General features: G+C 41.2%; 1 protein-coding gene and 1 long non-coding RNA gene across 2 annotated transcripts; one reads left to right on the top strand and one right to left on the bottom strand.

Moving 5' to 3' along the window:
* Positions 1-7,859: 7,859 nt before the first annotated feature.
* cdh11 (cadherin 11, type 2, OB-cadherin (osteoblast)) lies at positions 7,860-71,972 on the top strand. Its single transcript, XM_085799337.1, has 15 exons — positions 7,860-7,910; positions 37,040-37,404; positions 39,175-39,314; positions 41,944-42,238; positions 46,445-46,564; positions 49,089-49,256; positions 56,287-56,474; positions 63,049-63,162; positions 63,362-63,501; positions 63,704-63,840; positions 67,235-67,356; positions 68,018-68,135; positions 69,356-69,607; positions 70,587-70,738; positions 71,536-71,972. The coding sequence occupies exons 2-15, from the start codon at positions 37,239-37,241 to the stop codon at positions 71,896-71,898; spliced, it is 2,475 nt and encodes an 824-aa protein (XP_085655463.1). The 5' UTR covers positions 7,860-7,910; positions 37,040-37,238; the 3' UTR covers positions 71,899-71,972.
* A 21,740-nt stretch (positions 71,973-93,712) lies between these two features.
* LOC146973084 (uncharacterized) lies at positions 93,713-101,125 on the bottom strand. Its single transcript, XR_015037803.1, has 3 exons — positions 101,079-101,125; positions 98,886-98,986; positions 93,713-94,173 (listed from the first exon to the last, which is right to left on the bottom strand). It is a non-coding gene; the product is annotated as an uncharacterized LOC146973084 (long non-coding RNA).
* Positions 101,126-129,423: the final 28,298 nt, after the last annotated feature.

Here is a 129,423-nt window from a genome sequence, read left to right as displayed (position 1 = left end):
ATGTAAAAAGTTTTGTATCTGTGGGTATACATTATTTTGTGCATCTGCAAAAAAAAATAGACTGACACATAGATTTCCCACCTTCAAGCGCGACCCTGAAGTTACGAGTTTACAAAACTCAAGCTACAACTATGAATTTTGACCCTGCACTTTAGTACACATGCACAAAACATCATTGTACAAGTGCAAAATCTTTTTGACCCTTATTTGATCCCATAGACGGACCAAAGCAGTCAGTTAAAGCAGAAGCGATCCGGTGGTTTTGTCTAACTTCCTGTCAGCAGATGGAGTTAGCAGTCCCCGCCCTCGTCCCTACGTCACCACATTCACGCGCATCCCTTGGCTGCACACACAGAGAGGACTGCCCCTTTATGCTGTTCTCTCTCCTCATTGGATAAAGGTTGTAGGATACAAGGAAAGTTTTCTCCTCGGCTTACAGCAGAGCAGAGTGACTGACAGACCCGTGTTTCAGTCCAAACACTCTATGTAAGTGATTGCTGTCGGAAGATATAACTATTTAAGACTTATATTAACACAAATATTCCACTTACTTCTGCTTTAAGTTGTGTAGAAGAACAACAGTCTCATACAGATCTTGTATCGGACATCTTGCTCATTACTCTCCCAGTGACGATACTCTCTGGCCAATCAGTGGCCAGCATTCGGTTGACATCACGTTTTAGTATTGGCGTCGAGTCAGGTAGTGCTAATGGAAAAGGGTCAAAAGACAGTCAACATGTAAAGACACAAGGGACGGCACAAAAATTTAGTTTACAGGAGAAAATGTAAATCTAAATATATGAGAACAAATGTAAACGAATATGATATATCTCATGTGGAGATACACTTATGAGAGGTGGCTATTTGTGTGTGTGTGTGTGTGTGTGTGTGTGTGTGTGTGTGTGTGTGTGTGTGTGTGTGTGTGTGTGTGTGTGTGTGTGTGACGTGTCACAACAAACCATCTAAATGAAACTCATGGACCATGAGGCGAGTCATCAGCGAGCTGCACGTGGACAAGTCTGAGGCCCAATCATGCAGAACTGAATATGTAAAAAGGCATATTTACTCTCCTCCTCCTCCTCTTCTCTCTATCTCCATCTCTCTGTTTCTTTCTCTCCATCCATCCATCCATCCATCATCCCTCTCTTCCTCGGCTCTTTATCCCTCCTCTCCACCCTGTCAGTTAACTGACGGTTGCTCGTTTTTCTCCGTCTCTCTCCGTCAACACGTCAAGACAAATACATCTCCTCTGTTTGTCCTCTCTCTGACTCTCCACCAGCCTTCACCTCCGACACCGACCATCTCCATCCCTCCATCACCACACCACATGTTACTGTTGTAGTGGTAAAGCAGTGCCTTTAATATTTATGTATATCCCTCCACTCCAAATTAGGTTTCTCTCTTTGCTCTGCATCCTCAAAATCTGTTTTCTGTTTCTTCCTCCTCAGCTTCCTCCTCAGTTTTTCCTTTTTTCATTTCATTTGCTCCCTGATAAACAGAGGAAGGAGAGAAATTACTGATACAATCGAACGTGAAGAAACAATGAATACACAAGATGCAAATGAGCGTGAGGAACCTCCGGGGGCTAATAATAAAAGCTGCTCACCTTAAAGCAGCGAATAGATAGAATAGAAGAGAAGGGAAGGGAAGGTGAAGTCTTCTTCCTCACTCATTTTAAAACTTCCCTTCCCTTCCCCGGGGACGCTCCTAATTCAGGAAGAAGAAATCGATGCAGGAAATATAATGAGCTGCTATTTATAATATACAGTCACCTGGTAACAGAGCCGACGGTCGGCCACACTGTGTTTTTAGCTTTTAAATCCAGAGTGGAGGTGTGATTACAGTAGAAATCACGATCGATCGTCCATCTTCTTATTGAAGTGAGTGTTTAGATCAAACTCTTCCTGCTCTTGTTGTTGCTTTTCAGTGTTTATAGCGAGCATGAAGCGTGATTGGTTCAATTTGGAAGATAAACAAGAGTTGTATAAATAATTGATCGTCCTTATTGGACGGTTTTATGAGCTGTAACTTATGGCTCTGCTCTGGTAAACACATGTCGAGGTTTATAGATGGACGTATGCACATTCAAACAGTTTTGATTCTTTGAGTCAAACCGTCAAACACCAAGTTTCACCTCCTCCAAGTCCAGTCCATCCGCTGCAGTTTCTCAGACTCTGAGCTAGAAATCTCCACTTCAGCAGCACTTACAGACACCAAACCTTCCACTTTGATCCCTTTCTATATTCTGAAGGTTTTTACAGAGGGGATTGTTGATATATCATTCACAGCCTGATTTATACAACATTTTATCCCTAAAAACATGGCAAAATTAGATTTTGTAGGGCCGGTGACAGTATTTTCTCATTTACAAAGTGATAAAAAGAGATATCCAGAATCCCCTCTATAAAAACTCTTAATATGTCAACAAAATAAAACACAAATTTTAAAAGTGGCTTCATCCATTGTTCAGATTTCGGTTCTGGAAATGTATGCAAATTAGCGCATATTTCATTAGATATTGCCTCATTACATATTTAAACATAAAATTTGACAAAACTTGTAATGTCTCCCCTCAGACCAAAGTGGGCGGAGCCATCAGCTGTGCCAGCACCAGTTTGGTGGAGGAGCTGGAAGTGAAACTCGTGTCAGGCCTGAAGCAGCAGGAAGCAGCTGTTTGTCCTGCAGCAGCTTTTATTTCTCAGTAAAATAATAATAAATAGAAAAACGGACTTCCTTCTACATTTGAGGATTATCTAACCACGCTGTGTCTATTTCAGAGCGTCAGACTTATGATCTGTTCAGATGAGGAAGTGGAAAAACACTCGGCTGTCTAGAGCCGATGTTGTAGGAGTGAAGAGGAACGTCTGAGCTCAAGGCCTGTAGTTACACCAACCTGCACCTGCATCTCCTCTGTGTGTGTGTGTGTGTAGCGTTTTATTTTCAACTCAGCAATGAGTCAGAGAGCAGGAGGAGGAGGAGGAGGAGGAGGAAGAGGAGGACGTTCGCCCTGAAGATAAAATATATGAAGGGAATTATGCACCAAAAATACAAGTTGAAAGAGAGAAGGTAAAGAGGAGACACACAGATTTAGACAGGTAGCGTCCTGAAGCGTCCATTTTGTGTTTTTGACTGTGAGAGTGGGTGTGAAAATCGTGTGTGTGTGTGTTTGTTAGGGATGGGTGATACCACACTTGTGGGATTCGATACGATACCGATACCTTTTCTTGCATTTTCACCGATACCGATACTGATCATTTCTTATTGGCAGTTTTTTTCATTTCAGTATGTTGGTTGGTTTCCAGCCATGAAACTTTAACTTAACTTTCACTGTAACAGTCCGTCTGGCCATGTGTGCATTTGTTTACAATGAAACCGGCGAAAACCTTTGTAACAACACCGGAAAAAGTCGCTAGATTTGTCGCTAGTCGCTTTCGACAAAAAATTCGCCAGATTTAGCGAGAATTAAGTCGCCAAGTTGGCAACATAACTGTCAGCTGAATTGCACGGTTGACGCTCAAACAATCATGTGACACGGGCCAGCTCAATACGCCGCCAGGGAGAGGGGTGTCTTGGCACATAGTATTTGAAGTAAGCTATAAAACAGCTGAAAGTTATGCATGCACCCCCAATTCTTATTTTGTTAGCAGGTATCGATATTCGTTTAAGGAAATCGCTGCCAAATGAGTAACGTGTGAGTATCGATATATCGATTCCACAGCATCGATAGGCCCATCCCTAGTGCAGAGGCTGACATTGGTCCGTATCAATGACAATGTGATGTTGTACACAGAACATTATACAAAAAAAAAAGAATCATCAATGGTTTTGGATGAATTAAAGGGATATTTCACCCAAAATCGCTAATTCACCGATTTTCTACTCACCGATGCCAACCCCCTGGAACTCCTAAAGCGTTTTGATAACTCAGGAAGTTCTCCAAACCCTTCCTTGGCATGATGGTGAATAGAAAATTGGGTGAAGTATCCCTTTAACAGTAAATGGTTAGAGGGCTTCCAAGGTGCCTCTTGTCCGGGGCCTCCAGAGTGTCTAGAAACGCCCCTGTGTGTGTGTGTGTGTGCAGGTGAATGGAGCACAAACAGAGTGAGGACATGTTGTGATTATTCAGGGGAATGCGTTATGTTAACGTGTCCTTATGAGACAGCATTATCAGTGTGTGTGTCTGTGTGTATGTATCAGTGTGTGTGTGTGTGTGTGTGTGTGTGTGTGTGTATCAGTGTGTGTGTGTGTGTGTGTAGCTCCCAGCTGTGCTGCTCTCAGTCAGATTCTTCTCTCCCTGCATCATTTCACCACCGAGTCGACACGTGCTCGTTACAGTTACCAGCTCATTCTCGCCGCGCGTCACGTTCCGTGCACGTAATCACTCTCTCACTTCACACACACGCACAAACACACACATGCACACACACACACACACACATGCACACACACAAGGTTTTACGAGCACGCTGCCTTCCATCTGCCTGCGATCGAACATATGATTCATAAATGTGATGTTTATGCCACGTGGTGTTTGAGGAAGCTGCAGCTGATCGCAGTATGAGTGTGTATGTATCTGTGTGTGTGTGTGTGTGTGTGTGTGTGGTCTTCAGGTGTAGTTTTATTAGTTATTTCCTGGATGAGGTCGTGTGCTGCAGCCGGATCAGTGTCAGAGTGAAGGACGTGTCGTGTCGTGCTGCTGTGATGTTGACGTTCCTATTGGCTGCTATCATGGGATGCTGCATCCTGCTGTGTTGATTTTTTAGAAACGAGATGAAACGCCAGATTTTAATCCGAGGGACTGTAATCAGAATAATTATCCTGGTCTCACTCCAGCAGCTTCGGGCCTTTTAGCTAATGACAGACACACACACACACGCAACTAAACCCATGTGTGGCCCGGTTTCAAGCTGCCTGATTTGCATGTAGGGAGCACGGTGGTCGGAAATAAAGTGAGATATTTCAGATGATTCTCTGCAGAGTCGTCGTTGTCCTGACGTGACCTTGTTTCCTGCTCGTCTACGTGATCGTCATTGTCTTCATGGTCGTGGTCGTATAGCTGCTCTCTCAGCGCTCATACGACAGAACAGAACAGGAAGATTCAGTTTCGTGCATCATGAAATGAAAGCTGGGCACTAAGTGCTGCAGTGTTTTCAGGTTCCTTTAAAGGGATAGTTCAACATTTTGGCAAATAGTTCCCATTGCCATAATCCCTATAGTCATATGCTCAGAGGATTTCTTGGTTTCCCTCATGAAACTCATCAAATACACAATCCAACAACTCCACAACGCTCTGGTGGACAAGTTGTGACCTGCACATTCACCACGCTATGAGATAATAACACAACGTTACCAGACAGAGTTGTTTTAGAGGGAAATACGGAGACTGCTTGATGAAAAACTGTCCCTGAAGGCAACGTGCATCAGCGGTTTTGAATGAACTTCCCTCTAAAACAACTCTGTCTGGTAACGTTGTGTTATTATCTCATAGCGTGGTGAATGTGCAGGTCACAACTTGTCCACCAGAGCGTTTTGGAGTTGTTGGATTGTGTATTTGATGAGTTTCATGAGGGAAACCAAGAAATCCCATTAGCCTCCATATAGCGTAGCTCTGAGCAGCTCACGGCTCTGCTCCGCCGTTCTAAAAACAGCTTGCACCGACAATTAAAGGTAACAAACCTACTGCTGTGACTATAAGGATTATGGCAATGGGCCAATCTGCCAAAATCTTGAACTATCCCTTTATTAAAGGAGCTGCATGTTCATCAGTTCTCCGTGTTGTTGATGTTCACCACCAGGAGGAAAATCGCTCTCTTCCACCACGTATGAATGCAAATCCTCCATCCAGAATAAATCAATACACACTTTACTCCTCCAACGTGCAGCGAAACATGTCAGCAACAGAGCCGTCGCTGGACCGGATCAATCAATACTTCTTTATTCATGCATTCACGCACATTTCTTTTTTTAATATGAGAAGCAATTCAGACGCTGCTTTATAGTATTATTGACGGTGTTGTCTCAGGGTCCCCTTGCTGCAACACACACACACACACAGACACACACTATGACGACGTGCTGCTGCTGAAATCCATTTTCTCTCACATAACAAGCTGTCATTTTCTGCTTGGGATGAGCTCGGCCTGCCAGTCGTGCATACAGAGCAGAGGCAGGTTTACTGTAGCTGCAGCAATGATAAGAACAATCGCACAATGAAGACACAACGTTGTGGGTCACGTCATGTTTGACAGGACGGACACGTGTTGCTGCAGATTCTCTCATTCTCTTCTATTACAAAGTGAAACGTTTGTGTTCCTCTGCATGTGAATCATGATGATGGAAATAATTATGATGATGATGATGAATTGTCATCGTGTTCTGCTGCTGTGTTGTTGGACAAGGTTTAATTAAAGGTTTAAAGTCGTTAAACACAACAGATAAGATTCAAACTGAGAGAATTATGAGAAAGGAAATGTAGATTTTTGTCTAAAACGTCTGAGATAGGATCAGATACGAAACATCGGTTTTATTTAAGACGCAGCCGACTGAATGAATCTTCCTCGTGCTCAGGGAGGTTTGTTACTGAGCTGTGTGATCGCTCACTCAACGTTTAAGAAGTGGCGCCAAAGATAGTCATTTATTCGGCCTTTTGATATTCATCTGTTATATAAACGCTGTAAAGATTCATCTCCTCACTTGTGTAACATCATAACTGTCAGAAAACCATTAAAAACCAGTGGGGGGCTTCTCACCTGTAGTTAGTGGTTGAGGAGAGATGGAGCACTGATCCACGATATCGATCCAATACTACCGATGACTTCATTAACTGTATAAACATATAGAAATATGGCTTTAACATGACTTCTCTAACTTTGTAAAACGTTGTTGCTCTGTATATGTTGTCTAGAATTGAATTGAATAGATTGGCGTCATGGATCAGCCCCATTATCCAATCTGATATTACTATCAGATTGGTGCATCCCTAAAGGCCATACAGAGTCGGCATGTCTGCGAAAAGCTCACATTGTACGACTGCGTGGATGTGTGCACTGCGCTAATGAGAGAAAGTATAAACAACGTGCGAGGATTGTGGGAAATATTGGAAATTGGTGTGAGAAATGTAGTAAAATTGGTACATGGTGGTGGTACAGTTGGCTGAAACCTCAAACGACCACGGACATCTTGCGTGAAATCTGCTCTACTCACAGTTCACCTTCAGCCTAAAGCCTAAAGCACTTCCAGGTCTGATGACACTGATGTGAACTGGGAGCTCGATGGGAACATAAAGATAATCCTCAGTCGTCAAACATCTAAACATCAAACTCTCATTCTTCCAATCAGCTCCAGAATAAAACGCTGGATAGACTTTAAACGTCTCAAACAGAGACTCTGCAGCAGCAGCAGCAGCTGGATTCAAAACACATCAGCACATGAATTAAAGATCTTTTATTTATATTTTTTTACTCGTCCCCATGCAGTCTGTAGCTGTTTAAACTACAGTGGACTCTCCGTCACTTCGCTGCCTTTTGTTGTCGCTGTTATTTAATGTTTCTGAAACTTATAAAAGAGACAATCAGAGCTGGAGGAGGAGGATCAAAGGGAGTGTGTGACAGTGACAGTGGCTGCTGCTGCTGCTGCTGGTTGTTTGTCTGCTGGTGAAGATGCTCATGTTTAGACTATTTTTAAGTCTTTATATTTCTATATCTACACATCCGACTTCCAGGTTTACACTGGTTCTGTTTCCTCTCACATGCAAACACTGAAGGTTTAACCATCCTATGTCGAATTACATCATAATGACGTAAAGCCCAGTGTGTTTGACATGTGATTAATGTAAACTCTCCCCTCTCTCTGTGTTTCAGGCAGATCTGTGTCAAACCCTCATCGTATCCGACACCAGTGATGAGCTAAAGGTGAGTCCTGACTCTTATTTTACATTTATTTTTTATTTCCCGGTTTCATGTGGAATCAAAAAGTGTGTGAATGAATCAGCATTGACACGACGTCGACCTGTTTTTGTCTTTTGAGAGTGAAAAAGCTTCATCTCCTCTTCTTTGTCGTTTTTTTCTCCTCTTGTTTCTGCCTCTCTGATGATTCCCGTCCCTTCGTGCTTCATAGAAACTCATCTGAATAGTTTCATCTTGTATTTGCCCACAGCAGCTTGTTAAAATATTAAATATGATGTCATGGCCCACAATGCATCTTGCCCTCCAGGCACGTGTTCCCAAAGTCACCGTATCACAAACCTCACATCTCCCATACTAAGCATTTTTTTCTTCCTTCTCCCTCCTCTTTTTTTTTTCCGCCAGCGTGGAAAAAAGTTGAATAGATTAAAAGGCAGATCTAATCGATCCTGAGTGTGCTTATCAGCGGCTGGCAGGCTGACGAGCCGATTTCAGAGCGGCGCGGTCTAATCCTTCAACTGCAGCAGCGGGAGGAGGAGGAGGAGGAGGAGGAGGAGGAGGAAGGAGACAAATAGGTGGAAAGACGTAGAGACAGTGGCTCTGGTGTTTTTGTTTTCACTAGGGATGTCACAATCACTTGTTTTCACAGTTAATCGCGGTATTAAACGCCTCAATTGATAGTAATTTAAATGCTAGAGTGTCATTTGTAATTGAAAAAAAAAGATTAAAATTAACTTAACCCTCCTCTTCCCTTCCTTCTTTCCTTCCTTTCTCCCTTCCTTCTTTCCATAATCCTTTCTCCCTTCCTTCTTTCCTTCCTTCTTCCCTTCTTTCCCTTTGCCCGTCCTTCTGCTTCCTTCCTTGACCTAATCTGTTCCCTCCCTCCATCTACCTTTCCTTCCTTTTCCCTTCTTTCTTTCCACAATCCTTTTTCCCTTCCTTCTTCCCTTCTTTCCCTTTGCCCGTCCTTCTGCTTCCTTCCTTGATCTAATCTGTTCCCTCCCTCCATCTTTCTTTCCTTCCTTTTTCCCTTCCTTCCTTCCTTCCTTTAATCCTTACTTCTTCCTTCCTTTTGACCCAATTGGTTCCCTCCCTCCATCCATCTTTCCTTCATTTTTCTGTTCTTTCTTTCCTCCCTTCTTTCCCCTGGTCCTTCCTTCCTTCCTTCCTTCCTTCCTTCCTTCCTTCCTTCCTTCCCTGACCCAGGAGGACAATATGAGGGTTTAAACATTTGGTCTAGATGACAATTAATGACTTTAATATATTAAACACTTCCCCTATAGCGGATTAATAATTGGTCATATTTTAATAGATACTTTATTATATTTTTGTAAATATTTAGCAATGTCATTATATTTTGACTATATTTGATTTTACACATTAATAGTGTAATAGTGAAATTGATAAATCCATAATAATCGTGATAATCATAATACTGTGATTGTTTCTCTGACAAGAAAATCTATAATCGTGACATCCCTGGTTTTCACTCATGATGATGATGATGATGATGAAGCTCGTTGAAGGCGTTCAGGTCCGACCGTCTGTAATGTTTTTAATCTGCAGTAATATCACCTCGCCTGTTAACCGGGGCTGAGTCGAGAGTGTCTGGACTGAGACGAGTGTCCTGACGAGTGGACGACGACGATGACACTTTAAGTGGATTTAACGGCGAGTCCGTCCACCCACGTGTCTCACTCATTAACCCGGCGTCTGTAGGTGTTTATTATATTTTCAGATGTGGATTATACAGACGTGGTAATTGGAGGCTTAAACGTCGTCGTCCTTGAAAGAAGAAACTCTTATCAGACTCTCGGCTTCTCGTCTGGATTATGTTTTTTTTTTTGTGTGTGTGTGTGTCTTGATTGACATCTATTGATTCTTCTGGTGACTTATCATGATTCATGCTTTCAGACGGCTTGAGCTGATTGGATGTTTTAACCTCCTGACCTCCAAACAGGGGGCGGATCTTGAGCACATATCCCATAATAGCTGCCTGGCCGGCCGGCTGACTGGCTGGCTGGCATTCATCCACATGACCTCCTCGTCCTCTGTCGCCGCGACCACAAAGTGACAAAGACTTTCAGTGTGTGTGTGTGTGTGTGTGTGTGTGTGTGTGTGTGTGTGTTACAGCTTTGAAGAACAAAAGTGTGAATGGTAACGAGGCGTCTTCTGATTTACTGTCCTGTGTGTGTGTGTGTGTGTGTGTCTGTGTGTGTGTGTGTGCGTGCGTGTCAGAGTCTTGAAGCTTGGTCGGCTAGATCTCATCTGGCAACAGCTCTGCACTGCTCTAACACAACTTAAAGGGATAGTTCACCCAAAATTGAAATTGCACTCATTATCTCCTCCCCTCATGTGGACTAAGGGCTGGGAGAAGTTTCAGAGTCCTCCGTGGCTTCTCTGAGTTACAGGGGGTCTCGGCGTAGCAGTGCATGTCCATATAACGGTTGCAAATGGATACCAACTGTCTTCGTAACAAAAAGACACACCAAAAAACATCCAAATACCTCCATGCTGCTCGTATGTAATGTCCGTCTTGTATTGAAGCCCCGAAATGCAAAATTGTCCCGAAAAAAATTTAATAAGTCTATATTTCAAGCTCCTCTTGCCAGTTCATCCAAATTTGACGAACTGGGAAGAGGAGCTTCGAGAAGCTTCCGCTACAAACAAGCTTGAAATATAGACTTATTTAATTTTTTTCAGGACAATTTCGCATTTCGGGGCTTCAATACAAGACGGACATTACATACGAGCAGCATGGAGGTATTTGGATGTTTTTTGGTGTGTCTTTTTGTTACGAAGACAGTTGGTATCCATTTGCAACCGTTATATGGACATGCACTGCTACGCCGAGACCCCCTGTAACTCAGAGAAGCCACGGAGGACTCTGAAACTTCTCCCAGCCCTTAGTCCACATGAGGGTGAGTAGATAATGAGAGAAATTAGAATTTTGGGTGGACTATCCCTTTAACACACTCTCTCTCTCACACACACACACACACACACGCACATACACATACACATACACACACACACACTTGTAGCTCCCCTCTCTGCCGTGCAGCATGCAGCCCTGTCTGTGTTTACATGCACGTCATGTAGTAGATGGTGCGTTTACTGGACTCTCTCTCTCTCTCTGTGCTGATTTTGCATTTCTGAACCAGGGGGCCTGTGGGGTGAACGCTTACTGCAGCGTTATTTGCAGATTAAGTGAAGCAGCAGCAGCGTAACGATTCAAAACTGAGATACTGAGATGAGAAGTGAAGCTGCAGCGGGAGTCGACATCATCTACTGTAGGACTGTCACCATCATGATATTTGAATCGACAATTAATCACCATGCAAATAATTGCGATTAACGGTTTAATCATCTTTTTCTGATCTTTTTATGCCACTTTAAGCCTGAACATAACACACATACACCTTATTATGAAGAAGAAAAGGAGATATTTATTGGCTTTGCAGCTAAATCCATGATGCTAATGTCAATAGATGCTCATCAGATATTAGAAATAAACAGTTTGTGCAATTAAACACAGCATGATGGTGTCAATAAAAAAAGGATCAGTCAAACCTCAAAAAGTGGGAAATGACGAGGAGATACACTGTAAAAAACAACCTGTTGTTTTTACAGGAAAGTGCTGGCAGCTGTGGCTACCAGAGAATTCCTGTAAAAAATACAGCAGCACAGTAGATAACTTTACTGACGAAATATGTTAATTGATTTACAGTGAATTAAATCACGCCTGAAACACGTTTAAAAACTGTTAAGTCTAAAAAAAAATAGGTTGTATATAAATTGACCATTTCCTGTTTTGTTTTACATGTAATAATTGCTTATTGTGCATCAATAAATGATAAAATTAACAGGAAAACATCAAACACTAATTTAAACTGGAAGAACAATAGTAAAACTTTGCATTTTAAATGAAGCTGTTCTGTACACAGTTCAAATGCAACCTGAAGCCTGAGAGTCTCGTATCTATAGACGATGGATCGGATCGCTAGCGGATCAGAAAACTTGGATTACTTAACGTTGACGTTTGGCCTCTTGCAATGATTACATTATTACATCATCTGTATAAAAACAGTTAGTTTAGTTTAGTTTAGTTTAGTTTATTAGTTTAATAAGGGACAATGTGCAATTACATTAATCATTTAAAGGAAAAAAATGAAAAGATGGTTGCACCAGATTTAGCTCCCAGCTAAAGTTGGATGACACTAACAGAAATGTCACATTTCCATCATGCTGCGTTCAATGTCGCACTGGAAATCAGGACTGATGTTGTTCACAGCTACAGAAAAATGTCCAACATTTGCAAAAACAACAACCACCAAGCAGCTAAAATGCAAAGTGCAGCTGTTCCTCCACATAAACTCAGTCACACGGAGCCGATAAGAGTCAAACTTTAAAAGTGTAGACAAGTTTTAACTATCGGGCTCATATATCTTTAAACATGTGACAGTGACGGGCGTCTGCGAGGACAGATAAGGAGCAGGAATTAGAGAGGAGGAGAAGATTCACACAAACACACAGTGAGTGAGTCTTCATGCCCTCCACCGGTATCGATCAGCCAGCAGTCGGACTGATTGAGAGCTAGATACAGAAGAAGCACTCGTCAATAAAATACTGAGGGAAACCTGGAGAGAGTTTTAAAGAGACACACACACACACACTAACACACACACAGAAACAGCTGCAGAGTTTGAGATGCTATAATAAAAGCGTTTCTCTGGTAACGAGGAGTTAAAGTCATGAAGACAGAAAATGAATCCTTGATCTGAAACTGGAGACGGGTTCAGTCAGAGATGATGATGATGATGATGATGATGAGAGATGGATGAAGATGTCAACATCTCTTTTCCATGTAACCGAAGCAGAATCCCGTCTCTCCAGATGTTGTCTGGACTCTGACAGCAGCTGGAAGACTGATCCTGTATCAGTTTCAGCTTCAGGATTCAAGATTTTATATGTTTATTCTTCATGGAGCTGAGGCGATGGAACGACTGATGCTCTTAGAAAGCAGCGTAAATTGCCGTCTCATCTCAGGAAAACTGTCTCTATAGAAAAAATGAAAAATCAAAATTTACAGCTGAATGTCGCTGTCGATATTTCGGCTCCTTCAGGAATTCAAGTGGAAACAGTAGAACGTGAACTTTAATGTCCAGAAAACTACTTTTCACACACACACAATGTTCCTGTCAGTGTGAAGAGAAACCAAACGAGGCCAAAAAAACACTCCATGTGGTGTTTTTCAAGACCTATAATATTGGACCCGCTCCCTTTTACCAGTTCTGTCTGTGAGAGCTCGTTCCACCTCGACATGTCACAGACCTGACGTGGTGCTGAAGTGTCTTCATATCAGATCCTCAGGTGGATTTTTGGAAGCGATTCCCAGAGTGAGAAAATCTCAAAATGCCGCCCCAGTGTTTTCATGTAGACACCCAAAACAGATCTTTTGTGAAATGATGATGTCATACAACGACTGGAAAACAAGGAAAAACTCCAAGGCACTCTCTTGAGTTACTAAAAAATGCCTTTAAATTGATCTGGCATTGTCACAATGACATGTTTAAAATGACTATGACACGTTTCGGCATCAAGCCTTCATCAGGGAGTCAAACAGATAATTCAGATACACCCATAGGTCTTTTGTCTTGGTGTTTAACCAATGACAAGCTGCCACTCGGTTGCTGCAGAGGAGGCTTGGCCATAATAACCCACCCCACAGCTAACACAAGGCTGGATAAAGAAAAAAACAATGGTCAGTATACTATATACATTTCAAATGCATAAGGGTGCAGATAATAAAAAAATATTACAACAATAGATACTGGATAAGATACAATGATCAATACAACAAAAGGCTTGATTCTGAAATGCGTCGTATTTTAAACACGTCATTGTGACAATGTCAGATTAATTAAAGCCATTTTTAGTAACTCAAGAGAGTGTTGTTTTCCACATCCCTTGGATCCTTCTCCATTAAATCATCACTGATCAATGTATTCACTCTGACTCGACTCCCATTCCACTAGTCAACTTATAATGTTTGGAGTTTGAACACAACGGGAAGTTTTCTGTCTTCTTCTTCTCTGTTTTTGGCGTATACAGTATGTGTGGCAGCGTTACAGCGTCACACACAGGCCTGGTGGATGTACTACAGCGTCTAGAGTTGTTTTCAGTGGATCCGTGTGTAGATGTGCAGATATTTCTTGAAATTATGTCGTGTTTTATGAGAAACTTTTTCAAAACGAACAAGTTTTGGATGAAGTTCTGTTTCCATGTGGACGAGGTCTGAGTCTCCTTGGAGCAATGAACTGGATCAATTCGCCTCAATCAGCTGTTTGGTGGCGAATTGATCGTCAACATTTCGCAAAGCCTACGTAGTTGGTTTGTTCCAGATAAACTAACTTTTTTTCCGACCAGCTGGTGCATTGTAAACTTTTACTTAACCCTTTACTTAACCCTCCTCTTCCCTTCCTTCTTTCCTTCCTTTCTCCCTTCCTTCTTTCCATAATCCTTTCTCCCTTCCTTCTTTCCTTCCTTCTTCCCTTCTTTCCCTTTGCCCGTCCTTCTGCTTCCTTCCTTGACCTAATCTGTTCCCTCCCTCCATCTACCTTTCCTTCCTTTTCCCTTCTTTCTTTCCACAATCCTTTTTCCCTTCCTTCTTCCCTTCTTTCCCTTTGCCCGTCCTTCTGCTTCCTTCCTTGATCTAATCTGTTCCCTCCCTCCATCTTTCTTTCCTTCCTTTTTCCCTTCCTTCCTTCCTTCCTTTAATCCTTACTTCTTCCTTCCTTTTGACCCAATTGGTTCCCTCCCTCCATCCATCTTTCCTTCATTTTTCTGTTCTTTCTTTCCTCCCTTCTTTCCCCTGGTCCTTCCTTCCTTCCTTCCTTCCTTCCTTCCTTCCTTCCTTCCTTCCCTGACCCAGGAGGACAATATGAGGGTTTAAACATTTGGTCTAGATGACAATTAATGACTTTAATATATTAAACACTTCCCCTATAGCGGATTAATAATTGGTCATATTTTAATAGATACTTTATTATATTTTTGTAAATATTTAGCAATGTCATTATATTTTGACTATATTTGATTTTACACATTAATAGTGTAATAGTGAAATTGATAAATCCATAATAATCGTGATAATCATAATACTGTGATTATTTCTCTGACAAGAAAATCTATAATCGTGACATCCCTGGTTTTCACTCATGATGATGATGATGATGATGAAGCTCGTTGAAGGCGTTCAGGTCCGACCGTCTGTAATGTTTTTAATCTGCAGTAATATCACCTCGCCTGTTAACCGGGGCTGAGTCGAGAGTGTCTGGACTGAGACGAGTGTCCTGACGAGTGGACGACGACGATGACACTTTAAGTGGATTTAACGGCGAGTCCGTCCACCCACGTGTCTCACTCATTAACCCGGCGTCTGTAGGTGTTTATTATATTTTCAGATGTGGATTATACAGACGTGGTAATTGGAGGCTTAAACGTCGTCGTCCTTGAAAGAAGAAACTCTTATCAGACTCTCGGCTTCTCGTCTGGATTATGTTTTTTTTTTTGTGTGTGTGTGTGTCTTGATTGACATCTATTGATTCTTCTGGTGACTTATCATGATTCATGCTTTCAGACGGCTTGAGCTGATTGGATGTTTTAACCTCCTGACCTCCAAACAGGGGGCGGATCTTGAGCACATATCCCATAATAGCTGCCTGGCCGGCCGGCTGACTGGCTGGCTGGCATTCATCCACATGACCTCCTCGTCCTCTGTCGCCGCGACCACAAAGTGACAAAGACTTTCAGTGTGTGTGTGTGTGTGTGTGTGTGTGTGTGTGTGTGTGTTACAGCTTTGAAGAACAAAAGTGTGAATGGTAACGAGGCGTCTTCTGATTTACTGTCCTGTGTGTGTGTGTGTGTGTGTGTCTGTGTGTGTGTGTGTGCGTGCGTGTCAGAGTCTTGAAGCTTGGTCGGCTAGATCTCATCTGGCAACAGCTCTGCACTGCTCTAACACAACTTAAAGGGATAGTTCACCCAAAATTGAAATTGCACTCATTATCTCCTCCCCCTCATGTGGACTAAGGGCTGGGAGAAGTTTCAGAGTCCTCCGTGGCTTCTCTGAGTTACAGGGGGTCTCGGCGTAGCAGTGCATGTCCATATAACGGTTGCAAATGGATACCAACTGTCTTCGTAACAAAAAGACACACCAAAAAACATCCAAATACCTCCATGCTGCTCGTATGTAATGTCCGTCTTGTATTGAAGCCCCGAAATGCAAAATTGTCCCGAAAAAAATTTAATAAGTCTATATTTCAAGCTCCTCTTGCCAGTTCATCCAAATTTGACGAACTGGGAAGAGGAGCTTCGAGAAGCTTCCGCTACAAACAAGCTTGAAATATAGACTTATTTAATTTTTTTCAGGACAATTTCGCATTTCGGGGCTTCAATACAAGACGGACATTACATACGAGCAGCATGGAGGTATTTGGATGTTTTTTGGTGTGTCTTTTTGTTACGAAGACAGTTGGTATCCATTTGCAACCGTTATATGGACATGCACTGCTACGCCGAGACCCCCTGTAACTCAGAGAAGCCACGGAGGACTCTGAAACTTCTCCCAGCCCTTAGTCCACATGAGGGTGAGTAGATAATGAGAGAAATTAGAATTTTGGGTGGACTATCCCTTTAACACACTCTCTCTCTCACACACACACACACACACACGCACATACACATACACATACACACACACACACTTGTAGCTCCCCTCTCTGCCGTGCAGCATGCAGCCCTGTCTGTGTTTACATGCACGTCATGTAGTAGATGGTGCGTTTACTGGACTCTCTCTCTCTCTCTGTGCTGATTTTGCATTTCTGAACCAGGGGGCCTGTGGGGTGAACGCTTACTGCAGCGTTATTTGCAGATTAAGTGAAGCAGCAGCAGCGTAACGATTCAAAACTGAGATACTGAGATGAGAAGTGAAGCTGCAGCGGGAGTCGACATCATCTACTGTAGGACTGTCACCATCATGATATTTGAATCGACAATTAATCACCATGCAAATAATTGCGATTAACGGTTTAATCATCTTTTTCTGATCTTTTTATGCCACTTTAAGCCTGAACATAACACACATACACCTTATTATGAAGAAGAAAAGGAGATATTTATTGGCTTTGCAGCTAAATCCATGATGCTAATGTCAATAGATGCTCATCAGATATTAGAAATAAACAGTTTGTGCAATTAAACACAGCATGATGGTGTCAATAAAAAAAGGATCAGTCAAACCTCAAAAAGTGGGAAATGACGAGGAGATACACTGTAAAAAACAACCTGTTGTTTTTACAGGAAAGTGCTGGCAGCTGTGGCTACCAGAGAATTCCTGTAAAAAATACAGCAGCACAGTAGATAACTTTACTGACGAAATATGTTAATTGATTTACAGTGAATTAAATCACGCCTGAAACACGTTTAAAAACTGTTAAGTCTAAAAAAAAATAGGTTGTATATAAATTGACCATTTCCTGTTTTGTTTTACATGTAATAATTGCTTATTGTGCATCAATAAATGATAAAATTAACAGGAAAACATCAAACACTAATTTAAACTGGAAGAACAATAGTAAAACTTTGCATTTTAAATGAAGCTGTTCTGTACACAGTTCAAATGCAACCTGAAGCCTGAGAGTCTCGTATCTATAGACGATGGATCGGATCGCTAGCGGATCAGAAAACTTGGATTACTTAACGTTGACGTTTGGCCTCTTGCAATGATTACATTATTACATCATCTGTATAAAAACAGTTAGTTTAGTTTAGTTTAGTTTAGTTTATTAGTTTAATAAGGGACAATGTGCAATTACATTAATCATTTAAAGGAAAAAAATGAAAAGATGGTTGCACCAGATTTAGCTCCCAGCTAAAGTTGGATGACACTAACAGAAATGTCACATTTCCATCATGCTGCGTTCAATGTCGCACTGGAAATCAGGACTGATGTTGTTCACAGCTACAGAAAAATGTCCAACATTTGCAAAAACAACAACCACCAAGCAGCTAAAATGCAAAGTGCAGCTGTTCCTCCACATAAACTCAGTCACACGGAGCCGATAAGAGTCAAACTTTAAAAGTGTAGACAAGTTTTAACTATCGGGCTCATATATCTTTAAACATGTGACAGTGACGGGCGTCTGCGAGGACAGATAAGGAGCAGGAATTAGAGAGGAGAAGCAGATTCACACAAACACACAGTGAGTGAGTCTTCATGCCCTCCACCGGTATTGATCAGCCAGCAGTCGGACTGATTGAGAGCTAGATACAGAAGAAGCACTCGTCAATAAAATACTGAGGGAAACCTGGAGAGAGTTTTAAAGAGACACACACACACACACTAACACACACACACAGAAACAACTGCAGAGTTTGAGATGCTATAATAAAAGCGTTTCTCTGGTAACGAGGAGTTAAAGGCATAAAGACAGAAAATGAATCCTTGATCTGAAACTGGAGACGGGATCAGTCAGAGATGATGATGATGATGATGATGATGAGAGATGGATGAAGATGTCAACATCTCTTTTCCATGTAACCGAAGCAGAATCCCGTCTCTCCAGATGTTGTCTGGACTCTGACAGCAGCTGGAAGACTGATCCTGTATCAGTTTCAGCTTCAGGATTCAAGATCTTATATGTTTATTCTTCATGGAGCTGAGACGATGCCGATGGAACGACTGATGCTCTTAAAAAGCAGCGTGAATTGCCGTCTCATCTCAGGAAAACTGTCTATATAGAAAAAAAAGAAAAATCTAAATGTACAGCTGAATGTCGCTGTCGTTATTTCGGCTCCTTCGGGAATTCAAGTGGAAATAGGAGAATGTGAACTTTAATGTCCAGAAAACTACTTTTCACACACACACAATGTTCCTGTCAGTGTGAAGAGAAATCAAACAAGGCCAAAAAACACTCCATGGCGTGTTTTTCAAGACCTGTAATATTGGACCCGCTCCCTTTTACCAGTTCTGTCTGTGAGAGCTCGTTCCACCTAGACATGTCAGACCTGACATGGTGCTGAAGTGTCTTCATATCAGATCCTCAGGTGGATTTTTGGAAGCGATTCCCAGAGTGAGAAAATCTCAAAATGCCGCCCCAGTGTTTTCATGTAGACACCCAAAACAGATCTTTTGTGAAATGATGATGTCATACAACGACTGGAAAACAAGGAAAAACTCCAAGGCACTCTCTTGAGTTACTAAAAAATGCCTTTAAATTGATCTGGCATTGTCACAATGACATGTTTAAAATGACTATGACACGTTTCGGCATCAAGCCTTCATCAGGGAGTCAAACAGATAATTCAGATACACCCATAGGTCTTTTGTCTTGGTGTTTAACCAATGACAAGCTGCCACTCGGTTGCTGCAGAGGAGGCTTGGCCATAATAACCCACCCCACAGCTAACACAAGGCTGGATAAAGAAAAAAACAATGGTCAGTATACTATATACATTTCAAATGCATAAGGGTGCAGATAATAAAAAAATATTACAACAATAGATACTGGATAAGATACAATGATCAATACAACAAAAGGCTTGATTCTGAAATGCGTCGTATTTTAAACACGTCATTGTGACAATGTCAGATTAATTAAAGCCATTTTTAGTAACTCAAGAGAGTGTTGTTTTCCACATCCCTTGGATCCTTCTCCATTAAATCATCACTGATCAATGTATTCACTCTGACTCGACTCCCATTCCACTAGTCAACTTATAATGTTTGGAGTTTGAACACAACGGGAAGTTTTCTGTCTTCTTCTTCTCTGTTTTTGGCGTATACAGTATGTGTGGCAGCGTTACAGCGTCACACACAGGCCTGGTGGATGTACTACAGCGTCTAGAGTTGTTTTCAGTGGATCCGTGTGTAGATGTGCAGATATTTCTTGAAATTATGTCGTGTTTTATGAGAAACTTTTTCAAAACGAACAAGTTTTGGATGAAGTTCTGTTTCCATGTGGACGAGGTCTGAGTCTCCTTGGAGCAATGAACTGGATCAATTCGCCTCAATCAGCTGTTTGGTGGCGAATTGATCGTCAACATTTCGCAAAGCCTACGTAGTTGGTTTGTTCCAGATAAACTAACTTTTTTTCCGACCAGCTGGTGCATTGTAAACTTTTACTTAAAAACGTACTCTTGAACCAGTTTATTATTTTGACACATATAGGCTAATTGTGCCTCATTCACAACACTGTGTCTGGGTATTTTGCGATGTTTCTACTACAGAATTATACTTACTGGCCATTTGTACCTCACACAACCCCACTTAAAAAAAAAACCCTGAACTGTCCCTTTAATTAAAAGGCACCAGAAATGGCATCTAAAAGTTCCTCTGCGACGCCCATGCTCCATTCCTCACTTCCTGTGGGAGAGAAAGCAGGAAACCTGAGTCCTGAGCAGAATAATAAAACCTCCTCTAAACCTTCTGTAGCGACGATGAGTGGCTCCTCTCTGCTGGAGCTGCAGTTTTTATTTCTGTAAAAGTGTGTCAAAGATGTTTCTGCTTATAAATCCAGGATGTAATCATCAGAAATCCGGTAAAAAAAAACAAAAAAAAAAAGTTTAATCTGAAAGCGTCAGAATGAGACGGCAGAGTCGAGTCGCCCACCTGCACTGGATCTGAACCAGCAACGAAACAACAACAACAGTCACTGACCCACATGTGCTCGTTATTGCTTTTTGATTCATAGATACACACACACACATACACACACACACATGGGCGGATGGATTTTTTTTTGTCTTCTCATTTTTGCAAAGGTCAGATGAGACTTTTTTTTTTTTTTTTTTTTTCCCCCGTTGGCCTTGGATGGATTTCATTTTAATTCTGCTCTGCGTCGGCCTTTATCTGCAGCTCTGTGCTCTGCATCCCAATCTCTCTCTCCTCTTTCTTTCTTTCTGTCCATACGTCTGCTGCACCAATCAAATGTAAATATCCAAAAAGCATCATCAGAGAGAAAGAGACTGAGAGAGAGGAGGGGAAAAAAAGCTGATGAAGAGAAAAGGGAGGGTGGATTGGGAAGGGAAAGAGAAAGAATGAGCAGATAAATGTGTTTGAGGAGAGATTACCATGCATCATAAACCCATAAAGCCTGCAAAGAAACAGAGAGGAGGGATGGAGGGATGGAAAGAGAGAGAGAGAGAAGAGAAGAGGAGGATTCAGGATAAAGAAAAAGAAGACGAAGAGATGCAAAATCTGGATGATAGGGACGGACAGAGAGAGAGGGATGGAGGTGAAGACAGGACGGAGCAGAGAGGATGTCAAAAGGCTGAGACATGAGAGAGAGACGGAGAGAGAGAAACAACTGTAAGCCCCCGAGATTAACTCTCTCTTTATTTCTTTATGGGTAAGAATGGAGAAAAAAAGAGGATTTCCACCTCCATCCTCTCAGCCTCCCTTTGATACCCCCCCTCTCTCTCTCTCTCTCTCTGTCTCATATTCTTTTATCATCTCTGCATCATGTTGAACACACATCTATCTCTCACCAGGCTGGACACGAATAAATCCCTCTCTTTTTAGTTCTTAGTTCTTTTATTTTTGCACAATTTAAAAGAATACAACATCATAAAACATGATAGGTGATAATGCAGCAGTGCAGGGAGAGGCAAAAAACCATGGTGGGCTTATCTGAATCCTCCACCTTATAATAATCATTTCATGTACAAAAGCACAAGATAACATTAAAAAATTTATGAAAATAATAGTGACTAACAACATTAATATAGAAAAAAAAACAGAAAATATAAGTGTGTGTGATAATGAGAATAATAATCAGTATTAAAATGTATAGTTATGAATGAACAGCAAGACAAATGCCTATACAATACATTACAAAACAGCAGTTACTGTAAAGGGACAACGAGGAGTTTTGGAAAAGCGAAGTGTTTTCACACTACATTTATGAGCCTCCGCGCACACCGTACATTTCTTTGACCGGCGCAAGACAGACTCATGTTTTCATTCATCAAGAATTAAAGTCAGAGGTTCGAAGACGATCACATACCGTCGTAGTTCCGACCATAAATGGCCACGAAACCGAAAGTAAAGAAAGCTGGTCGGCTCGCCCAGCATTTCTGCCACCACTAATAATAACAAAATAACGATAGAGACAAAACGATAAATTTATAGAAAATGGGCCCATTAACAAGTGTAGGTAGCGGAGATTCATCCACATTAACGTGAGACTTTTTTATAACCAAATAGAAACTCCTTGTTGTCCCTTTAAATGATCTTTTAAACATTTTTTAAAACATTTCACAGAAGAACATTTTTTTGGCTAAATGGGAGAAACCATTCTTGAGAATTGACCCCTGAGGAGTTTAGGAAGATGAAGATTTGCAGATTGGCGTGTTGTATTGTCTTTCTCTTTCTCTTCTCTGTTGAAATCATCCTCTGTTTTTTGTGTTCTAATAATTCTTCACCTCCTTCCTTCCTCTCCTCCTCCTCCTCCTCCTCCCCTAGCAGCTGTGTAACTACATGCAACAGCAGCGCTCCTCCTCCTCCTCCTCCTCCTCCTGCTCCTCCTCCTCCTAGTTGTTGTGGTCGAGCTTTAACAAGCTTCTGCTAATAAGATAAACGAGCTTCACGCTGACCAGTTAATGGTGCGTTCACTGGCTCTCCACAGTGGTCGTTATTTGGAGTTTTCCTGATGTGATGCAGATGTAGAAGATTTTTATTACAGTACTTTCATTATTAGCTGGTTAATCTCATGCACTGACTGCACACTGCAAAAATTCAAAATCTTACCAAGAATATTTGTCTTATTTCTAGTCAAAATGTCATTTCTAGTCAAAATAAATCTAATTATACTTAAAATAAGACTCATCACATTTAAAAAGTAGCTTGTTTTTAGACACTTTTTAATTTTTTCAAGCTAATTTTCCACTTTGAATGAGTTTCTTATTACAAACACAAAAAACTTCCTTTCACTGGCAGATTTTTCTACTTATTTCAATTGAAAATTAGTTTGAAACAAGTGAAAATGATCTGAAAACAAGTTGATTTTTAGGTGATGAGTCTTATTTTAAGTGGAAAGAAATTAGTTTTGACTAGAAATGAGACATTTTGACAAGAAATAAGACAAATATTCTTGGAAATATTTTGAGTTTTTGCAGTGTACACTTTTCCCAATCACACAGCTGGTCCTCGAACGCCACCTGAGCTGAACTGAAGCTTTTACTTTTATTTGGCCACAGACCAGATGTTGCTGTGCTGTTTCCTCCTGAGTGAGGAGCTGCACAGCTGCATGAGGATGAGGATGAGGATGATGATGAGGATGATGATGCTGTTTGAAATGGGATGGACAGTGAATGCATCTCCACAGCTGGACTGTGTGAAACTGGTTTTAAAGTGAAGCAGCAGCAGCAGCGTCTCAGGTTTCTCTCTCCGCACCTCGTCTCCCGTCTCCCTCGGCTTCCCTTCACTCCAGCTGCAGCAGCTACACTTTCCATTCCCTCTTCCTCCTCCTCCTCCTCCTCCTCTCCCCTCCATCCTTCTTCTCTCCATTCCTGAGTTTTACTTATATATCACACTACACTACAGTACACTACAACACAGCGGCTGATTAATATCCTTGCATGTCGCTGCAGCTGTTACTGTTACTGTTACTCCTGAATATGAAGCTATGAGACGATGCGTTCACTGTCACCGGTGTTTAACCACAAACCACCGGTCCAGAGAGTTACAATGACTGAGTTAGTCTTTGTTCACTTCACACACTGCAAAAAACTCAAAATCTTTCCAAGAATATTTGTCTTATTTCTTGTCAAAATGTCTCATTTCTAGTCAAAACTAATCTCTTTCCACTTAAAATAAAACTCATCACCTAAAAATGTACTTGTTTTTAGATCATTTTCACTTGTTTCAAACAAATTGTCACTTGAAATAAGTAGAAAAATCTGCCAGTGAAAGCAAGTTTTTTGTGCTTGAAGAAAAACTTCACTCCACTTTCAGATTTTTCTTCTTATTTCAAGTGAAAATCTGCTTGAAAGAAGTAAAAAGTGTCTAAAAACAAGCTACTTTTTAAATGTGTTGAGTCTTATTTTAAGTATAATGAGATTAGTTTTGACTAGAAATGAGACAAATATTCTTGGTAAGATATTTGAGTTTTTAATGCAGACGTATAAATCCTTCTTTATGTTTGTTTTACAGCCTCTTTCTTTCTTCTCCTCCTCCTCCTCCTCTTCCTGTGGTTATGTGGCCTCTCTTTCTCTCTCTCTCTCTCTTTCTCTCTCTCTCCTTCATTTCCCTGTGGTCGCCCGTCCTGCTCCCTGAGCCTTTAAGAATCTCAACTATTTTATTTTTCCTTTTGCCTCAAATCAATTCCAGACGCCACCGTTTCCTGCCCCCCCACCCCTCTCCGACCCCCCACCCCCACCTTTCTCTCTCTTTCTACCTCCCTTAGGGGCTATAGACCAAAACCACACACACACACACACAGATGGAGTGAGTAACACAGAGAGTCTCAGGTTTTTGCTTTTCCATAGAATAAATTCCACTTTTCCACTTTTCTTTTCTTTTTTTCTTCTATTCCAGGAATTGTGTGTTTTTTCTTTTTGTGCGTCTATTTTTATGATTGAGCAACCTGTTTTTTTCTCTTTTTCTTTCCCAAATGACTTCTTCCTCCTCCCCACTTCTTTTTCTTCTTTCTTCTTCCCCTCCTTCGGTGTTTGTCTTGGCAGATCTCCTGTCACACTCATCCGTCTTTTTATCTCTCAGATTACAGTTAAAGGTGCAGTGACAGAGTCATGAATCTCCTGTGATTGTGTGACCTGTCCTGGGTCAAGGAAGGAGGGAAGGAAGGATGAAGGGATAGATGAACGGAAGGAAGGAAGGACAAAGGGAAAGAAGGAAGGAAGGAGGACAGAAGGACGAAGGGAAGGAAGGAAGGAAGGACAAAGGGAACGATGGGAGGAAAGAAAGAAGGGAAAAAGGAAGGAAAGATAGATGGAGGGAGGGAACAGATTGGGTCAAAAAAGAAGGGACGAAGGGAAGGGAAGGGAAGGAAAGAAGGGAGGGAGGCAAAAAGGATTGTGGAAAGAAGGAAGGGAAAAGGGAACGAAAGAAAGAAAGATGGAGGGAGGGTACAAGCAGGTCAACTGGATCAAAAGGGGAAGGAAGAAGAAGTAAGGACGAAGGGAGGGAAGGAAGGAAGGAAAGAAAGAAGGAAGGATGGAGGGAGTGAACAGATTGGGTCAAGAAAGGAAGGAAGGAAGCTAGGAAGGAAGGAAGGACAAAGGGAAAGAAGGAAGGAAGGAAGGAAGGACGAAGGGAAAGAAAGAAGGAAGGACAAAGGGAATGATGGGAGGAAAGAAGGAAGGGAAAAGGGAAGGAAAGATAGATGGAGGGAGGGAAGAGATTGGGTCAAAAAAGAAGGGACGAAGGGAAGGAAAGAAGGAAGGGAATTGATTGAAAACTTTATTGAACAACATTAGACAAGTGTTCAAAAGGATTAAAAACACAATAAAGCCCAAAGGCTTATTTCCATTGTGGTCCTATTTGATGGTAGACAAAAGGGAAGGAAAGAAAGATGGAGGGAGAGAACAGATTTGTTCCAAGGAAGCAAGAAGAAGGAAGGAAGAAGGGAAAGGGAAGGAAAGAAAAATGGAAGGAGAGAGCAGATTCGTTCAAGGAAGGAAGGAAAGAAGGAAGGATGGAGGAAGGGAACAGATTGGGTCATTTTGACCCAGAAGTACAACAGAAGGGTTAAAGCAAAGCAGCGAGAAAACGTTTTTATTTTTAGTGTCTAAAATAAAAAGCGATGGAGAGAAGAAGAAAAAGAAGGAGGAGGGGAAAAAAGGCAAAGCGAAAAAAAGAAATGTGTCATTTTCTGCAGCACCATGTCATTATCCATATTCATTTTCCTTTGCTGAGTATATTCTGAGTCGTCTGCAGTAATTACAGCGTCACTCCAGAGCTGTAATGCAAAGCTGTAATTGCTGTGGTGGATCCTGCTGGACTGTGACAGGACGAGAGAGGGAGGGATGGAGGAAGAGAGAAGGAGGGAGGAGGAGGGAGGAGTGAAAAGAAAATATGAAGAAGAGAAGCAGGAGAAAGAGAAAGAGGAGGACAGAGAGGAATTTAATTGAAGTGGTCGTTAATTAAAGATGCCCCCCCTCGTTCATAAGGTTTCTGTGTGAAGACGCGACCTCGCCTCCTCCTTTATACAGTATAATCTCCACACTCTTGACTCCAGCGGTTCGTCATAATGAACCACAGACATCCTGAATGAATGAATGAATGTCGGAGTTTCCTCCTTCTCATTGTGAAAAAAACCCCCCAGTAAACACTATAACAACAAACGGGCTAATTGGAGCGACAGAGTGTAGCAGCAGCTCCCTTTGTTTTACTGTCTGTTACTGACAGAGAGAGAGAGAGAGAGAGGATGTGTTTGGTCATCAGTTTGTTTTCAGCCCACAGCTTTAAGGCCAAATTAGAAAATGGCGCAGTGATGCACATTGCTGCGCACTGGAAATATCATTTTTCGCCCTCAAAGTTCATTAATTGAGCTTTTTTTAGACGAGCAGGACTTTGGCCACAGTTAAAGTTTTATTAGTTGTCTAATGATAATAAGAGAAAAATGTAATTAATGGAAAAATATAAGTTGAAATGCTAAAAGACACTTAAAAAGTGCTTAAAGTTAACCCTTTCATACCCTGGACCATTAGAAGAGTCAATGAAGTGACTGTTTCTGGTTCTTCACCCTGTGAGGGTCATAATTCATCCAAATATATATAAGAAAATATTTATAAAAGCACACAGATAAAGATAAATTAATATTTAATAATACATAAAAAATACTTAAATACTTGTTCTAGACTTAAATAATGCAGTTTATTTGTCAAAAATAAGTTTCTAAATGTGATTTGTCGCCCAAAAAAGGGTTAAAAGACAACAGTAAAAACATAAAAAATGTTGTAATTCATTGTTTTGGTTTGCAGATCAATCGATCAATCTATCTGTGATCCATTGATCTGGCCTTTCAGGTAACTTAAAAAGGTTAAAAGATGATTTATTTTCACTTTAATTTACATTTTAACTTGTTTCCCTTTTTATCCTGTGAGCTAAAATACAAATTTGGTGACAGTGTTGATCTGTTATTGATTAGTGATGTCTGATTCAGCCTGTAACGAAGCTCCATCGGGTCTCTGTTGTCTGTTCTACCTATACTTTTTTTATTTAAAGTTTCTGAAAACACAGATTTCACTATCAAGTTCAGTATTTTCTGTATAGGCAGCTGTGGTGAATGCACCAGGACAGATGTGCAGCTGTGGTGCTCAGAGGTCGAGTTACTCTGGTCTCTGAGTCACAAAACATGTTTCCTAAATGATAGGCTAGTTGTTGTTTTTTTGTCTCATTAGCAGAACGATTGCTCATAATTTACAGCTGATTATTTCCATATAAATGAGTGTGATTTTCACTAATTGAGGACGCTAATTGAAACGAGCAAAAACACACACACAAACACTTTATTTTGTAGAAAACACAGAATAATTCAGTGTCTGTGTGAGAACAATGGTGGCGTTAATTAGCTGCTGAATGCAACAAATGGAAGTTTGCATGCTGCTGTCGACACGTCGGCTGATTCTCCATTAACAGTTTTGGTTTATTGGGCAACAACCTTGTGTTTTGTTGTGCTAATAACAGAGAAATGACTTTTTACTCCAGTCTGGTTAATGATGATCACTTCCTGTCTGCAGCATGTTCTCACTTCACCTGTTTATGTTGATTTACATGTTATACTAACTCCGCTACGTAGCCACGATGTGTGCATCGCTCCACACTCAACTTTCAGACAGTTTTAAGTGCAACTTCCAAATTCCTGTAGTAGGCTACACTGCATTTTGACATACTTGTGAATTGAGACGCACTTACTCAAAATACTTAGTTTAAAGGAGAATTCCGGTCATTTTTGACCCCTAAATCGTTGTCCTGATGGTCACCCAGTGTTGAAGGGAGCAGAAAACGCGACTAAAATTGATGCAGGCAAACCAGAGTTACGCCATGGCTAGGCGGCGCTAGGGATAGCGACAACGCTAACCCATGGGGGCAATTCTTTCAACCACAACAAACACTCAGAAAACAATCAAATATCTCTGGTACATGACTGGAATCCTTAGAGACACCACTGAACTCATATAGTGTACAGTATAAACAGCATAAACTTTGTGTTTTTGCATGTAGCCACTCACCTCAGACAGCCCAACTCTGGAACATCCTGGAAAGACATTACTATCCAATCACAGAGCGCCTGCTCTCCCCGCCACAGAAACAAACACTTGTTCCTTGTTTCCTTGTTCCTTGTGATGATTTCTTTACTAAAATAAACGGTTGGAGATATTTTGTCACGTGTTTTTGCTCCCCCCAACACTGGGTGACCATCAGGACAACGATTTAGGGGTCAAAAATGGACAGAATTCTCCTTTAAATATGGAAGTATTGAGACACAGCAGCATGTTATATACTGAGACCTCCATGTTCTGGACGTTTAAAACCTCATTGTCCTTCATTTAAAACGCTGCTAATGTTGTTGGAGTGAAGTTGATTAGAGTGAACAGTACATGAACAAAGTGTGTGTGCATGAGTGTGCATGTTTGTGTGTGTGTGTGTGCATAAGCATGTGTGTGTGTGCATGAGTGTAAACAGCAGACGTGGGGTCGTGGGGTCTTGTGGGTGGTAATTAGCACTTGAATTTCACTAATGGCTTAACAGGAATCAGCAAAATCTACACGTACAGTAACACATGTAGCACACCAAACACACACACACACACACACACACACATGAACTGCCAAGGCTAACTTTTACAGTAACTGCAGGTCGGTGTGTGTGTCTGTGTGTGTGTGCGCTGCGATCTTCTCATTAATACCTATTTTCTCAAATGCTGAGATAGCGTTGGAGCTTCTTTCTTTGTAATCGCTTCACCACACACACTCTCACACACACTCTCACACACACACACACAGACCTATTAGTTCCTCTAATTGAAAGGCAATTAAGCCTCAGGTTTCGTGGTGTGAGCTAAACGCTGGGTGTCTGTTTTCAGCTCCGCTCTGTTTTTAAGCTTTTAACAGACCACAAAGAGGCAGCAGCCGAAACGAGACACTCACTCTCAGTTAACACACACACTCTGCTGCCTGTCTCTGTGTGTGTGTGTGTGTGTGTGTGTGTCCCTCTCTGACTTCTCTGTTCATCACTCTTTTGTCTTCTACAGTGTCTCTTTTTACAGTAACGACACCTCAACATGATGACTACTACCTTTTTTTGTGACTTTTCTGTCACTTTTTTATATTTTACAACACAACAACACACACTTTCTCCATTAAAAACATAGACAGGTAGTGAATATAACATCAAAACAGTGTCTATATATAACAATGTCCATGTGATCAATTGTGTAGCATCATCATTGCAAGCTACAGTCATAGATGTGACAGGTTCATTGAAGAGGTTTGTTGAATTGGTCATTATTCATCATCATGCCCCATACACTATAGAAAAAAACAATCAATCAAAAAACAAACCAGGCCTTTTTCACTGTCAGTGTCACACAATCATGTTCCTTCACAGGAAAAGTCTGGAGCTTGACCCCATCCAGCAAATTTGGGGCGAGTTTTATAGTAAAATACACTGGACGGATCTATTGTACATGCAAAGGAAAACCTTTCAAATATAGTGACAGTATGCCAGATGTGCTGCTATAACTGCTGCAAAAGGTGAAGTGAAAAGTGGGTAAAACTACATCTGACTGTGCTCAGAGCAACTTTCTGCATATTTCATCAACATTATTAAATGAAATCAATGTTTTGGAGGCAAAAAATAGATGGTCAGGTGTTTTCAGATCTGTCAGCAATTTTTTCCGGCCAACACTGTTTATATTTAGCATGTTGAAGCAGATGTGACACAAATCAATGACAGAAAGTGAAGAGAAAACACAGGAAATGAGTCCGTTAAGTCCTTTGTCGTGAGTAAACTTGCAGAAATGTATTGTTGTACTTGGATTTTTTGTGGAATAACAGGCCTGCAGCATCTTTCCACTTCCTCATTACTTCCTGTTTGCTGGCTGGTCTGGACTCAGTTAGCTGCAAGGTTTAATCATGTGGTCTGACTCTGGACAGTTGAAATGACAATTTCTACTCGTAATCTTTTAGATAGATCTGTATTTTATCTCAGACTTGTGTGGGGTTGACTTTCTCACTCTCTAATTGGTTCCTTCCTTCCATCCATCAATCATTATCATCATCATCATCAAATCAAATCTCTCCCTTGCAGAACAGAACACGTCATTACAAGAAAACACACGCAAAGGTGGAAAAAAAAAAAAGTTGAGTCCTGACTGAGCTTTGCATATCCAGCAGAACAGCTCGGGGGGGATTTGTTTTGGAGAGTAGGAGTGGATTTATACAGTAACAGAAAATCTCACTTTAAACCTCACATGACCTGCTTCTCTCATCCAGCACACAGAGAATATCACATCTGGTTCAAATCGTGTGTTTGGAGGTTATGGAGCCGGTGTCCGCTGGTTGGTCGGTCGGTTGGTTTCGTTGGTTGGAGGCTTCGCTGTCGTGCGAGGGAACGGTTACAGGTCGAGTCCTGCCAATACACAATCAGTGTGTGTGTGTGTGTGTGTGTGTGTGTGTTTGTGGTGTCCTCAAACACACACTCGTACATTCATGTGAAGTTATGACTCCCACTTTGTGCAGGAACGTCAGAGAAAAATGCAAATGTGATACTTTTAGTTTAGTTTATCGTCTGTGCCGAGTTTAGAAAAACACAGATTTCACAAGTTACCCACAATCCCCTGCTGCACGGACTTTCCTCCTCCTCCTCCTCCTCCTCCTCCTCTTCCTCCTCGGTGCCAAATGACACTCAGTCAGTTTGTGTCAGGAACAAACGATGACACGGTGGCTGCGAGAACACAAGACGGGACAAATGTCGCCTTCAGGGAACGCCGGGAGAACAAACAACACATTTTCATTTTCTACATCATCCTCACTGATTCAGACGCCGAGGAAACTTTAAAGTCCCAGTGTGTACTGTACAGTAACTTGTTTGGCTTTTTTTTATGAGCAAAAATCAAATCTGTCTTTCATAAATCCGTATTTCTCTGAAGTGGAATCACAGCCGCATACAAATGAAAGCTTTCTGGTACCTTAGAATGAGTTGTTACAAGTCGTTACAAATACATAAGTGGGCGACGCACCGAACCGAGGCGGCCATGTTGCATCGCCATTTTCTTTTTTACGTTGAGTGGCAGCGTGACCGTAGGTAACCACGGAAACTCAGCGGAGCTGTGGGCTCGGCCTGTTAAAACTGTCACCACTGTGTAGTGTGAGGAAGGACGGAGGCACTGGTGTTGCATTCAGGTGCAGTCAGGCAGACGGCCGTCGGCAAACACTGCAAAAACTCAAATATCTTATTTCTAGTCAAAATAAATCTCATTATACTTAAAATAAGACTCATCACATAAAAAGTAGCTTCTTCTTAGACACTTTTTTACTTATTTCAAGCATATTTTCAATTGAAATAAGTAAAAAATCTGATAGTGGAGCAAGTTTTTCTTCCTTTCTTCCTTTTTACCTCCCTTACAAGCACAAAAAACTTAGTTTCACTGGCAGATTTTTCTACTTATTTCAAGTGAAAATTTGTTTGAAACAAGTGAAAATGATCTAAAAACAAGTTAATTTTTAGGTGATGAGTCTTATTTTAAGTGGAAAGAGATTAGTTTTGACCACTTGTTTACATAGACGCTTGTTTATCCTGTTACATGCAGCGTCTGTTGTCTGTCTGACGTCTGCCCGATTTCACGTGAATGCAACATCAAGAATACGTTCAGATGGGGGGAATTCCTACACATTATACCTTTAACTTTTGTGTGTGTGTGTGTGTGTGTGTTTATGTGTGTCACTGCGACGGCGATCGTGAATCCTCGTGAAAATCCACCTCTAGATTTATTTTTTTGTCCGTTACCTCTTCATGTATGGATTAAAGCGTTTGTTCACAGTGAGGTCATTGTTTGGCTGCACATTCCTGGGAATATGGAGGATGGAGGGAGATGGAGGGGGGAAGGAGGGGAAATGCACAATCACACACTGTGCTCTGAGGCAGACGGAGGTATATATCACATTCGTACATGAATGAATCACCTTTATTACCACTGACCCCCAGAGAGAGAGAGAGAGAGGGAGGGAGGGAGGAAAAGAAAACTGGGGTCAGGTCTGTTTTTTTTTGTTTTTTTTCCATCTATAGAGTTTCCACTCGTTTTCCAGTGATATTTTAACGGCTGCTGCTGCTGCCAGAGGTTTGGCTCAGAGAGAAAGAAATGAAGTCACAGACGGACGGAGAGAAAGAGGGAGGGAGAAAGAGAGGAAGAGCTGATAAAGAGAGAGATAGATAAGAGAGAGGGAGGGAGGGAGAAAGAAAGAAAGAAAGAAAGAGAGAAAGAGCTGATACAGAGAGATAGAGAGAGGTAGGGGAAGAGAGAAAGAGTTGATGAAGAAAGAGCTGATAAAGAGAGAGAGAGACGGAAAGAGTTGATAAAGACAGAGGGGAGAGAAACATGGAGAAAGAAAGAAAGAGCTGATAAAGAGAGAGAGGGGAAAGAAAGAAAGAAAGAAAGAAAGAAGGAGCTGATAAAGAGAGAGGGGAGAAAGAAAGAGAGAGTGGAAAGAAAGAAAGAGAGGGGAGAAAGAAAGAAAGAAAGAAAGAAAGAAAGAAAGAAAGAAAGAAAGAAAGAAAGAAAGAAAGAAAGAAAGAAAGAAAGAGGGGGAACTCACAGATTAACTTTATTTCTCTCACAACGACATGATTTCTGAATTAAATTAAATACTCAGCGTGTGATTGGTCGGTTAAGAGACGACACATCAGAGCTGCGTGTGAACCTGCTGCTCAAAGACAGACACACACACATGCACACACACACACATGGACAGTGTGTGTGTGTTAGCTAATGAATCACTGCAGTCTAGTCCGTCACTTGACTCATGGATTCACAGCAAAACGCTACAGGAGCCCTGGGGATGACACACACACACACACACACACACACACACACATGTTGTTCATATGCTGTTCACTAGTCTAATGTGACGTAGTGAGTCATGTATCAGACGGAGGAAGTGTCCGGCCAGAGGCAGCTCGCCCTGGGGAGTCGTTATGTCTGTTACTGTGTGTGTGTAGCTTCTCTCTGTCTCTGACACACACACACACACACACACACACACACACACACACACACATACACTCTGTACTTCTCTGAAACGTGAGAACATCATCATGCGTAGATTAGATCCATACAACATGCCGACGGTGCTTTTCAGATATAAATTAAATGTGAATGGGTCTGGAGATGGAATTAAATTAAATTAAATTAAATCAGAGCAGAGTCTCTGAGCTGAAATAATTCTCTATCTGTTGTTTCAGTCTTAGTTTGAGTCGTGTTTCTGTGTCACTAGATAGATAAGATAGAGTAATAAAGTAAAATAAAGTATTAATAATACATAAAAAAGTATCTATCTATCTATCTATCTATCTATCTATCTATCTATCTATCTATCTATCTATCTATCTATCTATCTATCTATCTATCTATCTATCTATCTATCTATCTATCTAATATCTAACTATCTAACTATCTATCTATCTATCTATCTATCTATCTATCTAGTGAGACAAACAGCAGGATGTCAGAGTGTCATGGTGGAAGCTGTGTATTTATTTTGGACTCTTACTACTCTTATTATTATTATTTGGACTCGTTAAACAAACCCGACATTTAATCTGACAGGTAAACGACAGTTGGAGAGTCTGTTACTGTAATAAGTCGCAGCACGGAGCAGATGTCAGGTCCATGAACGCACCACGGTTCATAATACGTAACAAACAGTCTGTTCAAATTTTTACAAAAAGTTTCCTGCTGTAGGCGACAACTCCTCACCACCACAGGTGATTGTGTTTGGTTAGTTTTCCTATTTCTGGATTTCACAGCTACAAAAAAACCCCAAAAAACTCATATTTTCTGTTTTGCAGAAACTTGCATGTGTTTATTAGTTTTTGTTTGCAGAAACAGAGCAAACTTTTTCTCCCTCCCTTTCCCTCTTCCCCTCGCTAAATAAGTAAAATATTAAAACTATAAAAAATAAGATGAAAATAAAGAAAAAAGGAAGAAAAAAATGTAAATAAATGAATAAAATAGACAAATACTGATATGATAGATTTCCCAGGACATTCTACTCCCTCGCAAAAACTTTTTTTTAGTCAAAGTTTTGCATTAAATGGACGAATACATCAGGATTCTTCACTCGTCGAGCAGCCATCTTGCCGTAGCCGTGGTGATTGTATAAAAATAAAAAAAAACAGCTTTGAGGCTCATTCAATCACATGACGGACACACACACACAAACACACACAGACACACACACACACACACACACACACACACACACACACACACACACAAACACACACACACACACATCCATCAGAGGACTCAGGAGTAATTAGCCAGATGATGAGGCTCCGTGGGATTAACTGTCAACACTTCCTGCTTGGCTGGTCATGTGGTCAACAGCAGCCAATGAGCCCAGAGGGAGTTTTCTCTCTTTCTTTCTTTCTTTCTTTCTTTCTTTCTGTCTTCTACTCTGCTGCTCATTTGCACAACATCTATTCATATGGTTCGGTCCTTGTTGCACCATGAGAGTCTGTTCACACTGATGCAGCTGCAAACACATCTGTGCACACGACGTGTTTCGTAATGATTTAGGAATTGAATTTGGAAATCTATTGTGCGACAGCCAGGTGTGCTGTGCAGGTGCTGCGTTCAGGTGTCACAGTGAACGATCAGTGGAGATTCAGATTCAGTTGTGAACACGTGCTGCATCAATATATCAATATCAAACCAGTGAGTTATGGAAGCAGAAGTCTGACCGGTGCAGTGGAGGAAGTGTTAGTTAAGTTTGGGTCGATGCATCGACTGTGTTGTTTTGCATGAAGCACAATCAGGTGCGTTTGTTTCCTACGTTGCATCATCATCATGTGACCTGGACGTGCATGGTTGGTCCTGACAGGAGCAGACACACAACCAGGGAGTCGTTGTTTGGTGTTTGAGACCAAGGCCGTAACCATGGAGTCAACATTGGGGGGGACCAAATCTCTCTCTTTCTATATATACTGTATATATACCGTACGTTTCGGACTATAAGCCGCTACTTTTTTCCAAGTGCACATGGAGGAGAAGAGCGTAACCAAAACAGTGGAAAAGCGAGTGGACTTGCACAGTTCCCTACTGTCTTTCTGTGTAAATATCTCATGTTACAACATGAAAAGCTGCAGTTTATATTCAAGTGCAGCCTACACTGCAAAAACTCAAAATCTTTCCAAGAATATTTGTCTTATTTCTTGTCAAAATGTCTCATTTCTAGTCAAAACTAATCCCTTTCCACTTAAAATAAGACTCATCACCTAAAAATTAACTTGTTTTTAGATAATTTTCACTTGTTTCAAACTAATTTTCACTTGTAATAAGTAGAAAAATCTGCCAGTGAAAGCAAGTTTTTTGTGCTTGTAATAAGAAAGAAAAACTTGCTCCACTATCAGATTATTTTAAGCGAAAATATCCTTGAAAGAAGTAAAAAGTGTCTAAAAACAAGCTGCTTTTTAATGTGATAAGTCTTATCTTAAGTAGAATGAGATTTGTTTTGCCTAGAAATGACATTTTGACTGAAAATAAGACAAATATTCTTGGTAAGATATTTGATTTTTTGCAGTGTATATTTGTATTTTCTTCTAAAATTTAGCTGGTGCGGCTTACATTCAGGTGCGCTCTATAGTCTGGACACATGGGATACTTTTTTATTTTTTAATCAGCTAGCTATATATTGGGGGGGACATTATGAGCATATTTAAATATTGGGAGGGATGTGTCCCCCACAATGTATATGGTAATTACAGCCTTGTTTGAGACAGACTGATTGTTTTTTAGAAGGAGTTGATACTGTACGACCTCCCATCCTGCCACTGGAGGCCTCATCATCATCATCATCATCATCATCATCATCTCTGGTTCTTGGCTTCATCGCTCTCATCAGCTTCATTTTACTCCCAGACTTTTCATTAAAGTTGCTCTTGCGGCGTTTCACTGATATTGATCTGCATGGTGGAGCTCGGTTCGGGACTGTTGATGAAAACGTTTTGACTTTGCACAGATCAAATTCTGCATTTTCTTCTTCTTGCTGATTCATCCGAGAAGTCGTGTGTGTGTTAGTGTGTGTGTGTGTGTGTGTGTGTGTGCGCTGATGAGTGTGAGCTTGGGTTAAATGCAGCGTAGTGAAGCTCCACATCCAACATCGCTGTATATGTCGTTTCCTTCACTACATTTTTTTTAAAAAGCAGCTGTAAACAGAGCGCCGACGCCGCTGTGACCCGGTGTCCAACACGCAGCTGCACCTCCCACTCTGAATCCGTCTGTGTCTAATTGAATTAAAGCTAATGAGTTTACAGACAGACGGCATTGTCTGGATAATTAGCACGTCGTCCTAATCTAGACAACAACCATTAAAGGAGTCAGATCTCCAACTGCACTGATTAAGCTGTTGGTGTTGTCAGTTTTAAAGGGATAGTTCAACATTTTGGCAAATTGGCCCATTGACATAATCTGTGTATAGTCATAGCAGTATAGGTTTGTTACCTTTGTTGTTATTTGTTGGTGTAAGCCACGAGATGAGTCTAGGCTCATGAGATTTCTTGGTTTCCCTCATCAAACTCATCAAATACACAATCCAACAACTCCACAACGCTCTGGTGGACAAGTTGTGACCTGCACATTCACCACGCTATGAGATAAATAATAAATAAATAATAATAAATAAATAATAAAATAGCTTGCACCGACAATTAAAGGTAACGAACCTACTGCTATGACTATAGGGGTTATGGCAATGGGCCAATCTGCCAAAATGTTGAACTATCCCTTTAATGTGTCATTTTCATATATAAAGTGAAACTGAACATACATGTAAACCTGATCTAATGATCTATATATTGATTATTGATCCTTCTCCTCCTCCTCTGTCTGTTTCAGGCTCAGTGAACACGAGCGGCACCGAGGTGAAAGCTGGTGATGAGTTACCGTAGCAACAGGACGCAGCTCAGCCGATGAACTAGAAAGTCGTCAACAACATTTCGTTAGTAAAACCGGGACATCGCCTCAGTGGGAGCGGCGCTCCACTGAGAGGAACCAGACAGCAGGAGGGGGCGGGGCCAACACAGGCTTTGTAAAGATGGCGGCGGCGGCGGTGACCATGACGACGATGGCGACGAAGCGGCAGAACCTGAGTCTGATCAGGACCTTCCTGGTGCTGGTGGGGGTGTCGGCGCTGTGCAGCGTCGCCTTGGGAACCAGGAGAGGAAACGCTTCCTTGGATCAGAGGAGACACAGAAACACAGGTGAGAGCAGCAGCATCACCTGGTTTAAAGGGACAATTCAACATTTAGTCAGATTCTACTCCTCTCACCATAATCCCCCTATAGTCATAGCAGTAGGTTCATTACCTTTAATTGTCGGTGCAAGCTATTTTTAGAACGGCGGAGCAGAGCCGCGAGCTGCTCAGAGCTACGCTACGGAGGCTCATGGGATTTCTTGGTTTCCCTCATCAAACTCATCAAATACACAATCCAACAACTCCACAAAGCTCTGGTGGACAAGTTGTGACCTGCACATTCACCACGCTATGAGATAATAACACAACGTTACCAGACAGAGTTGTTTTAGAGGGAAATTCATGCAAAACTGCTGATGTGTGTTGCCTTCAGGGACAGTTTTTCATCAACAGTCTCTGCATTTCCCTCTAAAACAACTCTGTGTGGTAACGTTGTGTTATTATCTCATAGCGTGGTGAATGTGCAGGTCACAACTTGTCCACCAGAGCGTTTTGGAGTTGTTGGATTGTGTATTTGATGAGTTTGATGAGGGAAATCTGATCTCAAAACAACATGCACCGATAATTAAAGGTGATGAACCTACTGCTATGACTATAGGGATCATGGCAATGGGCCAATTTACCAAAATGTTGAACTGTAACTTTAACAACAGCATCATGGTCAGATCAGACTGTCAGGACTTAAAGGGACAAGACACAACTAACGCCACTTTTAGCTGAAGTTCTGACTCTTCATGTTGGTCACAGACAAACTTTATTTACCTGAAGGCATCGCCTCCACAAACTGAAACCTTCATGTTTTATTATAAAATACAACAACAACAACAACAAGAGCAGCAAGTCAGAACCAGATAAACCTCTGAGGCTGAGGTCTTTATGACATCACAGGAGGAAATACATCTAAACAGTTAAACTAGATCATTCATCAATATTTAATTTTAACAAAATAGAAAAATTGCCTTTTTTTTCTTTCTTAGCTGTTTTAAACCCAGATTTTTTTCTTTTACAGACTTGTTGTCGTCCTCCTGTTGATTTCTAACATCTTTTATTCCCATTTTACTTTCTTAATTTGTCAAGTTCCCCATTTTTTCAATCTTTTTGCACCATTTTCTTCTTTATTAAGACTTTTCACCTCCTTATGTATCTTATAAATGTTTTATGTCCCCTTCACTTTTTGTCTTATTCATCTCAGTCTTATTTTATGCCACCTGTCTTTAACTCATACACCTTTTTTCTATTATTACTTTATCTCGTATAACTCTTATTTTGGTTCCTCTTGGTCTCACTCGTGTTTCTTTGACTTTTATGGTTCCTGTTTTTTTAACTCATGTTTCTAAAGGAGCTGTACAAATCAAGTTGAATTATTATTATTATTATAAGTTCGTTTTTACCTCAGCTGCCTCCACAGGCTGCTGCTGCTGCTGCTGCTGCTGTTGAGCCAGCGAGCAGCAGTCAGTCGGAGGTTAAGTGCCTCCACACCTTGGAGAGCTACTGTGTGGTTCCCACCCACATGTTCTCCGCTGGGATTTGAACCAGCGATCCATAATTCAAGAGTGTGGGCCTCTTGCGTTCAGGAGGTTCCTGCCTCCCACTTCACTTCACAGAGAAAATGAACCTCGGCTGTGGCGATAATTCATTCACTCAACAAGCTGCGACCTAAATGAGCCTTTTATTTTAGCCTCAAACTGTTTCAATAGATGAATGAGAGAGAGTGTGTGTAAATCAGACTCAACACGTGTGTGTGTGTAAATCTCAACGTGTGTGTGTGTGTTTGCAGGTCACTTGTCTTTGCACAGACACAAAGCGCGGGCGGGGAAGGAAGGCCAGGTGCTGCACCGGTCCAAACGAGGATGGGTCTGGAACCAGTTCTTCGTCATCGAGGAGTACACCGGACCCGACCCGGTGCTGGTGGGCAGGGTGAGTCTGGAAACATCAAACACTCTTCCTCCTCCTCTTCCTCCTCCTCCTCTTCTTTAGGGTTGAAAAATTACAGGAATTTTCAAAGTTGGAAACTTGGAGGGATAGGGAACAGATTAGGTCAACTGGATCAAAAGAGGAAGGAAGGAGAAGTAAGCACGAAGGGAAGGAAAGAAGGAAGGAAGGAAGGGGAAAAGGATTGAGGAAAGAAGGAATGGAAAAAGGAAGGAAAGAAAGATGGAGGTAGGAAGCAGATTTGTTCAAGAAGGAAGGGAAAAGGAAAGAAAGATGGAAGGATAGGGAACAGATCAGGTCAATTGGATCAAAAGAGGAAGGAAGAATGAAGGGAAGGGAAAAAGGACTGAGGAAAGAAGGAAGGAAAGAAAGATGGAGGGAGGAAACAGATTTGTTCAAGGAAGGAAGAAGAAGGAAGGGAAAAGGAAAGAAAGATGGAGGGATAGGGAACAGATCAGGTCAATTGGATCAAAAGAGGAAGGAAGAAAGGAAGGAAAGAAGCAAGGAAGGGAAAAAGGATTGAGGAAAGAAGGAAGGGAGAAAGGAAGGATGGAGGAAGGGAACAGATTGGGTCAATTTGACCCAGAAGGAAAACAGTCTGGAAACATCACACATTCTTCCTCCTCTTCTTCTTTAGAGTTGCAAAATTCCGGGAATTTTCAAAGTTGGAAACTTTCCATGGAAATAAACGGGAATAAATCTGAAATTTACAAAATTGAAGGTTGGCTCTTAACAGGGAACTTAAATATAGTTGGGGGAAATATATTGTAGCATAATCTTAGCTAAAACAACCAGATTTAATGTAAGTAGGCTACACTTGAATATCTATGCTATTCCTCAATCACATGCACACAGCAGCACACTGCTTAATATTTTACTCAGCATTCATGTTTTTTGTTGTTCAGTAAAAGAATTGATCGTTCATACAAGAAATAAAACTTGATAAAGTTCTACTCACAAATAAATCTGTTGAAATGTCATGTTTTTTAATTGTATTATTTTGCACAGATGTCTGCTTTTGACAAAACTAAATATTTACATTTATGTTTGGATATGAAATTACCCCCAAAGTCCAGTTAATTCCCATAAATTCCTAATAATTCCCATAATACTTTGCAACCCTACTCTTCTTCCTCTTCCTCTTCCTCTGTTGAGTCGTACAGAATTAAGAGTGTGTGTGTCGACTGGATTTAAATGAAGTTGAGTCGTAGATCAGAGGGAAACAGACGAGGTCGTGTTGTTCACACAGCGGTGAAGATGATTGGTTGTTCTCCACAACAACAACAACAACAACAACCACATCAGTCAGAGCCGGCGCCGGCGTTCAGAAACATCCCATCATGTTTTTACACTCGATCGTATTTCACTGTCGCTCCGCGGCCGGAAGAGGACGAGCGACAGTTTAATTGAATGTTGAACATTCCTCCGGTTTTTGTTTTTTTATGACAATGTTTTCAGTGTTTGTCTCTTTATCTTTAGAGTTTCGGCTCAGATTAAAAACCCTGTTGTTGTCCCCCTGGGTGTAGGAAGGAAGGAAGGAAGGAAGGAAGGAAAGATAGAAGGAGGGAGGAAACAGCTTTGTTCAAGGAAGGAAAAATAAGGATGGAAAAATGAAAGAAAGATGGAGGGATAGGGAACAGATCAGGTCAATTGGATCAAAAGAGGAAGGAGGAAGAAGTAAGGACGAAGGGAAGGAAGGAAGAAAGGAAGAGAAAAAGGAAGGAAAGAAAGATGGAGGGAGGAAACAGATTTGTTCAAGGAAGGAGGAAGAAGGAAGGGAAAAGGAAAGAAAGATGGAGGGAGGAAACAGATCAGGTCAATTGGATCAAAATAGGAAGGAAGAAGAAGTAAGGACAAAGGGAAGGAAGAAAGGGAAAAAGGATTGTGGAAAGAAGGAATGGAAAAAGGAAGGAAATAAAGATGGAGGAAGGGAGGAAACAGATTTGTTCAAGGAAGGAAGGAAGAAGGAAAGAAAGATGGAGGGAGGGAACAGATCAGGTCATTTGGATCAAAAGAGGAAGGAGGAAAAAGTAAGGACAAAGGGAAGGAAGGAAAGAAGGAAGGGAAAAAGGATTGTGGAAAGAAGGAATGGAAAAAGGAAGGAAAGATAGATGGAGGGAGGAAACAGACTTGTTCAAGGAAGGAAGAAGAGGATGGAGGAAGGAAGGAAAGAAGGAAGGGAGAAAGGAAGGAAATAAAGGGAGGGAACAGATTCATTCAAGGAAGGAAGAAGGAAGGGAAAAGGAAAGAAAGATGGAGGGATAGGGAACAGATCAGGTCAATTGGATCAAAAGAGGAAGGAAGAAGAAGTAAGGACGAAGGGAAGGAAGGAAGAAAGGAAGGAAGGGGAAAATGACTGAGGAAAGAAGGAAGGGAGAAAGGAAGGAAGGAAAGAAGGAAGGGAGAAAGGAAGGAAAGAAAGAGGGATGGAGGAAGGGAACAGATTGGGTCAATTTGACTCAGATCCAACAGGGCTACCTGTCTCTGCCACATCTGAAATCCAGATGTTGGCAGCAGAGAACACGTCCAACATCTGTCTCTCCTCTCCATCTGGTCTCACTCTCTCCTCTCCTCTCTTCTCCTTTCTCTCTTTCTTCTTCCTCTCCTCCTTCAGCTCCACTCGGACGTGGACTCGGGCGACGGCAACATCAAGTACATCCTCTCCGGCGAGGGTGCGGGGACGATCTTCGTGATCGACGACAAGACGGGGAACATCCACGCCACCAAGACGCTGGACCGCGAGGAGCAGGCGCAGTACACGCTGACGGCCCAGGCCGTCGCCAGGGAGACCATGAAGCCCCTGGAGCCGCCGTCCGAGTTCATCGTCAAGGTCCAGGACATTAACGACAACCCGCCGGAGTTCCTCCACGGGCCGTACTACGCCCGCGTGCCCGAGATGTCCAACGTCGGTGAGTAGAGACGAGTAGACGAGTCCACGTGTAGATTAGATTCTACACTGCAAAAACTTAAAATCTTACTAAGAATATTTGTCTTATTTCTAGTCAAAATGTCATTTCTAGTCAAAATAAATCTCATTGTACTTAAAATAAGACTCAACACATTTAAAAAGCAGCTTGTTTTTAGACACTTTTTACTTCTTTCAAGCATATTTTCACTTCACAAAAATCTGTTAGTGGATCAAGTTTTTCTTTCTTATTACAAGCACAAAAAACTTGCTTTCACTGGCAGATTTTTCTACTTATCTCAAGTGAAAATTTGTTTCAAACAAATGAAAATTATCTAAAAACAAGTTCATTTTTAGATGATCATTCTTGAAGAGTTTAGTTTTGACTAGAAATGAGACATTTTGACAAGAAATAAGACAAATATTCTTGGAGAGATTTTGAGTTTTTGCAGTGTAACAGAGAGACAGAGGAGGTTACCTACACTGCAAAAACTCAAAATCTCTCCAAGAATATTTGTCTTATTTCTTGTCGAAATGTCTCATTTCTAGTCAAAACTAAATTCTTTTCACTTAAAATAAGACTCATCACTTAAAATGATTTTCATTTGTTTGAAACTAATTTTCACTTGAAATAAGTAGAAAAATCTGCCAGTGAAAGCAAGTGTTTTGTGCTTGTAATAAGAAAGAAAAACTTGCTCCACTATCAGATTTTTCCACTTATTTCAAGTGAAAATCTGCTTGAAAGAAGTAAAAAGCGTCTAAAAACAAGCTACTTTTTAATGTGATGAGTTTTATTTTAAGTAGAACGAGATTTGTTTTGACTAGAAATAAGACAAATATTCTTGGTAAGATATTGAGTTTTTGCAGTGTAATGAAACCAAGCAGCAAAGATCTCCTCTGCATCCTGACTGACGTCTCTTAATGAAGCTGTTTGTCTGCTAAACAGCTGTTTCCATACATTATTGATTGAAATCTGAGTGAAATCTGATAATCACACTGCCACAAGCTGCCCATCTTTTTTTATTATAAGGACAGAAGAAAAATAAATAGAGGGGGGAGAAATGTTCTCAACCAAAAAAAGCAGAAGCGAGGAAATATTTAGCAGCAGGTTGAGCTCCCGGTCTCCTCACTTAGAGCTTCTGATCTTCATGGATTTTCTTTTCCAAATATTATGCGGTGTTGGAGCGAGTTCAAGCCCCCCGAGGCTGACCTGGACTGAACCGCGCCGACTGGCAGTGGAGCTGACAGCCAGAGAAATCCCTGCTTTTGAATGGACTGGACTTCCAAAGAAAGAAAGAAAGAAAGAAAGAAAGAAAAAGAACATCCGAAAGAAAGAAAGAGTTCCTCTGAATGAGTTCTGTTTTTTTTTCTCACACATCCGTTTCTGGAGCTGAAACCTGAACAACAGGAGCCTGACACCGAGGCGCCACCGGCCTCAACGACACAACCAAGTGGAGCAGGAAAAAAGCTGTAATTTGACTAAAAAACTAGGTCCACGTTCCCTCATGGACGTCAGAATGAGAAAAGGAGGAGAGGAGTCGTCTTCAAATTAACGTTCTTGGTATTTTCCTCCGCTGCCACAGTGAGACCAGAGCTGCAGGAAGGAAACTTGATTACAGTTTTATCCTCGGTGGGTTCGACTCAGACGTTCGTCAGACTGGAAACTGTCCAGTCGTCACACGAGCAACAACAAGTTGAACCAGGAAGACGAAACCTTATTATTGATTATTGAAACTATATGTATCGCTATTCCGATTCACAATTTCTCGATTCGATTCCATATTGATTCATTCAGAGATATTTTAGTTTTAATACCAATTTTGCTCGGTTATAAAAGAGATTTTCAAAGAACTAACGCTGCACATTGTACAAAGATGCAACTTTCTAATCAGGTGCATTATGAAAAATATGAATGCTTACATTAAAGATTGACCCAAAAACAGTTGCATTAATGCACATTTATTTAAAGCAGATATCAGTGGAATGTTTTTGTTAATATAAGTCCTAAATAGTCCTATTTTCCGTCAGCAATCACTTACATGAAGTATTTCAGCCTAAACACGAGTCTCTCCGTCACTCTGCTCTGCTGTAACCCGAGGAGAAAATTTTCCTTGTGGGATACAAGTGTTATCCAATGAGGAGAGAGAACGGCATGAAGGGCTGTGTGTGCAGCCAAGGGATGCGCGTGAATGTGGTGACGTAGCACGAGGACCAATTGATGCCTGACAAGGGCGGGGGCTGCTAACTCATGGTGCGTTCAAGGAAACTCGTACTTTGTGTTTTTCCTTCCTGTGAAGTCATACCAGTTCGATCTGGTACGAGTTCACGGGTCGGAAGTTACGAGTGGCCGTTATAGGGAACTTTCACAGACAACAGGACGGTAAAAACACGAGCTACGGGTTACCTGGAACGCTACCAAGTCTTAGTTGTGACTTGAAGCTGTAACTTACGGTTTCAAAAGCCTGCCTTGAACACAGCATTAGCCGAAACGGCCGTGCCGCTGTTATCTGCTTTAATATGACCCACTACAGAAGTAAACAGTGTAATTCTTCAGTGTAGTTGTGGGAGATATTCACTATCGCACAGATCTAACAGAGGAAACAGGAAATTGCATAGGCTACATTAAAAGATCCATCGAAGTATTTTATGATTTGATATCGGATCTTTCAAATGAAAGATGGATATGAATGGGAAAATCGATTTTTTAAAACCCAACTCTGGGTGAAACACAGCTGAAGAAGTCAGAACCAGCAGGATGAGAACAAAGACATGTTGTTCTTACCAGAGGTGCAGAAAAAAAGGCAAAAAAAATGAAGAAGTAGAAAGAAAAAGGCAAAAGTATGGTGGCCCTAATGGCTCAACCACACTGGAGCTTGAGCAGGCAAAGATGCAAATGTGTCACAAACTCATAAACATCTTTGAACTATAGCTCTGGACAAGTTGATATTTAAAGTTTTATCGTCACAACCTGGAACTACATTTAGATTTGAGCAACAAACACAACATCTATAATGTTGTTATAACTTATAATAAAACATGTAAAGCTGCTTTAACCAGAATGAAACTGCAGCTGTAACATGGCATTAGCATTAGAGAGAGGGAGAGAGAGATTTGGGCGGAGTAATCAAACCAGGCTAATAGAAGCAGTGCTGGATTTTTTGACTGGCTCAAATCCACAGCTCACATTTCTAATTGGTTTGGAGATTACCAGCTTTTCATGCTGTCACACACACACACATGCATGACACAGATACTGTAGCCTCGACTCACTGTATGTGATGGATAGAGATGGAGAGATGGAGGTGGAGAAGTTCCTGTGTGGAGTGAGTCGTGTCACCGACTGAATCTGAACAATTACAACAAGTTAATAGAAACGTTGTATTTCACACTCGACACAGATTAAATTCATTCGGCCTATTTGCTCTGTGTCGAGTTCAGTTAAGAGAGATTTACTGCCAGTAAATTACTGTTGTCGGCCGGGATAGCTACAAAAAAAAAAAAGAAAAAAGCAAAAGCATCACATCTTCAAAATGTCAATTTCTGCCGATGAAGACGAACGGCCTGAGACTCTGAGCTTTGACGAACCGTGAACGTCAGTGTCACAGATCCACACTGCAAAAACTCAAAATCTTACCAAGAATATTTGTCTTATTTCTAGTCAAAACAATCTAATTCTACTTAAAATAAGACTCATCACATTAAAAAGTAGCTTGTTTTTAGACACTTTTTACTTCTTTCAAGCAGATTTTCACTTGAAATAAGTAGAAAAATCTGATAGTGGAGCAAGTTTTTCTTTCTTATTACAAGCACAAAAAAACTTGCTTTCACTGGCAGATTTTTCTACTTATTTTGAGTGAAAATTAGTTTGAAACAAGTGAAAAGATCTAAAAACAAGTTATTTTCTAAGGTGACGAGTCTCATTTAAAATGAAAAGAGATCAGTTTTGACTAGAAACGAGACATTTTGACAAGAAATAAGACAAATATTCTTGGAAAGATTTTGAGTTTTTGCAGTGCAGTGGCTGTGGGGGGAAATCATGTGTTTATTAAAACCGTTGTGGGGCGGATGTTGATGTTTGCACCCAGCTATGATGAAATGTGCAGAAATAAAACAGTGGAGACCTGAGTCAGAGCTGCAGAGAGACAGAGAGGTTGTTTATTCCTCCGTCTTCCTCCCTTTGTGACGAGCTGGTTTGTCAAACTCTCCACAGGAACGTCAGTGATGCAGGTGACGGCTACAGACGCCGACGACCCGACCTACGGGAACAGCGCCCGGCTGGTGTACAGCATCCTGCAGGGACAGCCCTACTTCTCTGTGGAGCCGCAGACAGGTCAGACAACACAACAACACAACACACAACAACACAACACAACACAACACCTGTGTGCATGCTCAGTTAGCCTGTTAGCATAAGCCTCATTTGTCCAGGTCATACAGTAGTTATCTCAAGGAAATTTAAGTCTTTCATTTCATTTTTTTGTTTATTTGATGAGGACAATGTACATTAATGAACAATTAGTGATGTGCACATTGGATTTAGCCACTGTAGGAGCTAATTTCCATCCGTAGTCCTCACATTTAGAGACAGATAATAACAATAAGAAGCTACCTGCATAGGCAAGGCAAGGCAAGGCAAGGCATCTTTATTTATATAGCGCATTTCATACCAAGGCAACTCAATGTGCTTTACATAAAGACAAAACATTAAAAAAAAAGAGAGAGAGAAGCATAAAACAGAATTAAAACAAGCACTAAAAACAGAGCAAATAAAAGTAAAATAAAAGAAAATAGATAAAGTTTAAAGTTCGTAAAAAGAGCTCAGCTATAAGCACGTGAAAAGAAAAATGTTTTAAACCTGAATTTAAAAGTGCTCACAGTTGGGGCTGATTTCATAAGTGTAAGAGAAGACAGTAATAGCAGCAGTTACAACAATAAGAGAACAGATAGCAACCTGCATAAATATAAAAGAGGAGTAGCAACATTTGTATCAATAAAAAAATAGTAAAATAAGAAAACAGGTAACAATGCCATGCAGCGATGCATCATGAAGCCTCTTGGATGAGAGGTGAAACGTCTTCCTAGACAAATAACCAAGTCCAGTTGCATTCGATTTAAATTTCCTTGAGATAGCCTGTTAGCATGGATACGAGACCTTCAAAATAAGAGCTCAGCCGCCACTTGAGCCATGCATCCTGCAGAAAGTGTAAAAAAAAAAATCTCTCTGCAACACTTTTTTTTTTTAAATCTTCCGCTGCTCTTCATATAAAGAGCTGAGTGCTGCAGGGATCATGTAACACCAGGTCTTCTCCTGTGAAATTGGTGAGGAAGAGAAGGAAGAGAGAGAAGAGAGGGAGAGAGAGAGAGAGAGAGAAGTTCCCCAGAGGAAACTCAACCTGGTCTCTGCAGAGCTCAGGCCTAATATTTGGGTTTGCATTAAAAAGAGGAAATTAGATACCAGAGAGAGAGAGCTGAGGGGTGAGGGCCGACACAGAGCCACATCGGGTCAGACGGAGAAAAGAATAAGAAAGAGGGAGAGAAAGAGGGAGAGAGGTCAGCAGAAGAGATAAACTGGTTGAGTTGGTGAAAACAGAGAGAGAGGGAGAGAAAGAGATTTGTGCAGAGTAAATCTAGCTAATCAAACCAGTGTTGGGTATTTGACTGGCTCAAATCCACAGCTCATATTTCTAATTGGTTTGGAGATTACCAGCTTTTCATGCTGTCACACACACACACACACACACACACACATTTTGGCATAATATGACAGCAGAGAGCCTCGACTCCCTGACACTGCAGCAGCTCGACATCTGGGGAAAGAAAGAGAGATGGAGAGGAGAGGAGAGCGGCGGCAGCGGGTGATGAATTAAACAGAAAGAAAAGATTACTGGGGCTTGAAATGGAGAAAAATAAGACTTCACACATGTTTGACTAAAGTTCTCATTCACACAAATCAAGAGTGATGATGTGTTTTCTTCAGAAATGAAACGTGGTGAAATAAACGACACCTTCTTCGTCTCGTCGTTGCGCCGAGCTTTTGGAAAATATGAACTCATTAACGTCGATGCACATGATGTTAACGCTCAGACGGCGGCGGCTCTATAGAGAGTAGACTGGATATCTCACAAATACAGATTCATGCACACACTGAAGCAGCAGCAGGAGGAGGAAGGAGGGAGACACACAGCGTTAAAGGGATAGTTCAACAGCTCATGGGATTTCTTGGTTTCCCTCATCATACTCATCAAATACACAATCCAACAACTCCACAACGCTCTGGTGGACAAGTTGTGACCTGCACATTCACCACGCTATGAGATAATAACACAACGTTACCAGACAGAGTTGTTTTAGAGGGAAATTCATGCAAAACCGCTGATGCGCGTTGCCTTCAGGGACAGTTTTTCATCAACAGTCTCTGTATTTCCCTCTAAAACAACTCTGTCTGGTAACGTTGTGTTATTATCTCATAGCGTGGTGAATGTGCAGGTCACAACTTGTCCACCAGAGCGTTGTGGAGTTGTTGGATTGTGTATTTGATGGGTTTGATGAGGGAAACCAAGAAATCCCATGAGCCTCTGTAGCGTAGCTCTGAGCAGCTCACGGCTCTGCTCCGCTGTTCTAAAAATAGCTTGCACCGACAATTAAAGGGAACGAACCTACTGCTATGACTATAGGGATTATGGGCCAATTTGCCAAAATGTTGAACTTGATGCTATTGTTGATTGATTCAATATCATGAAATTGTTGGTCAGTGGTTAGTTCATCAATACAAAACACACAAAACAAAGCACACACACGCAAAATGTTGAACTATCCCTTTAATGTGACACTCCTGTATCTATCTGTACGTGCAGGTATCATCCGCACGGCGCTGCCCAACATGGACCGTGAGGCGCGACAGGAGTACGACGTGGTCATCCAGGCCAAAGACATGGGCGGCCACATGGGCGGACTGTCAGGAACCACCGAGGTCAAGATCACACTCACCGACGTCAACGACAACCCGCCCAAGTTCCCACAGAGTGAGTAACACACACACACACACACACACACACACACACATACAAGTGTCTGTTTGTTTGTTGATGCTCGTGATGCTTCATGCAGCCTCTTTATCTCCATGGTAACCAGAGGTCAGAGCGGCCTGGTTTTACCTGAACACCGTGCACTGCAAAAACTCAAACTCTCACCAAGAACATTTGTCTTATTTCTAGTCGAAAGAAATCTCATTAAACTTAAAATAAGACTCATCACATTAAAAAGTAGCTTGTTTTTAGACACTTTTTACTTCTTTCAAGCAGATTTTCACTTGAAATAAGTAGAAAAATCTGATAGTGGATCAAGTTTTTCTTTCTTATTACAAGCACAAAACACACCTGCTTTCACTGGCAGATTTTTCTACTTATTTCAAGTGAGAATTGGTTTGAAACAAATGAAAATTATCTAAAAATAAGATTATTTTTAGGTGATGAGTCTTATTTTAAGTGGAAAGAGTTCAGTTTTGAGTAGAAATGAGACATTTTGACAAGAAATAAGACAAATATTCTTGGAATGATTCTCGGTTTTTGCAGCTTTGCCACTCGACCTCCAGTCCACCTTTGACCGACACCTTTTCTTTTCTCTCAGTCTGTGTCATCCTGTCGTTCCTGCTTCGCTTCTTTCTGCTCCTCTCTTTCCTTTTCCTTCTTCTTCTCCTCTCCTCCTCTCTCCTCCTGTGGCTCTGAGAGCGGAGGGACTCCTGGCAGAGATTCAGCAGAGTAGCTGCGAGAATGGATGCAGAGAAGAGGAGACAAGGGCTCAGGACTGAGCCGGTGGAGAAGCTGAATAGGCGAGAAAAGAGAAGGACAAGAGCAGAACAGTGAGGGAGAGAATATAAAAGACAGAGAGAGAGTCTCATCAGCATCGTCTCCAGCTCCAACAAGCCGACCGTGTGCCAGCGTCTTGCAGTGTAAAGCTGAAGTCTGGTTCTGCAGCCACGACAAACACACGGCACTTTGTCACAGCGCTCCAGAGGGGAAAACTGTGATTTTATCCAACACTGGGAAATCCATATTTTCTATTCCTAACACAGAGAGCTGCAACAAAATGATGCAAAAACTTAGGTTTAAAATCGAACACAGCAGCTCTGTCCAAAAGTCTGCACTGTAACACAGATCATAAAGCTCAGATCGACTGATGCTAATGATAGGAACTTAAATATCTTTGATATAATGATCATAGTACGACGGCCGATCTAAAAAAAAGTGAAAACCAGGATAACTGAGTCTAAAACTGTGGAGGTTAATTCAATAAATTAGAAATATCCATAAAAGACAAGATGTTCAGCTGAGTGCAGTCGTTTTATAACGTGGGAAAGTTTCAAAATAAAAGTCAAATCACAGACACTCCTCTGTTTATATATTTATTTACTGTATATATATTATATATATCTTATCTTGCAGTGTGGAAGAGTTCTCTGACCACAGACCACGTCAAGTAAAAATATAAAACTCAGTGAAAACCAGAACTCAGCTTTTTCTAACCAAACACGATCAGACGTTAAATGTTAACAACACAGATCCTGCATTATTTCTACATCTACATCATGTGCATCGGCGGCAGTTTAAATCTGTAATATGACACACACATACACACAGCAGCAATGTGTTGTGTTGTGTTGTGGTGGAGAAGGGTACCCTGTTAAAAAAAAAAGCAGCACAAACGCCTGCAAAAAAAAAGTCTCCCAGATGGTGTGAATGAGGACAGTGATTACTTATTTAGTAGTAGATGATGGGTAGAGAGAGAAAGAGAGAAAGAGAGAAAGGAGAGGAAGAATGGGAAATGAGATAAGCAAAGTGTAGAAATAAAAACAGAGAAGATGCAGAAGAGGAAAGATGAGACCACTCCTCTGAATGAACCCCACTGTTCACCGCACACGGCTCCGGCTGATCCTCACTTTCCATTCAAGCTGTCGTTGTGTTGTTGTTGTTGTTTCTCTCCTCATTATCAAACCTCCATCAGAGTGGACTGGTCTGTAGCCTACTGCAAAAACTCAAAATCTTTCCAAGAATATTTGTCTTATTTCTTGTCAAAATGTCTCATTTCTAGTCAAAATGAATTTCTTTCCACTTAAAATAAGACTCATCACCTAAAAATTAACTTGTTTTTAGTTCATTTTCACTTGTTTCGAACGAATTTTCACTTGAAATAAGTAGACAAATCTGCCAGTGAAAGCAAGTTTTTTGTGCTTAAAGCAGAAGTAAGTGATATATTTGTGTTAATATAAGTCTTAAATAGTTATATCTTCCGACAGCAATCACTTACATAGAGTGTTTGGTCTGAAACACGGGTCTGACAGTCCCTCTGCTCTGCTCTGAGCCGAAGAGAAAACATTTATCGTATCCTACAGTTTTTATCCAATGAGGAGAGAGAACGGCATGCAGGGCTGTGTGTGCAGCCAAGGGACGCCGTGAATGTGGCGACGTAGGGACGAGGACTGTTATGGTGCGTTCAAGGAAACTCGTATTTTTCCGACCGTGAAGTCATACCAGTTCGATCTGGTACGAGTTCACCGGTCGGAAGTTACGAGTGGCCGTTATAGTGACTTTCACAGGTAAAACAGGTCAGAAAAACACGAGTGGGTTGCCTGGAACGCTACAAAGTCGTAAGTTGTGACTTGAAGCTGTAATTTACGATTTCAAAAGCCTGCCTGGAACGCAGCATTAGCGAAAACGACCGGACCAATTACTTCTGCTTTAATATAGTATAAGAAAGAAAAACTTGCTCCACTATCAGATTTTTCTACTTATTTCAAGTGAAAATATGCTTGAAAGAAGTAAAAACTGTCTAAAAACAAGCTGCTTTTTATGTGATGAGTCTTATTTTAAGTATAATGAGATTTGTTTTGACTAGAAATGACATTTTGACTAGAAATAAGACAAATATTCTTGGTAAGATATTTGAGTTCTTGCAGTGAAGAAGATCTTCTGGTTGATATCTGACAGTTTCTATGAAAACATTTAACACAACCAGTTCATCTAAACTGGAAAAAACAAAATCCTGACGTGGATCAAAAGGATTATTATTATTATTCAAAGAGCATCTCTGTTTCACTGCAGGGACGTCGGATCCTCCTCCAACTTTTTATTTGAAGTTCTTTCAGCAAAAAAGAAAAAAAAAATACAAATTATATCGTGCAGAAAATTGTTATTGTTAAAAGTGAGACAACTCAACAAACTCAGGGATAACTACAGGAGGAGGAGGTGATTTTGTGATCTGTAATGATCAATTCATGCACGCTGTTTCTGGGTCAGCAGATGTGAGAGAACATCAATGAACAACAATGATCAGGTGTAGACGGGTTGAACGTCTCCTGTTTGTGCATAAAAACTAATGTAGAGACGCAGACGCTCCGGTGTTTTGATGTAAATATGAAAACACTCTGTGATCAAAGTGAAGAGGTGACACGGTGTTTCTGTGAAGGAACAACTCCTCAGTTTAACTTGAAATGATCAGTGTATTAAAACCTGTGCCAGTTTTAGCTGAAGTGAAACTCGTCCGAAACAGACGGGAAGCTTTTCCAAACACGGAAAAGTCAGAAAAATTAACGATTTATATAAAATACAAAGATTTCCTACTAGATTTCAAAGCAAACAGCTTCTAAAGTTTTAAAAAGCTGCACAAACTCACAACAAAAACATGTAACAGGCACCAAAACAAAGACTGTTTTCTGTTAGCCACTGCTAGCTACTGTTAGCAATACAATAGGCTACTATTTTGATTACAACTTTGATAATAACATGAAAATGTCCAGGGATAAGAATTGAACAGTGCTATATGTCCATATCTGACTTAAATGAGAAACAATAAGGAGAGAAAAAGTAGGCTAAACATTAAAATAAACGCAGTGTTCGCTAGGCTAATGTTTACGTGAGTGGCGGCCATCTTGGATTCTTAAATCAGGGGCTGGTGGGATTTGTCCGACTTTAGGAGGCGTTTAAGATTAAAAAATACCAACTGGGAGCTTGGAAATTTTGACTTCCAAGTACAACTTGAACTCACCATTAATCTGTGAGGTGACTGAGCTTTTGCTGACATCCTCACTATTGATGATGACTCAGCACTTTTAAAATCCAAACTCCAAACATTTTTCAACAGCTTTCAATACCTCGCAGCGCTGTGAACATGCAATGATTTTATCGGATATTGTGTTTCACTGTTAAGCACTTTGGTCACCTTTGATTGATAAATGTTGATTGATTGATTGATATCTGTGACGTTAGTGTGTTTAAATCCACCGGGACACAAACAGCACAAACTGAAACACGTGTTTGACTCATTTATGACGATTCAGCCCTCCAGTGTAAATGTCCATTTCCTGTATGTGATGTGCTGCAGCCCCACACAGCCAGGTGTGTGTGTGTGTGTGTTCTGTCATACAACGTTTAACTCAGCTGCCAGGAGCCATTTAAGTTAAGCTACTTAGGAAAAGCAAGAATAGAACGACAGGAGAAGAGAGGAAAAGGAAAAAAAGTGCAAAGGGAGGGCAGGGATGAAATGAGCTTTTAGCCAGAGAGAGAGGGGGGCGGAGAAGGAGGGAAGGAGGAGAGGTGAGGATGAATGGAGAGATTTGCAAGGATGGAGGGGGGAGAGAGAGAGAAGCAAATGTGAGATGAAGAAGGAGGAGGAAGGAAGGGAGGGAAATATGTTGGCCAACATTATGGAGAGTTTAAAGAGCCCAGACAGAGATGAAGAGGAGCGACGGAGAGGAGGGATTTGGTGAGGATGGATGGAGAGGTGGTGGAAAAATGGAGGGAGGGAGGATTTAGGCAGGAAGGAAGGATGGATGCAGGATGGATGGATGGATGGATGGATGGAGGCCTGAGAATGACCTCATGAATTTCATGATACACCTGGTCGAGCAGGATAATCATGCTAATGTGTGCGAGAAAGCCAGAAGACGATGAAGAAGAGGAAGGAGGAAGGTGGACAGAGCAGGGAGAGGCAGATGAAAGGAAGAGAAGGAAGAGAGAGAGAGGGGGAAGGATAAAAGAAAAGAGTGGACATATGGTCCTACGGCTCTCATTGTGCCGACCAGGTGTCTCCTCCCTCAGACACACACACACATTGGGGATGTTCATGTCCTCGGGGCCACGGGAAACAGATGGAGGAGTTCACGTTAATCCCTCGCCGCTGACCCCAGATCAGATCGTAAAAACACGGTGGCAGCCGGCCAACAGAGCGAACCGATACTGAAACATCCCAACAACCCAAACCGATCACTTTGGCCCAATTCCAATTCTATTTTTCATCCCTAACCCTTAACCCTTAACCCTTGCCCCTTGAAACAGAGCTACAAGGGGTAGCCTAAGGGTTGAAAGTCAACCAAAATCCTGTATTCAACACCATGTTAACTTAATAAAATAAAATAAAATGTAATGCAGACTGATCAGTTCATTGTAAAACATTTATTTATAGATGTAAATGTGGCTACAGAGCCAATACACACATGAAGCTTCACTTTTTAATTCAAACAAACTAATGCGACTGCCACAATTGTTACATTTCATCAATGAGACCAGCATTTATCTCTTAAAAAGAAATTATGTAACCTTTAAAAACCTGCTAAGTTAATTAGCGATCGTCTTTTCTCCCGGGATGACGACGGAGGTTGGCCGGCTGACGAGCTCCTCTTCTCCGAAAAACATTGGAGCAAACGTCTAAACAGCCGTCATTTGGATAAACCGACCGCACATTGGGGATCTAAACAGCTACTTTCTCGCATGAAAAAATATTAAAACTTAACAAAGTGACGTAATAACAGCGCTACAGCGAGAAATAAAACAGCTGCCGGTTGCCGCGAGATGCATTCTGGGAAACTTGTCATACCCCTCGGTTTTAAGTGTGCCTCTGAAAAAACTCTGTCGTTTGAAGGGCCAGACAGCCCGACCACTTCCTCCTAACCCTCGTCTGAACCAGAATCGGGACACCCCCACCACTTCACGTGAACGCGCAAAAGTTTCAAGTTCGAGTTTATTTATTTAAAATATGGACAATACATATTAATGGACATACATGTAAATATGCAAGATTATAGCCAACGGCTAATTTGCATCTTTAGTCCCTTCGGCAGGTTGATGTTAACATAAGATTAACAGTGACAACAGTAGAACAATTGATGACAACAAGTGAAACAATTAGTCTTAATGGATAATTACATAGAGAGAGAGAAAAAAAAAAAAACGTGTCCTTGAAAACAGAACAGGACAGAAAAAGAACAAAAAACAATGAAACCGTACAGTGGATCAAGAAATACTGTATACAGGCCAAGGGTCAGAGGGGACCATACGTATTTCGCTAGTATTTAAAATGCTAAAATTATATATCAAAAGGCTGATTAAAGTGCAGAGTGCTATAGTGTTAAAGTGTTAGGTGCGTAATTATATTGCAAGTTACCTGATTGCATTAATAGTAAAGTGCTATTTTAAATGCACAATACTCAATACATATTACGTTACCCATTTTTAAGAATACACTGCAAAAACTCAAAATCTTACCAAGAATATTTGTCTTATTTCTAGTCAAAATGTCATTTCTAGTCAAAACAAATCTCATTCTACTTAAAATAAGACTCATCACATTAAAAAGCAGCTTGTTTTTAGACACTTTTTACTTCTTTCAAGCAGATTTTCACTTGAAATAAGTAGAAAAATCTGATAGTGGAGCAAGTTTTTCTTTCTTATTACAAGCACAAAAAACTTGCTTTCACTGGCAGATTTTTCTACTTATTTCAATTGAAAATTAGTTTGAAACAAGTAAAAATGATCTAAAAACAAGTACATTTTTAGGTGATGAGTCTTATTTTAAGTGGAAAGAGATTAGTTTTTACTAGAAATTAGACATTTTGACAAGAAATAATGACAAATATTCTTGGAAAGATTTTGAGTTTTTGCAGTGTATAAAGTGCGTCTTGCCTTGCACGTATCCCTAGTACCTGAGAAGTAAAACAAAGGGTCGGGCAAAGGGAGAATTGTAATTCACCCTTCCTGTCTCTCTCTCTCTCTCTCTCTCCAGGTGTTTACCCGATGTCGGTGTCGGAGGACAAGGTCCCGGGGGAGGAGGTGGGACGTCTGAAGGCCAAAGACCCCGACATGGGGGACAACGGCATGGTCAACTACCGCCTGGTGGACGGCGACGGGCTGGGCATGTTCGAGCTGAGCACCGACTCTGAGACCAGAGAGGCCGTCATCAAGCTGAAGAAGGTAAGATAGGAGGGGGGGCGTTCAGGAACCCGCTGCACGGTGGGATATTAGAGCTTTGATGATGTATAATCATGTTTTTAGCTGCAGAATCAGGTGATAACTCTCAAGACAAGGGATTGGTTTCACACTCTCACTTTTTTGTTTGTTCAATATAAAAAATGGAGAATACAGAACATTCAATTACACTGTAAAAAATCAACAACAACAAAAAACAAATCCGTTTTTATGAGTTTATGAGTTTTTAGTTCTGATGCGGACTCAAATTTTTGAAGGGATAGTTCAACATTTTGGCAAATTGGCCCATTGCCATAATTGCTATAGTCATAGCAGTAGGTTTGTACCTTTAATTGTTGGTGCAAGCTATTTTTAGAACGGTGGAGCAGAGCCGCTAGCTGCTCAGAGCTACACTACGTAGGCTAATGGGATTTTTTGGTTTCCCTCATCACACTCATCAAATACACAATCCAACAACTCCACAACGCTCTGGTGGACAAGTTGTGACCTGCACATTCACCACGCTATGAGATAATAACAGAATGTTACCAGAGTTGTTTTAGAGGGAAATATAGAGACCGCTTGATGAAAAACTGTTGCCTGAAGGGACAGCGCATCAGCGGTTTCGCATGAATTTACCTCTAAAACAACTCTGTGTGGTAACGTTGTGTTATTATCTCATAACGTGGTGAATGTGCAGGTCACAACTTGTCCACCAGAGCGTTGTGGAGTTGTTGGATTGTGTATTTGATGACCATAACCCTTAAAATGTTGAGTTTTGCAAACTTATATTATGAAGTGTGATCATCTTACAGTAACGCACATTTTTTAACAGTGTATAGTCACGTCAGGTTGTGGTGAAGCTTCGTCAGCTCATAGTTTCTGTCTCAGCAGCAGCTCGGATGGAAACTATGTGTGTGTGCGTCACTGACCGCTGTGACGGCACAGAAGAAGTGTGGTCAAGACGGAAAGATAGAACAGAATAGAAACTAATAGATAAAGTAGAATAGAATAAAGTAGAATAGAAATGAATAGAGGCGGTGAGGACAGAGGTTGGAGGAGCAGCAGCTTCAGTGCATTAACTTTCATGCTTCCATAGGCCAGGGAGCTCATCGTCACACACACACACAGACACACAGACACACAAACACACGGTAACTAAAGCTTTCAGTGATCCAGCTCAACACACACAATTACTTTTTCTCCTTCTCTCTCTCTCTCTCTCTCTTTTTAATGCACATACACACACACATACACAGTGTTGTGTGTGTGTGTGTGTGTGTGTGTGGCTGCAGGTCAGGATTATGAGCTGAGTCTTCACTGAGCTGCTTCTCTCTCCCTGGGCGTGCGACCTCTGAGAGCCTCAGTTAGAAAATAGCAGCGTTCACAGTCCGACCTGTGGACGACGTGTGAACGGGAACCAGAGTGAAAACTTTTATTTTTTTTTATTTTTTTATCGTCTTTCTGATGCTTCTCTCTTTCTTCTGCTACATATGAAAAGCAAAAGGCGGTTGTGTGAAGCTGCTGTGGGTTTGTCGTCCGTCCAAACCATCAACCTCTCTCTCTTTTACTCTGAATTTTCCAAACTGGTTCTGACACTCTGGCGCTCACACGTGTCATTATGAGCTTTAAGCTATTTAAAAGTGTGATGACATACGCGGCAAAGTTGCGTTTTTTGGGGGTTTTTTTTGGTTCAGACGGCGATGATGATGATGAATCCAGTGCATGATAATAATAATAGTTAAAGGGATAGTTCAACATTTTGGAAAATTGGCCCATTGCCATAATCCCTATAGTCACAGCAGTAGGTTCGTTACCTTTAATTGTCGGTGCAAGCTATTTTTAGAACGGCGGAGCAGAGCCGCTAGCTGCTCAGAGCTACGCTACGTCAGAGGCTCATGGGATTTCTTGGTTTCCCTCATCAAACTCATCAAATACACAATCCAACAACTCCACAACGCTCTGGTGGACAAGTTGTGACCTGCACATTCACCACGCTATGAGATAATAACACAACGTTACCACACAGAGTTGTTTTAGAGGGAAATTCAGAGACTGCTTGATGAAAAACTGTCCCTGAAGGCAACGCGCATCAGCGGTTTTACATGTTTTTACTTCTAAAACAACTCTGTGTGGTAACGTTGTGTTATTATCTCATAGCGTGGTGAATGTGCAGGTCACAACTTGTCCACCAGAGCGTTGTGGAGTTGTTGGATTGTGTATTTGATGAGTTTGATGAGGGAAACCAAGAAATCCCATAATGAGCCTCCGTAGCGTAGCTCTAAGCAGCTCACGGCTCTGCTCCGCCGTTCTAAAAATAGCTTGCACCGACAATTAAAGGTAACGAACCTACTGCTATGGCTATAGGGATTATGGCAATGGGCCAATTTGCCAAAATGTTGAACTACACACATGAGTTCAAGTCAGTGTGTGTGTGTACAAGTGTGTCTCCTTCACACGCTGCTTCCTGTGTGTAATCGCTCAATCGTCTCAAGTTGATTTTTGTGTGTGTGTGTGTGTGTGTGTGCATGTTGGAGAAAGTGTGTAACCCCACTTTGGCTGCACTCAATCTGATTATGGCATCTCAACAGATGTGTGTGTTTGCGTGTGTGTGTGTGTATATGTGTGTGATTATTGTGACTTAACGCGCCTCTCGGGAAATCAGCACCTTTCAGCGCCACGACTATACACACACACACACACACACACACCTAAACACACTTTCAAATCAACGTAGAGAGAGAAGCCTTCACTAATCTCTATTCTCTCACTCTCCGTCTCACAACACACACACACACACACAGGGATGAGCTTTAATCAGCTATTCTCTTTCAACTGTGTCCTGACGAAAGCAGTCCACAGAATATTAAGGAGCTGACTCTGTGTGTGTGAGAGAGAGTGTGTGTTAGTGTGTGTGTGTGTGCGTTTGTGTGTTAGTGTGTGTTTAAGTGTGTGCGAGCATGTGTGCGTGTGTTTGTGTGTGTGTGTTTGTGTGAATGAGAGAGAGGAAGGCATTATTGTGAATATTATTATCTCACACTGATTACACAAAGAGAGGGAGAATGAAGAGAGAGATAGACAGTAAATGTAATGGTGGTGTGTGTGTGTGTGGGGAGGGGGGGGGGGCAACAACAGAGAGGGGGGGAGGGGGGTGAATGAAAGAACTGGGTCACCTCCGTCCTATCAGCATCGTACCTGTCATCAACACGTTACACACCTGCACCGCCGACGCTGCATCGCATCACATCACTGAGAGAACAGACCTGATATGATGATGATGATGATGTCACTTCCTGGTCCAATGAGGTCCAGAGTTTATTATGGGTCAGTTATAGGGTTCAGTTATTCCTTTATAAGACTTTCACTTTCGTATTTATCTTTGATATCTTTTATTTCCCGTTTTTTTTTCTTATTCCCATTCACTTTTTGTCTTATTTATCTGATCTGTTCTTCCAGCTTCTCTTGTTCCCTCTCTCTTTATCTCAAACAACTTCTCTTTATTATTGTTTTATCTCGTTCATCTGAATCTTCTCTTCTTATTTATTCTGTTCTCTTGTTCTTGTGTTACCTGTGTTGCTTCAACTTCTTCTTTCTGTTTCGTAATCTTGTGTTGTTAAAGAGGAACTCTGCAGGATTTTTACCCTAACTCTTAACGAACAGCTCCATTTTTAATTTTATTTCTTTATTTATTTTCTAATCTTTATTTAACCAGGTAAAAAGACCCGTTGAGATCGAGATGTCATTTTCATGGGCGACCTGGCCAAGAAGGCAGTAGCACATGTCGTCAACAAACATCCATAAGATACAAATACATTACAATAAATAGGACCACAATTCAACATAAGTTAAAACGAGTTCAGACATTTTCAGTTCAGCCTGTAGAGATTGTTCCATGTTGATGGGGCGCTTTTTCCCCCAATTCAGTCTGCACTCGTGGAATATTCAAGCAGTAAATATCACTGGACCTTAAAGCAGATATCAGTGGCACGGCCGTTTCGGCTAATGCTGTGTTCAAGGCAGGCTTTTGAAACCGTAAGTTACAGCTTCAAGTCACAACTACGACTTGGTAGCGTTCCAGGTAACCCGTAGCTCGTGTTTTTACCGTCCTGTTGTCTGTGAAAGTTCCCTATAACGGCCACTCGTAACTTCCGACCCGTGAACTCGTACCAGATCGAACTGGTATGACTTCACAGGAAGGAAAAACACAAAGTACGAGTTTCCTTGAACGCACCATGAGTTAGCAGCCCCCGCCCTTGTCAGGCATCAATTGGTCCTCGTGCTACGTCACCACATTCACGCGCATCCCTTGGCTGCACACACAGCCCTTCATGCCGTTCTCTCCCCTCATTGGATAACACTTGTATCCCACAAGGAAAATTTTCTCCTCGGGTTACAGCAGAGCAGAGTGACGGAGAGACTCGTGTTTAGGCTGAAATACTTCATGTAAGTGATTGCTGACGGAAAATAGGACTATTTAGGACTTATATTAACAAAAACATTCCACTGATATCTGCTTTAAGGCATACCGGTTTTCTGCTCCATGGAGGTTAAACCAACGACTTGTAACTAGTTCCAGGGAGAATGGAGCGTCTCTTGGCTGAAAACCGATCAGAGCCTCCAACCCGGTGTCCCAGCTCTCATCTCCATGGCAACACTGCCACACAAACGTAACGCGCTAACCCGTAACCCATAACCTCTTGTTGATGACAGATAAGACTACACAGATATACACATGGTAACATGGTAGATGATAAATAACCGTATCCACCGCTCCATGGATTGATTTCTCACCGGCTTCTTCGTTGTTGAAAGGAAACAAATGCACATGGAGGAGAGGAGGGTTAGAGACCAGACTTGCAATAGTCCCCCTTTAAAAGGTGCTGTATAAATAAAGTTATGAGAAGAATAAGTTGCTCTTTGATGTCCTGTTAAACCTCCTCTTCCTCCTCCTCCTCCTCCTCCTCCTCCTCCTCCTCCTCCTCCTCAGTGTGCTGGTCTTAATCATGTGTCAACCTCATAAATCTGCGGCGGCTTCCTGCTGCTGCTCCGACACCGTCCCTCCTCCCTCGGGGCTTTCATTAAGTGATGGAGCCTGGAGATGAGAAGATTAACTCAGCTCCTGGGATTCTTCCTCTTCTTCCTCTTCCTCTTCTTTCATTTTTTTTTAACAAGTCCATCCAACCTCCTTTAAAACCGATGAAGAGAAGAGAAATGGTGGTGTTTTAAAGTGGTTATTATCTGGGTTAATACCTCAGCCCCGACGCCCAGCTGAGCTTTATTTACCCTGATTAAAACCATCTCCTGGGTGTTTTATACAGGTGTGGTAGAAGTGTTTAGTAGCTATGAATAAAGACTCTAACTGAGGGTCATCTCATTTACGTTTTGTAGTTTAAGTGCCTCCTTAAAGGGATAGTTCACCCAAAATTGAAATTTCACTCATTATCTACTCACCCTCATCTACTCTTCCCGGTTCGTCACATTTGGACGAACCAGGGTCTGTCCTCTTCCTGGTTCGTCCAAATTTGACGAAGACGAGCTTCGAGAAGCTTCCGCTACAAAACAAGCTTGAAATATAGACTTATTTAATTTTTTTCGGGACAATTTCGCATTTCGGGGCTTCAATACAAGACGGACATTACATACGAGCAGCATGGAGGTATTTGGATGTTTTTTGGTGTGTCTTTTTGTTACGAAGACAGTTGGTATCCATTTGCAACCGTTATATGGACATGCACTGCTACGCCGAGACCCCCTGTAACTCAGAGAAGCCACGGAGGACTCTGAAACTTCTCCCAGCCCTTAGTCCACATAAGGGGGAGGAGATAATGAGTGAAATTTCAATTTTTGGTGAACTATCCCTTTAAATGAAAATGTAAAATGAGGCGTGTGTAGTGACGCTTCTCAGTTTTGTCATTGAACGGCATATTTCAAACAAACACACCGGTGGATCGCAGCATGGATGGAGGAAGACAGAAAGAAAGAAAACGTCTCTTGTTTCCTGTTGTAGATATTAAAACATCCATGTTCAGGGGTTGGTGATGATGAATTAAAACTCTGTAAGAGGGAAAGAAAAGGAAAAGGAAAAGGAGAGATTTAAATGCCACCACCACCACCACCACCTCCTCGGCTCTCTCTGGTCCCTTTTATCAGACTCTTTGTCCCAGACTCCCAAACCTCATCCAGCCTCATTATAAACAGACACGTATTGTTTTTATATCTCATGATTAAAGCAGCCGCTGCATTTTGACCTGAAACATCCACATCAACTTCACATAACATCAACTATCTGCAAATTAAAGGCTGGATTTGGGTTCCCTATGGGTTTTTATATATATATAAAGGGTTGGTCATGTACTGTGGTGGTGGATTACATCCTAGTGGTGCTCATTCATGTAGCCACAGCGCCCCCTGCCAGAGGACGCAGGTACTGCAGCGGTCACTTCACAAAGTCAACACAACCTCTGCAGTGAAAGAGATGAGTGTGTGTGTGTGTGTGTGTGTGTGTTTACTGTTGGTATTTAACTTGATCTACACTGATTGACGCCCTCTTTCTCTCCTTCTCTCTTTCTCCGTCTCTCAGCATGTGGACTTTGAAACTAAGAGGTCCTACACTCTGAAGGTGGAAGGATCCAACCCTCACATCGACCCCCAGTTCATCGCCTGGGGGCCCTACAAGGACGAAGCCACGATAAAGGTGCAGTTTACACATTTATCTATATAAAAATATAATGGAATATGTTTGTTTTAACAGTTTGTGCATGAGTAAACTCAAATGTCACAGCAGTACGAGGTGAAATGTAATAAAGAAATCAGAGCAGAAACAGAATTTAAATACAATAAACGATAACGATTTACAAATCCAGTCTAATAAAACAACATGTGTGTGTGTGTAGATTTCGGTGGAGGACGCCGACGAGCCTCCGGTGTTCGTGGCTCCCAGTTACACCTTCGAGGTGGAGGAGAACGCACCTGAAGGAACCATGGTGGGACGAGTCCACGCCAAGGACACGGACGTGGCCAACAACCCCGTCAGGTAACACATGAAGCAGAGTTCATCACATGTAAAACATAAAATGTAAAACATAAAACACACGCCTCACTTTTGTTTTTACTCTCACATCTCGACAATAATAAACTCTCTCTGACACTCGCTGTGGCTTTTTATTTTATAGTGATGATATTCATCAAGTGTTCAGTGTAAATAAAGTTGTTTATAATTCGACTTCTGTGTGCAGGTACATGATCCCTCGCTACACCGACGTGGAGCAGTTCTTCAGCGTCAACGCGGAGGACGGGATGATCACCACCACCAGGCCTCTGGACCGAGAGGCTCAGAACTGGCACAACATCTCAGTGTCGGCCACAGAGATCGGTACGAACCAACACCCACACTAACACTCCTCTGACACTGCAAAAACTCAACATCTTTCCAATAATATTTGTCTAATTTCTAGTCAAAACTAAACTCTTTCCACTTAAAGCAGAAGTAAGCGGAATATTTGTGTTAATATAAGTCTTAAATAGTTATATCTTCAAACACATTTTCACTTGAAATAAGTGTTTGGACTGAAACACGGGTCTGTCAGTCACTCTGCTCTGCTTGTAATAGCAAGGCAAGAAAACGTCTTGTATACTTCCTTGTATCCTACAACCTTTATCCAATGAGGAGAGAGAACGGCATGCAGGGCTGTGCTTTACAGCCAAGGGACTTATGTGGTGACGTAGGGACGAGGACCAATAGATCCATGACGAGGGCGGGGGCTGCTAACTAACAAAGTTAGCCAAAACGACCGGATCGCTTACTTCTGCTTTAAAATAAGTCTCATCACCTAAAAATTAACTTGTTTTTAGATCATTTTTACTTGTTTCAAACAAATTTTTACTTGAAATAAGTAGAAAAATCTGCCAGTGAAAGCAAGTTTTTTGTGCTCCAGTATTAGATTTTTCTACTTATTTCAAGTGAAAATATGCTTGAAAGAAGTGAAAAATGTATAAAAACAAGCTACTTTTCATGTGATGAGTCTTATTTTTAAGTATAATGAGATTTGTTTTGACTAGAAATAAAACAAATATACTTGGTAAGATTTTGAGTTTTTGCAGTGTATTATCTTATTATCATATCTGCCGCCTCTGTCTCCGTGCAGTTGAATATGAAGTGACACGGCAGCTCTGAGCCTGTGAGTCGCTGCTAATCCAGGGAGGCAAAGCAGTTTTTTTGTGTTTTTTTGTTTGTTTTTTTTTAGTTAAAGAGCAACAGTTTGTGTGTCGGTATCTGATCTGAGCTGCAGACAGACAGGATGGACACTTTCCCAGACTTTCCCAGCCACCAACCAGGCTGCCGTGTACATCCAACCTGTCATTCTGTGGTGCTGCTGCAGACTCTCCATGTTCAGACTTCAAGCTGCTCTCTTTAATTTTTTTTTTCCCCCGTTCCCGGGCTAAAGTTAGCGCCATCGTCGGTGCATGCGCTACGCTACGGCCCCGTCGGCGCAGATCTGCCTGAATCCTGGTAAACTAATTATACATTCATGTGCAGCCAGCAGGGCTTGGCTGCTGCAGACGGCTGTACAGTCGAAGCCTGCTGGTATTATGTTTGCTGAGTGGATCCAGCTGCTAGCGCTCAGCGTCTGGTGGCTAAGGTCAATGCACGTGGCCTCCTATGTCTTTGTTTAGTTTGAATTTTTGCTATTTATAGACTCTAGCTAGTTAAATAGTGATTAGTTTCATTAAAGTGAAGGTTGAACCAGAGAAGAAACCAAGAAAAATATCAAACAGATGAGAAATAAACTGAAGTTTTAAGCACAAACGGCTGCTGAGAGGATTTTAACTTGAACGTTTGGTCGCTCTATAAGATAGATAAAGTTATAAAGTCTTTTAAAGCCGACTAGAGTACAGCATAATGTAATATTTTCAGGACAATTATTCCAGATGTTAACCCCTCTAACAGAAAGACAGTGATTTTTTACAGTAGTTTGAGTCTTTGGTTTCTCAAATAATAGTGGTCTTCTCAGGTTATAACTGGAATCCTTCATTTTAACCTCCTGTCGTCCTTCTATCTGTTTCCTTCCTCCATCCTTCCTTCTTTCCACAATCCTTTTTCCCTTCCTTCTTTCCTTCCTTCCTTCCTTTCCTTCGTCCTTACTTTTTCTTCCTTCCTCTTTTGATCCAAATGACCTAATCTGTTCCCTATATCTCCATCTTTCTTTCCTTCCCTTTTCCCTTCCTTCTTTCACTTCTTCCTTCCTTGAACGAATCTGTACCCTTCATCCATCTTTCTTTACTTCCTTTTTCCCTTCCTTCTTTCCACAATCCTTTTCCCCTCCTTTCATTCCTTCCTTCCTTCTTCCTTCCTTGAATGAATCTGTTCCCTCCCTCCATCTTTCTTTCCTTCCCTTTTCCCTTCCTTCTTTCCCTTCTTCCTTCCTTGAACGAATCTAAATCTGTTCCCTCCCTCCATCTTTCTTTCCTTCCCTTTTCCTTTCCTTCTTTCCACAATCCTTTTTCCCTCCCTTCCTTCCTTCCTTACTTCCTTACTTCCTTCCCTTCGTCCTTACTTCTTCTTTCCTTTTTGACCTCAAACCTCCCTCTTTCTATCTTTCCTTCCTTTTTCCCTTCCTCCTTTCCTCCCATCTTTCCCTTTGTCCTTCCTTCCTTCCTTGACCCAGGAGGACAACAGGACGGTTTAAACAGATTATGGATATCTTGAGGAAGAAGTTTATTTTTTGCTTTGTACATGGTTTCTATTGTAATGTAATCAACTCAAATCAAGTCCCTGAATTTCAAAATGTTCAAGCGACTAAATAGTGGGTTGGAACAGCGGTTATCTAAACTAAAGAAAGAGATGAGGAAGAGAGAGTGAGGGGGGATGAAAGAGGGGAATGCCAGTTGACCCACCGGGGCCTCTGGAGCTTTCTCCTCCGCGGCCTCGGCCCCCACCGGCCCCAGCTAGCAGAGCCTCCGACCGTGTGGCCCCACCCTGGTATTCTGTCTGTGGTCGTGGGCTCAAACTCGCAGAAAGCGCCGCGTGGTTTCCCTGCGGCGCGCTCGACGCCAGACGGCCAGATGGAAACGGGCTCGCCGCCCACAAAGCCCCGGGACCGAGGCGGGCTACGCTAACGCTAACCGCTAACAGGCCCTGGGAAGCTAAATAAATGCCTGGTAATGACAGGGTAGTGGAAAAAAAAAACCCACTGACTAGAATTACAAATATGCGAGGAAGCGCAGCGCAGATTTATTTATTTTTATTTCTGTAGATCAATGTAGAGATGGAGGACGACTCTCTGCTTTCTCTCTCTCTGCTCTCTCTCTCTCTCCGTCTTTCTTAGTTAATATTCTGAGCTCACATCAGCTCCGTGTGTCTCTGCTGCTTCTTCAAACATCATCATTCAAACCAGTTCTCCTTCATTTGAGGGCAAAACTTGGCATTTATCACTGTTGCATATCGAAATGGAGGTTTTTTTTGGTTAATTGAGTGGCAGAGATCGTCTGACTGATGTCTGCAAATCAAAAATAACAAATGGCCGGACGAGAGAGTTACCACACACACACACACACACACTTTGACTTGCATGATTGATGGGTAAACTTGCTGCAAAATATTCACTTTGCTTTGTGTTTCAGTAACAAAACGTCCAAAAAATGAGACACACAAACACTCACACACACACTGACTTCCTGTCTGTGCAGCAGGACACTGATGGTTTTTCCTTATCCTCCCTCTGTCTGTGTGTGTGTTTGTGTGTGTGTGTGTGTGTGTGTGTGTGCAGGAGGCCACCACCAGGACACCAAAGTGCGTGTTAACATCAAAGTGAAAGACGTGAACGACAACCCTCCAGAGTTTGCTACCAACAATGAAGTCCTCATGTGTGAGACAGTGGCACCGGGAAAGGTACGTCCGTGTGTGTGTGTGTGTGTAAACATGTCCATATTTTGGAGGATTATTGTAAACAAAGCTCGGTAACACTTACAGTAACTTGAATACGTGTTCATGACATTGTTTGAGATCTTCTTGTTATGATAACTTGATATAATTTGGCAATTACAGGTTATGTATATATGTCTTTTTGTCAAGTTGTCATAACAAGGACATCTCAAACTATGTCAACTTTGCATCAAAAGTGACATAACTTACCAAATGACACTTGACAACAGCTGTCATTTCTCTAATTTTTCCCTGTTAAAAGGGTTTTCTATGGAGTTTTTCCTCAGTGGATGTGAGGGTCTAAGGGCAGAGGATGTTGTTGTGATGTCATGTACTGTACTGTAAAGCCCTTTGAGACAAACTGTAAAAACGGGCTATACAAATAAAATTGCCTTGCCTTGCCTCATAAGTATTCATTGATATTTATGACAGGTGTTATGCCATGGTTATGACAGTGTTATGTCAGTCTTATGAACACGTATTCAAGTAAAGTGTTACCCAAAGCTCAAATTGACTCACAGTCAGTGTTTTAAATCGCTTTGAGTCGATGTCTTACTGTCTGATAGGCACTGACATGTATTCCTCTCTTTCTCTCCCTCCGTGTGTGTGTGTGTGTGTGTGTGTGCAGGTCATTGAAACAGTGAGTGCTGTAGACAAAGATGAGATGGCTCACAGACAACACTTCACCTTCAGTCTCGCTCCAGAAGTCGCCCACAACCACAACTTCTCCCTGAAAGACAACCGAGGTACAGTAGAGTCAGACCTCCCTCTTTTAAAACATCACAACTCTTCTTTTTTTATCTTCTTCACCTCTTTTTTCTCCTCCTCTCTTCTGTCTGTCTCTCTGTCTGTTTCCAGTCGTTCCTACTGTAGCAGCCAATCTCTCTCTGTGCTTCTTCATCTGTGGTCTCTGTCTCTCTCTCTCTCCACCTCCCATCCACTCAGATTAGATCAAAGCATAACCAGATGGAGGCTTACAGTACCTCGTAGAAAGCAGCAGGTGCTCTCTATAACACACACACACACACAGACACACAGACACACACACACACACACACATACACAGACACACACACACACACAGACACACACACGAGTGCACACACATGTCCTGCGGGCTGTATTAATTGCAGTGGGGTCCCTGTCCGTCTGTACATACATCTCAGGGAGGAAACTGATTGAATTAAGTTTAGTGAAAACTGGGAGAGAGAGGCTAAAAGAGATATATAGATAGATAGATAGATAGATAGATAGATACATACATACATACATACATAGAATCATAGATAGATACATAGATACATAGACAGACAGACAGACAGATACAGTAGATAGATAGATCGATCATCGCCTTCGCTCTTATTTTGAAAATAGGCAGTAGTTTCCTGTTACATGTTTACCTTCATCCTTCACTTTACTGGTGATAATGTATTAATGCTATATACAGTATGCTTCATATCTGCTTTATCAGTTTTATTTAGCGTTTTTAGTTTCATTTTCTGCCTTGTTTCATCCCTTATTTCCTGTAAAGCTTTATTAGAATCTCTCTCTATCTTTACTTTTTCTAACGCTGTGATAAGTGAGGTGTAGTACCGTACCGTAGTGATCGCATGTTTGATTCCCTGCTGCTGTGTGATGTTCAACATTTAGTGTGAATGTTGCATAGACAGAAGCAGCAGAGTTAGAACTGTTAGCCTACTATACTACTGTACGTCACGTTAGCGCCGGTAACAATGGCCTTTGATTAACTTCCCTCTAAACTGATGAATGCGCCCACTCTTCATTTTATTTTATTGAATTTAATATCACCAGAGTCACACCTCATTTACTCTGCTGTGTAATATATAGTGTGTGTGTGGACAATGCATGAAAATGTGAGATTGAACAAAGAAAACAGTGCGTTACGTGTATGTTTTTTTTGTTTCGTTTGTTTTCATCACCCTCTGCTCCCTGTGTGTGTCCACAGACAGCACCGCCAGCATCTACGTGCTGCGTAAAGGCTTCAGCCGCCTCACCCAGGACGTCTACTTCCTGCCCGTGGAGATCAACGACAACGGCTTCCCGTCCATGAGCAGCACCAACACGCTGACCATCCGCGTGTGTTCGTGCGACAGCAGAGACACCATCCTGTCCTGCAACGTGGAGCCGTACGTGCTGCCGGCCGGCCTCAGCACCGGGGCGCTCATCGCCATCCTGGCCTGCATCGTCATCCTGCTCGGTAAATGTCCACAGTACAAGTTTCATTGGTTCTTCCCATTTGCAATCGGAAATCAAAACAATGAAAAAGTGACTGGTTGTTTTGTTATTTGTCTTTTAATCTGATCAAAAATACTAAATGGAAAAACGGCCACAGGACTGAATTTTATTTTAAAGTCCCCCTAAAGATTGCATTTTAAATTTTGTAAAAATGCTCTCCTATCACTATTTGTGAATTAAATTTGCTTTCCCATAAAAAAGTTGTTTAAAAAAACTCTCAAAGAGGCTAAAAACACGTTTACTATTTCTCCTTCATTGAAAAATCCAGATTCTAGTATGTATGACAGGATTATGAGGTATTAATCCCGACTGTGTGCTGAAAAAGTGAATCCAACTTTTTCAGACTTTGGCTTTGAAACTGTATTTTCAAATCTAAAATGCTCAGTTATGGCTGCATGGATTAGCGACTTTGCTGCTGAAATGTCTTGTAGAACCTAAACACTACACTGACATGTTAATAATTTCAAAAAGTCAATTTTTGGTTTAGGGGGACTTTAATATTTAATGGGTCCTTACATGACCTGGAAGTTTGGTAACAAGCGTTAGCAAAGATACGCTGGATCGATGAAAATATACTATACCTGGAATATCATGTTTGTTTCTTCCAAACAAAACATAATTGTCCATGTCCATTGATGGATCGTGGTCCAAACAGATCGTGGCACCACTTTTTCATTTTTTGATTTCCAATTGAAAATGGAAAGAAGGAATGATACCCAGATTGTCCTGTTTTTTCTGAACACACACACTTCATTTGATCCTTTAGTAGTAAAAACCTTTTACAACCTGAGATGTTGATAACCACTCAAATTAAACTGTCCAAGCTCTAATTAAACTAAGTACCGAGTGCGTACAAATTATCAAGCGCTCACTTTTCTACTTTTTTTCCCCCCACAAAGCCTGTCTGTGGGTCATTATGTAATCGTTTTTATCTTTGGCAGCCATCGTGGTGTTGTTTGTCGCTCTGAGGCGTCAGAAGAAGGAGCCGCTGATCGTGTTCGAGGAGGAAGACATCAGGGAGAACATCATCACCTACGACGACGAGGGAGGCGGCGAGGAGGACACGGAGGCTTTCGACATCGCAACACTGCAGGTAGGAAATGTTTCAGAGGGAACTCTGAATGTTTTCTTTGTCTCTCTCGTGGTTATTTGAATATTAAAGGGATAGTTCAATGTTTTGGCAAATTCTCCTATTGCCACAATCCCTATAGTCATAACAGTAGGTTAAATTCCATTACCTTTAATTGTTGGTAAATGTTGTTTTTAGATCAGATTTTGGACTTTTCCCTCATCAAACTCATCAAATACACAATCCAACAACTCCAAAACGCTCTGGTGGACAAGTTGTGACCTGCACATTCACCACGCTATGAGATAATCATTTAACGTTAAGAGATGAGTTGTTTTAGAGGAAAATGCAGCCGGAACTACTTCAGACAGGGCTGCTGGGCGGAGGGATTTCAAGTAGTTGCCACATGCTTCATGTGTCGTAATGTTACATAATGTTACATGACGTCTCTGCCCCGCCGATCTAAAAACAGCTTGCACCGACAGTTAGAAGTAATGAACCTACTGCTAAGACTATAGGGATTATGGCAATAGGAAAATGTGCCAAAATGTTGAACTATGGAAAAAGGAGGTTTTTATACGCACATCATGCTGTAGGCTATTGAGGTGCAGGGCAATAAAAGGTAACGTAGAAAAAGAGAGGGTTGCCCGCACACTCTTAAAGGATGTCACAGTGATTTTATTAGCACTTGCACAAATGTTTTCGACCGTGTGTGGTCTTCTTCAGGTGCCAACAGAACAAAGGAACGCTCAAAATGTTGAACTATCCCTTTAAATAACTCTTTAACCCTGTTCTGACTCTCTCTTCCTGTTTTTCTGTAGAACCCGGACGGTGCCAACGGTTTCCTGCCGAGGAAGGACATCAAACCGGAGCTGCAGTTCCCCCTGCGGCCCGGCAGCGGCCGCCCGGCGGCCAACAGCGTGGACGTGGACGACTTCATCAAGACGCGCATCGCCGAGGCCGACAGCGACCCGACCGCGCCGCCCTACGACTCCATCCAGATCTACGGCTACGAGGGCAGAGGGTCGCTGGCCGGATCGCTGAGCTCCCTCGAGTCGGTGACGACCGAGTCCGACTTGGATTATGACTATCTGCAGAGCTGGGGGCCGCGCTTCAAGAGGCTGGCGGATTTGTACGGGACCAAAGACTGCTCCGTTAACGACGATGACGGTGATGACTCTTAACAGTGATCTCACTGAGTGGACGCCCCCAACCCAACCACCCCAACCCCCGTCCTTCCAGATTTCAGATTTATTGATTCCATTTATTGGTTCCCTGATTGATCGTTACCAACTTGACCGATCCACACTAATTTGTCGACGAACGTTAACGGCTCTTCCTCCCCCAGTCCTCCAAGACAATTTGATAACTGACACACCATGAACGCTTGGACTCAAACCCCCTACCCCCTACCCACCCACTCCCAACCTTTTCTGTCTCTCCTATAGACCGAATCGCCTTGTTGTTTACAACTACTTCCGGGTAGAAAACCAGCACGTAATTTGAATGAGAACAGTAGTAACGAATGAGAGTTTAGCTAGGCTATATACCATATTTTTCATGCCCTATCACTGTTGAGACAAATCTGAAATGATTGAAGAAACATTACTATTTCTGTGTGTGTGTTCTGTGTTGCTATGTGTGGTATTTATTCAGTTTGGGGGAATCACGGTGTCTAGAAAGCATCAGTGGCTCAGCTGACAGGGACAGCTAACGGTGGTACCTAAGCTAACGGCGGCAGCTAATAGGGCTGTCAGTTTTTAGAAAAATGAGGTTCGAAAGAATATTGAATGACCCGTAATTCGTTCGGATATATTCGAATATTATCCCCCCCCGAATGTCGAATAAAAAGTGACAGCCCTAGTAGCTAAGCTAACGACGGTAGCTAAGCTAACACCGGACGTCAGCTGTTAAAACCCTCCCGTTGTCGGACACGACATGAAACTACTCCAGTTAGCTCAGTCATGTTGTAACTCAGATATCCGCTGGAGAAAATATTTTTTCATGGACCGTTTATTGAGTCACTGAGTTATTAAAGTTAAACAGCTAGCTAACCGTTAGCCCGGCTAATCTCTGATAACCATGACTAATTACAAAAACGTTCAGACAGAAATAGTAATGTTTGTCCAATCATTGGTTTTATAAACTTTACAAACATCAGATTAGTCTAAACGGTGACATAGCGACATGAAAAATGAGATATATATACCTAGCGAAACTCTCGTCCGTCACTATTGTTCTCATGCTGGTTTTCTACCCGTTAGTAGTTGTAAACAACAAGGAGATTCGTTCTATATCTCCTTCCCTCCCTCCCTCCCTCCTCTCTCTGTCTCTTCCTACAGACTTGAGCATCGTATAGAGCCAGGACAGGCGGGAGGTTCAACCATTTGTCTGTCTGGAAGTTAAAATGCTGGGAAGACGACGATGAAGATGTTGCTGTATGATCAAAATGACTTGCTTTAGAGCAAAGTGTTTAGTTTATTAGAGGTTCTTTATTGCTTTTGTGGACTGGATTCACCTGCGTCCTGCTCGGCCGTTTTCCTAAAGGAGGAGGACGCTGGGCGGTCTCAGTAGTCGCTCTCTGTGTGACGTTATGTAGAAGACACAGTAGGACGAGAGCAAGAGGGGTGGGAAACTAAACGCTTTTACTTCACCTGTGTTGTTGTTGTGTGTGTGTGTGCGTGTGTGTGCAGAACTCAGCAGGTAACGGCGGTGTAGACGACGGCGTGACAGACTCTGGGTTGTTGATACTGTGAAGATGCTCGCAGCATCTCCACAGTATGGTGGCCTTATAATAAATAAACAACAACTCCAGGGGTAAAAAAAAAAAACACACAACACAAAACACAAAGAGTTCAAGACGACTCAAGTGGAGAGTCGAGTATAGAGACCGTAGCTACACACAGAACAAAACACAACACAAACAAACACACACACAAACAGAGGAGGGTTGGTTTGGTTGAGTATCCAACCCACGACGACGAAACAAACTAAAAACGAATGGATTCAATTTTAAAACTGTGGATGATTCTTTGTTTTCATTCTTCATTGCAAAGAATACATGACACCCTAACCCCCCCAACCCCATCCCCCCTTGTGTTCCCATAATCAATACTCACTTCCCATTCCAAGTCCACTAATGAATGATCACTTCTTCATTTGGAGTCCACCAATGATGATCAATCACGATGAGTAAAAAGAAAAAAAAAAAAAACCTGTGAGCTCTAAAAATCGCCTTAAACTTAATGGACACTCTTGCAACGCAGTGCATTCTCGTTTTTATTTCTCTCTCTTCTCTCTCGATCTCTATCTTTTTTTTTTGTTTTTCTTTTTGTAACTTGAAAAGTATATTCAGAAAGCAAAACTTCTTCTCCATGTTAGGTATGTACAGTACAGAGCAGAGCAATGTGCAGACGTTGTGATAGATCGATCACCTGCGCCTCGAGCGCACTCTTAAAACAGAATGTACTGTTTGTTTCTGCGAGCACGGTAAATGTCGTCCGAGAAAATGTGCACTGTGTTTCGTTTTTTCCCACCCAACACCAGCTCTGTTGGCAGCGACGTCTGTTGTATCAACACGTGTCGCCATGTGACGGACCAGTGTGTAGGGTTTTTGTTTTTTTTGTTAGTTTTTTTTTAGTTTTTTAGTTTAACATCCGCCGTAAAGCTTGGGAGGTCACGATGATCAGATGTCGCCTCTGAATCCTACACACTGGTTCTTTAGACATAAAATGTGCACAGTGGAAAATAGCACACGGTGTGTTTTTCAGAGCCACATATACGAAGAGGCCGAAACCAGAACATCCTTTTTAAGCGTGTACGTTCTTGTTCAATCTTTTTTTAATGTTATTATTATATTATTATGGTTATTATTGTTGTTTTTTTTTATTATAATTATTATAATTATTATTATTATGACAATAATTGTTCTTTTCTTTCGGCTGCAGCTGCACAGGAGCAAATTCATGTTTGACTTTTTGCAGAGCTGCAATGAGTTAAACATCAGCTTTTGTGAACACAACCTCTCTTTCATTTGATTTGGTTTCTTTTTTTGTTGTTTTTCATTATTTGGCATTCTGTCGTTCTTTCTCCCTGTTCAAGAGGAAAAACTAGCAATCTGTGTCTGTTGCAGTGAGAGAACGCCTCGTTTTTATTCTCTGTCAAGTTTTATGGTACCGATTTGTACAATTTTAAAAGTTCTTATTTTAGTATACATGCAGAATATTCCAGTATTACAACAAAAACATGTTAAGAAGATAAGATTAAAAAAAATGTTACAGCATCACACTTATATTTTCTGAACATTGTACTGTTGCTTTACTATGTGCTTCAATCTCCGAAGCGAAAAAAAAAACTTTGAAATAAATGCTCTTTTTATAAAATGATATTGAGCTGTGTGTGGGAGTTAACTTTGTGTTCTTACATTACTCATACTTTACCAATCTGATGTGGAAGCTCAGAGCGTTTTTACATAGAGTCAATGTATTATTACAGGACTAATTATAAACTACAGCTTCAATTAAAACCATTTAATTTTAAACTAAACGTATTGGACAGAAATGGTTTGGTCAGAGCTTCTCTCATCCAAACATGACTCAGCAGAAGTGACCTCCACATCTTGTAAAACTTTATTTTTCTTGGAAACAAAGGAATAATTTCTATTCCGTCCGATATCTGTTTCTAAACCTGGACCTCCGGCTCCTCGTGGGGTCGTTTTATAACTCAGGGCTGTTTTTATTCTGAGCACATATTGATCCCATCACCATCATCATCATCATCAGCTGCTCTGTGTTCGACTGTTCTGAGTGTTTCTGTGGTTTATAAGAAGCTGATATTGTGGTATGCAGCTGATGCAAGGACAAATTATTCAAACTGTGAATAATCGATTCATATTCAGACTCCACAAACACCCGGGCTACTAATTCACCTCAGTCATATTGAGCACACACATACACATACAAACACACACACACCAACAAACACAAATATCATTTCATTGAGTCTCTCCTCGGGGAGCTGCACTGAGAAAAGGTCAGGCTGCTGCACTTCTGGAGGAGCTGCAGAAAAACGAGGTGATATGGAAAGAAGAGCAACAGGGAGAAGAAGTGAAAGGAAAGAGGAAACAGATCAGAGGGAAAGAGGTAGATACTGTACGACCAGGCTGCAGATTTCAGACTGTGGGTATGTCTACTGCTTAAAAGGAATAGTGCACCAAAAAATGAAATAACAGTCATTATTGACTCCCTCTCATGCTGATGAATACTCTGGAGTAGTTCATCTGGACGTCATTTAGAACATTTTTACAGCCTAAACAGTCCTGTATTGAATTTGTCTGGTGCGCACTCTCACGTTCACGCGATTCACACGTGCACCGGCACTATACTATAGATGGAACTTGTGCTCTTCCTCAACATTGAAGTCCTCGGACATTTTTCTCATTTCTTTAAAAGTATCAAATCGCAGATCCCTCTTGTTTTTGTGTGTTGCTCAGTCAGTTTTGTCTGCCACAGCTTCCGTAATGCAAGCAGGTGCATGCGTGAATCACGTGAACATGAGAGTGCGCCCAAGGCAAATTCAAAACAGGACTGTTGAGGCTGTAAAAATGTCCTAAATGAGGTCGTTTACAGTAAAATCTGGACTATCTCCCTTCAGGACACTTGGATTGCAGTGGACGAGCAGTGTGGAGGAATATTAAATGTGTAGTTTTATGGATATTTTTTGTGTCGGGCCCTATTGACTCTCATATAAGGATTTTGTTGGACTACGAACTGGCCTCCCAGGTCTCCAGATTCACTTTGAGGAATAAAAAACTACTCCGGAGTATTTATCAGCATGAGGATGAGTCAACAATGACAATGACATGAATTTCATTTTTTGGTGAACTAATCCTTAAAATTTCACTATTTTATACTATGTACTATAAGTTTTCTTTGCCCATTTTCAACAATTATTTTCTTACTTAACCATTCTGTGTATAAAAATACCAAAAAAAGAAGGTGATGTTTTCATATTTAAGCAGATTTGTGTCGCCTGTTTTTCAGTTTATTCCCATAAAAAACCAAAAGATCAGCAGATATTTCGATCACAGAGGCCAAAACCAAAGAAGAACAGAGAGTTAACATGATTGTGATAAAATGTGTGTGTGCTGCATTAGTTAACTGAGAACAGGTGTGTAGCTACAGTTTTCCACCCAGGAGGTCACAAATGGAAAAAACTTGTTTCCTGCTCCGAAGGTGAAAAACTTGAGGACTAAACAGCAGCTGTCGTGTCGTGTCTCAGTCCAGCTTCATGTCAGAGTCTGTGATTTACCCCGAGGTGACTGCAGGAAGAGGACGACGGCTTCTTTTTTTCTTTTTTCTTTTTAATTCTTTATTGTTTATTCCAAAAGAAACAAAGACGAGAGTGATGTAAATAACAGAATCCAGCTGTTTGTTCCAAAGGTCGACACGGAGCAAACAGAGGAGGAGGAGGAAGAGAAAAATATCAGCCAGTGGGAAAAATTAGCAAAACATGACACAGAGGGAAGAAGGAAGAAGGAAGAGGAAAGAGAGAGAGAAATAACAGAAGGAAAGAAATGTGAACTTTTCTGCCTCCTGCTCACCGTGGTCCCACCGGGGGAGGAAGGGAAGGAGAGAGGGAGGGAGGAGGAAGAGAGGTGAACTCCTCCACCCGACTGAAGCTTTTCTGCCGCGTCCCACTGGGACAAAGAGACGAGAGACTGAGCAAAATCGAAGGAAGGGAATCAATCAGAAAGAAGGAAGAGGACGGACAAACTAATGCATCTGTGACGGAGAGAGAGAAGGAGAGAGGGGAGAGGACATGTGGAGGAAGGAATGAGTTCAAGAAGAGGGGAGGATTAAAAAGCAGAGGGATGCTGCGGGGAGGAAGAGGAGGGATGCTGAACTCTTGCACCTGTTTATGCAAACGCAGCGTCTCCAGCTGGGACGGAGACAGATGCATTTACAAGGACGATCAGACAAAACAAAGTTTGGACGGCCGAACAGCCACATGTGATGTCATCAGGGGATTTAATCAGCGTGTTAAAATACACCGCGTTAATGAGGCGGCGGTCAGCGGGCTGGGGGGTCAAGGAGAGGCGGAGGTGAACGTTTGCATCTATTACATAATAATAATAATGACAGACTCTGGATAAAGATTTGGGGATTTTAAGGTACTTTAACTTTTTCCAAGAGAAAAAAACACAAATCAAACAAACAACTTTTCAAAAAATGTTTCTATAATGTGTCAAAGAGTTAAAGCAGAAGCAAGTGATATTTTTGTGTTAATATAAGTCTTAAATAGTTATATCTTCCGACAGCAATCACTTACATAGAGTGTTTGGACCGAAACACGGGTCTGTCAGTCACTCTGCTCTGCTCTGAGCCCAGGAGAAAACTTTTCTCGTATCCTACAGTTTTTATCCAATGAGGAGAGAGAACGGCATGCAGGGCTGTGTGTGCAGGGACGAGGACCAATAGATCCATGACGAGGGCGGGGGCTGCTAACTCCATCGGCAGACAAGACGTTATGGTGCGTTGAAGGCAACTCGTAACTCGTGTTTTTCCGACCTGTGAAGTCGTACCAGTTCGATCTGGTACGAGTTCACGGGTCGGAAGTTACGAGTGGCCGTTATAGTGACTTTCACCGGTAAAACAGGTCAGAAAAACACGAGTGGGTTGCCTGGAACGCTACAAAGTCGTAAGTCGTGACTTGAAGCTGTAATTTACGGTTTCAAAAGCCTGCCTGGAACGCAGCATTAGCCAAAATGACCGGATCGCTTAATTCTGCTTTAAAGGGATGGTTAAAGGGTTTGTTTTAGAGGGAAATACAGAGACTGCTTGATGAAAAACTGTCCCTGAAGGCAACACGCATCAGTGGTTTTGCATGAATTTCCCTCTAAAACAACTCTGTCTGGTAACGTTGTGTTATTATCTCATAGCGTGGTGACTGAGCAGGTCACAACTTGTCCACCAGAGCGTTGTGGAGTTGTTGGATTGTGTATTTGATGAGTTTGATGAGGGAAACCAAGAAATCCCATGAGCCTCCGTAGCATAGCTCTGGGCAGCTCACGGCTCTGCTCCACCGTTCTAAAAACAGCTTGCACTGACAATTAAAGGTAACAAACCTACTGCTATGACTATATAGGGATTATGGCAATGGGCCAATTTGCAAAAATGCTGAACTATCCCTTTAAATAGAAAAAGTTTGGCATAGTTATGTAGTTGGTGGCTGGTTATTTTAATCCTTAAATACCTGAACTCCATGACTCCCCTGGGAACCAGATGTAATTCTGTCCCACAAAGTCTCATCAGTGGACACACAGAGAGGACAGGTTGATTGTGTGTGTGTGTGTGTGTGTGTGTGTGTGTGTGTGTGTGTGTGTGTGTGTTGTACCTACTGAATTGTTAGTATTCATGTCAAAAATGTCCGACGCAGCAGTTTGGATTAAACTGCAGCTCACACTCTGTGTGTGCCTCATGTGGAGAAAACACTGCTGCTTTGTGTTTGCATGGTAATTCCAGTGTGTGTGTGTGTGTGTGTGTGTTTGTGTGCGTGTGTTGGAGTCAGAACTTGTGTGTTTGTCCTCTTTGCTTTTGTTTTGGACGATGAGGATCCAGTCGTCACTTCTTCTCCAAGAGGAAAGTTTTCTGTGACATTAAACTGAGTTTTCGTGTGGATGAAAAGTGGAAAAGCATTAAGTTTTTATCAGATATCCGGCTACATGTGATCAAACGCTCAGACAGGTGGAAAAATACCTAGTAAAAGTGATTCATTTTAAAACTAAACCAGACGTAGCTGTAGGTTTAATACACTGAGTCTGTGTGTGTGTGTGTGTGTGTGTGTGTTGTTCAGTTTGTTTCCATACAGCTTTCACCGTGTGCACTTGTGCATCGTTGGAAAGAAACTGAGAACGCATGACTCAGCAGCTTTTATTGAAAGTCATTTGAAGTGGTTCTTGAACCTCACAAAAGTTTGTTTTTTTGTCCTTTTTTCCTTTTTGACACTGAAACTTTTCCAGCTGAGACTCTGGTTCACATGACGACGCTCTCATCCAGTCTTGCCCAGTCTTTAAAGGGATAGTTCAACATTTTTGGCAAATTGGCCCATTGCCATAATCCCTATAGTCATATAGCAGTAGGTTCGTTATCTTTAATTGTCGGTACAAGCTATTTTTAGAACGGCGGAGCAGAGCCGTGAGCTGCTCAGAGCTACGCTACGGAGGCTCATGGGATTTCTTGGTTTCCCTCATCAAACTCATCAAATACACAATAAAACAGAATAAAATACAAAGTTGTGAGCTGCACATTCACCACGCTATGGGATAATAACAGAACGTTACCACACAGAGTTGTTTTAGAGGGAAATACAGAGACTGCTTGATGAAAAACTGTCCCTGAAGGCAACGTGCATCAACGGTTTTACATGAATTTCCCTCTAAAACAACTCTGTGTGGTAACGTTGTGTTATTATCTCATAGCGTGGTGAATGTGCAGGTCACAACTTGTCCACCAGAGCGTTGTGGAGTTGTTGGATTGTGTATTTGATGAGTTTGATGAGGGAAACTAAAGAAATCCCATGAGCCTCTGTAGCGTAGCTCTGAGCAGCTCACGGCTCTGCTCCGCCGTTCTAAAAATAGCTTGCACCAACAATTAAAGGTAACGAACCTACTGCTATGACTATAGGGATTATGGCAATGGGCCAATTTGCCAAAATGTTGAACTATCCTTTTAAAACAAACAAATATCCAGGTCGAGCCATCTCATTCATCCTTATCTACTTTCCCTCTCTTTCCTCTCACACTTGTCTTTTCACTCATCTGTCCCTCCTCTCTTTCCGTCCTCCTCTCTCTTCCTCCCCCCCTGTTCAGATAATTACAGTTCACTCTGTGTCAGTGTGAAGGGGGATCCCAGGCAGCTGAAGCCTGATTAGTTTTTAATCATGAAGTGGCACTTGAGTAAACAGGGAAATATTCCGCGCGTCACTCCAGAGAGGAGCGAAGTGTGTGTGTGTGAAACAGTTTTGTTGTGTACAGGCTGGATGGATGTCCTTGGGTGCAGCACAAACAGACACACACACACACACAAACAGACACACACACACACGCTAAGTTAATTAACCAGCCAGGCAGCCCGTCAGTAATGTAGTTATTCATTCAGTTCGCCAGTGAGTCTGTAAGTTGGTTAGATGCATGGGGGGAATGTGTTTTCGTATCAACTGGATGTCCTTGAATGCACCGCAAATGGGAAACACAGCGAGCCGCCGCTCACATGGTAAATTAACCCATTAGTCAGTCGCTAAGTTCATTAGTGAGACGGAAAAGTTAGTCAGTTATTTAAGGAGTCAGCCAATCCCACGTTCTGTTCAGCTGCAACCTGCAGCCGCACGCCGTCTGGCAGATGGAGGAGGAGGACAAACATAACTACAACTACAACTATAAACAACAACTACAACAACTACAACTACTGGCAGATGGAGGAGGAGGACAAACACAAACACAACTACAACAACTATAAACAACAACTACAACTACTACTACTGTCTTATTTCTAGTCAAAATGTCATTTCTAGTCAAAACAAATCTCATTATACCTATAAATAAGACTCATCACATTAAAAAGTAGCTTGTTTTTAAGACATTTTTTACTTCTTTCAAGCATATTTTCACTTGAAATAAGTAAAAAAAAAATCTGATAGTGGAGCAAGTTTTTCTTTCTTATTACAAGCACAAAAAACTTCCTTTCACTGGCAGATTTTTCTACTTATTTCAAGTGAAAATTTGTTTGAAACAAGTGAAAATGATCTAAAAACAAGTTAATTTTTAGGTGATGAGTCTTATTTTATGTGGAAAGAGTTTAGTTTTGACTAGAAATGAGACATGTTGACAAGAAATAAGACAAATATTCTTGTAAAGGTTTTGAGTTTTTGCAGTGCACAAACACAAATACAACAAGTACAACTATAAACAGCTTCTACTACAACACAACTACAACTACAGGAGGAAGGACAAGCACAAACACAACTACAACCACCCCAACTACAACTATAAACAACAACTACAACTACTGGCAGATGGAGGAGGAGGACAAACACAAACACAACTACAACCACAACACCTACAACTATAAACAACAACTACACTGGCAGATGGAGGAGGAAGGACGAGGACAAACACAACTACAACTACAACTACTACAAAACTACAACGACAAGGACTACAACTACAAAACTACGACAAAGACTACAACTTGAAAAAAATGTAATTGAAAGGCAAAAATTCGCAATTGCAAATCACAGTATCCTCCCATACAATCGCAGCATAATGACTTCTGCATGTCGTCCGTCACTATGTGTGTGAAATATAATCACTAGATTTGATGAAGAGACATTTAAAGGTGCATACCTCAGTTTTACCTCACTTGTTTTGAATATGTTACATGTTTTCTTAACTACTATAAACTCATAATAAACAACTTTATTTAAGTATTGCACACTCACATTATTCTCACTCGCCTTCTTCATTTTACTTCTCTGTTATTTTTTTCTAAATAAAACCAACATATTAGATTTTACAGTGTATCTATTTTTCCATCTGTCTCTCTCTTTGCGTCCATCCATCAAACACAGAGTTGTGACCGACGGCTGCTTCATGTGACAGATGAAAACCATTATCAGGCCTCATATAGACCCATGTCAAGAGGTCACACACAGACACACATAAAAAGGCATCTGTTGTTTGTGCACACACGCATAAAATAAAGATAGAAATAAAATGGCATGCACATAAACAGAGTGTGTGTTGACCTGTGGAGCCTGATCAATCAAACTGCAGCTCTCTGTTTTCATGTGTGTGTTGGTGTGTAGACGTCTGAAGTGGAGGTTACACTGCAAAAACTCAATATCTTACCAAGAATATTTGTCTTATTTCTAGTCAAAATGTCACTTCTAGTCAAAACAAATCAAATTATACTCAAAATAAGACTCGTCAAATAAATAAGTAGCTTGTTTTTAGACACTTTTTACTTCTTTCAAGCATATTTTCACTTGAAATAAGAAGAAAAATCTGATAGTGGATCAAGTTTTTCTTTCTTATTACAAGCACAAAAGACTTTTTCACTCTTTCACTGGCAGATTTTTCTACTAATTTCAAGTGAAAATTTGTTTGAAACAAGTGAAAATTATCTATAAACAAGTTCATTTTTAGGTGATGAGTCTTATTTTAAGTGGAAAGAGATTAGTTTTGACTAGAAATTAGACATTTCGACAAGAAATAAGACAAATATTCTTGGAAAGATTTTGACTTTTTGCAGTGTATGAAGAGGGCACTTTTACAGAGGAGAGACAACGGCGAGCAGGACGTACGTGTGTGTGTGTGTGTGTGTGTGAGTGAAGGTTATGTAAAAGCAATCAGTAGCTTGTTTAATCTTTCAGAAAGAGAACTTGCTCATTTCCATATTCATCATCTTTCCTTCTTCCCTGATCCGTCCTCACAGCTCTGCAGCAGAGCCACCAGTCCGAGACAGAGACAGGGAGACAAGTCTGCATGTGTGGAGACGACCACCACCTCCTCCTCCTCCTCCTCTTCTGTTCCCATAATGCCCCTCTGCTCTCACACCTGAAGGTGAGGTGACAATCCTGCCTTTTCTCCTAGAAGACATTCATCAAGCGTTGACAGAAATGGGTTTTGTGCAGAAAGTGAGAGAGCTCAGGAGAAGTTCTCTTCTCTCCATCGTCACATTGTCGGGGTATTTTACATTTTACAGAATCTCTTTCAGGTGAAGAGTCAGTCTGTATGTGGATGTTTCTTGTTTTAATTTCTCGCCCAGACTGGACAGAAAGTGTTGGGAGTCCTTGACGATAAACCCGACTCAGCCCCGGAGCGATCAGAGCCACACAGCAGTGATAAAATCTTAATTTTAAGAAGCCAGTGTTTCCCCGTCCATCGCCTCGGGTGGCAGCAGCAGAGCAGAGACAGGTCGACTACGTTCCTTCCTTACATTAAGAGCAAATAAAAACTTCTTTGAGTTCAACTTTTAAACCAGATGAAATGTTTAAGATGAAATTCTGTTGCAACAAAATTTAGAAAAGATTTGTCTTTTTAAATTCAGAGCGGTTTATACTTTAAATTCAATTTCAACTCCAATTTCAACTGTAATCCAGGTTTAAGTTGAGGAGTTTTAACTTTTTTAACAATGGCTGCGTTTTTGAGATGAGTGGACTAAAATCAAATTGGAAACAGGAGACAGTTAAACACGGCAGCAGCAGACAAGTTCTTCTCAAAGGAGGAAAAGTTTGAGCTCCTCCACCGAACCATCACCAGTCAGCTGCTGTTAAGTCTAATGTTTTAGCTGGCCATCAGTAATCTGGTGTTTTGCTTTTAAAAATTAGCCGTAGAAGGTTAAAGGGATAGTTCACCCAAAATTCAAATTGCACTCATTATCTACTCACCCGATTAAGGGCTGGGAGAAGTTTCAGAGTCCTCCGTGGCTTCTCTGAGTTACAGGGGGTCTCGGCGTAGCAGTGCATGTCCATATAACGGTTGCAAATGGATACCAACTGTCTTCGTAACAAAAAGACACACCAAAAAACATCCAAATACCTCCATGCTGCTCGTATGTAATGTCTGTCTTGTATTGAAGCCCCAACATGAGAAATTTTTCCGAAAAAAATTAAATAAGTCCATATTTCGGCGATTTGTGCCGGCAAATCGCGCGAGATTTGGACGGACCAGGAAGAGGAGCTTCCGCTACAAAACAAGCTTGAAAAATAGACTTATTTAATTTTTTTCGGAACAATTTCACATTTCGGGGCTTCAATACAAGACGGACATTACATACGAGCAGCATGGAGGTATTTGGATGTTTTTTGGTGTGTCTTTTTGTTACGAAGACAGTTGGTATCCATTTGCAACCGTCATATGGACATGCACTGCTACGCCGAGACCCCCTGTAACTCAGAGAAGCCACGGAGGACTCTGAAACTTCTCCCAGCCCTTAGTCCACATGAGGGGGAGTAGATAATGAGTGCAATTTGAATTTTGGGTGAACTATCCCTTTAAAGGCTTCTCCACCACTCTTTAATACAAGTAGGTTCTGACAGCAGCAGATTATTGATAGGATAGAATAAAAGAGGACAAGACAAGGCAAGGTACAGTAAGGTAAGATAAGATAAAATATGACAAGATATAAGATATGATAAGATTTTGCATTTGCATATCTATTGTTTCAATTAAAATTTCAAGTTTGATATGCACAATGTTCTCCATTAGTTTTTGATATGAACTTTACTTTTTTAAAACCAGACTGAATTTTAAAAAACGCAGCGAAGTGTGTCTTAACTAAGCTCTGATTAGAACTGGATAAAGCAAGACAAACACATCAGTGTTGTGAAGCAGACAGGAGCCGTGAGGTTGCAGCAGCTTGTATCAGACTCTGTTTTCAGGATTTCATCACAATATAACATCTTAACATGCAGTAGTTTACTTGTAACTTCCTGTGAGGCTGTGACCTCACTGTCTCCCATCGACACACTCAGACACACAGAATAGGTGTGCAGAGAATTTGTCTCACATTCGCCTCCTCTGTCTCACATAATCCAGCTCACAAATTGCCTTCCTGTCTCCTCAGTAAACTACTGCAGCTCTACATCCCATCAGACCAGCATGCATTAGGTGACAGGGCTGGAGCCACACAGATCAGATTGTTTCTGGGTTTCTTTTTTTTATTCTGTGCTCATACAGTATTGTTGTTGGATTTCCAATACCATACATAGACAGAAATCCAGTTTTGCTCTGTGATAAGAATGTCCCGGTACAGCAATCTGGCAGCGGAGCCGGCTGTAATGAGAGGACGAGCAGAGGAAAGACGTGAAGACATTCAGCCAAAATATTTCTCTTTTTTTTTGGCCACAATAATGATCTGTGATGTAGACAGAAATGTGCATCATAAACCACATCTATCTCCTGTCTGGAACGACTGCACCTCCGACGTCCCATTGGCCAAACTCAAAGCTGAGAGTTTGTTATCTGATGGATTCTGTTAATAAAAATGCAGCATGTGACCTCATCTGATCGTCTGAACCTCTCTAACACCTCCAACCTCCAAGAGGCGTAACCAACGGATGCAGATCAAAATGCCTCTGTACGTACATCCAACCAATCAGAGCAACGATCCAGTTGACGTCTGAAGAACGACAGAAAACGTGTCAACAGATGTGGTTGTTGTTGTTTTGCAGGAGCGATGGCGTCTGAGGATTTCTGTTGGTTCTGCAAAGACAATCTGAGAGTATCTGGTGCCTATGAATTGAATGATAGCTGGTCTTGGGTGTTGCTTGGAAAGAAAAGCTGCTAAACATCGCTTCTGACGCAATTGTTTTATGCCTATCTGTGTAAAAAACCCATTGATGATTGGTTCCCAAGTTTTTAAGGCAATTGGAAGTCGTCCTCAACGTCTTTTCCACCAATGAAACCGCTGTCAGGTTCACCCAAACTACAGTAGGTGTCACTTGGTAAACTGTGGAAATGCATATCACATGGGGCCACCTCCAAGCTCCAAGAGGCATAAGCAACAGTCAGACATAAATCAAAACGCCTCTGTACGTCCAACCAATCAGAGCAGCGATCCAAATGATGCCTGAGGAACAACAGAAAACGTGTCAACAGATGTGGTTGTTGTGGTTTTGCAGGAGCGATGGCGTCTGAGGACAAAGAAAATGCAAAGAAAACCAAACAATAGCTGCTCTTCGGAGGCCGCCATGTTGCATGGACACAAAAGTTGCAAGACGACATTTCTCTATCATCACATCACGCCCGTGTAAAAAAAAAAACTTGTGGTAACACTTTATATTAAGTACACACTATTAAGCATTGGTTAGAGGATAATTTCGGCCATTTTTGACCTAAATCGTTTTCCTGATGGTCACCCAGAGCAAAAAACGCGACTAAAATTGCTGCAGGAAAACCGGAGTTACACCATGGCTACCCGGCGCTAGGGATAGCGAAAACGCTAACCCATGGGGGCAATTCTTTCAACCACAACAAACACTCAAAAAACAATCAAATATCTATGGTACATGACTCGAATCCTTACAAGACACCACTGAACCCATAGAGTTTACACAGTATGAAACTTTTTAGGGGTCAAAAATGTCCGGAATTCTCCTTTAAGTATTAAATACTGAATTCATCAATTATAACACATGAATACTCATTAGTATGTAGTTTATAAACACAGTTAAAAATGTTTTACTCATCATTGATCGGCACTAACTGTATTTATAAACTACATGTGTTATAAATGAAGAATTCAATGTTAATTAATGCTGAACGAATGCTTAATAGTTTGTATTTATTATAAAGTGTTACCAAACCTGTTAGTGATTGGTTCCCCAGTTTTGGGGGGAATAGGAAGTCGTCCTAAACAGCTTCTTCTCCACTGGCAGTTTCACCCAAACTAACGCCACTTGGTAAATCGTGGAAATGCACGTAACATGGAGTCGCTGCCAGGCCGTCCTTATAACTCAGTGAAATCCAACTGGACACATAAAACACATCCATCATCTGTCTGGAACGACTGAGCCTCCAGAGTCCCATTTGCCAAATTGAAAACTCTCCACTGAGACGGAGCTGAAGGTCTAGTATCTGTTATCTGATGGACTCTGCTGTAATAAAAGTGCAGCATGAGATGATGACTGTTTTTTTTTTGTTTTTTTTTGGATGCAGAACCCTGATCTGATCTACAACCAGTGGCCGGACAGACAGGCTGAAAGGACGCCTCGGCACCGCGACACTGGTTCTGACACAAAAGAAGATATTACAGCCCATTTGAGCTACGACACTGCCGGCGCCAGGGAAAAAGGCAGGGAGAGTGGGGCATAAAAGAGGAGAGGGGTGAGGAGGGGTGAGGGGGGGTGAGGGGAGAGAGACTAGATTAATCCCCCCTCCCCTCCCCACTTCCATTTAGCATCAACTGAACCCACTCATATTTAATGCATTTTTAATGAACTGATCTTTCATTGCAAATCTAAAGCTAATTTGCTGTGTTATGAATCCTCTTTGCTGGTTAGCCAACGTGCTAAAGCTGACGGTCGGCCGCTGTGTGTGATGTTGTGTGTGTGACAGTTGTTTGGGAGTGTGTACTGGTATAGAAGGACTTTTGCTGAGGCTGTGTGTGGCTCACAGATGGGATGGATATGCAGAGTGGGCACAGAGGGGCTGGCTGAGCTACCAGCTATATCAGCCAACAGCATCATTACTCACAATTAGACCCTAAACAGATTAAAGAATAGGGTGACAACCAGCCAGCCAGGCAGACCGTCACACACCCAGAAAGAAAGAAAGAAAGAAAGAAAGAAAGAAAGAAAGAAAGAAAGAAAGAAAGAAATGCTATCATTACTTGTTTCCAAACTTTACGGAACCATGACGTGTTTTTGTGTTTGTACTTTCCTCACTGTGATGCTTTTTAAAGTCGCGGCCTCATAACTTTGACTTAACCTCCAGACCATGGAGCTGCTCCTCCTCCTCTTCCTCCTCCTCCTCTTCTTCTAATGGTTACACATAAAGCCCTCTCTGGATATTAGCGTTACCAGGGGACGCTGCTAATTTGGTTTTGCCCGTGCACACTGGTAATTTTCAATCAGTCATCCAGATGGTAAAATAATTTACTGGAGGTTTATGGCGAACCAGGGACAGTGCACACTACACTACACTACACTACACCACAGCACAGCACATCCCATCCCCAACAGTACAGGAAACAGGCTCAGGCCTCATCCTCCCTCTGGTTCTACTGTACAGACCTGAAACGGAGACACCTGTGTCATAAAAAGGAGACGAGGAGTTAAAAGAGACTTAAAAAGGGTTTCAAAGTTATGGGAATTCAGGAGAAATGTTAAAGGTGTTTAGAAATGGCCGTTTGTCCTGTTTGTCGCGCCTCCTTTAACGAGTTCCCACACGAGTTTACCCGAGTAAGGAAAACAAATTGATTGGTCGTTATATTCAATGTTTGAGCTTGGTGTGTGTGTGTTTAGCTAACGTAGCTAACTGTTACAGTGCGTTCACACCGGGTGCGAGTAAAATATTTGCCTTGCTCTACTCACTCGAGTTTGCCCGCTGGAATATTTGTTTTTACTTGCGGCATTCACGCAAATATTTTGCATGAGTTCAATATATTGAACTGAGTTCAATATATTGAACTCATGCGAAATTCGCCTGTTTGCATGAGTTCAATGCAAACAGGCGAATTTCGCATGTTCGCTTCATTCGCGTCGCGCCATTCGCGCCGCCGGCACAAATTCGCGTCCATTCGCGTCTGTACATTGACTTTGTATGTAATCTTATCGCGCGGAAAATTTGCTTCGCGCCCGATGTGAACACGCCGTTAGACTTGCTATGTTATAGCTTGCTAACTTAGCTAGCTAGGCTAAGTGATGGAGCGCAGGGATCTGGAGGAGGAGAGTGGAGTAGAGACGGAGGAGAGTTTGTGTCGGTGCTGGTGGACGAGTCTCCTCGTTTTTTCTCAGACGTTTGATTGACGGATGACGGATTTACTCGAAAATATAATTCTACACAAAGTTTGAGCTACATCGTCTGATAGATGAATGATAACACTCATTTTAAGACCCATAGTGGGTTCAAAATCAATTTTATTTTCTGAATACCTTTAAAATGTTGTAATTCATTGTTTCTTTTATAGGTTTTAGATCTGCAGATCAAGTGTATCTGTCAGCTGTTGCTCTGGCCTTTCTTGTAAAAGACGTTAAAGAGATGAAACGGATAAAGAATATGTGTTTAAAATGTTACACTCAGAGTTACTTTTTTTGTCCTAATTATTGATTAGTGACTCATTCAGCCTGTGTTTCTAACATTGGAATAAATCAGTGGACTTGACGAAGCCACTTGTGTTTAGAGGATTGTGAGTGAGTGAGTGATTGAGTGAGTGAGTGAGTGAGTGAGTGAGTGAGCGAGCGAGTGATGCGAAGTTGTCGCATTGTTGATTTGGTGTGAATAGTTTCATAACAGAGTCAGAGTTGTATTCCCTCCTGGTTGATTATTTACTGTAACAGTAGAAGTGAAGAGGCCTTCATTACCGACAGACAGGCCTTTATTTTCTAATTCCCTCTGTCTGATGTGTTTAATTGGTCATAATAGTTTGTTGCCTCAATTTGATCTGCTCCCGTTTGCCCTGTTAAAATCACTACATTCCCGTAACCATTTCAAATTAAAAGTCCTCTGGTGTCTGGGAGGATAAACACATTTTATATGTTAATAGAGCTGGTACTGCTGAGCCGGCCTGATGCTGTGAGGACACTGTCTCATTACCAGCTGCTTTCTACTGGCTCTGGGTTTTATAAGCACATTGTAGTATAGACAATTGTAGACTCATTAATCAATCAATCAACCAATTATGTAACACTTACTTATACAACATCCAAAATGACTGAATAAAACAACAAAAGACATAAAACTGACATTAAAAACCAACTAGGAGACACAGAAACAGGTCAAACATATCACAGGTGTTAAAATAAAAGAGTTTTGATTAATTATTAGTATTAGGTGATCTAAATTTTGGGAGTTGCCACAACAAAAACACAATCACCCACTCTTTATGTGCTGACCTGTAGGGATTTCCTAAAGAAGCCGGGCAGATACCGCTGTTGTGTTGACAGAAATAAAGATCTCAGACAAATAAACCAGCAGCAGGACAAATACCAGCTTTCAAAACAAACATTAAAAGCTTTTAAATCTCTCCTAACACTGAGCTGGGATCTAGGTTGAACCATAACATAAGCATTACTGTATATTCATAACAAAGGTTGTAAGAAAGTCTCTCTTTCCTCATATCTGACCTCCCGGTGCTCGTACTGAGCCAGATGTTCAACATCAGTATGAAACTGTCAGAACAGGATCTAATTAATCAGTTTTCTTGATCAGCCTCACACATCATGAACAGAGACTGTAGCTACGCCTGTCTATAAATATAACAACATAATGCATTTTTAATTCAAAGCCAGCACTGTGTTTGCACGTCAAAACAAACTTATGTAGTGAATACATACTATAAAAAATCCTTTATTCCTGCAGTTTCAGAGCGAAACAACAACAACAACAGCACCAATAACAGCAGGGTTGGCTTTTAGCTGCAGCAGTTTGGCCACACTGCTGGATTTTTATGTGCAAATCCTTTTGAAATATCAAAATGTTACATCCAGCCTGTTTGGAAGGACATGGTGAAAGATCACTGTAACGATTTAGTGCATTTTCTACAACTTGCTCTCTGAAAAACCAGTGATTTCATGTCTCCTCCTGTTTTATTTAATGAGAACAGGAACAAGCAGCTGATTACAGTCCAGCACCGTGTCATGTCCTGATAAATAACATCAGTTCACTCATTTCTCTCACCCAGTGTGACCAAAAGTATCATTTCTCTGTATAGTTTCTGTCGTCACTAAAAAATAAAAAATAAAAAACGTCCTCTCAGTTATAGGCAGATTAATTGAGCACACGGTGACGTCTCCGGAGGTTTGGATGTGACAGGTTACACTGAGGTGTATAATTGGAGCTCCAGGCGCAGAGTCGCCGCCGTTTAGACCTGGTTAATTGATTTGTCAAAGAAAATTTTCAGAATAAGTAAAATCTGGGCTCAGAGCGGTGACGACGTGGGGACAAAGCGGTCGCCTCGGGCCTCAGGCCTCAGCTCCACCTGTTGACAGCTGTTTACCAACTATCAACCAAATCAAGAGGGCAAACATACAGTATGTTCAAGAAGAAAGAAAGAAGACACGGGCACTTTCTTTTCTTTTAAAAGCCAAAGATAGAATAACCATAAGTCTTATTTCACATCAGCATCATTAGGGACATAAACTAACTCACATCTGCACAACAGCTTTCCCTCTAATCGGCTGTCATTCATTCTTTCCCATGTGATTTTAAAGGGGACATATTATGGAAATATCACTTTTTAAAGGCTCTTTAACATATATTTGGGTGTTTGTTTTGCCTTCTGGACCCCAAAATGCGAGAATTGACAAAAAAAATCAGTAATTTTCAGGCTCCCTAGGTTGAAATCCATTTGGTTTTATGAGCTGTTGTCTTCCAGTGATGTCACTAGGTTTATAATTTGCATAACCCCACCCCTACCTGGTACCAGTAGAGGGGGCGGGGCAAGCAGTGGCTCATTTACATTTAAAGCAGAAGTAAGTGATCCGGTGGTTTTGGCTAACTTCCTGTCAGCCGATGGAGTTAGCAGCCCCCGCCCTCGTCCCTACGTCACCACATTCACGTGCATCCTTTGGCTGCACACACAGAGAGGACCGCCCCTTTATGCCGTTCTCTCTCCTCATTGGATAAAGGTTGTAGGATACAAGGAAAGTTTTCTCCTCAGCTTACAGCAGAGCAGAGTGACTGACAGACCCGTGTTTCAGACCAAACACTCTATAGAAGTGATTGCTGTCGGAAGATATAACTATTTAAGACTTATATTAACACAAACATTCACCTTACTTCTGCTTTAAAGGGACAGGCACTGAAACCAGCTGTTCTGAACAGGGCTGTTTTCAGAGGATGAAAAGAGCTGTGATGTTTGATCCTTGGGGGATTTTGACCACAGCATGTCACAGACACCTGGGAACTATTTTAATTTGTAGAAAAGGAGCATAATATGTCTCCTTTAAAAAGTGTAGCTGGTCGGTTTACAGCGCCCTCTAGAGTTCAGTGTGACTTTGGAGGCAGGATTACGACGGGAACTTTGTGTGTAGAGGTCGTCTCTTCAGTGAGAGCTGCAGAGACACAGATTAGACAATGAAATTAGATAATGACGTTACGACTGTGGTTAAACAACACACAGCTGTGTCGGGGTCACTCTGCCTCAGCTCGTTTCCTAAAAGTGCTTCTGCAAGAGGAATGAACAGTGATATATATCGGTGGAGTTAAGGAAGTTTTGGCTTTGAGAGAAATAATTATAACATAAAGGGAGAAAAAAGAGGCAGAGACACTGAATCCACCTCATTTCTAATTTTCTTGTCTTTGTCCTTTTCTGCTATTTCCCTCCCTCTTTCTCTTCGTTCCTCTATTTTTTTCCCACCTCCTCCTCACCATCTGAGATCATTCATTTATATTTCTCCTCTTCTCATTTTCTCCTCTATTTCATCTCCTCTGTCCGCCCATCCTCCTCCCTTCCTCTCCTATCCTCTCCTTCCCATCTCCTTCCCTCTCCGTCCTCGACATTTTCCCCCTCTCTCCTCTGCTCATTCGCTCTTCTCCTCCTCCTCCTCCTCCTCCTCCTCTCCTGACAGAGCTATGAATAACAATTAGAGGATATACAAGTCACAGAGAAACCGTTTAAAAGTTTGAAATCACTTCTGTGTAAAGTATCAGCCTGTTTCAGCCAGAGGGAGGGAGGGAGGGAGGGAGGGAGGAGGGGGTTACGGCTAAAACCAGGTCCGTCGGAGAGGATACTGAGAGAAAAGGGGGAAATTATTATTTCTCCTCCTCCTCCTCCGCCTCCGCCCTGCTGCCTGCCACTCCTCAGTAAAGAGAGAAAGAGAGAGAGAGAAAGAGAGAGAGATTATTTATCAGTGGTTCCTGTCTGGTGCCCAGAGAGAGTCCTAGTTATCATGTGAGAGCGGCTTCAACAGCAACACAAAGAAACTCCTCTGATTGTCGTCGTCATGCCGCTGCAGCTTTAATAACAAGACGCTAACAAAGAAACGTCTTTGGCTCGATGCTTATTAAACAAGCTGCTCTGACAACAACGTGTGTGTGTGTGTGAGGCTGAGGTGAAGGCAGCTTTGGGTTTTATTTTGGGGATAAGATCTGACATGTGTGTGTGTGTGGCACAACCTACAACACATGAGCTAAGAATATTAGTGTGTTTTTATGACATAATCTAAGGGATTAGTCGACAATTATGATCAATTAGCTCAACAAGTGTAGCAAAATTACAGTTTTCACAGTAGATATGAATAAAATATTATGTAACCCTCTGCAAATAGGACCGGATTAATCTCTAATATTACTCCCTGTTATTAACAGTTAATAACCCGTGGATATAGACTTGTATTTTCCTCCCAGTGTCATTTGGTATGCACTTCACTCCTCAAATCTGTCATGCTTTCCATGCGATTGCTGCCTCAGTGGATTCCTCTGTGTGTGTGTGTGTGCAAGACATGAATCTGTTTAACTTCCATCCAGCACCCTCCTTCTTTGCAATGCAAAACTCTCGGGGGTTTATTTCTCTCTCTCTCTCGGTATAAAAAAACTTGATGACAGGACACATGTTGGAGCTCCGTGTGTCAGCTTTTAGAAAAATCACCACAGCGATATCATTTTTCCAGAGAAGAGAAAAAGAAGAGGAAGAAGAAGAAGAATTCGTGGCGAGGCGTGGGACGGCCCAGTCAGTGTCGGTTTGGCAAAGTGAAGCAGGACTTGAGACGAGCCGAGATATTCAATTAAATGTGGAAACCTCACAGAGAAAAAAAGAGAGACTGGTTATGCACCACAAAGAATAAAAAAAACCCCATCTTTTTTCTTCCTGCATCAAATCCTCTGTGTTCTTGTTTTGGCACGGAGCTGTCGCTGTCACCACAAGTCAAATCTGAACACGAGCTTCGATCAAATGAATTTGCATTACGCTGCATTTGCACGGCTGTCTGTCTCACCAGTGACTGTCATGAAAAGCAAACAGCAGCCGTCACCAGAGGTTGTGCACTCGACAACACTTCCTCTGGTCCCTGGTGACTCCACCGTCTCGCTGCAGCAGGTGAAGTCGAGTCTGCAGCAGATAGTTGGTTTGTGTAATAATGTAAAACTTTATTCGACAGAAGGAGCTGACGGTTTTTTGTGACTCCCACAGGACAGGAGTCGACTTTACTTAATTATGGGATTGGGACCAAACAGGAATCTTAATTATATGTATAATATAATTATATAATAGCTCTGTCTCTTTAAGTGCAGTTCTCATATAAATAAAATGCTTTTTTTCTTTCCAGTCTTTCTGCTGTCTCCTATCCTGTCTGTCTATTTGGGTTGTTTTCCTATATATGCATTTATATTTCTTATATTTATGTATGTATTTATTTATTTATTATTAACATATAAATGTATTCTATGGTCTCTACATCTTCCCACGCCTCTGTAACCCCAGAATACTTCCACTCTACTTCTTACATGCCTGGATGTTTGATCATTGTTTGCCGACGTCCTCTGTTTACATCATTTATGAATCAATAGGTTAAAGAGGAACTGTGCTACATATTTGCCTTAATTAAACAGCTTTGGTGTAATTGTGATGATTAAATACACGACTTGTTAACACGATAGATGATAAAAAACATTATCCACCGCTCCATGGATTGATTTCTCACCGGCTTCGTTGGAAACAAATGCACATGGAGGAGAGGAGGGTTAGAGACACCGAGGAGGAGAGACTGGACTTGGAGAGTAAAGGTTTAGTTTGGTGTTTCTAAAACTTTACTCCCTTTGTAAATCTGCACATTCTCCTTTGCATCACACTTCTTAAGTAACTTTGTGGTGTTTAAGTTACAGTTACACTGGTGTTTAGATGTGTGTGTGTCAAATATCTTCATGTTGTTGCATTAACCCACAAAACAGACGCACATTTTAGAAAAACTACGGTGGCCGACAAGGGCAAACGCGCTGCAAACACAGGAATGATGCAAAACCAAAAGCAAACATGCAAGAGAAAAACGCTGCAAATAAAAAGAAACGCAGCTGCAAATAAAAAAGCCACAATGGAAGTGAATTACCGGGGACTATTATTGCCGATGCACCAGTGTTTTTTATGTGAGAGAAAAAGAAGAAGACCAAGAGAGAGAAATAAGAAGTCAGGTATAACACTAACCTTTTCACTTTTTGGTTCGTTTTTCTTCTTATTTCTCTCTCTTGGTCTTCCTCTTTGTTTTTCTCTTGCATGTATAATATTTTTGGTTTTTCATCGTTCCTGTGTTTGCAGCGTCTGTCCTTGTCGGCCACCGTAAAAAACAGCTGGAAAAGAACATTAATAAACAGAGCAGCATTTAGGGCGACACCCTCCTAACCCCACCACCACCACCACCACCACCACCACCCCTTTATTTTTGAACCCCCCCTCCACCTCCACCCCTCCACCAACCAATTTCCACCACAGTCACCTCTGTCCCCTGCACTGCGTCACGCCGGCTAATTGAAATTGGCACATTTAATTTAGCCCCACAGCCGGCTTCATTCCAGTGATGGATGGCAGTGGATGAGTGTAATTGAACTTTGGAGAAAAGAGGAAGGAAGCAAAGGAGGAGACATCAATTAGCATAACCTGACTGGCCACTTCATTTATCAGCAGGGACCCAGAGCCTGGAATAGAATAGAATAGAATAGAATAGAATAGAATAGAATAGAATAGAAAAGAAAAGAATAGAATAGAATAGAACAAATCGCCTTGTTGTTTACAACTACTTCTGGGTAGAAAACCAGCATGTAATTTGAATGAGAACAGTAGTAACAAACGAGAGTTTAGCTATGTATATCATATTTTTGACGCCCTATCACTGTTTAGACAAATCTGAAACGATTGAAGAAACATTACACGACATGAAACTACTCCAATTAGCTCAATCATGTTGTAACTCAGATATCCACTGGAGAAAATATTTTGTCATGGACCGTTTATTGAGTCACTGATAGGGATGGGTACCGAAATTCGGTACTTTTTTGGTACCGACCGAATTCCCTCCAAAGTACCGAGTATCGATTCACATAAAGTCAATCGGTACCACATTTCGGTACCTGAACGCATCTTCGTCGTGCGTCAGCGAGAGAGAGTGCAGTCTGCATGAGCAGCACCGCACACTCGCGCCCCCCCCCCCCTTCTCTCTCTCTCTCTCTCTCTCTCTCTCTCTCTCTGAAATGAGACGTGGAGAAGCGGTAGCGCCAGCCTGTCGTTTTAAATCACTACCTGAAAAACAGCCGTCCGTCATTTAACGTGAAGAACAGACTGTTGTGACAATCCGTACCGAAGCGGTCCGGTCCCGACTCCCGCTTCTCATCACAGCGGCGCCATTCAAGTCCTCGTCACGTAATGAGAGCACATCTAAACATCACATGTTGTTAAGAGGTAAATATTAAAATTTTAGACATTTTGATTTTTTTTTTTTTTTAATTACCACACACACAAAAAGTACCGAAAACAGGTACCGATTGGTACCGATATCGGTTCCCAGGTACCGAGTATCGATACCGTATCGATTCAAATGTGAAAGGTACCCATCCCTAGTCACTGAATTATTAAAGTTAAACTGGTAACCGTTAGCTCGGCTAATCTATGATAACCATGACTACAGTAATTACAAAAATGTGCACACATAAATAGTACTTTTCTGGGCAACTTGAATCGTACATACAAGTCCAGTTGCCTACAATTCAATTTGCCCAGAAAAGAACAATAATGACCTGGATGAATGAGAATATCCATAGACACATAAATAGTAATGTTTGTCTAATCATTGGTTTTATAAACTTTACAAACATCAGATTAGTCTAAATGGTGATATAGTGACATGAAAAATGAGATATATATAGCGAAACTCTCGTCCGTCAAGGTGATTTGTTCTATAGAATAGAATAGAATAGAATAGAATAGAATGAGCTTAGTTTTGCAGTAGTACAGTAATGTTTAGTTGCAGTAAACAGATAAATTGAAAGCAGCAGCTGGAGTGCAGTGTGCAGAGTGTAACTGACAATTAAGATGTGTGATTTCCATTTCATCTGAGTGTAACACAGAAGCAGCCGCTGCACTAACTGTCTCCTTCAGCTGCTTTTATTTTACTTTATCTTTTTTTTTTTTACGCAAAGTTTTATTTTGGGATTGTAAGATTCCTGTCAGGCTCGTGCTGCAGTTTTATGTCCTTTCTTTTTTCGTCTTCTTCTTCTTTCAACCTCGTCTTGATTTTGCAAAACAGTCGCTGCCATCAGCCATCCCATAGTCTGACACCACCGACTGTATACTGTATATATTTATCTGTTTTCATAACAGCTCATTTCTAACACCTTATTCTATTATTTATACTGTATTTCACATCTTGACTTGTGCTCATGTCTCTCTCTGTTGGTTTCCTGAATCGAGTTGATATTGTTTTATAACTGGCAGCAGGATGTATCCCACCTGTCAGCTCTGATTAAGGTGTGTGTGTGTGTGTGTGTGTGTGTGTGTGTGTGTGTGTGTGTGTGTGTGTGTGTCAGATCTGTTTTCTCCTGTTCTGGTGAGAAAGCTACATCTTCATTTTATATAACAGTTCAGGTGAAGTGAATGGAGACGGTGTGTTTGACCCAACCTGGTCAGGAACTGGAACTGAAAGAAACACTTGAAGGCCAAGAGGTTTATGTGTTTTCTGTAAAAACAGATATCTGATTGACATCTACGGTAGCCAATCACGTTGAATGAACAGAACCAGCTTGTTACAGCTCAAAGGATTTAGATTTAAGTAGTAGTAGTTGAGTACGTCGAGTACTTTTTTATTGTCAGAATCACTTCTGAAATTTTTTTTGCGTCCAACCAAGACTCTTGTTCCTCATGACGAAGAAACATTACAACATACTATAAACACAATATAGTGATTTAAGGGAAGGGACGAAAAAATTCAAGACTCTGTTTTAATTGGATGCAAACTTAGGACCGCCCTCGAGTGCAGGATGAGTCATCAAACATCTGAAATCAGTTTACAGGAAAAGATTTTATGTAAAAATATTAAGATAATAACTTTTATGTCATGAATTTGATAAAAAATCAACAGATAAATGAAGAAATAACAAGTGGATAGAGGATTAAAGCTGGAAAGTTAAGGTTGGGTTGGGTTGGTTAGATTAGGTTAGATTGGGTTAGGTTAGGTAAAGTTAGATTAGGTTGGGTTAGGTTGGGTTGGGTTAGATTAGGTTAGATTGGGTTAGGTTAGGTAAAGTTAGATTAGGTTGGGTTAGGTTGGGTTGGGTTAGATTAGGTTAGATTGGGTTAGGTTAGGTAAAGTTAGATTAGGTTGGGTTGGGTTGGGTTGGGTTAGGTTAGATTAGGTTAGGTTAGGTAAAGTTAGGTTAGATTAGGTTGGGTTGGGTTGGGTTGGGTTGGGTTAGATTAGGTTAGGTTAGGTAAAATTAGGTTAGATTAGGTTGGGTTAGGGTTATAAATACCTCCACGTGCACCTGGTCCCTGAACATGGACGCCATCTACCAGACGGAGATGCAGACGCAGAAACGGCTCAGGTCCTTTGACGTCTTGTTGGTGGTGGTCACTATGGAGACATGAGACATGAACACAAGGTTAAAAAGGCTCAGTCTGCTCTATGGGAACATCCTCTGGTTTTTCCACTGTGGAAGAACGTTCTGCAACTTATGAGTAAAAACTTACAAAGAGGTGAAACTTCCCACATCAACAAGTCTGTGTCTCCTTGGAGACAAATCGGTCGGACCAAACTTAAAACTAATTTGCATTTAGTGTTAAAAACAAGTTTAGTAACATTATGTGAATGAGGATTTTAAAGTTCTGGAGGGAAACTGAAACTTCTGCTTAGAGTTCATGGATGACTGAGAGGATGGAAACTGCTGCAGGTGAGAAGAAGCTGAGAGATTAAAGACCAGTGGGACCGTGTCGGTGGATCTCTGAGGGAAATGATGAAAATGTAATTGTTATAATTTATTGTCTGTTGTTTGTCTTGTTCTTGTTAGTTTTGTTGTTATTGTTCTTTTTTTGTCTGTTTTTTTATTTATTTCTGGTGTGAATAATTTGCTGTTAACTGAATAAAAATTTGAGTTATACGGTAAATAAAAAAAAAAAAAGAGATGCAGCTTTTTGCACAGCCAGCCAACCTTAGATGTGCTGCAGGTGAGATCATCTGACATGAAAAACACATTTATCATCAGTTTAATAACATGAATTAACAGTTTAATAACATGAAATATCAGTTTAATAACATTAATTATCAGTTTAATAACATAATTAATCAGTTTAATAACATGAATTATTAGTTTAATAACATGATTTATCAGTTTAATAACATGAATTATCAGTTTAATAACATGAATTATCAGTTTAATAACATGAAATATCAGTTTAATAACATTAATTATCAGTTTACTAACATGAAATATCAGTTTAATAACATGAATTATCAGTTTACTAACATGAAATATCAGTTTAATAACATGAATTATCAGTTTAATAACATGAATTATCAGTTTAATAACATGAATTATCAGTTTAATAACATGAATTATCAGTTTAATAACATGAAATATCAGTTTAATAACTGTCAAACTGTTGCTGATGTTGTTTTTAATTAGAGCGTTGACTGATTGAGTTATGGAGCAGAGAAGAGACAGACAAACAAAAACATCTGCTGTTAACACGACGACGAAGACGACGATGATGATGAAGTCACTCGACTATTCACCAGAGACGTAGCCTATATATGAATACTACACAGGCATATGTACTTTCTCTCTCAAACACACACACACACACACACACACACACACAGACACACACACAATCCACATAACATGGAAGTCATGCAGCGACGGTTCCGCAGACTCAGGAAGTTCTCTACAACAAACACTGTTTGAAGAGTGTTTACAAAGCTTCCAGGCAAAACACAACTTCCACACTTCTGTTCCTTCCTCTTTCTCTCCGTTTCCATCTCTTCGCCTCTTTCATCCCTCCTTCTCTCAGTCCCTCCCTCTGCCCTGCCGTTCTCCTCTTCCCAACCCTCCATCCACTCCAGCTCCGTCTCTCTCCTGCAGCTAATTAGATCAAGATATATAGTTGACTGTGTGACAGTATTCTCCGTAGAGCGCAGGCAGGGCCAATATGAATAATTGAGAAGCTATTATCTTCTGCTATTACACCCTGAACAGAGCAACGGGGTTGGCTGACACGGATAAAACCACAACCTCCATCATTTGTCATCCTGTGTTAATGAATAACAGGACATCTGTTTGCTTTCTTTTAGCCCAATTATTATTATTATTAGCAGCGCTTGTATTGCTATCAATAATAGTATCACTTTAAAAGTGTCAAAACATGACACTGAATATTCTGTGTGTGTGTGTGTGTGTGTGTGTGTCCGTCATGTTTCCACAAGTCAGTCATCAATAATTCAGCTCCTGTTTCAGCTTTGACTCTTTAATTTTTATCCTTAAAGTGTAAACTGGTCGTCGTGCAGCGGTGATCTGGTGTCTCAGTGGCATTTCTAAAGGGAACACTGTCGTTAATTAACTCTGAACCAGATGAACTGGTGTCGAGGCCTCTGTTGCCAAAAGGGCTGAAATAATAATCTGGTGACATTTTGAACCAGCAGGATAAAAAAAAAGTCTTAAAATTCACACTGGCCACGTGCATGGTGTCACAAACAGGTTAAACTGGACCTGGACTGCAATGCAAAAGTTTGTCCCCCCCCCTCGTTTCAAATGTCTGTTAATGTGAACAGTTCATCAAATATAAAACACTCTTTTTCTATATTTTAGTCAATATCAGTGTGTTATTTTAGTTTTCTACCGTTTCAGAGTGAAAAAGGGGAAACAGAGCAGCAGCCTGCAGAAGAATGAGAAACCCAGGAGACTTGAGCTCTCTGATAACTTTGACCAAGGTATCAGACAAGATATTTACTATTTACACACTGGGATAGTTTATACTAGTAGGTACTAACTCAAACCTTTGCTGAGGGACCTTTTCCTTTTCTGTCTGTTTAAACATGGAAAAGATGAAAATAAAAATTTTATTGTTTTAAAATGTAAAGTAGAATGAAGAAACTGCAGTTTTTGCAAAGTTTGTGGCAGTTCACAGAATTTATATTTTTGGCAACTTCATGTGAAGTTCTCCATTAAGTTGTTGCTCGGATACAGACTAAACATCCTGAGGCACTTTCAGTAATATCAGGAGACTTCAGTCATGTTTCTCTGATGGATCATCAACTTCATAAAACCTTGATGGACCCAAAAAACATTGGTGGTGGACGGTTCATATAAATATAGAAGATCCTTCGTACCTATACACATCAGGCTTTTAATTCTTCTGCAAATGGTTGATGAGCTGACAGACAAATGAATTTCCCTCTGGGGATTAATTAAGTCATTCGTATCGTATCGTATTGTAAGTGCAGGATCAGTCGTCAAACATCTGAATTCCTTCTTCCAGGAAGAGAAAATACATAGATTTTTTAATGTAAAAACAAACAAATGAAATGAATTTGGTTTGTATCAAGAAATAAATGGATGGATACATGATTAAAGCTGGAAAATATATTTTTCATTCATTTTGGAGTCTTTAAATAAAATCCTGCTCATCACTGGTCGAGGCTCAGTTAATGTGTTGCTGTATAGAGATACACACCAGACAAAGGAATTTATTAACTAGAACAAAACCAATAATTTCACAATGTAAAAAAAAAAGTTTTTTTTTTGCCAAATTACAAAAATCAAACTTGTGACCTGTGATGAAGTGACTCTAAGCAGAGTTATTTATTCTACAGAACTCAATTTGGAGACTTTAGAGGAGAAAACTTTCACTTTTTGTGAATGGATATCTCTTTTCAGATTACACTTACAAAGACACACACACACACACACACACACACACACACACACACGCCGGTGGTGCTGAAAGAATCCAATCAAAAAAGGTATTTGCTCTCTGTAATGGGGGCAGAGCCGAGTCTGACTCCGTCCTTTCTCTTCCTTCTATGTTCTATTTTCCTTAAATCACTTTTTTTTATTCTCTCTTCATTATTCCTCTCTCCTCATCCCTTCGCCACCTTCTCTCCCTCTCCTTCTCTCCCTCTCCTTCTCTCCCTCTCCTTCTCTCCCTCTCTTCCTCCCTCTCTGCCTCGCTCCATCTTTCCGTCTGCACCTGTTCTCTCGCTCGGACGTCGACGGTCGTTCTTTTTCCATTTTCTCTCCTACAACCGACACAAACCACACAACAACCGAGCCACATGGTTGAGTGGAGGTGATATCAATTTAAACTGGCTGGACAGGAGAGAAGGTGTGTGTGTGTGTGTGTTTGTGTGTGTTTGTGTGTCTGTGTGTGGGCAATTGCGACACACAGAGCAGAGCAGGTCGAGCCAACAACACTCCCTGTTAAAGAGCAGCCATGTATAACCAAACAATCCCTCACACACACACACACACACACACACACACAGCAGTATGTGATCTAATGAAACAAAACGACACAAAGTTGACAAGCCGTACAGTATAAGCCTGGATGCAGTACTGACTTGTGTGGATTATGTGTGTGTGTGTGTGTGTGTGTGTGTGTGTGACTGAGGCTTCCCACTTTAAATTCTCTTCATACGTTTCACGTCTTAATTGGGGTTAAAGGACTAAACTGGTGTTTATGCAATTTTCTCTAAGATACAAACATCACTGCTGCATTTTAATGTCTGTTTTTTTTTATGTGTTTCTTTCTATCTCAACCACAGCCAGCGGTTTCTGCTCATTTCCATACGTTATGGAAATTCACTTCTACAAAATAAAACTAGAGACTTTAAACTTGATTGAAACAGACGAACATCCATCACAGAGTTTCCTGTGACATTCGTTAACATTCGACTTGGTTTCAGTCTGAAAAGTCTGTGTTGTAGATGTAGTTAGAAGAAACATCCACATCAACTAGAGGCTCCTAAAAAACTTCCAACTTGGTGAAAAGTTGATGTTTAGTTCATAGTTCGTACTACAAACAACCAAGTGGCACGAAGAGCGAGTGAAAGAACAAATCAAAGTTTTAAATTTAAATTTTCTGGTGGTTTTAATTCTCCAATGGAAGCCCGGGCTTTTATTTGCTTCAACTGCCAAACTTATATCAGAGACAGGCGTCTACTGTATATGGGACGGGCTTTTATTTAATTTAGAAACAAATCTTCTGCTCAGTAAAGATGGAAAATTTATTATAACGAAATGGTTCTGTTGTTGCTGTTTAACACTCACCATTAACAAATACAGTATGTGCATCTAAATACATATAATATTATGGAAAAGTCCATTTCCAGTAGTTCAAATCAAACAGCCCCAACCTAGTATTGAATGCATATATATAGTAGATGGACATATTTTTCAGAAGGCCAACATTTCCATATTAAAAATGCTTTAAGAAAAGAAAAAAAAAGTCCTTTGTAATATTTAAATTTCTGGGGATACTGAATTTTAGGTCTTCATTTAATGTTAGCATTAAAATAAAATAAACTGAAAAAATGAAGACATGTGTGCAATGGATCTATATAATGTATTTTTCACATTTTGAATTGAATTAGTGACCTTTTTTTTGTGTGTGGTTGCATTCAGGCTGAGAATTAATGCTTGTGAGTCCGGCCACGTTGGGTCCGAGCTTCAACGCCCGTGGGTCGGACCGTTGGGAACTCTAGCACGAATTAAGCAGCTTAGAAACTATTCAAACGGGCGATTGTGGGCTTTTACACTCACAAGAACTTCCAGAAAATAGAAAACGTTGCTCTAACCTGTAGCCAGACCCGGTCCGGTACAGGAGACCAGACTCTATTTGAGACTTAGCTTTTATTTGAGAATTTGCGGTAAGTTCAAACAGCCTCAAAAATCCAATAATACTACAGTATGCTTTGATATGAGTGAACGGTTCAATGCAGCAACTGTTAGAAAACATTAACAACAACATTTCATCTAATGGAAGAATATCCAACAGAGGAACAGAACATTTTTAGAAACACTCTTTTAGATTTGATGCTGTTTACCCGAGCAGAATCCAACCAGAGACGAACTCCCAAGATAAAAACCTCATGAATTAAAGTAAAAAACAAATTTTAAACCCAAATATTCCTCCTAGTTGTGTTGTTTTGTGTAGTTAGTGTAGGTTTGACAACAGAAACTGACGCCTGCAACGAATGTTCAATGTCAAACACAGGAAGTTTCAGTATTTCTGATCATTTGGGAGGAGACGGTTATAGGATTCAGTGTCAGATCCTGTGTTGGTGTCACCTTTTTTTCTTTTATAGCTGCGTTCGTTAGCGTACGACGTGCTGAGAGTTTGACAATTAGACTTTCTCTTCACAGACAAAAGCAGAACGTGAACATGTCAATCAGTAACAGAAGCCACTCTAATATTTTGGGAAAAACTTGTTAAACAAAGTTACGAAGTCTTAGTTTACTTTTTGTTCCTGTGAAAATCAAAAACAGGAAGCAACAGTTTAGCAGCTGTACTGTATAGTATATAATATATATACATGTACGTATGTTAGAGGAGCCGGAGCTGGATGCTGGTCACTAGGGAGCAGATCAAAGTAGGCCAGCCGGCGCCGGTTGTACCTACTGAAACGTATAAAAAAAAGAAAGCGATGTGCGATGTGAAAGGATTATTTCTGTCATGCCACAGGAGAACGGCTGTATGAAAACAATTAGTCTCATTTCTGCAGGTTTGATTAACACTCTACCTAATGTTTAAGCCCTGAGACCTCGGGGCCACAGGAGACCCCGCTAATTAAAACATATATCCTCCGCCTTTCATTGCCGGCTAATTAAAACATATACACCTTCAATCATCAGAAAGAGCTAATTTAATCATACAATACTTTCTGTGTTGATTGCTGCCTAATTAGAACATATTACCTTCAGTCGTCATTGCTGGCTAATTAAAACATATACCTCTGTTCCTGGTTCAATGGCTGTTCTTAGGAACACTCTTTTCTTGGATCTGGTAAAAAAAAAAAATGACTTAAAGAGGCAGCATGCGTCAGCTGTCAACAAGCTAGTGTTGATGGAGATATCTTCCATTGAAAACAGCCTTAAACTGACAATTAATGTGCATATCCAAAGGCTTTTCTGTAGGAAAAGCAGCCGAGGCTCATGGGTATTGTAGTATTTAGTATCCTCAGCCCTGCAGAACTGACAAAACACACACAAATTTCTCAGGAAGTAAAGATTAATGAAATGAATTATATCACCTTCACCTCAGGTGTAAATTGGCCCAGAAAATGTTAAAACATTGGTGGCAAAGTGACAGCAAGGACAGTTTCTCACTTTATCCCAAACTGAACCAGAACAGCAGCTTGATGTTTCTTTACCAAACAAACCCTGAGAGTTGTGACTCTTCTCCAATCAAAGACCTGCAGCTTGGACTCAACCCCTCTGAAGTCCGATGCGTTTACATAACGGTCGATAACCCGAACCCTCGTTTTTATTTATATTTCTGTCATTTTATGCCGTAGAAAAGCAGTTCAACTCCTCCTGTGGCTGGAAGACTCTCCTCTTTCAAATACTGAAAGCCCTTAACGACCTACGTGATTGACAGCTGGAGGTAGCGGGCCAATAACAGAGCAATCAACACTGCTTATGTGTTGTACATTTTTATATTGTATTTTATGTTGCTATTTTAATATGTATAGGTTGTTCTTTTTATTTCATTATGCTGTTATTGTCAATGTGTGTAATACTGCTGCTGCACTTTAATTTACCAGCTTGGGATCAATAAAGTCTATCTATCTATCTATCTATCTATCTATCTATCTATCTATCTATCTATCTATCTATCTATCTATCTATCTATCTATCTATCTATCTATCTATCTATCTATCCAAATTATTTCTTTATACAGTGCTCTACGACAGATATGGGCGTCAGAATACACAGAGGCTGAGATTGTTATGAATATTTAAACATAAAACACTTGTATCTGCAAGTACCTTAAAAAGGTGAATTTAAGAAAGTATCTAAAAATCGAGAAATCTTAGATCCCAGAGGGTTCAATAACTTGTTGCACCATTTGCACCATCCAAGACGTCACCTTTACTGTAACACATACAGCATGAATGAGACTCTGGCTGATCTGAATGTAAATAAACAATTAGTTTCAGTGTTTAACATGTTTGTAAACTGCTGCAGGAAACTTTCAAAGTGAAGGTCCCTGTAAGATTTGTAAGATTTGTAGGTACGATTTGTACAATTAAAGGTGACACCATTGAAGAAAACACTGTCACATCAGAAAATGTACTAATTATCGCTTCACTAACAGCCTTTAATTGGATCGAGGATGAGTGTAAATCCTGTTAGTGTGTGTGTTTAAAATAACATCCCTGTATTTCAGTATCTTACTAGTTATTTAACCACTTTGTCCTGTTTTGGTCCCTCAGCTTCACACTCAACTTCCACCTCCAAAACACATCAGATCAATATTTTGAAAATTAAAATATAATGTCACGAATCCCACATGTGTTTTGCATTTAAAATGTTTATCAGTGTTTCTTCTACAGAGACAGAGGCAGGTGTTGTTAAACATTTTCCTGATTATATAAATGTGCTGCTGTACAGAATAATAATAATAACACCTTGGAAATGTGTCTGATATTGCTTCAGTCACACAGATACCGTGGCTTCCTCCTCCTCCTCCTCCTCCTCCTCCTTTGACAACAACGACAGCAACAAACACCTTGAATTATTCAGCAAATTCTTACATTTAATGCCTCTAATGGTAATTCTGCCCTCGATTCATCATTTCTGTTTGTTTTTCCGGATGAGGAAATTCATATCCACTGTATTGATATTAAATGGCTAAGCGTGTGTGATTATCTCGACTCTTCTAGTTGGCTGCGGGGGCTTTTAGTTCTGCGACTTTGCTCCCCTCGTTCATCAGCTAATCACAGGCTGTAAATCACCGCCGCTCATTGTAATATCCAGTCTTCCCCCTCATGCAAACTAGAGAAGAGAAGAGGAGCGGTGTTTATGCAGAGGCGCTGCTGCTGCCCTTGGCGCTCACGTGCCCCGATCTGAAGATTCATCAGATTACTCCGGGGGGTTCACACAGGAACAAATGGCAGATTTATTAAAGTGTGACAAATACAAGCACCTCTTATCAATATCTTGTTTTGTATGTTTGTTTGTTTTGTTTCATAATTGTCTTACAGTGTCTGGTTTCTATCAACCTTTCTCTGACAGTGTTGAACGTTAAAAGTCTAACTACATTTCAAAATAAAAGCCTGGAGGTTGTCCATCTGTTCAGAATAATGCTATAGCAGCCAGTGCAGCGTTGAGCCATCAGGACAGGCGCTTTCAAAAAAGTAGTGTAGGAGTTTAAAATAAAAATCTTTGAACACTTTGGAACAAACTGAATGTGAGATCAGATTTCTCCGTGTAAATATACTGGAGGCTCATTAGCTGCTTGTTTCTACTCAGGAACACGTAGAGCTGACGGCTTTGAATATGACACGTCTATATTTAGAAAAATCCCTGCATGGAGGAGCAGTGTTTAAACCAGTGTAATCCGGTTATGTCTTCTTTTAAAATAAAAAATAAGAAGCTAACAGTGTAGTGTAATTGTTTTTGAATTGGACGAGGCTGGGTTAAAATCAGCTCTTATATTTTCCTGTGGGGAATCCTGCCTCGTCCTCTATAAATAGTGTTCATTAACCTTCTCTCCTCCATGTTTCCTCTCTTCATACATCTACCAGGCTTCTGCTCCATCACCTCCACCAGGAGAAACTACTGATGAAAGCTTCTTGACAGACTCTAAAACTGATTACTGGACCATTTCTGGTATTTTTCATTGATCGTCATAGGTTTGTATTTGTTCCTGAACATCACAGGTTGTCATATTGTTTATGTGTGATCATTTCTAGATGAGAAAATCACATACTACTTACGTATATGCAAACAGTTCACTGATGCTCACTGTACTTCCTCCTCATAGAGGGAGTGTAGTACGATAACAAGGCCTGGGCTGGTACCAGGCTCAAGGTAAACAACCATGTTATGAAAAAACATGGTTCTTTTTTAATTTTATTTAGAAGAATACAATTACTTACCTTAAAGGGACAACGAGGAGTTTCTATTTGGTTATAAAAAAGTCTCACGTTAATGTGGATGAATCTATGCTACCCACACTTGTTAATGGCTCCATTTTCGATAAATATATTGTTTTGTCTCTATCGTTATTTTGTTATTATTAGGGGTGGCGGAGTTTTGTGGCGAGTCATGAGAATAACGCCGCCGAATCGCCATTTATGGTCGGAACTACGACGGTATGTGAACCTCTTTGAACCTCTGACTTTAATTCTTGATGAATGAAAACATGAGTCTGTCTTGCGCCGGTCAAAGAATTTCACGGTGCGCGCGGAGGCTCATAAATGTAGTGTGAAAACACTTAGCTTTTCCAAAACTCCTCGTTGTCCCTTTAACTTGATGCACATTTACCCATGATCCAAATATTCTGTATGTTATTTAAAACTAAAAAGACAGTGTTCGATGGAAAAGTTTTTAGTTTTTTTTACCCAGACGTTTTAGAGCTGTAACCACAAACTGTGAAATTGTGATATTTTTGTTTAAGCTTATCACACTGTCAGGATCTCATCCTGGCCGATGCCGAATGGCAACTACCCAATATTGTGGATAAAAAATGTTTCCTAAACCTTTGACTGAATTCCTGCTGTGATGTTCTGAAAACCTGTGCACACTTCTTACTCTTTGAATTAACATGTCAAACACTTTCAGCACCGTAATTACATTCTGTTTCGTGGAGTTAAACCTGCATCCTTTATTCTTCCCACGTGGATTTTTGACTTTCCACCTCTTGGAAGCTGCAGAGAGCAGGAGGCAGCCGTGCAGCAGTTCTGTAAATTTATGCTCCAGCACAAACATTCAGATGCTGCACAACGCCAGACTGAGCAACAAGGCCTCGCGTACAATACGGAGAGACGATCCTTTACTGTTGGCCCCGGTGATTGAATCATTAAATCAAATATTCATTTTGTATTCCAGATTATATGTTGCGCACCTCGAGATCATTTCCTGAGGGAACCGGCTTCATTAAATCATAGCTATTGTTGTGCAGACAGAAAAAAGATTCTCTGTCTTATGTGTTATAGGTCCCAAGTCGGAGGAATTCACCTCCATCAAGTCCGTCTCTCTCTCTCTCTCTCTCTCTCTTTCTCTGCAGTGGAAGATTCCCAGCAGCACTAAAACCCTTGTGTTTCTCTTTTAATGGTAGAATGAACTCATAAAGTCAAGACTTGACCCCTTTAATTGGGACCAGCACCCTGTTGTGTGAAGAGGAATATACTGAACGCCTCTACAAATGAACACAGCAGAAACTAAAAAATCTTTGAAAATGTCTGTTTGATGGCTGGGCTATTTTTTATATTTTTTTTGGACATTAATGTGTCCCAATCGTAAAACTGACTCAGCACATCACGAGTCAGGTTAAATAAAAATAGGATTAATTTGAAAAGGTCATCAAAAAAAAAGAAAAGAAGAAAAGGGCCAAAATTGCAGTAATGTGGTTTTTCATTCAGGTTAACAAAAATACCCTTTTATAAAGGTCACCGCTGCTAATGAGGCTAATTAGCATAAGCCAGTATCTTAAAAATGATATTTCATGTCTCCTGTAACAGCAGTGGCGTGCACAGACTTTTTGAAGGGCAGGGGCGAAGAAAAAAAGGGCACATACAGCGCGTCCTCGCCACTAAAGGTCTGTTTTGGTTCCCAAGATGGCACCTTAGCACACGTTTCGGCGACCAAGAGGGCACTTTAGCACGTGTTTTTAGGCGCCCAAGAGGGCACTTTAGCACGCGTTTTGGCGCCCAAGAGGGCACTTTAGCACATGTTTTGGCACCCAAGAGGGCACTTTAGCACATGTTTTGGCACCCAAGAGGGCACCTTAGCACGCGTTTTGGCTCCCTAGAGGGCACTTTAGCACATGTTTTGGCTCCCTAGATGGCACTTTCAACAATTGGGCCACAAGCCCCCCGTGCACACCACTGTTTAACAGCCAGGGTTGGGATGTTATTGTTATGTTGTTTTCTGCATATTTAAAGACCCGTTCAAGAGCATCATGATGCAATTTAACACGTATTTCACATCAAATTGTTTTCAAATTGAGAATCTGGGATTTTCATGGTTATTGGTGCCAAATTTCTGTTGGTGTGACGACGGTGTCCCCCGTCCTCCGAGGAGAGCTGCAAAACACACATCAGACAGAGGACAGGTGGTTGAAGAGAGGAGTGGAGGAGAGCGTCCATGTCAAACAAACAGCTATAACTCCAGAGCAGAGGCAATTTACAACACCACTTATCAGCCATTACTGAGCCTCGCTGACACGACTCACACGCACACAAACACACACTCAGGTCCATTCAGACCTGGTGCTGCAGCTCTGACAGCCAAGTGGACTAATAACAGGTGTGACCTCCACCACTCACAGCATGAGCAGGTCCTGACAGAGAGTCGGTCAGAACCACAGATGCTTTTTATGACGAGAGAGAAAATGTCTTCAAGAATTTAAAGTAAGAAATAGGGTTTGATACCGTTAGACACACAGGATAACTACGGCAACATAGTGCTTTACATCTAGTCAGGGATGCTATTTTTAAGATGTTGCGCGATACCTTATTACCAAATTACTGCCCAACCCTGTAGTAAGAAATACAGGAATTTACAGAACTGTTCCACAGTTTCGTTTGACTGATGGTACAAATGTCACAGTAAGAGTTAGAAATTGTGTGAAACAGACGGTCGCAAATTTTCATGAGGTTTGGATTTTGTTGTGTGCACAGGGATTAATTGGATTACATTAGGTAAACTGTATGTGAGCCAGTAAGTACCTGCCTAGTTTGAGGTATAAACAGCGTCATCATCACGTCGTTTCTCCACCTCAGAGTCCTAAAATCAAGCCTGATATGTTTCAGCCACAATTATCAATAATTTAAAAAATAAATGGATTTATACATGAACTTTAAGAACTCTGTAGCAGTAGTTATATATATAGAGAGTGGGCTCAATTATAATTGTAGTGATGTAGTTCCATACAGTGATAGATTATGGTGCTTATATCAATAGAGAGAGCAAGTTTAATTTTAAAAGGTATGTAAATCTTGTGTGAAGGGGAAAAGTTTCCGTGTAAGAGCACATTAAAGAGAGATGGAGGAAACCCAGGAGTGATTGAACACTTGAAGGTGTTTCACATTAAAGATAATTAGTCTTCAGCAAAATAGCTGTCAATCTAGAGAAGTGTGGTGAATCAATGCATTCAAGCTTTTTTCAATAATAAGTTACATTTCTGGTTAACATGAAGCTTTTTTTACATAGTTTTATACATTATGTATATTTAAGTCAGTATCGTTTTCTCATTTCTCTCTCTATTTATTCTATTTTTGTATTTTATTCATTACATATGTATATCATTTCATAAGGATGTAGTGTAGCCTACATTTGTTCTTACTTTTCTGGTGATATGTTTATATAATGCTCTTCTATGCCTTTATATATGTATATCTGCGCTACTTGAATTTCCTTTGGGATCAATAAATTATCTCTAAGTCTAAGACCATGAGCTTTGATTTTTATCCACATCCAATAATAATCAGTTAATCCTGGATTTAAGATGAAAGGTTTGACCAGAAGTTCCCTCATGCAGATGTTGTGAGATCTTGAGCCTGAAAACATCTGTCTCTCTCTGGTGTCTGAGACATAACATCACTGCTCAGACTGTGTTCAAGTTAAACCTGATATGATGTCAAAGCTGTTAGCTACAAGTTTAATTCGGTGTTGCACTCACACTCGCCCGTTGCCAAGTAACACGCCTATAGGGAGCGGCTAGTAGCTAAAGCTAGGCTAACGCTAACCATATTTAACGAGCAGCAGCACCGGTGTTGACAGCAGACAAACACATGTGAATCATTTCACACTAACTCACCTGCAGACAAACCCGACAAACCCCCGGCATTACACCTGTACCGGAAACGATAAAGTACCGGCTGACTGTTAGTTAGCATTAGCATTAGCATTAGCATGATGCCATTTCTCCACAGAGCTATCAGGACCTGGCTCTCCCTGAGCTCCGCCTCAGGTGACATCAACGTATAGATTGAGTCGGCAACCAAGGGAACGCCCATAAAAACGTCACTTCCGGTAAGAGCCGTGGGGGAAAACAAACCATCCTCCCCGCCCGCTAATGGGAAACGTGGCCTTTTAAACCTTTGTCTAACGCTTGTCCGCTGTCATGTCTTAGTTTGAATCACTTGTATCTGCTGACAGAGCTATATATTAAAAAAATTTGTACGATCAGGGTCGATTGTTGTCCGTACATTTTAAAATACTGGCTCATCCGCGCTTTCTGGCGGTTTGTTTTCCCCCACAGCTCATACCGGAAGTGACGTTTTTATGGTTGTTCCCTTCGTTGCCGACTAAATCTATGCTGTTGGCACAGAGATCATTTCATGCCGACGTTTCCAGCGTAACCAGATGTAAATATTTATATATTTTGGACCCGTCAAAATTTATAAAACAATTATTTATATACTATTAAAAAAAATTCTGTTAAATTAATACTTTTATTCTGCACCCCTCTAGACGTTCTTTGGATGTATTATTTTTGAAAAAATTAATCGTTTTGATGAAAAAGTTGTAGCTATAACCTTTAGCACATGTTGATTTCACTCTTTCACACAAACACATTTTCCTCTGCACACTCTCATGTCAGATGATGCGTCTCTTTCAGCTTTTCCCGTCTTCACACACCTACACTCACACAGGTGTTGCTCTCATGTCCGACACTGACTGATGCTTCTTCCTCTCTCTCTCTCTCTCTCTCTTTCACAGTCACATACAAACACTTTTTCTCTCTCTATCTGTCCTCCCTCCACATTTTCTCCATCTCTCATCTTGTCTCATCTCTTCTTGATCATTTACTTGATCATTTCCAGCACTTTCCCATCTGGACACATGACACAACATCAAACAGACACATAGTACATCTGGCCTTGTCATGTTGGCATCTGCAGTGTGTGTGTGTGTGTGTGCTAGCTTTCTGTCTGTAGTGATGCAGTGATGATTTATCGCTGCATGTATTGAATCTATTACGTTGTCACTGCACACACACACACACACACACACAGAACACATGATGTGAACATGTTAGGTTAATGATGGGTTTGTGTTGATCTGAAGGAAGAAAAAAAAAACATCAGAGTTTAGAAGACAAGAAAACAAAGGAAATGAACATTGCGATGGGTCTGAGAAGCCGGAGGCCTCTGACTCTCTTCTGTCAACATTTGAAGAAGAAGGCGCTCTTAGATTCCCTCCAGAACGATTTACAACTGGAGCTTAAATCCTTCAGTTGTGTTGGATGTCTGGAAACCTTCACTGAGGACTAATAAGAAACTGGTCCTTTACTATATCACACACTGAAAAACATGTTGTGTTGTCTGCATCTGTGACTTGACAAGTAATCTGATTACATGCATAAATGTTTGGTTTGAGGTTCTTTTTGTTTTTGCTGTGGTTTGTATCTGGTTGTGTCTAATTGGTTATTTACCAACTCTAGATCTTGATGAGAGTCTTCCAGCCCATTAAAATACTTTTGCTGTCTGAGCCAAGAAGTTGGCTACATGACACAGCCAAAACTCTGTGTGTGTGTGTGTGTGTGTGTGTGTGTGTGTGTGTGTGTCGTCATTTGTTTTTCCAAACTGAAAAACAAACTTCTACACTTAGTGTTGTAGCCATTTGGTTTGCTTAAAAACATAACTGTTAGTTGCTGCACATACATCAGTTATGGTTACATAGTTGACTTGGAAATTTATTTTCGCATACTTAATTGCTTACGTCATTGCAGCATCACATGATTTGGTCACACGTCGGTATTCAGTGCGAACAAAGTTGCACATGTGGAGGCTGTTGTTTTTCACCATCCCTATTGTTTAAAGGGATAGTTCAACATTTTGGCAAATTGTCCTTATAGTTTTAGGAGTAGGTTCGTTACCTTTAATTGTCGATGCAAGCTATTTTTAGAACGGCGGAGCAGAGCTGCAAGTAAATTCATGCAAAACCGCTGATGCGCGTTCCCGTTGGGGGGCAGTTTTTCATCAAGCAGTCTCTGTATTTCCCTCTAAAACAACTCTGTCTGGTAACGTTGTGTTATTATCTCATAGCGTGGTGAATGTGCAGGTCACAACTTATCCACCAGAGCGTTGTGGAGTTGTTGGATTGTGTATTTGATGGGGGAAACCAAGAAATCCCATGAGCCTCCGTAGCGTAGCTCTGAGCAGCTCACGGCTCTGCTCCGCCGTTCTAAAAACAGCTTGCACTGGCAATTAAAAGTAACGAACCTACTCCAATAAGGACAATTTGCCAAAATGTTGAACTATACCTTTAAGGACTTACTAAATTCGCCAATTTGATGGTGTTTTTGTGATTTGGGGAATTTATCATTAATATTGAACTAAGTTTTTGAACATTGTTTTTGAGTGCTTTCGGAAATTAAACTTTTTTCTTTTTTTTACAGTACAGTAGCCTTTCTGTCTTGGAGGTGCGTTTAGACGCCACAGACATGGTATGGTGCAGTCCGTCATGACATTAAAGCTAGATATTCTATAGTAGCTTTGTATTAACTGCATCAGTTGCACTCAGAGATGAACAGATTTTAATTTCCAGCGGACGGATCACTGATATTTGTTCTGGTTTCCAAGGAAACAAGTGTGCAGCTGTGGACAATGAAATTACACCATCCGGCCCCATGTGTGTTTTTTATCAAATAACGCTGTAATTTGCCTGATTGCACACATCACAATCACATAAATTGTTTTTTGTTTAGCTCTATAAAACTGAGGTCTCTGGTTGTTTGAGTTGGTGTTTACTGTGTTTTACCAACAGTGACTTCACATGAAAGAAACTTGGAGGGAAAAATGAAATAACCCCGACCACCAGCTGCCAGATTTCAAACCGCATGCGGTGTCCTGTTTACGATATCAAGCGTTAGTGGCTCAGTAAATGAAAAACTTGAACATTAGTCGTCTTTATTTCTTCTGCCTGGCTGCCTCCAGTCCAGCAGATTCACCGTGTAACTGCACCATCTTTGGTTTTTAATTAGAAACAAACCAATTTTCTCCTCTCCTCTCTCACAGGACGCGTCCCTCCTTTCTCCTCTTCCTCCTCCAACCTTCATCTTTCTCCTCCGTCTGCCCCCTCACCTTTCTTTTCTTAGCTGCCACTTGGATACAAATGTATGCAAATTGAATATTTCTGTCACTGGTGCCAGCGAGCTGAAGCCTTTAAAAACTTAGTGCCAGCGGTAAAAAACAAATGGCCTCTGTTATTGCTGCGTTCATGAAGTGACTCAGTTATTATGTTCTCTTCTGACTTATTTTAATGTTCTCAGTTATTGTTGCTATTGTTCCTGTTTGAATATAAAGAGTGCAAAGGGAACAAGCAGAAAAAAGCACGTGTGTTTTATATACAGTAACATATATATATACAGACAAGTTGATTTTTCTGGATTTTTGGAATGAATCTATAAAGACTTAAAACTAATGTTGAAACAACAACAGATGTCAGCCGTTACTGCTACACAAACCATATGAAGCTGAAACAGAACGATCTAATGATTTATCCACTCTGACAGAGGTATCATGAGGAAAATATGATAAAGCAGCTACAATTCAGACAGTTTCTTGTTATTTAAAGTGCATTTGTATCGTGCATACTAGTGTTGTGGTATTCGACACCGGTCTTGGTCTTGTCTCGGTCTCAGTCGAGCTGGACTCTGGATTTTTTTCTCCAGACCAGTCAAGATCACAGCTGCAGTGACATCTTTTTAAATATCTCTCTCTGTGTCCTTTAATTTGGTTTATGTGATGTAATTCAATAAGTTTAAGATAATTAAAATACTTATCTGCTTGTGTAACCATGTGAACAACTTGGTGTCACCAGTGCCAACAGTGGGAGGAGATTTCAGCAGGTTCTGTGCTGTTTTCTTCTGCTCAATCCAAACTGTGTTCACATTAAATATGGTTTCGATTTTAGATTTTTAGTAGTGCTGTCAAAGTTAACGCGTTCATTTTGGAGATTCAGTGATGTGGTTGTTTTTTCGTGCACGTCCGCAGCACAGCTTGGTAGGAAAAAAGGAAAAACAAAGGATATAAGCAAGTGGCCTTTTTTGTGCCAAATTTGTTCTTCACGGTAGAGAAACTGTGTTTAAAGTTTAAAGAAAGCCATTAAAATAGTCTCTGAATTTAAATATACTTTTTTGTGTTTATTCTACACTAATTTGATGATAATACATGAATAAATTTTCATTATGAGCTCAAATCGTACGAGGACAAATGCAGTTTATTCGACACAGGACTGGTACTGGATACAGAAATGGTCTCGAATTGACTTGGTCTCGCCCTCCTCATAGTCTTGGTCTTGACTCGGTCTCAGGATAGGGGGTCTTGACCACAGCACTATAGAGCATAAAGACAAATGACACTTGAAAAATAACATTTGTTCTTCATAGATTCATCAGCGGGGCGTTTCGGTGCCAAGTGGTGCATGAATATGAAACAGCTTCAATACGGAACAAAAGACATGAACATGATGCTGATCTCCACCAGCAGCGGCCGGTCTGCACTGAGCTTCCATGTGGTGAACTTTTAAGAAACCGTTTTGTATTATTTTTTTCCTCGGCTTTCACTCTCCGTCTTCACGCTGAGCCATTTCTCTGCTCGGCCATTCACAGGTGAATGAAAGTGGCAGGCGTCTATTACCTGGTGTTGAGAAACGCAGGATATCACAAACACAAACAGAACAAGTCAAGAAACTACATAACACAACTTCATTCCCACAAAATACCTTGAACGCAGATTGATGTGATATTACCAGTGACACGGGGTGAATTTATCCGTTCAAATCATTCTTTTTCTTCTTTTTTCTGTCATAATATCAGCGTGAAAATCCCCCGCTCGCCGACTGTGGTTGATTCTGAACCCGGCCGCCTCCTGCTAGCTGCCGTCTGTCGAGCGCTTGCTGGGAGGAGAACGAGTGTGTCAAGTGTTGAGCGTGTCGAGCCAGATCCAAACCCACGTCGTCGGGAGCGTACAGCGTGAACCCGGCGCTGAGTCACAGCTGGAGCTTCCTCAGGAAACAAGGTTGTTCAGTCAGCCGGACCGCTGACAACAGATCTGTCTCAGAGAAGAAGCCCCCACACTCAAGTCTGCCATCTTTTCTTTTTTTTACTGTTTTTAAAAGCTATAACTATACCTGCCAACTTTGTCATCATAAAGTATGGGATGTAACACTCTGTATGAACCCCATTATGAAGCTATGGAAGCAAAATAGGATAAAATGGTGTCATTTCTGATGTTTCTTAAAGTGATAGTTCACCCAAAATTCAAATTTCACTCATTATCTACTCACCCTCATGTCGACTAAGGGCTGTTAGAAGTTTCAGAGTCCTCCGTGCCTTCTCTGAGTTACGGGGGGGTCCATGCAGCAGTATTTGTCCAAAAAGACACACCAAAAAACATCCAAATACCTCCATACTGCTCGTCTGTAATGTCCCTCTGGTATTGAAGCCCCGACATGAGAAATTGCTCCGAAAAAAATTAAATAAGTCTATATTTTAAGCTTGTTTGTAGCGGAAGCTCCCAGTGTCTCAGTTTACTGCTCTTCCTGTGTCAGTGCAAATCCGGCGGAACAATTTCTCATGTTGGGGCTTCAATACAAGACGGACATTACAGACGAGCACTATGGAGGTATTTGGATGTTTTTTGGTGTGTCTTTTTGGACGAAGACAGTTGGTATCCATTTGCAACCATTATATGGACATGCACTGCTACGCCGAGACCCCCTGTAACTCAGAAAAGTCACGGAGGACTCTGAAACTTCTCCCAGCCCTTAGTCCACATGAGGGGGAGGAGATAATGAGTGAAATTTGAATTTTGGGTGAACTATCCCTTTAACAAAAAGTTAAAATAAAAATAATAAACTGATAGTTGTGTATCCATATTACAAGATACAAAAGATACAAGATTTTTTTACCCTTGATTACAGAGAAGATGTTACGGTGATTAAATAATATTAAATAATCTAACCTCGCAACTTGCCATCTGTCAGACACTGATGGATTTCACATATGGATGTTTTTGACCCCAAGCTGTGAGGGGTTGTGTACGAGTTTATGTATGAGATGATGAAACAATCAAATGGGAGAGCGTTCAAACACACAAGGGCCCTCATTTATTAAACTTGCGCAGGATCTGGTGTAGATTCTGGTGTAAATATCAGTGTACGCCAAGTGTCACGTGTGATTTACTAAAAGTGTGTACGCTGCTGATTTCGGCGTAGAACCGGCGTGGTGGTGATAAATCCGGCGGCTGAAAACCAGCGTCATTTAAATGTCACGCCCCGATATATTCCTGCTTTAGAGGCGTCGCCCTGCCCCTTTTACGACATGGAGACACGGAAGACGGCCAAGAAGAGGGACTTTACCGACATTACCGCGTTGAACAGGGAGAGGGCGGCAACATTAAATATCTGGACATTGATAGATTGATAGATTTTGTGATTGATAAGCGTCATCCCGGTGGATGGAGGCTGCAGACGCACGTGTCACCGACCACGTCAGGAAAACCAGCGATCTAATGAAATGCTCCTGCAGTTTACTAAACACAAGTGACTGAGGAGAAATCATAGGCATATTACTGCTGCGAACGCGACTTTATGACCATCAGCACCGCTGGCATGGTTCGGCTGATGGAGGAATGTGAAACACCGGCTCGATGTCCCGCTGACAGGTCCCGGTGACGGGAAAAAAAAAAACACTCCGCCGCGGAGATCAGCTGCACCTGGACAGGTAGCGTCCGTCAGAGAGAGAGACTGAGGAGCCGTCCGGTCATGCTCTGGTGCTGCAGATGTTGGTTTGTGTGTGTGATCTACAATAACAGGTCTGTCTGTCATTGACTGTTTGTGTTTACACAGCTGATTAACGAGCATCTGTCACGTCGTGGTTTTTAATTCATCTCAGTTGCCCAAAATAAAACTCGAGTTATATTTTCAACACAGACTTGGTTTTATCGTTTCTTTTTTTTTTTTGGCTACTTTTTTATCTTTTTATCAATATAAACAACAACCACATGTGGTCCACATCGCTGCGTTATTAGACTATGGTTTAATAACTCCTTCCTGCATGTTCTACGCTGGTTCCAAATGTGCGTACACCTGGTCAGAGCTGGCGTGAGATTTGTGCGTACCGTACGCTCACGCTCAGATTAATAAATGCCGATCCTTGCGGTGAATTTGGTGTACACCCATTTTTTTGGTGTACGCAAGTTTCATAAATGAGGGCCAAGAAGAGAGAGCGAGTGGGAGGAAGTTGTTCAGACCAGTTGGTGATGTCAAAGTCAATTCTCAATCAAGGCAGGAAAAGAGGAAGTACTGTAGCAGAGATCTGACAAACTTTCCATCAGCTACAAAATGTTATCAATATCTCCTCCAGCCTTTCTCTGACACGGCTCGGAAAATCGATCACATCTGAGAAGTTTATATCCACGCTGGTTCAGACTGTTCAGACTCTGAACAGAATCATATCAGCTGCAGAGAGGAAGCAGGCGGAGGTAGAGGAGGTAGAGGAGGTAAAGGTGAGGACCGGAGAGGATCCCTGGAGGGGACGACGTCTGCTGAGGAAGACGAACAACGCTCTGTTTGACAGATCGGACCGGAGCCGAGTCGGAGCTGAACCGGAGATAACCACCTGCTGCTCAGGGCGATCAATTAACACAGCATGATCAATGGAGGTAGGAGCTGCAGCCAGGTCCCGCTCAACCAACCAGCTCAGTTCACACGCTCCTCAACTGAAAAGGTGACCATCATCAAGTCAAACCAGTCTGTTGGTCTGTTGTCAGTATATTCAGACGCAATACGTCACATTTCTCTTGAGTTTTTGTGCATCATTCATCCAGGGCCGGCCCCTGGCATAAACCCTCTATGCGGTTGTTTAGGGCCACAGCCGTTAGGTGGGGGGCCACATGATCAGAAAGGTACCGGGGTTCATCAAGTCATTTAAACATCCTGAGGTCTGCACGTGCAGCTATGAGCTTTATATGTAATGTGAAGTCAATATTCAGCTTCTTTTATCTCACATTTGAGACATTTGGTGAAAATAGAACGGCAGAATGACAACATTTGTGCTCAAAAAGCGATTTTACAAAATTTCATTTTAGACTTGTTTTCTACACTTATATATTACTGTATTCATATCCTATTTCAAGCACCAAAACAGTTCATTCTCATGACTGAAGGTGTGTTTTCACAAGGGATTAAATTATTTCTTTCTACAGTGTTCTAGGGCAAATTGGCCTCAGTGTGCTTACAGCGGAGGTTCTAATATTTAGACATAAAACACCTGAGTATTGTTACATCTGCAAGTATCTTAAAAAGATAAATTTAAGAAAATATGTAAAAGTTGAGAAAATGGCCTCAAACCTCAGAGGGCATAAACACGTCTTCATTCAGTTTTAACCAGTGATTTGGTGTTTGCACTTAGAGTGCAGGGCCACAAACAAAAATCTTGTTTAGGGGGCCACCTAAAATGTTTCTCTAGTGGAAAAACTTTTCTCTCTTTCTGTCTTCACGCTGTGACATTTCTCTACCCACCGCTTCACAGGTGAATGAAAGTAGCAGGTGTCCAATATCAAGTATTGTTGAAAGTCAAGTCAAACAGAAAGTGACAGTGGAGGTCAGGGCGGAGCGGGAACATCAGAAACTACTTTACACAAAACAAAACCTTGAACGCACCACAGATTGATGGTATACGACAACAATACAGGTCAATAAACAAAGTTAACTGAGGTGGTGACCCCTCCCACACGTTTGTGTTTTATCAGGGGAAGTCGAACAAAAATGTAACAAAAGATAAAGTGTGACACCTCTTGATAACTAACCAACCTGAACTGCAACAATAGTGCAGAGAACTGGGGAGAAAAAAAGACATCCCATAAGCACGATGCCACTATTCATCTACTGTATATGAAATATTCCCACAAACCATGAAATTAAGTGTAATTCTTAAAATAAAATAATGTGACATAGCCAACGTGCTAAACAACTCCAGACGCTCTACATCATCAGTCACCGCCGAGTCGCTGCACACACACGTTACAGTAAACCACGAGTCACATTCATTTTCCAAGAGCCAGGCCTTATGTAAAAGAAATAATGACTGTTTTGTTTTGTTTTGTTTTGAAGCCATATGAGCAGTGGAGAGTGAAGCTGTGTGTTAAAACAACTTGGTGGGAATTGTTGTGTCACACGGGGCAGGATCGCTGTTTATTTATGAAGAAACATTTTTGGCTGGAAGTGGATGAGAAGCAAGAAAAAACTACAGTAGCTGCCTACAGTACATGCTTCTGTAGGAGGGTGGGATTCAAAGAAACTACATCCTTAAATATATATTAATGATACCAAGAGATTAATGAACAATTAATATGTATACAGGATTAAAGCTGGGGAAAAAATCCTTTCATGGGTTGTTTTTTTAAAGGTCAGAGAAAAACATCTGAGTTTTATAAGCTTCATCACACAGTTTCTTTCTCTCTTTGTGGTCTTCTGGTTCTGATTCAGGACTCTCTGGTGAACCTGCTCGTGTTCACACCAGTTTAAGTGGAACCAAAGTGGGAGGACGTTACTCCATGGAGGTAAACACAACAACGGCAAAGTGGCTTCCTTGCTGTCAGCAAACAAACACTGCATGTCTCCAAAATCTGGCAGGTTTCCAGGATGCCAAGTCGCCTACTCATTTTAATGTAACAATTGCCGATGAGAAGCGGTGTCAAACAGGAAAAAAGGAAGAAGAAAAAAACAATCGATCACAGACTTCATGATCGATTACCATGGCAACGAACGAAGCTTCGAAGCTTTGATTTTTTTGGGTCAGCCCTAGTTATTACTGTTGATAAATCTGCTGTATGTTTGTGCCTTTAACTAAAACCAAAACAAATATGTAAAAAATAAATAAATAAAATTCAGTCGATGCCAAATTTGCTAAATTTCTTCAGCAGACCACTGCAAATCCTTCTTCTCCATGTTGTCAGTCGCTGCCTTCTTCTCCTCCTTCCTGCTCGTCTTCACAGCCTACTGTAGAATATGACACGTCGCCCACTGATGATCTCATGGTTTGCAAGAAAAAAACAGCTACTTTTTGTTTCTGTTGAGAACCTACTATTCAGGTTCCAAACCTGTTGTTTTTTCCGTCTGAACACACCAGCCGGTTACAGAGTCCTGTAGTGATCAAGATATAAAGCTCCAACAACAGTCGTTCATCACTTTAAGAAGAAACTGTCTCAGTTTGGTGACGAGCTCCTCAGATGACTCTGTTTAAATCACCTCAAATGTATCTAACTTGACCACATCTATCTTGTTTTTTTTTGTCTTTTCCTGGATCAGTGAAGCAGCTTTACAGTATTTTCACTTTGAGTGGCTGATCCATCTTCCTCCGTCCTCTCTTGTACTTGAGCATATTCTAAAGTTTTCATTTAGTGAGCTGCTGCACATTAAAACTACTAAAATAGTGAACCCAGGGGCCACAGCAGCACATGATGAAGGTTCATTTAACAACTCAATGATACTGTTACATCACTGTTTTTAATTAATGGCAGCTGGATGGTGTTGGGGTATTGCTGTTATCTGACCCCGGACATTTACACATGTACAAACTTATTAGTTTTGACAAATTGACAGCTCAGGTAATAAAACTGTTGAGGTCAAAGCAGATTCAGGTTCAACCTTACATCATTCTCTCACCTTCACGTCCCACTGTACCAGTTTTCATTATGACTTATTGTTTGTTTGTTTATGATTCCAGGAATTGTAATTAACTTTGCTAAATAACATCCTGAGAAGCTGATTCCATGTTTGAGCAGCTCTAAAACTGATTAATGTTTAATGCTTTATAATAAACATGATTAATGCCTCCAGGATTCAGTCTCTCTTCCAGTACGTGTTGTGAACGGCATGTGCATGGTTTTTTATTTTTTTTAGTTTGTTTCGCAGACACACAAACAAACACATCAATACACAAGGAGATCATTTATCTGCACACTGAATGCAATCAATCCTTGCTCAGACATCTTTTCAGATGCGACTGCAGAGGGTTTCCCAGACTGCAACAATGTTGCACGACAAGTTGTGTAACTGGCAACTGACATTACATCGTACAACGGTATCTGACTGCCAGGTAATGTAAAATGTGAGGGGGGGGAGGAGGATGCTGCGTTCAAGAGCACGTACGCAGTTCTTCCGCCTCAGATTGCTTTTTCCTTTACACACTAGGGATGTGCACGGTTACCCGAGTACCCGAGTAGGCAATCTGCTACTCGGTTATGAATTATTACCCGGTTAAAGCAGAAGTAAGCGGAATATTTGTGTTAATATAAGTCTTAAATAGTTATATCTTCCGACAGCAATCACTTATATAGAGTGTTTGGTCTGAAACACGGGTCTGTCAGTCACTCTGCTCTGCTGTAAGCCGAGGAGAAAACTTTCCTTGTATCCTACAACCTTTATCCAATGAGGAGAGAGAACAGCATGCAGGGCTGTGTGTGCAGCCAAGGGATGCGCCTGAATGTGGTGATGTAGGGACGAGGACCAATAGATCCATGACGAGGGCGGGGGCTGCTAACTCCATCGGCTGACAAGAAGTTATGGTGCGTTCAAGGCAACCCGTAACTCGTGTTTTTCCGACATTTTAAGTCGTACCAGTTCGATCAGGTACGAGTTCACGGGTCAGAAAAACACGGGTGGCCGTTATAGTGACTTTCACAGGCAAAACAGGTCGGAAAAACGCGAGTTGTGGGTTGCCTGGAACGCTACAAAGTCGTAAGTCGTGACTTGAAGCTGTCACTTACGATTTCAAAAGCCTGCCCGGAACGCAGCATTAACCAAAACGACCGGATCGCTTACTTCTGCTTTAACCTAGGATTTACGAAATGGCATGTTAGAGCGCAGTCTAGCGTCGGATCAAACTACATCATCATGCCATCATGGTTCGGCTTTTTGTAGTGTTAAAGGGATAGTTCACCCTAGAATGATATTTCGCTCATTATCTACTCACCCTCATGTTGACTAAGGGCTGGAAGAAGTTTCAGATTCCTCCGTGGCTTCTCTGAGTTACAGGGGGTCTCAGCGTAGCAGTGCATGTCCATATAACGGTTGCAAAGGGACACCGGAGCTCTTCGTAAAAAAACACACACAAAAAAACATCCAAATACCTCCATGATGCTCGTATGTAATGTCCGTCTTGTGCTGAAGCCCCAAATTGTGTAATTGTCCCGAAAAAAATTAAATAAGTCTATATTTTAAGCTTGTTTGTAGCGGAAGCTTCTCGAAGCTCCTCTTCCTGGTCCGTCCAAATCTCGCGTGATTCGCAGTAACCGCACTGACGCATACTGACGCCGGCGCAAATCACGCGAGATTTGGACGGACCAGGAAGAGGAGCTTTGAGAAGCTTCCGCTACAAACAAGCTTAAAATATAGATTTATTTAATTTTTTTCGGGACAATTACGCAATTTGGGGCTTCAGCACAAGACGGACATTACATACGAGCATCATGGAGGTATTTGGATGTTTTTTTGTGTGTGTTTTTTTACGAAGAGCTCTGGTGTCCCTTTGCAACCGTTATATGGACATGCACTGCTATGCCGAGACCCCCTGTAACTCAGAGAAGCCACGGAGGAATCTGAAACTTCTTCCAGCCCTTAGTCAACATGAGGGTGAGTAGATAATGAGCGAAATATCATTCTAGGGTGAACTATCCCTTTAAACAGTTTCGGATCAAGCAACGTGATTTTTTGCAAAAGCGTTTTTGGATCGAGCCTCGAACTTTCAAACATTTTACAAGAATCTGTGGTGGTTCTCTAGGTGTCATCAAGTCTGTTAGAAAATATACTTTCAGCCTACAAACATTCTGAAACATTCCTAGTTATTTCCGACGATGCGAGGCAGAGAGAAGCGTAGTCGCCAAAATGTAGTGTGGACTAATGAATAAGCACTGCTAATGATTAAAAAAAAAAAGTTTTCTCCTCCGAGGCAGCTCAGAGCACATTTATGCCCCGGCATAAAGATGCACATATGCCCCATCTTAAACTCCAGTCTCTGCTCTTATTGATAGCTTTCAGTGACGTCACTTCCCAGGGACCTGGCGGTCAAAAGCAACATTCCAAAGTGGCCCCGCAATGGACTTTCTATGGACAAACAACCGAATAATGACTTAAATCATCTGCCAGCAGCCGAGAAATAAAGATATAAAAACAGCTTTGAAGTTTTGGGCACTTGTGACCCATATTCAACACCAGCTGCTGTATACCAGCTGTTTAAAATGACCAGTTCCCTGCCGAAGCTCGAGTTGGGCGATGTTTACATTTACCTGGTGGAGAATCCATCATCCTCCACCGCTTGCAACCAATATTTCCGGTGTTATGGCTCAACTGGTGTCTGATTAAAAGCCCCATTTTGTAGTTTTTTGATCTTAAAATAATGTTTCTGAACTCGTTGAAGTGGTAGAAATGTACCTGTAACTTTCCTGTGTGGGAACACCGTCCTGGTACCGCAGCTCCGCTGAGCTCCACAGTCTGAGCTCCAGCCCACTGAGCCCAGGCTCCCTGCTTCTCTCCCCCACAAACCAGAGCCCTTAGCTGGGCTGCACGGTGACCAGCTGCCCCCCCTTTACCCCCCGGAGCTTTGCTACGCACCGCTCCCGACGGCAACGATGACGGCGGTCCGACAGCAGCGGGACCGGCGGCGGCGGCGATGGTAACCCGGCGGGACCGCCCGCCACCGGACACGGCAACAGCACCGCCCGCGGCGGCAGCGACACGGTAACGGGGGTCGGGACCGACCGCGGCGCGGCGAGGACGATGTTGTTATTGTATTTTCAGAGTGTTTTCCATTAGTTCGTAACTTTAACATGACAGGCTTTGTCATAGTGTGCAGTGTTGTGCAGAGTCAGAGTAGTGTGGCGCTGACTGACTGTAGATTGCCTGAACAGGTTCACTCACAGAAGCATATTCGCTGCAGTAACATGTGAACTGCGGCTTGATTTGTGAATTTGTGACAAATCTGCGGACGGAAGTGCAGCACAGCTGTTGTTCGGTACGGTAACCAGTTAAATCAGACACCAGTTGGGCCATAACACCGGTATTTTTGAAGCAGCAGGGAGCAGTGTGTGTTTTTCTGCCTTGTCCTAAGCCGCAGACAGCGGGGAAGTGGATTGTTTTGACCGCCAGGGGGGCGTTCCATACGGGCCGTGACGTCACATGAAAGCTATCAATTATCAACCTGTTATTTTGTCTGACGAGGCTGTGTGTCAGTAATGCGGATTCAGTCATTCTATTTTTATTAAAGTAATCGGTTACCCGGGTAAGACCAGTTTAGGTTACTTTCAATTACTTAAAATTATTCGAAATGCCCATCACTATTACACACATACACAAACTTCTGAAACCAAATGAAAAAACTGAATTTTTGACTGAATTTATCATTTTATTTCATCTTATTACCAACGTTGTGTGTTTCCAACTGGCAGGGTCCAAACTGCCTTGGACACAGTGGCTCTAACAGTGAAGTGGGAATGATATCGTGACATTTCCAGTGTATTTTTGGAGGTGACGTATGCGCCGTCTAAACCATAAGTTGTATAATGTGACCTTTTCCACTTGGCAAAGAAGTGGAGTTTGTTGTTCTATCAATAACCAGAGCTGCTGTAAGCCTATGAGGTACAGTAATACTCTGCTGCTGATAATGCCTGTCTCTGTCCCGTGGCCTGTCTTTTTTTTTGTTTTTTTGTTTGTGTCTGCTTTGTTTCCCTCTCTCCCTCCCTCCCCTCTTTATCTCTCCCTGCTCCCCTCTGCTCTCCGTTATAATTCAAGCCTCATCTTAGCCTCAGAAATTAATCTGAGGTTTCCACAATGAGCTTAGATGGCATTACATATGCAAACAAAAGTCTGATATTAAAAAATCCAGCTTTGACGCAGAAGGGGGCTGCGGAAGGAAAACGTATTTATTCTCAGCAATGCCCTGTTGATTCACAATTGGAAAAATGTTGGATTTATATTTGGGGGGGGAAATGAAATACTTCATGTTTTTATGGCTTACAATCAGGGAACAGATGTCGTCCTCACACTGGTATTATCCCTCCAGTCTACACACTCAGCGTTGTGTTAAACCGACGTCGTTTTGCGACACGTTGGCACAAGGTCGGAAATGTCACCGGTCATTTCCCAGAGAACATGTTTTTGTTTTAAAAAGAATAAAAATGTGATGACTTCCTTCTCTACTGATCATTATTTACAATGAGGCGCCTTGTAGATATTAAACACAGGCTGAGACAACACGGCTTTATATTCATTTTACATTTCAGTGTATTTACTGTTTTTTTGTTTGGTCTGGATTCCCATTTGTGTTGATGAATTACTCCTTGAACCAAATTATAATGAGTGCAGAAGCCGCTGTTGACAAATTATTCCGCTCTGATTTCAGCGGTGATGGAGCGCTGACACGTGCGTCTGTAAACATGGCCGCTCATGACTTAGTAATGACATGAAACTCAGACAGGACATTGAATCGGAAGGAGGCAGCGCCCAGTGTGTGTGTGTGTGTGTGTGTGTGTGTGTTGGCTGTATCTGTGTGTCTGCCTGATTAGGTCTTGGTGCTAATGCATTTATAACCATTAGCCTGAACGTCCATCGATCACAGACAACATATGCAAAATTAACAGCCGAAATCTGTGTGTGTGTGTGTGTGTGTGTGTTGTCGTTAATGACGGTGCTTAGTGTTGTACTTTGGAGAGATGTTGTTAATGGATAAATGTTCCTTCTTCCTGCTTCATTTTTCCCTCTTACTAACCCATCATCAGTGTGTTGGCGCTGCTGAGGGAGTCGTTGTTAACAGGAGCTGCACTGGTTCAGCTGGTTCAACTGGTGTCAGCTACAGACAAATATCACTCTCACAGCTGCACTGTAAAAAATAATAATAATAAAATGGAACATAACTCTTGTTTTTAATAGTCTACAACAGCCTGTAAAATTACATATTATCTGTGAATTAACAGTCCAAATATTATTTTAAAGGGACCTATTCTGCTAATTTCGGGGGTTTTTGATATGATATTGGACCCCAGTGGGGCACTATTGAAAGTTTGGATCAAAAAAATGGCTTGCTTACTATTTTGACATATTAAAATCCATCGACTTCACCCATAAAACCGTACGTCTCAGACCCGAAATCCGATCCAGACAACGAAAAAACACACAGCCTGAACCTCCGTCGCAGCAACGACTTTTGCGAGACATCTCTGAATGGTAAACCCTAAATTTCACCACATCTCATATCATCATCGTACAGTTACATATCACAGCAAAATGCTGTATTTGTAATATAGTAGTTATATTATTAACAGAAAGGAAAATCCTGAAAAAAAACTGTTTTCTACTAAAGAAACATACATTTTCTGTTATTTAGTATATATATAGTTTGAATTAATACATTTTTCTTTTTTACAGTGTACAATCTGTTTCTTCTGTGCAAATCCAGCCTCTCGCACTCTCAGGCTCTATATTGTTCAACTGTTCAAACATGGCATGTTGTTATTATTGTACTGTTACACATTTTTATTTTTTTTTATCATTAACCCTGCTCCTTTATTGTTTTGAAAACATCTCAAGCCTGATTTTTAAATCATACATACTGTATGTATTAACCACAGCTGCTTCACAGCTGTATGTTTCAATACAGGGAGGGATGTCTATGCATTCCTGTCTGTTTCAATCAAAGTGTTTATGACATCTCACATGTGGTTTTAACTTGGAGCTGGACATTTAGACAGTATACACAGCGTATCATGTGTCACAATTCAACCTAAAAACACGGAGCTATCATCTTGGACCCGCCATGCAGTGTATATATTTGAAACCAAC

Source organism: Trachurus japonicus, chromosome 15, assembly GCF_045865225.1.
Source record: "Trachurus japonicus isolate A0001 chromosome 15, Traja_1.0".
In the NCBI taxonomy this organism is placed as follows: domain Eukaryota; kingdom Metazoa; phylum Chordata; class Actinopteri; order Carangiformes; family Carangidae; genus Trachurus; species Trachurus japonicus.
Note: the sequence above shows the minus strand (reverse complement) of the source record. Positions and strands in the feature narration are given on the sequence as shown.

Coding starts and splice junctions, on each gene's coding strand:
- cdh11 (XM_085799337.1), top strand. CDS start 37,239: ATGGCGGCGGCGGCGGTGACCATGACGACGATGGCGACGAAGCGGCAG. Junction 39,315..41,943: donor ACCCGGTGCTGGTGGGCAGG/GTGAGTCTGGAA, acceptor CTCCTCCTTCAG/CTCCACTCGGACGTGGACTC. Junction 70,739..71,535: donor TCGACATCGCAACACTGCAG/GTAGGAAATGTT, acceptor GTTTTTCTGTAG/AACCCGGACGGTGCCAACGG.